Source organism: Rhopalosiphum padi, chromosome 3 (assembly GCF_020882245.1).
Source record: "Rhopalosiphum padi isolate XX-2018 chromosome 3, ASM2088224v1, whole genome shotgun sequence".
In the NCBI taxonomy this organism is placed as follows: Eukaryota; Metazoa; Arthropoda; class Insecta; order Hemiptera; family Aphididae; genus Rhopalosiphum; species Rhopalosiphum padi.
The window spans coordinates 53,677,777-53,798,103 of record NC_083599.1 but is presented as its reverse complement, the minus strand read 5'-3'; the positions used below and the strand labels follow the sequence as shown (position 1 = coordinate 53,798,103).

The window sequence follows — 120,327 nt, the reverse complement described above, 5'->3', positions numbered from 1 at the left end:
ATCAATAATAGGACAAAGTGCCCATAACCATAGAATCTAAAATAAATATAAATTGTATATGCTCACATAAAATTTTTTCTATACTGACTCTAGAGTTTTTTTTTACAGTTATTTGAAGAAAAAGTTATGGAAAACCTTGTGTTGAGTTTTTTAATCTTAAGTATAAATCACAACTATTTTATGAATTTTTAACTTCACAATTCCATGCAAATTTTCGCGATTTTGATATATTTCGTAAACATTTGAACTTTAAATACTTATAAACTAAAATTGTGATTACCGATTTTTGATTTTTTTTTTTACTACGATAAATACAACTTATAATAAATCTTGAATTAAACTTTAATGATTTTTTGGATCGCCAAATTTTTTTTATAGGCATTTCAAAAAAAAAAAACTTTCAATTTTCTATAAATAGCTTAAAAAAGTCAAAATATTTTGAAAATTTAATCGTAAATAGATAACGCTAATATAAACATTTGGTAAAAAATTTCAAGTATTTACAATGATTCGTTTTTGAGTTGCAGCAAAATAAAAAAATCGATTTTGTCAAAAACTGATTATGCGTACAAATTCCCCTTTTTTTCGTTACTTTTTTAGGGTTTTTTCCTGGTGCTTTTGAAAACTAATGGTCATTTTTCATTTTTGACCCTCCTCCCCTAAAGTACCAATTAAATGGATTTTCCTTTTCAAAAAGGGGCTGAAGTCAAAAATCAAAGCATCGTGATGTCAGACACAAAAATAAAAAAATAAAAAACATACATCTTTGTAAAATCAATATATTCTTCACTCCGTTCAGAACCTAAAAAAGTAATTAAACATATTTTTAATATCCTAGCAACCGCTTAGAATAAATAACAAACATTATTAAACTATAAATTTGTATATTAAAAAATACATGTATCTATACTCTATAGCTTTTACTCCCTAGAGGTAGTAATTTTGAAAAATCCTTTCTTAGTGCGCCCCTATATTGCTTAAGGAACTTCTGTACAAAATTTCAAATCTCTAGACCCAGCGGTTCGGTCTGGGCGTTAATAAGTGAATTACTAAATAGATAAAAAAAAAAAAAAGATAAATAAATAAATAACTAAAAATAAAAAAAGAAAGTAAATAGATTACTTTAGAGTCCATAGGTGGCCAAACTTTTTGATAAAGTTATACTGAGAAATGAGTATATATTTTCCTTTGTGGAGTCATAAAAATACATACAATTATTGGATAGGGTCGACTGAAATTTTTTATTAAACTATTAAATGTATAATAGTACATTCTAAATAATAACGCCGTTGCCGTCTGACGTATTTCACTTCCATTGCATCTTGCAACTGTTAAACACGTATTTATTCGAATACATTACTTTGAAAACCGTTTGATCGACGTAAGCTTCACACATTATTATTAACACATCTAATACACGGGCAACGCCGTGACGGAACAGCTTGTTACTTGATAATAGTATTACAATTAAATATATTATTATTAATTGTAAAAAAATGGTAAATATTTTTATTTTCAACAAGTACCTATTATTATTATGTATTCTGTTCTAAATGTTTAATGAATTATATACAAGACTTCCTATAAAGAAAAAATTATGTGCAAGTACTTTAAAAAAAAAAGTAATATGTCTGTATTAATTTATAACGCGATTAGGTTAAATTTAATAACCTAAAATAAACAAAGATTAATGAACAATTTATATTTTTACTTTCATATTATAGATTATAATTTTATTTTTATGTATTATGTATTTAAAAATGCACTACATTTGGATTCGAATCATTATTAAATTAATATCTAACTAAAGTAACTAAAAGTCAACTATTAGTATAAGTATACAGGATACAGCACAAATTTGTACTTTAAATTAATAAATAATTTTATAAAGGTACTTCAATGCTCATATTTATGAGGATAAAAACACAATTTTAATGAGTCTATAATTCTGTATGCATAACCTGTCCAATTTATCTTGGTATGAGGAACTGTAAGAATTAAAAAAAAAAATAGTAGACTAAAAACTAGAAAATATAATCACATAGACTAAGATAAAGAGTTGGGAAATGATATTTTTTTTAATATACAATTATTTTTACCACTTAATTTTTAAAATAATAACGGCTGCTAAAATTAACTGAATAATAAAAATATTGCTTAGATTATCACAGTTCAATGTATTTTTTTATAAACACTATAAATATAAACATAAATATTTAATATCAAATTGAATACTTAAAATCAGTATTATAAAAAAAAACGTATTCTTAATATTTTGAATATAAAAAGGGGAAATTAACTAAATAATTAAATATTTAAATTTGTAAATGCATTAAAATATTTTGCTTCGATATTTAAAAAATTGTTTTATTACATATGATTTGACCCTTGTGCGATATTTGAGGTACAACATTTGATTTAATCATTTTTGAATTATTCAATATGGTCGAATTGTATATCTAATTTTTAGAAAAACGTTGATAGTAAAAACAAGTTAAATTGATTATTTTTCAAAATGATGTTTTCGAAATTTTTTTTATTTAATTGTTGGAAAATTAAAGCTCTACAAAGTTACATAATTTTTAAAGATGCTATAAGAATTTATTGAAAATAAAAACCTTTAATTGAAACAAAATTTTATTTCAATAACCATAAATTATATTATTTACTTAATAATATACTGTTATTATAAATGTATACTCACTATTTAATAGCAGAGCTTGCGCTAACGTAAAGTTGTGCATAAAATGTGCAGTTCTTATTTAAATGTTGTGCAGTTTATAAAAAATAATATGTTTTGAATTTTTAATAATTAATTTTATATGTCTATGAGCTTATAACATAGATATCATTTGACATTATTTTGTTTTTCAAATAAATTAGAAATTATGATTGAAACATTGATAATTGATCTATGAATATCAAGAGATTAAATCTACTACAGTCTTTAAGATAAACCGTGATCATGACCATTGCGTTATGCCATCAAATATTGTGGTTGTGCTCAAATTAATAACCATCACCAAATAGAAAATAGTGTTATTGATGATATAGTGATATTGGTTGTTATAAAAAAGAAAAAAATATTTAAAAATTAGATTAATATTAACTGTTGTTAATCAAAATATAATCTAAGAAATTTTGTTATTTAAACTGACAATATTTATACATTATGATTTATGATGTATAATATATTATATAATATTTATGATTAAATTTTAACTAAAAAATTTTGTACCATAAATGTAACATAATTGTTTATAAATTATTTAAAAACTAACTTTAAAAATATTAATTAGAACCAAAGTTAAATAACTTTTATCAATTCTTTTTGTTATATTATCTTGTATAAAATTATAAATTAATAATTACAATAATGTCCATAAAAAGGTACTTCATTAGAGGTGAGGCTATAGTGGTTCTTCTATTAAACTAATAATAAAATTTGTTACTACTAAATCATACATATAAGAATAGTCTAATTTTAGTAAACCACAAAAAAATAAGGAATCAACAGTTTAAAAATGAAAATAAAAATACAAACTTAGTAAGATTTAAAATATAATTTATTCAGGTACTCCAATAAATAATATAATTATATAATTATAATATTTAAAGTCAGCAATCATGTGATATCTGGTTAATAGAAAAAAGGAATTAAATTTCAAACATACAAGATACAAGTATATATTATAAAAATGTTTACAAATTATAATGCTCTTATTCAAATAGTTTAAAAATGGATTATTTATATATGAATTAGGTAATAATCTTTCCAAAATGTTTTACCAAAACCAGATATAAACAACATACCATATACTAGCATATATGATATACATAATAATATATGACTAACATTTTTTCGTTTAGATTGATTAGACAACAAACAATACTTCTGGAAAAAAAATAATTGATAAAATTATAAGATTACTAATAAAACTAATTTAGTATGATTATTTTTTAGTCTACTTAAATTATTTACAGTTGAAAATAATTAATAATAAACACAATTATAGCTCTATGAGCCTAATTTAGAAGTTAAAATATTTTTCTCTTGATTTTATAAAAATTTGTTGCTAAAGTACAAGGTTATGTAAAATTTATGGTAGTCCTGTAACAATAAAATTATGCCCAAGTTCAACATAAGAAGAAGAATAGTATATTAATGAACTAATGTAAATCAAAATAACAAATTAATTTTTTTAGCTTTTAAATATACACTGACAAAGTAATTAATAAAAAAAAAAATATGTAAAGTTGGTAACTGCTCTTCTATGCAGTAAGTATAAGTGTTTTAAGTGTTTTAAGTCATTAAGTAAGTCACTTTAATATGTGTATGTAGTACCTAGTGTATTAAAGTATATTTTATAATATACATTTAATATATCTATTACAGTATCTAATTTATTTTAAAATAAATATTAGTAGGTAGATTTAATTTTTTCCAAAAACACTTAATGTATTATATTATTATTTATTATTTAATATTTAGTTATTATAATAGCATGTTAAATATTTTATATAATTTATTATTGCTGTTAACTTTTGAGATAATACTGCCTTATATTTTATAAAATTGTATGAATGAATAATAGGTATAAACTATAAATAGGCAATAAGCTTAAAATAAATCTTTTTTTAAATATCATTTTTATTTATTTTATTTTATTTTAATTTCATACAATGAAATACTGGGCCCCACTGAGAATACTCGTGTGGGGGCCCAGAATACTCGTGTGTGGGCGCAGATTGTGCATATAACATATAATAATAAACGTTAAGGTTTAAATTCGCTATGAACAATGTTTTTGAATTACAATAAAAAAATAATTAAACATTTTTTCTTCATTTAGATACCTATCTAAATTTGTCCAATATTTCTCATGTCTATAAATAAAAATTGTTTAAAAATATTTGTTTAGATTTTGTTTCAGAATAAGCTAGGTACTTTTGAAGAAACTTGTATAATATTTTCAAACTTTTGAACAATTTTTTTTTATCGACATTTATAATCTTTAAAAAAAAATACTTTCCATAATATTCGTCAGGATATAAGTAGAATAAAATATAATTTCATAAACCTACATTAACTGATCATAGATGAATATCAGTGGGATAAATAGGAGAGTTCAGAAACCTTGTCCGCCACCGCCGAAGACTTCAGCATAATTGCCTCCGCAATAATAATCGTGTTTTTCATACCCATATCCATAAGTATAACAGTTTTTGATCGTAAAGGATTAGAATGGAAATGGGAAGAATATCTATCACAGCCGGTTGAATTCCAACGCATAATATTATTTTTACAAGATGTAAAATACGCTATTTGTTATATTTATTTCATTATTTGTATATACATTAAGCCATTAAGGTGTACGAAATATACAGTTATTATTGCAGGCGGCGATAATAATATGCGAATATGCGATATGCCGATAACTAATGATAATATTATATGAAATAATAATAATATGTCATGATTGATAATAATAGTAATAATAATATGTCATGATTGATGATAATAATAATAATAATAATATGTCATAATAATTAATAATAATATATTGATGATAGAGAGCGTCGGAGTTTTGGCGATTGTGGCAATGCCGAAGGTAGAGTTGGACGTGTGATCGAGGGGTGAAGAGGAGGTTCCTGATCTCTCTTTTTTATTCAAATATTATGGAATACTCAAATATTTCATACCTTTTAACTTCGGAGGAGCTTTGCACTCACTTTTCTCTTCATAAAAAAATTGATCAATAAAATAAATACCTACAGTACATACTTACCTAGTATTTTATTAAAAATGTATTTAAATATAAATAGGTACACATTTTTTCAATATTATAATTTACATAATATAAGTATAACAAAATCAATAAAACAATTTTGCAGCTTTGAAGTCCTTATATCTATACTTTAATTTTTCTTCTCATCGTCGAAAATATTTTTCAATTAACAGTAATGACTATTGATTTGGATAATATATTTTTTCGTCTTATAATAAAAAAATATAAATACATGCAATTATTTCGTAGATTCCATAATATTCGACGATGATATTATCAAGATTAATAGTAGGTACTTTCGACTTTCGTATAGTTATGTACGAGCTACGGCCAAAAACATATATTTCATTTTCAAAATGATTTGTTTAACTGGTTGAAAAAATCAATAGCGTATACTGGCGTCGCAGCGAGGGGCGCGATTTTATCCCGGTTCACGGTTGTCATGGACGCGGGTGCGCAAAAACGTCGTTCGATAATGCGAAACGGATGAGGAAGAAGGGTTGTCGTGATGGCAACACCCCTCGCGCGCGTTTCCTACTTAAAAATCAATTGCGTTGTATATGCGCGTCTCAGGCACATCATACGTTGTTAATGTCTACTTTCAATTATCGTGTAAAAAAAATATAGACCGTGGCCGGTCGTGCATACATGCAGTAGTGATGTAGCTCATAATCTTACCAATGTTGTTATTAGATATATTGTATACAATATTTAAATATTATGTGTACTATAAATTATAATATTTTATTTTATCCCCATTGTTATAGAGTACAATTTTTAGTTAACAGACATAAGATTGAACAATTTATGTATATTGTATAATATATAAAGTATAGCATAAAATGTATAGGTAATACATTATAATGTTAACAAAGTATAATATATTTTAGTATAATTAATTTCGTGAAAAAAAAAATTATAAAATATTAATTGTTTAATATTATTTTGTGGCCGTACAACTTAACTGTAGGTACACGAAAATATTAAATGAAGTCTGAAATATTTCAATCATATCGATTTTATACATCGTCTCGACGTGTTATTATTTTATTTACATATTATATTATTATAATATGGTATGTAATGTATTAAGTATTTTGTTTTGGTGAAAATTTAATATCACTTGTGTTTTATAAAGGGTTTATTATAAACAGTTTTAAAGATTTATTGAGCCATATTTAAATATTATATTTATTATATTATTTGTTTTTATTTTATTTTTTGATGACAACATACATTTTTAATTCCTTAATCCAAAGCAGAATATTTTTGGAGAACTTTGATACATAAAAATCGAATGTTAGAAGAATTTAACACTACCTATAATAGTATAATTGGTAAATGGTAAAAATAATTTATAAAATGTAAATTAAATACTATTTTTGTCAATGGTCCAGAAGTTTGGACTCCCTCCCTCTCGATTTTTGTTTTTAATTGCGGCCTTGATTTAAGTATAAGCTATTTGAATAGGTTAATAATATTATTCTAAAAACTAGAATACAACCCCTTAGCACCCTCTGGTTGCGCCACTAACAATATGGATAGTTAAGACAGTTGTGCATAAAAATAAAACAGTCTGGTCTTAAGCTTTTCAAACTGTTTAAAAATTAATCCGTCCAATCTTAACCCGGTTTAGTTACTTTAATAATAGTTCAATCCAGACTTGGTCAAAATTTAAGAAAATGATGTTACACCCACATGTGTTATCACTGTCTTATAAATGTAAGACATAGCAAAAACTGTTTTGCACGGGAAAGAACCAAGAAAAATACAGATGTTAGGTCATAAAAATGAAACGAAATTTTCACCACATAAAAAGTAGAATTTTAGCTGTGAAATATCGTTTTTATTTTTTCGATATCGAAATTACAAAAAAAGTTATTCAAGTTCAAAAACAATGGATTTTGAAACAATTAAAACTTTTTTTAATATAAGTGATATCAAAAAATTAAATAAGATATATCACACATAAATACATAATGTTCTAAACTATTTTGTATATCAAATTAGAATCTTTTTTTCATCTCCTCAAGTTATACCTCATTATTATTAATAATCAGTATTCACGTTTGTGTTTTCATCATCGAGAGTCTGGATTAGCCCTGCAGGATATTAAATACACTCAGTGGCATATTTAGGGGATGAGGAGGGGTTCCCCTACAGGGATTGATGATTTAACAAGTAAGAACAGAAAGATTAATACCATTTTATAATATGTCTATATTTATTTGTATAAATATATAATGTAATAAACTCCCCGCCACCCAAAAAAAAAAAAAATTATAAATATGCCACTGAATACACTTATTAGTCATTGATTTAATGATTTTGTTTTAAATAGAGGTTTGTAAAATACGAAGTAGGAAATAATTGGGTATCCCGTGAAAGACCGTTTTCCGTGGGTCGAGTGAACGAATTCCCGGGAAGGATGATATTCATATACTTTAATACTTATATGTTTTTGTTGCGCTGCGCACAAACCGCGACCCACAAGTTACCAAGCCGCAATGTTTGGACGCTTTTTCGGTCAGTCATCGTCAAATCGGCGTGGCGGCGGTCTCGTTTAATATCATATTTTGCACCGAGTGCCGTATAATCCATCCATGTTTTAAAAATCGACAGCGCCGTGCCACGCCCGAACGTCGCTAAGCAACGCAACCACGCACCGTCCACATCTTCTCCACAGAAATTGCGACGCGGTCACTGCTCACCGACCAACTGTGCGCCTACAACGGCATGGGAAAATGGATATTTTCTGTCATGGCTCGTAAGTGCTCCTCCCCCTTATGAGTGTATCGTTTGCAGTAAGTTCGTCCGTAATAATTTTCCGCGCCACAGTCTGACCACGCACTTGCCTGATTCCGTCGGCGTTGCACTCAATCGTCTCAATCAGTTACGTCTTGCACTTGCAATCCGCTTATACTTGCATTTTTCTTGCGTCCGCGTTTTGTCGGTCGACCACCGGGTGAGTGTTATTAATGATTATTGGTATAATAATTATTCAATTATTACGTTTTAGCAGTGTATTAAGTGTGTACCCTGTATTATGCTGGCTTTTATAAATACACTCAATCATTGACTTTTAACTGTACATTTTATTCGTACTTATTTTCTTATGGGTGTGGGAATTGTGCAGTAGAATTTAAAATTGGTATAGAAAAAAACCCTTTTGTTATGCCCCCATTCAGAAAAAAAAAATGATCACTAGGGACTGATTCATTGATTATTATTCACTACATCTATAATTTTATTTTTATTTATTCTTCAAGAACACACCTTCCTAATTCTAATATCAGTCTTTTATTTAAAGGGGTTTTTCTTATCTAGTCTGACCAGATGCATATCAAAACATTTAAGCGACTGAACGACTATTTAAAAATGAAGATATAAAAATCCCAAAAGAGTAGACACCAGTTCTACGCACTATTTTTCCTCTCCTCCCGTTACTAGTTAAGCAATTATAGTATTATGTGGCTAGACGAAAACCAGTCGATGGTCACCTCCTAGTTTTTATATTTTGGAATGGAGTACCCATATATATATATTATATATATTACAATGTGTGTAATCTTTGATTTTCCCACAGGACGTTACTGTGATGTATAGTAACAAATTTACACACAACACTATCAATAGACTAGTCGACAAACATGCTATGCTAAAAGCTTACAAACGAAATCCTGGGTTCCAATATCCTCTCTTGTCAACTACTTATTCAATTTAATATTTATTGCCTTGCAAAAATGGAAGGTGATTAAAAACTAACGAAAAATATCTTCCCAAGTGAAAATGTCTACTACAATGAGGTAATGTTATTTAATCTATCTTTACCATCAGTATTCTTAAACTGTCTAATAGTTAAAATGTATTTTTTAAATATTATTTTTATATGGTTTGAATTAAAATGTAATTGAATTAGGTAACTAAAATGCTTTATAATATATCTACTTTGACTTAACTTAGTAAAAATATCTATAATATATAGTATAGTATAGTATGTATTATACATAATGTATAGTTATTACATATTATTTAATGACATTATATATGATACATATATAATTATTTATTTATAAATATTAAAGATTATTTAATAGGTACTTAGGCGCAAATGCGCAATATATAGGTATTGATAATTTTTGTTTTCCTATCATGAATTTGATAATAAAATGTAGGTACCACATCTACAACTTACTATTTATGTAGATCATTTAATTATTAATAAAATTCCTTTTGAGTACTAAAAATATATTTTTATTCCCTTTGTTGTAGTATTGATGAATGACATACAGTAGATAATTTATTCAAAGTTATGTGTATTTGTAATATAGGTTATCAGTAATATCAGCTTTAATATCTAGCACTTTTCTATTTATTTTCAATATTTTATAAACCAAGTATTTTAAACATAATTATACATACTATATATTAAGCAGCATAATGTGTTTAATTATTTGTACATCTAGTAGAACTAATCTAGCCGCATAGATATTTACAGGAATGTATGATTTTGATAGAGGTTAATATTATTAACTTAATATCATAAATTGTGGTGACGATTATTTACTTTTATAAACATTTGTATTTGAGGAGTGAATCTTTTGCACTTTTTGATTGGAGTCTTGAGCTAAATATTTTATAACTTCAAAATTTCACTATAACTTTAAAAATACTGATGTTGATAATTAAATCTACTATAATTATTAATTACCTACTAATTATTAAGATTATTTAATTTCAGATAACAGGGATAATGATGGTTACATTCCATCCAGCAGAAAAATATATAATTAGCAATTTATTATTAGATAACATCAAACTGTATTTATTACAAAACGCACCATCAGTTTATGTTTATGAGGTACCAATACATATTATATAAATTATGATAACAAAACAATTAAATGTAATAAAATTTATATTTTCTTGTAAATAGATAAAGAAAAATGTTTTAAATTTACTAATGCTTTTCTTTATATCACTTCCTAGTGCCAGAGAAACCTATTTATTGCACATACATGGCATGTATGTGGATAGAAATATGTGGAGTATTCATTCCTAACATAATAAACTGGAAAATGTTGATAAATTATACTTCATTTTCTTGTTTTGTTTTTTGGTTGGTGAGTAAAATTTTAAAATATTTTTAAATAAAAATAATTAGCTTATAATATCAATTTAACACATGCTTGAAAATTCAGTATGAAAAAATTTAATTTCTCATTACATATTATTATAATAACATTATCTTTGTTACTTAGAATTGGCTTGTAAAAAGCCATCTCAAACAAAATTTATTTGATACGATTCAACTTAGTAAAAAAGATAGACAGTAGTATATTTATTGGTCTTATACAATATTTGGATGTACAATACATTCTAAGTAAAACCATTATTTTTGAAACAACCTACCTACTGAGTTTTTTTAAAATTACAATATTAAAATTATATTAATAATATTATTGTTTTTAAACTTCATCTACCTATTAGGTACTTTCTGACAGGTTAGGACCTATCTTATTCTAATTACATACAACTATTTAAACCATTGGGCCTAAATGTACAATCAAAACTTTTTATTTGTACATAGCTATTATATTTTTCAGGTGAAAAATTGTAAATATGTTAAGGAATAACCAAGATGGAGATTTGAAAAAGATGTACAATTTTTTGAGTCCTGTGGCATGGAAGTGATGTTTGATTTTGATGGTATGCATCCATGTTTGTATGAAGCAGAAACAAGTTTATACTACATTTTATATAATTAAATAGAAATATTCTTTATAACCTTAAATATTAGAAAAAATGTATACTGATCATTGTTTTTAACACAAGTAGATACAATGATATTCAACAATATAATATATTATGAAACTAAAATCAGTAAAATCAGTAAAATTAAAGTGTCAAAATATGTAAATGAATTTATTTATGATTCTATTATATGCAATATATTATATGATCAGAGCTCGGATTTTATACCACTAAAAATAAATGAAATATGCGTTATAATATGACCTAAAAAATCATTAAATAAGCGCTATAATATGCCCTAAAAATATGAAAAATAGCAAAAATAAAAATGTATTCTATTCATAATTAAAAAAAACTAATAATTATAATAATTACTGTTCGATAGGCCGATACGCCAGACTATTTAAAAATAGACTTTAATATAAAAAAAATGTGTGTATTTTTCATACCTATGTATTAAAAAAAAAAAATAATTAAAATAAATGACAACATTCTTATAATTTTCATAGGTACCACATAATATAAACTAGATTTATGAAAATACAAAATAAAAGTTATATTATACAAATTACCAAAAAATAGCACCAAAACTTGAAAAATAGCGCTAAAAATCTAAAATACTTCAAATATGCAAAAAATAGCATTATAAAATTTCATACTTGGAATCCCTGGTACATAAAACAAATTTATAGCTCATTGCTCTTTTTATCTGTATTCTATAATAATTAGCAAATGCTATAAAATCCGATCCCTGTATAATATGATATATATAATATATAATATGTATACAAAAAACATAAAAGTTTCTCTTCCCCAATTCCAAAATAACAAATCAAATAATAAATATAATTATACAATTACAACGTTTATGTGGTGGCCTTTTAAATACACAAATGTCGAATACTCACTTTATTACTGTAAGTTTGAATTATTTTATCAACCAGTAAAAATACCATTTAAATGTCATTATGTAAACGTAATAAATAAAATATTTTCATATACTATACCAATAAATTTAATGTTTTGTATAATATAAGAAAAAATGTATTCATATCATTAGGTATGTTATTTAAAATCTTTAAAAAAATAAAGTAATTTTATAGCCAGTAATTATTTTAAAAATAAATATTATTGATTTCTAAAATTTTATTGAGGATTGCTGGTCTAGAATGTACACATAATAATTATCTTAAAATTAAAACATTTTATTTTAAAAATTACATGAAATTGTACATGAAAATCAAAACTGTTTTTTCGACTAAGAACATTTTTAACAACAAATAGTCTTCATAATCATAATATGTAGGACCCGGATGATTATGACTTTTGCATCTTTTTTTTGGAATATCATAGACAATGTTTTCCTAACTTAAAATATGTTTTAATAACATTAACATACAATTATAATATATAATTTATTTTTATTTTACATTTTTGCATTTTTTAATTTATATGTGACTTTTTAGGTCTTTTATTGAAGTTATAGTGCCATTTTTATTATATTTACCAATTGAATGAAATTGAAAACTCAACTAATAAATAAAAATGTAAAACCTTAAAAGCATTTAACTTAATTACCTTTTACATATACCTACTACAAAATATGCTTAAATTGTTTTTTAGATTATAACTAGTTTCAATGCAGTTTTACTTAAATTAAAATACAGATGAACAAGTAAAAAAATGTAATTATAAATTGAAAAATCGATAAAAAAATTTTTTTAATTCAACAGTATTTATATCATACAATTTATTAGGGCATTTTTTTGTACTTATAGGTTATAAATACATATTTATTAGGATATTTTTATTGCTTATTATGTCATCAATATCCAATATATTTATTGAGCTATTTATTTATTGCAAAAAGCCCACCCCATAAGTGCATTAATGTATTTTGTTTATTTATTTATTGATTGTTATTTCATATTTACTTCTATTGTAGTCTGTAACTTCCATGTTATACTATTCGGTTAATTTTACATTATAATAATATAGTAATATAGTATATTCTACACTTTAAATCATAAGCTGGTACAGCTGAATTAAAAATAATTTATCAAAACCGGTCTAATTTGATTAAACAATTATAGAATAATGTATATTCAACAACTAATAACCAATGTGTGGAACAAAACCTTGCAATTTATAGTATTGACAACTTTTCAGATTGATATGCGTGCTTTATGTATGCAAAACTATTAAATATTTAAAAAGTAATATAACATCATTAATATTATAAAAAATTTACTGCAGATAGAAAAGAATTAGTATTATTTTATTATAAAGTGGGAATTTAGAAAATGTTGATAATTGTGTATTTTTTTTTTTTCATATTATTTTCTAAGTTATCAAAAGAATTCTAATGTAATTCTATCTTCCTTCCTAACTACCTCATTACTATATATTTGTAAAATAAGTTAGAAAATTATTGGATATATGAAAATGAGTGTTTAAATATAATTAATTCTATTATTTAATTAACATATTTTGATTAAATTAATACTAAAATATTTTAATTATATTGGTTAAATTGTGTTCTTCAAGTACAATTAACCTACTTTAATTTGGAAAAACTTAATTTTCAATAACATGTCTATATTAAATTTTAATATAATATAATTTTATATAATTATAATTTTAATATAACTGTATGTGTATAAGTAATTGTATGTTTTAGTGAGCCGTATATTTAATTTACTGTGGTTTACATTTACTATATGAAAACATTGTAAGAGTGTGGTAGTTAATATACTTTTATAATTAATTTTTATATTTAATATATTAATAAAAAGTGAATTTGTATTTATTAAATTATATTATAAGACGAATTTATAAAATGTTGATAATTGTGTATTTTTTTTTTTTTCATATTATTTTCTAAGTTATCAAAAGAATTCTAATGTAATTCTATCTTCCTTCCTAACTACCTCATTACTATATATTTGTAAAATAAGTTAGAAAATTATTGGATATATGAAAATGAGTGTTTAAATATAATTAATTATATTATTTAATTAACATATTTTGATTAAATTAATACTAAAATATTTTAATTATATTGGTTAAATTGTGTTCTTCAAGTACAATTAACCTAATTTAATTTGTAAAAACTTAATTTTCAATAACATGTCTATATTAAATTTTAATATAATATAATTTTATATAATTATAATTTTATTATAACTGTATGTGTATAAGTAATTGTATGTTTTAGTGAGCCGTATATTTAATTTACTGTGGTTTACATTTACTATATGAGAACATTGTAAGAGTGTGGTAGTTAATATACTTTTATAATTAATTTTTATATTTAATATACTAATAAAAAGTGAATTTTTATTTATTAAATTATATTATAGGACGAAAGAATTATTTTTATTTTCCATCAAGTATAGGTTGTTTTATTAAAATTTTTAATTCTTTCAATGTTTAAATAATATTTTTTCGGTAATTTATATATATGGTTTAAGACTAGTTTTGATAATTTCAAACAGTGGTTTTACTAAATGTTTGAAGAAGTTCTATTTTAATATTATTTTCATAAAACTATGTTAAAATTGTCTAGTGATGAATATTATAAAAAAAATTTTAAGTTTTGTTTGTTGACTTTTTTTATTGAAAATGTGGTTGTTGTTTAGTGGTTCCAATGATAATATAACTACATTTTTTTTAAATTATGAAACATTTACTTTAAATAGAATAAAATTAGTATGTTTTATAAGATGTTAGTTTAGATAATTGTACACATTATTTTTATTTATATAATTTACAGTTATCAAAAATGTATAATGAAATTTTTATATTCATTCAAAAATTACTTCATTAGTAATTACTTATTACAATATATTTGTTAAAATAAGTTAGATGATAATTGGATTGTCTGAGTGTGTATAATAAAATATATTTAAAATTTAATACCATTTTTTATTATTATTAATAAATGTTAATAAATTGTGACAAAATCATAGTTGACGACTGGGCATTTATTTTTTGTAAGCATAAAAAAATGATTTTAACTATTTCGACAAAAGTAACCAAAACAAATAATAGATGTACCTAACACACATTATTTATTAAATCAATACATTACTGATATTTTAATAGAAATATTAGCTAGTCCATTATAAAATGTAAAGTAGAATATTAGTTATATAACTGGTTAGATATTTATGCTATTTTTATTTTTAATTATAAAAAGGTAAAAGTGATTTTAATGGTTAAGAAATATGGGTGTTCTGTTGGCAGTCGGTGAATACGATTCTAATACATACCTAAACCCAATTTTAATACTTACAGTTGATTAGGTATTTATTAGTTTATAACTAAGAATATTTTGACTTAACCAAAATATACACTTGAAAAATCTAACAAAATAAATCTAATAATAAAAACAATAATTTGAATTATGTTATTATTTAAGATGTACCTAAATATAAAAATATAAATTTAATATTTTGGAATTTGAAAAATACAAGTAAATTAACATTTATAATTCTACCATAGATAATAATAGAAGAATTTATTTGATAATAATATAACTTTTTCAATTATCTATAATTTAAACTTTAACTATTAAAAAAATTAAACATCATCTAGTTGAATTAATTATTTATCTTAAATAATGGCTCAAATAACTTATTCCCCATTTATTTCAATTACTTATAAATAAATTAGACTAAATAATTTGAATAGAAAATTATATGGAATTTAAATAATAACTAGTAGAATTTTTTTTTTAAATATTTTATATTGTTTTTTTTTAAATAGGTACCTAATATTTGTTAATTTTCTTCGTATTTACAGTCAAAGGAATTCTTAAACATATTTTATAACTTTATTAATACCTACTATTTATACAATCTTATTATTTATTGTATATATTTTTAAAATTACTGTGTACTGAATAAAAATAAAAGTTGATTTTTATCTTATTATTTTTAAACTATTTAACATAATCTTAAATTTTTTTAAATTTCAGTAAGACCTAAAATTTTTTTTAGTGAGCATTAAAATACATATTTTGGTCTTTACTGTACACAAACTTAATTTGATTAACCATTGTCTATTACAAAGGTCATATACTCATAATTCTATAAATAAGAATATAATTACTACACACATTGGACCATTTTAAATGAGGAATATTCGAATCAAACCAATATGTGGAAATCTTAAAATTGGTCTAAACTTATTAAATAATTAATAGATCTATTTATTATTTACGTTTATTGTAACTTTAATTGAATCATAAATTTTAATTTTATAAATATTAAAATACTTAATATACTCTTAAGTTGTATATAGTGTATAAATTATGATTAAACCTTAATATTAGAATCACAAAGATTTAATAAAGGACTCAATTATTGATACAAAAGTCATTATTGTTTAACGTTTGTTTCAAAGGAATGCATCGTCATCTTCTTCTGCTATCTTTTTTGCTAATTCCATTTTTTGTTGTTCGCGTTCACGACGTTCCTTGGCTGACTCCAAATCCTTGTCAAATGATTCATGAGGATAACGCATGTCCTTAACAATTTTATTGTGCAAATTCAAAGAAAAGGATATACGTTGATGGAAAGCTAACTGGGGTTCGAGTGTACTGTATATGTCAGCTGGTTCTTTGCTAAGCACATACCCGTGTTCAGAATCAATGGTTGCTTGTATAACATCATCTCTAATAGCCTTGGAAACAATAAATTCGGCATCTTCAGAAGAATCCAACCCAAGCTTTTCAGCAATATGATCGACTGAAATACGTGAATACGACTCGCCAATAGTTCTAATAGCAGTTCTGATGACATTATGACGTAAACGTACAACCAACATGTAAGTATGGTCACTAAGGAAATTTTCCTTAAAGTTCTCCAATGTTTCACTAAACATTGCCATGTCTCCTAAGCGGACTGATTGGGTAAGTCTGAAGTATGGTACCAATGCCTTACGCAAACTGGCTTGACGAAATATATGCCTTTCGGGAATGTCACCTAATAGTAATTCCACTGTGATGGCAAACTTCTGTACTATCTGTCTGAAGCCAACTGCTGTATTTTCTGGCGCTTTGCGCAAAGCTTGAATTAAATTTTTATGTGCAATGGAATATTCAAGACGGATGGCCTTAATACGACCTTGGTAGTAAAAGAAACGAGCAGATTCATTATTACTTGCTTTTTCCGGAAAAACTAATTTTTGAATTAACTTATCAGCTTGATCATATAGATTATAGTGCAAATAATTACGCAACAGGCAGTTAATGAGCACGGCTTGTCCTTCATAATCTTTTTTAAGAGTTGCCGTTCTAAGGCGACTATAAAGGAACCCTTTAATTTTATGTAATTGATCCGTTAGTTCGTAACATCTCATATGATAGAAATATGCTTTAGCAGAAATCAAATCTAGCGTAAATCTAGTTGTTTCAATTAATTTAACCATCAATAAATCAGAAAATTCTACGGCCTTTTTGTAATCATTGTTATCAATAAGTTGTACTAACACTAGCAAGCGGATATAGCCGTCGATTTCAGGGAGTAGTACCCCTGTGGCATTTTTACCTGAGTACATCTTGATTTCTTCTGGTAGTTGAGTCGGCATAGTAATATATGACAATAATAGGTCTTTGTCGGAAGCACAGTGTATGTAGAAATCATTAATGACGGACCACAAGACCACAGAATTGAGCTTGCGACGGGTGACAGACCACGTTCGTAAGACACGCAACATGAAACGCGTTTCTTTCGTTTGAACGGCCTTCTCAATCAGACGAATTTGGTCCCTTATTTCTTGGATAGCCGCAGTGTCTTTTTGTTCTTGGAGATTTGATACATCTGTCATTTCGACATCAAGAATAGATTCAACTGTGGCGGCCATTGCTGAAAATGTAATAGGCATATATATATATGTATAAAAGAAACGTTTATTGTTTATTTTCAATGCATTAATATCTTACATGAATAGTTTATTAATACAAATTAAAAATTGTATAAATATAAACGTTTGACGATATCAACATTTAAAAATAAAAGGTAGTTAACGAAAGGAACTTTTTAGACAAGATCAAAACGGTTAATGACTAATAATGTGACACTTAGGTTATGAACACAAATTATTATCACGAGAAATCGAAAATAATTGCACAAAGGTATGTACGGTACAAGTTATCAAATTAAAAACTGTTGTGGTTCTAACTTCAGTTAGGTAACCTTGAATACAACTCCCGGTTTTTCTTATCACATATCAAACAAAAATATTATCAAGTAAGTAGGTATCACAGACTTGTAATTTTAAATCATGTACAATAGATGGAGCCATATTGTCCTGTCTTGCCTATATGTTGGCAATTTAATGCACATATTAGCGACGAGTCTTTCGTTGAGATGCGCAATCTGCGCATGCGCATGTATACTCGTTGATTGTTTATTACTACGTTTATATGCAGCAGTTAATGCGTATTGAGTATTTGAGTTAGTCCGAGAGTTAGGTGGGGGGTAAGTATTATGCAAACGGTTCATCCCCATAGGGCGATAACACAAGAAAAAAAAAGTCCGAGAATTAGGTGCATATAAACGCATTTTTAATTCGCATTAAGCTGATGCGCATTTATTATTTAATTATTCGATTCGTCAAATCGGGATTAAGAAATGCATGTTAACGCTTTAATGCGAATTAATATTTTAGCGGGAATTTTAAAATGTCAAATTATAATTATTTTGGTCATGGAATCCAAAGTATAAAACATGGACTAAAAACATTCGCATTAACTTATAATTTTATTCAACATTTAATCTTGATATTTTAGGTGCATATATCTCTAATGCGAATTAATTTAATGCGCATTGAGTTAATTTGCATTAACTGCTGCATATAATCGTAGTATATGTGAATTGATATCAAGAATTTTTAGCTATCAATTAAGATCTTAATTCGTGGTTATCATCGATGAGTTTCCAGGGAGAATGCAGTTTTTTGAATAAATATGCGACGAGTAAACATGCGTATGCGCAGATCGCACATCTCAATCAGAGACTCGTCGCTCTTATGTGCTTCAAATATCGGGACAATGTGGCCCCACCCATTGTATATGATCTAAACTAATAATATACATATATAGTATAAAGTTATATTATGTCTATGGTAAGTATTAGGTACCTATTTAATTGTTATTGTTTATTTAATTACAGTAGATTCCGCTTAATGTGGGCACGTTGAGACCAACCCCGTTTGACCATAAAAATCGAAATTAGTTCAAGAAAAAAAAATTATAATATCAAAAAAGTCAACAAAATCTCTTTCTGCATGATTTTTTATTTTTTTAATAACACCAGGATAATGGGAAAAATATTCAAGTGAAACTACCCCTAAAAGTTGACTAAGGGTTAGTTTGGGCACAAAATTAATTTATGATATATTTCAATAAATATTTTATTTAAAAATGTATACTTATTTTTAAAATATTCCAGACAAAAAGTACTAAAAGGTTTAAAGGTTTTACCTAAGATCGGTAGTATCATTAGTATCAAATTGTTATTGTTGTAATAACATAAAATGGGTAGTTTTTCACTTTGCACAACAATAATATTTTCAGTGTTTTATTTTTCATCTGTAGTTAGGTAACCTTTCATCAAAATTGTTCTCCTTTTTTTTCCGAATCTGGCCGTATATGCAATAACGTTGTAACTTTATTTTCAACAATAGAAACTACGAAAAACTAATTTGTGCCATTTTTGGCACAATATGCAGAAAAGGGTGGTAATGCTTTTTATTATTTTTGATAAACACGATCTCATAGATATGACGAAGCCCAATTAAGTTAGTCGTTTTTAAATCCATATATGTATATTTTAACGATATGATAAAATAAAAATTGCCCACATAAACCGAATCGAGTGCCCATATTACGCGGTTTTTTTAACCTTGTTAATATACATTAGTATTGGGACCAGACCATTTTGACCATAATAAGCGGTACCCACATTTGGCAAAATCCCCTGTATTTAATTGTAAATTAATGAATTAAGTAATAATTGATTTTATAATATTATATAAGAAATGTATATTCGTACATTGCTATTTATTTTTATTATTATGCAACTAAATGTCAGTCTATAGTTTCTTTTAAAAAGCAAAATAAATAAATTATTCTCTTATAAATTTTATTAATACAAATAAATAATTGGTCGTTCAAAACATTGTAAAATTCTATAAGGATAACTGAATTTACTATTTAAAGAAGCTATTAAAAAACATTTAAACAAAAAAAATGTATATATATATATATTATGTAGGTAGAAATTTTAATATAAAGTATATTATATAAATGTGTTAATTAGCTTTAAAAAATGGCCAGAATTATGTAATTTCATTTAATATATTATTATGTAAAATGTATATAGTAATTATTTTATGTTTTTAACCACACTTATATTAAAATTATTTCAAAATAAATGTTGTTAATTATATTGTAAAAAATGTGTTATAATTTGTAAATAATTTTAAGTACAATCTACAATTTCAACATTGTTCAAAAAAAAATCTGAATGACCAAATATATTAATATATATACCATATTTTTTATAGGTATTTCAAATCTTAACACTTTAAATTCAAAATTATTTGTATATTACTAATTAATGCTACTTACACATTTTATTTTAAAATTAAATAATTATTGTTGATAAATATTTTATTATATTAAGAAAATATATATCTAATATCTTAACACATTGGTGGATAGTGAGAATTATTAAAATTATAAAAACATGCCTAAATAATAATAATTCTTCTAAATTATAATACTACCATATTCTGTACTTTTACATTAATTTTATAGTCATATATTATGTTCTTATATCAATTTAAACATATTTTTCATAATTTATAATATGACATGATAGATATTATAGCCTATAATTATAAATATAATTATGATATAGTAATATTACCTAAAATTTGAAAATAAAAATATTTATTTATAATATAGTTTGTTTTAAGTAGATTATATTAGATAGGTATATGCTTTAGCTTTATTTTGACAGTGACAAATGTCACTTTATACTATACAGGGACAGTAATACTTGGTCTTTCATATAGTAATATTAAAAATACTCCTGCTATAACAATAGTGTCCATTTTTAATAATTCTTAAGATTATAAGTGCTATTTCATTGTTTATAGACGATAGTTAACTCTACGGTACCTACTCAGTATATATACATAGATACCATATCAATGTGGCAGGATTACAATCATTAAGTTAATGAAGTAATTATATGTGAAAAAACAAAGAGTTTCCTGTAGTAATAATATTGCTGACATAATTTTATACTCGTATGATGTAATTCTTTGACTATAATCATGGCTAGTCTGCCCAGTTTAGGTTTTAACAGTTCTTTGTGATACTGATTGGTTACCGAGTCTTTCTTCTTTGAGCGATTTGGATAATATTAACACATAATCTCTACCTAAAATTGAAGAAGAAAGAAAGAAACTCTGTAATATAATACTTCATATTAAAAATTATGGTTAGTGCATGTATAAAAATTATTGAAATTATTGATAGTATTAACCAATTTCATTATTCTGCAATAAAATATTATATTTTAAGATTGATTTGCTATATATATTTTGATTAAATAATTAAATGTTCAATTTAACATATTATAGAGTAAAATAAATTCAGAATTTGAAAAAAATATAATGTTCTATGCAAATAATTGGTGTAATATTCGCGATATAAAATAATTTATATTTTCAGTATTAATTTATGGTTGAGGCATTATATTACTTGAGCAACGAACGAAAAACGATTTCCTTTCGTTCAACGTCGGTGGGTCGCTAAATTAAAAACACATCAATAACTTGCAGGGTGGTGGTGACGGCGACGACAGCGTAGTAAAACGAATCAATAAATCGTATAAACTAAAACTAAGTAAAATTACAGTTTCGAACGATGGCCCGAAAATTGTGGTTTTAATTTCAATATTCACATTTATAGTGGTGTATATCGACAATCGAGTTGTCATCGATGCATTACAAGTTTTCTTTTTAAAATAATAATAATTAATAACACATCAATTATTAAAAAAAATACATAATCATATTAGATATACATTTATACAGTGAAAACAGATGACGACAATAAAGAAATAGAATTCAATCATCATAATATTGTTATTCTTATTTATAGCAATAAAGCCAACTCGTGACGAATTATATATGTATTATTGAATAAACGTGTATAACGCGTATTATTTTATTGTTCACTCACCTTTCGTTTCACACGTAAAAAACCCATTCTAATTATGATCATTAAAAGGAAATGTATCAGTATTTGACATCATCTAGAGTTCAAAGAGTCACTAGAAATTGGGCTCAAAAGAAATATAGATATTTGAATCATACGATTTACAAAAGAAATATTATCGGTGGGTCGCTACTTGATGTCCGTGGACGACACGCATGAGATCATTTCTGGGTAAGTGACAAACCTAATTAGGTAATTAATAATTATTATTTATTATAAACCATTAAAACCTGCAGTATAATAAACTTTTATCATATTAAATATTGAAATAAATAGCATATAGTTGTAGTTCAGCTACTGTCCATCGGTTGTATACAGATATACTAATTCAGTGCAATAACTGAAACTATAAAAGAGCATTAATATACAAAAATCATATACCTCTCAGGAAATATCTATAAAAAAAATTGTTGAATAAGTATTTTCGAAATTTTCGGGTTGTAGTTGTCATAATATTAATAAAGAACTTATATTCAATTTTCAAGCCTCACATAATGAAATTTAAGTGTATACTCATAAGTTTTGATTACAAAATAATAAACAAAACTTCGCGAATTTGATTGAATTTTAAAATTTGTACTTCTACACTATACATCAGCTAAAATGTATAGAAAAGTATGTCTATGATATAAGGCCCTAACAGGGGTCCCGCGAGGATTTCCCATTGCGATATCTTTTAAAATAATAGAGATATCATAATTCTGGTTTTTTAATAAGATTTAAAGGGACAAGAATTACACACATTTCATGTTTTAATTTATTTTAATGTTTTGGTAAAAAAGTTAAAAAATATATTTTTTTATTTAATAATTTAAAAAAAAGTTGAACTTGTGGCCCGCGTGCTCATACGGCCGGCGAACGCTTTCAGTGTAATTCACAGTTTTTCTCGAAACATGACTATACAGTATACATGCACCTATTATATATACATTATATTAAAATATAATACATTATTGTATTAACTATTAATGTCATTTCATGTAATATAAAAATGCAATTTACTGTCAATTGTCATTTATAAATTATAATTGTATGTATTATACATAATGTACCGAAATCGAATATTCATTACATACCCATTTGTAAAATACGTATGAATATATTCATGCAGAATAAATTATTTTAATTTAATTTCACATCTTCTATATAAATTGTATAGAAATATCTCACTAATTCAAAACAAATATTGAATATCGTAAGATTTCGACCTGTTGTATATACAACCAAGTATTTTCCTTCGGCGCCGTTGCTATAGTGATGACGATGAAAAATGAAAGTGTGTCAACCCTGGTAGCTTCGGCGGCACAAATCAATACTAGCTCGAATTGCATAATAAAGCGGGCAAATGAAAACAAGATCTCAACACAAAGGAAAACCGAAAGTAACATTATTCTATGCCTGGAAATGCCACATCTCGAATGGTACAAAAGAAACAATAAAAACGGTTATACCTATTTTGAAGCACATAATAATTGGCTACAATTTACATTTACACATTATTTTATATTTATTGTACATATATTTTGTGCATGTCAAATAAGTTTGGTATTTGTTTTTTAGAGTTATTTTGAGCTCATTGATCATTAATTTAAAATATCAGCCCATTGAACTCCTAAATTTTGTGTGTAAAGTTTCATATACGAGTGTGTTAAATTGTGATATTAACATAGATATAAATAATATGGTGTAACTTAAAAATCAAAATGTCTATAAAAAACCTGATATAAACAACAGATAATATTTTTACCTTTAAGTCTGATGATAGTTAATGTAGTAATTTAATAATACAATTTACAAATTAACAAATAAGTTAGTAAGTTGAAGACCAAAATTCATACTTAGGTAGGTATATCGTAAGCTTGTATAATATATTAATACATGTCTAAAATTTAATATAATATCCGAAAATACTAAAAAAATGCAAAATTAAAGTATTGCCTTTGAAATAGTTTTTCTGTTTACTGTGACACGAATAAAAATATTTATATACAAATCTTATAAAATACGTAATGCACTTTGTATTGAAATCCTGAGCCTAATATTATAAATATTGTGTACTTATTGGATGTTTCAGTAGGTCGACTACACTTATCATTTTAATGGTTATAAATTATAATGTTGTAAGTACTGGTGTATTGTTATACAAGTTACAAACGTATACTAACGAACTATGACTATAGTCCAGAAGACAGAGCTCTCTTTATTGTATTCAAGTATTGCATTACATATAATTATCGTTAGACATAATAATATATATAAGTATATAGGTAACCTATCTTGGCACTCAGCAACAAATACGATTGAAAAAAAAACAGTGATTCATAAAATAATAGAAAACTACTTTTTGTAGTTAATATAAATATATTTTTCGGACCAATATTGTTTTATTAAAATCATAACAGTTGCCGAGTAGCAAGATGCGCCGGTTATAAAATAACTAATAAGTAAATGGTACTATAATTTATAAGTAAGTTTTAATTTTAATTAGGTACATTACCTTGTTTTACACAAATACAAAAATTGTCATTGTACCAATCCATAAGGTTTATGGTACAAACAATTATATACCGAAAAAAAAAGTGTTTAAAATATCTTATAAATATCTTTTTATATTACATTAATTACCTATGTAGGTACATTTAATCAAACATTGTTATATCTATATGTATTACCTACCTTAATATATAATTTGTATTAATTGAACTACCTATATATTTATTTTTATTGTAAATAAGTGGATAGGTAAATTTGAATATTTGAAAATTAAACTAAATATTAAATAATTATTTATTCTTTTTGAGAGTATTAAATATTAAAATAGTTCATGGCCATTCTTTAATTTCTTTATTTCACTGATTGGTATTATGGACATTAATACTTAACACTGAAACATCGCTTGAGTTATAACACCTAACACACAAATTCTTTCCTACAACAAAAAATTATATTTACCAACATAAAACATATTAAATACACAGCAGATAAGTATTTTTAGTGAAATTAAATCAGAATTAAGCATTCTTTGTAATCGTTTTATATATTATTACCACATGTATTACGGCCTGAAGAAGTTTTAGGTGAGTACCGGTTGGTTGAATATTGTATGATCGTAAACTAAATTTCAGATTAATTCTAAAATTTATTGGAATTAATTTTATAAAAAATGTTTGTAGACGAATAATTTAAAAAATACAAGTAACTATATAATGATTTAAATTTTTGTTTAAATTTTAAACAAAGTATCTATATTATTAATAAAAAATTGTGCGACGACGACGTTGTGGAAAAAGAAAAATACTGAAAGTATTTAAATGCCTCATAGAAAAACCGGTACCTATACATTAAACGTGTGTAAGCCTTCTTCTCTGGTAATCAAAAATGGGGATTAGACGACGTTATATCATATTTGGAGGAGGAGTGGAGTATTTTAAAGTTAAAAAATGGTGCTTAAGTATTTCCAGTTTTTATGCCTATATAAATATATATAAATTTCCGTAGGTATAATAAGGAATATTTTTTATTTAAAATACTAAATAGTAATAAAATGTTAAATACTCATAGATAAGTAAGACTCATATTATTCATAATATTATAATAAAGTCTTGAATATTAGTCATCGATCTTTAATTAATATAGAAACTTTAAAAAATATTATAGAACAGATATAGTTTAAAGGGACTACGTCGACTACGATGTTTATTTCCATAATAATATAATATCTATAACTGTATTTATACCAAATTAATTTAATAATATATTTACACAGCTACGTAAACATTTTTATCTTATTGATATTTTAAGTAATTATGTGCAATAATTTAAGATGACAAAAGTAAACATCAGTTCTACATATTGTATACACTATTCTTATTACTCTATGAGAAAATCGGCAATCGCAATAATTATTTTTACTGCCAAGTCCAAACTATCAAACGAAATAATAAACACAAAAGTTAAAGAATCATCAAACTCAAAAATTCAATTATTTGTTTATTACAATCATAAATAGAATAAATACAGTCCAACTGTCTAAATAGCGGATTTGTTCGCCGCGGCAGTGGTCGCATGTTATATGTTATTACAATACAAAGTAATATTTATCTGTATTTTTGGTTTAATGAAAAATATAACTGTTAATAGACTTATTCTTTTCGATTGAACTAATCAAATATATTTAAAAGTACCTCATAATCTTTCTATTTGTATAATTATATATTAATCTTTGTATAGTTTAATCCACCGTGTTTCGTGGCATATTATGTTATTATACTATAATAATATAACTCTCATTTAGTACACACAGGGGCTGATTTAAGTAACTGCTAACTATGCGGCTACACAGGGCGGCAAAATGTTGATGAATATTCGTTTATTTTTAGTAAATTAATATTTATTACAACGACATTTATGTAGCTTATCTAATAGTTTATAGTACATAGAATGTCATAGATATTAAATACAATACACTATACGTTATATATTATTGAAATTATCCTTCGATAAATGTCTCAACGCCAGCTACTAACCGTATCGCCAAACATTTGTATTCCGTTTTAAAAAGAATGAACAATTATCTATGACTAACTGTGTTGCAAGAAAGATTAAATTCCCTATAGCCTTATATTAACTATCTGTGGTAGAAAGTGACTCATCGTCATCATTAGCGTATGAAGATATCATTGATAGCTTTTCAAGAATGAAATCTACAAAAAAAAAAACCTATGGATAGTTAGCATAAAAATCATCTATATTATTATTATTTATTATATTTATTTAATTGTTTTTCTTGTATACCTATATTTTTAATTTATAAAAATAAATAGCAGACATTATATTAGAATCAGAAAGTTTTTTTTAACTTAACTTAAATGAATAAATAAATTTATTTAAGAATATTTAGTTATATAAAAGTTATTTTTTTAGGATACGGGCAATAAATTTCATTGGCATAGTTGTTTTGCACTTACGTTGTCAACTCGTGTTGTGTTTTTATCATTTCTTTATTTAATTTTCGTTTCTTGTAGCCATTAAAATGTTATATTCAGTGTATGGTTGAAATTGCAATAGTTCAAAAAAATGGTCCGGGGAAAATTCATTTTTAAATTTCTTCGTAGAAAATGATTATAGGTAATTCATAAAGATATTTATAACATTAATACACTACCTTGTTATAAAAAATGAACATCGATATAACATTAAAAATAAGCTCATAGCAGTACTCTTATGATGACGGCGTACCTATTAGAATTTAAAATATAATTATTATTTTATTAATATCAAACCAAAATGTGATATAATTATACGACTAGACAAATTAAGAGGTACTCTTAAATACATTTTAATAGGTTATTCGAAAAAAAAACCAAATTCATTAGGAGTTAGGTATTTAAGTAATTTACGTTAAATTAAAACCGGATAAATATAGTAGTGTATATGTATTATATTATTTGGCTACTGCCGCGTCGAACGAACATGAATTTTAGGACGATTAACAATGATTAGTTCATATAATGTACGGGTGTAACAATTAATATAAGGGGCGAGGGGCTACCGGCGATTCACGATTCCGCATAAACCTTTTTGTTAACACGGTTCTGCACAAAACTAATTTGCGACGTTGCCAATTGTATTATAAAAATTATTTTAAACACATAAATTGTTGATATTAATATATGACCTTACAAGTTGGTCCTCGATATCAAGGAAAACAATTGTAACTACTTGTTTTAATTATTTATTTTAACTAATTTTACTATTTTTATATTATTTTATTGTTACTTCAACAATAGAGTATATATACGACAGAATCGATATACATTTTTCTATAAAATTTATTTTTAATAATTTGTTTTATTTAATATTATTACTATAATTATTTTTCCTCGTGACTGGCAACGTCGCAACAATTTTTATGCGGAATCGTGTTAAATTTGGGTTAAGTAAAAACAATCTTTTCTATTTTGAAAATGTGCGGAATCGGGTAGGTAAAAAGGTACATTGTGCGGAACCGTATGCCGCCCAGGGCTACAATTACGTGTTTGCGAAGGTAGATTATTGAGATATATATCTCCCCGTAATCCCCCTTCTTTATAGCTTATATTTATAGTTGTGTTATTTTCGGTTTTCATATTATCGGTAATTAATAAAATGCCGAGACGCTTGACTTCAGGGGAAAAATATTGATGCACAGTCTTAGATTATTGACGTGAAGTATTTTTGACAACTCTTATGACGATGACGTGATATAATTGGTGCATACCTAAATCCTAATGCATATATATGTTAAAGGCAAGCTGGTCGGTCTCGTCATCGAATGCTCGTCAGTCGTCGGTACAGGAAGCTAAACAAGTAACAACCTAGAAGACTATAGTGTTGGTTATATAAATGAATCATTATTTATTTTATATTGATTGAGAATATATGAAAATGTAAGATACTAAGGTTTATGTGCAGATATAATATAATATATATTATGAAGTGTTTAAAAATTAATAGTACATCTATTCGCATTTTGAGTGGAGGGGGAAAATAATTTTAGTCATACATGCCTCTCCCTGTCAGAGAAGGGAAATATATAAATAATAAATAATATGGGAATATTGGTCGTGTATGGAAAGTGACAGCATTCTGTAAGCAGTTAAACATCGGTTTTTTTTTTCATTTATTATTACTTAAAATGTTTCAACACACTGGGTGTGACATCGATTTTAAAACCGCCCGAAAGAGAACCGGTGGAAATAAGAACGAATTCCAATCGTATTATATGTACTACAACTGTACAATTATAGGCAGGTAGTATAGTGAGATACTTATTGTTATTGTTATTGTTATTGTTATTAACCAGCCAGGGCGGCGGTTTGCGCCGCGTAGCTGAAAACACATTCATCCCGGGAACGGTGCGCGCAGATACCTAAAACGGGTGTGGAAACATTTTGCGAGGTGCGGGTCTGTAGGTCAGGTGTCCCGCCCCCCCCCCCCCCCGATTCCTCGACCAAAAACCCGGGAGACCAAGATCCGGAACCACCGCCGCCGCCGTCCGTCATATACAACGTAACCATTGTTATACATCAGGAGCGACTAAACTTTTTTTGGCCGCAATCTACTAAAAAATATATTTCACCTTTATCGATATGTTGTTAACTACCACTATGATTAATTTTTGTGTGCGTAGCCTAAAAATAAATTCTAACACGATCGACTTTGAAATCGTTTGCGATCGACCGTTTGGCCGCCCCTGTTATACGTCATCCCGAATTCAACAGGGGCGGAGTGAGGTTTTACGATCTCAAAGATGTAACATATATTACTATAGAACATAGGTCACCGCGGTACACATTTTAACCGGCCCGCAGACAAATAATAAATGACACATATTACGACAACATTCTATGTGTTATTATTGTAAATTATTATTTTTGTTAAATATTATTGGTTTTTAAATTATGTAAATATGTATTTAGAATTTTGATGGCCCGTGAAAAATTTTCAGATCCCTAATGTGACACTTCAAAAATATTAATTAGGGACCCCTGCTATAGAATATAGATTGTTGCTCGCTTTCCCTCTTCACTCCGCCATATATCACAGGTAGCAGTCTCGCTTTTATTCGGTCCCGACAGAGCGCTCGACCGGCTCCTCACCTCGAACGTCCACACCACCCACGTCAATCGAATTATTGCTGCTGCTGCGGCGCTGTTGAATGATCGCTGCGCACATTCGTCTCCCGTTAACTGTCAACACTAGTCGTCCAGTACGTTCTCCATACCTAATAGTGTCGACGCCGCCATCGATCATCATGGAGATAGAAACACAACAGAATCCGTGCAGCGGGTTATACGAATGGCAGTACTTGTTGAACAAAAGTGTCATGACACTATTCGAACTCATGTAAGTGAACAACAATAAAATTATAAAATTATTATTTATCGTATATTTTTTTTGCCATTGGGTATGGGTAAATCTGTTGTCTCTATTATTACTTACAATACCGTATGGTTTTATGTTTTCCCTTCAGGCAAGTAATTGAAGGACGTAAATCGTTTTTGCAAAAGGTCGAAAGCAACGATGTCAACCGAGAAGATATTTTAAAGCATATAGAATCCGAGTCAAAATTACTGGATACCTTGCAACACAATATCGAAGTAATAGCACAACACTCGTGTGGTTGTTATACACTAACTGTTATAGTAATAATACTATAAAATGAACTGTTGTTTTTATTTTTGCAATAGCTTCGTTCTCGAGTGGGAGAAATGCAGTCTGATGATACCAGAATATTAGATATACTGATCAATCGCATCGACTTCTTGTATTTTAGTATGCTACAAATGTTCCCCATTCGTTTGTCTTCAATGAAACAATACTTAAAATTTCGTTCAGATCACGTAAGTTACCCAACAATTTATTAATAATAATTTTAACACGTTGTACTTCTACAATTTTTAATAGAGGGTACCTAGGGGTACCATATAAGTAGGTAAATAGCTGTTCAATGTAGTAATAGTGTATTTATCAATACCTAACGACTATATTATACTGAATAATATTTATATATCATTTATAGCAGCGGTTCCCAAACTTTTTCGTCTTACGGCGCCCTTTTGGAACTGAATTTTTCTTATGGCGCCCCTAATAAAACCGATGACCATTTTTTTTAGATAAAATAAAGAATAGAACATTTTAAATTTATTTTTGGACCACATATAACGATTAGCGTTGCGGCGCACACTTTGGGAACCGCCGCCTTAAAGAACATCACAAATCACAACACTAATTTTTTTTTTTTATTTTAAGTTTAATGTTGTATTATTGTAGTCTACAAAGTGAAAAACGTTTTGGTAAAAATACGAAGTTAAAAAAATAATTATACAACGATATAATGAGAGAGTTGACGAATAGCCGCATGACGTCATAGAGCCGATGACTACTGTAGCCGCCTATGTTTTACGTGTAAAAGTAGTTTGATTTACACAATGATTTTATTAACTTAAAATAGTATTTCAGAATTATTTTTTCATAATCCTGAGTATATTTATGTGCCTAAGACGATGGTGTGATTTAAAATTGAATATATCTTGTTGCATACATATTATAAATTATAATTTAGTAAAATTATTGAGTTCGCGACTGGCGTCGTATTGCCGCGCTGACTAAATTTTACAAAATTAATTATACTATTTTTATCTACTATAAAAAAATTAGAAAGTGTATCAAAATTATAACTAAACCAGTGTCATAAATACAAAAAAACGCTTATGGTTAAATAAAAAATTTTTAAAAATATTTTATATTTTAACGATTGAAATTGTATTAATCTAGATACTTTAACACGTAAAAGATACGACGCCGCCGTTCCAACTTCAGCTCTATAACGTCAACGCATATTCTCAAACGCCTGTATCTCCTTGAATAATTATTGTTTACATTTGAGATCCACACCTTGTTTCTTAGATAATGATAGACTTTAAATCAAAGCAAACTTATTTTTAGTGTTATTCTGTTCTTTTCCTTTAAGCTATTAACTATTATAGTTGATGCTATATAAACAACAATAATAATATTAAATTGAAATCGAAAAGACTAATGAAATAATTTAAAGATAAATATTTTCTATGAGAAAATTTAAATGTAAAATAATAATGATTAGCTTATTTAAAATGAATCATGAAATTATTATTTTAAACATAATTTTCATTTCAAAATAACTATAAAATAACGTTTATAAAATTAAAATAAATAAATTTTTATAACTTTTTAAAATTTGTACTTAACAATTCTAATTTTTCTAACAAAGGACTTATCTTCTTCTAACAATTGTACGAACCAATAAATAGCTGAGACTAAGGTGATTAATTGAAAATAAATTAACTTAAACTGTACCAATGTCAGTTTAAAATATATTAAAAATATCAAATTATATTTTATGGAAAAAATTACTTACATTTTAAACTTATTCATGCCACAATAACTAATTTGAATATTCATACCTACCCGCATAATATTATGAATTAACGTTTGCCATAATTAATATAATTTTGCATAATAAAGTAATCCTGAAATTGAATCAAATTTTGAAACTTATTTGGAATATTTTTTTACTTTTTAATATGTTATGTTTATAAACACAGAATAACCAAAGGCTTTCTTTAAGAGAACACGAAAATGAAAATTGGTAAAATGTTCTGTCTATTAGTACAGATAGAAAAATCTATGTTTTACCACTTAATGATTGTTAATATTATTTTATAAATGTTTCGATGTATGTATCATATTTATTGTGGCAATAAGTTGTTATTATTATTATTACTAACAGACCAATATTATAGTATCAAATATTGCTATACCTTTATCCCCCATAAAAACTCAATGTAAGAAAAGTGAGCCTTTTAGTTTTTCTGTGGTATGAACCCGTTGTTCGTTTGGAAAAATGTATACATACTATAGAAAGTATATTTCATAAGCTTCGTAATGATGAAAAATGTTGGTATAGTTAAAAATAATTTTTTTATATGAATGAGGAGGGTATATTTTCAAATGTGTAAAAAGTTTAAGTTGTGCAGCCGTCTCTAGGTACCTATTTATCATAGGCCTATGGTTAGACAACGGTGACTATCTACCACATATCTAAATAATTTGCTCAGACTCATTCGGGCCACTCCCCTTTTCCTCCTATAATGATGAATTTGGTAGAATTTTCGTCAAAATATTTTTATATTCATTTTAATTAAACGAAGCTATACGTGATCTGCTGAGCGTAAATTTGCTATGTTACGTACTTGTAAGACAGAGATAACACATGCGGGTGTGACGCCTTCTTAACACCTATGTCTCTATGTATATTTAACAATATTAATTCATTTAATCTTTCGTCGCCAGTTTTGTTACGTAAATACATAGGTACCCACGTGGCCACGTAAATAGACAATAAGTATAATTTTATTTTATATTTTATAAATCCTGTTTAAGTATTTTTATTTTTATTCAAATTATATTAATTATTTTAATTTGTTAGTATTAAATTTAAATGTTGCTTTAATCGGTTTTTCACAAACACAATGTAATATCATACCTGTCTATCAAAATATAATATGACAATTAACATTAAAATAGAATAAGTAAATAACCATACAAAAACCAAACATTTCGAGGGGTGTTTCAGTGTTTGAACACCCAAACCCCCCCTCCAGTACGACCCTGAATATAATATATAATAATTAATAACATGAAATAATTTTTAATTTTCAGAAATCATACATCAAAGACACGACTTTTTTGCGTAAACTAATGTCGAGTAAACACAATGATCCGGAAGTGTACAAAATAACCGCTTTGTTTGAGTATTATAATATGAATGATGTGTATTCCGCTAGACTGAGTTTTTCAGAAGGGTTGAAATATCACAAGCATTGTAAAAGACTACATGTTGACAATTTTATTTTAGAAGTCCAGTGCAATGAAGATACTAGTAGTACATCATTTCCTATAGCTTTGAGCACATATAAAAATGCCATCAAATGTTTCAAAGGTGACTTGGAGTTTCATTTTACATTGTTAGATGCAGCAATAGAAGGTTATTCAGTTACGGAATTACATTATTGTATCGTAAGGTATAAAATTAACTATAATGTATTTAATATTTTTCTACATATAGAAAATATTGATTTTTTTAACTACTATTACACAGGGATATGATCAAGGAATACAAAGGGCATGAAAAAATGTGGCAAAAGTTGGCTATAATTAACTTAAATGGTTTTATCTTTGATTCCGAATTAGAATGTGTGTGCTTTGACCTGCAATGTGGACGTGGACTTACGTTAGTTACATATTTTTTTATGTATATGTTAAGGTGTATGACCGCATGGCAGTGAATGTTGACAGTCACCGGTGTACGTTGACATTTACCGATCATTTTAGTGAATGTTATCAATTTTTACAAATATCTTAGAATGTAGACTTTTACCAGTGTTTGTTGATAAACGCAATAGTTATTTACTGAATATTGACATGCCTGACAACATATATAATCAAATATCTAGGTAATAAATTCATAAATAAATATACTCGTAGTTTAACAAACTAATTTTTTAACTTATAGATTAAGTAGTATTAACTTTTTAAGTTATATTTATTACAACACGGTTAACTATCGTGGCATTTACTGTTACAGAGTATTCCCCCATTCTTATACAGTTACATTTGTTTGTATTATATTTTTTTACAATATATTTTTGAATTGGTTCCGCAATTCGTTGATCATATGTTTTTATATGAACTTTGAGTAGTTCTTCGTTCTTTACATAATGAATAGTTTTAGTTTCAACGGTACGATTAGCTTATCCTTAATATCATTCGGATTATCTCAAGCCAATCATGCCATAACATTATACTAACGTTAAAACGTCTCCAACGCATATTGTGACTGGACAATAACGTCTTAATTCTATAAAATAATAAGAAAATACCTTTTAGTATAGTGATTTACATGGTGCTTCATGTGTGGTCACTGGTCAACATTTGCCAACATTAATTGTAAATTTGAACAATCATCAGTGTAAAAACGCGTTAAGACCATTTGTCAACATTCACCACGATTTTTGGTAAATGTCGACATACACCGGTGACTGTCAACATTCGCCTACTGCGGTTATACACCTTAACATATATAAATCAAATTATATAATGCCTACTGATGATTTAAATTATTTAGATATACTTTTAAAGCATTTGATGATGGTTTGAAAGAAATTCAGTCACCCGTGAAACGTAAAATACTATGGAATATGTTCGTTGAGCATGTAATCAATGTTTGGAAACAATTTGGTGTGAAAGATGAAGGAATTGCTATTTTTGTGAATGATAATGTGAAACGAGTATTTCAAGCAGCGTTTGACGAAGGATTTTTGTATAAAGCAGAACATTATGCTTATTGGGTAACCTTTATGAATCATAATTACTAACTTCTATTATAATATCATAATTATTTTGTTAAGGCTGAACACAAAAACGAAGAATGTGATGAGATTTTGTCCAAGGCAATTCGGATGAATAAAGATAATTTGAATGTTTGGATTGAAATATTGACAATTTATATTGAAAATAATTCTTTTGAAATGGCATATAAAGTTTTTCAAGATGCCATCAAGTCGCTGGAATCAAATTCAATACCATTATGGGAATTAATGGAAACATTTATAATTAACTTAGACCAAAATAATTCGGTATAATAATTATTAATTTTGTATAGTGAAATTTCATACTTAGTATTACCTATTAACTTTTGAAAGTTACAAAATATATTGCTATTTAAAGCTCTAATTATTTTTTATAATAAAATAAAATCCATATTTCAAATCAATGTTAATCATCTATACTCGATAGTACTTACTCTATATAGTACTGGGTGATGGCTTTGATAAATTTTTTATTATTTTTTTTAATTAAGTTATTATTATTTTACAGAAGCCTTTTATCTATTTGTTTTTATAATGACATGAACTTTATACTTATTTATTTTAATGAACATTTTCTTTAAAGCATTATCGCTCAAATTCTTTATAAAATTGGTATTCTCTCTCTTTGATCAATGTCTGCTAAAATAGAAATCTTACTTATTTCTCTTATTTTTTTTTAAATTATAGGATAATAAAAAATAATTTATAATTAATTAATTATTCGTATAATATTTTACCAAAGACCATTATAACATATTATATTTTTCTATTTAAAGATAGAAAATTGTTAAAAAATATTGAACAATAGTGCCCGGTTGCATAAAAAAACTTAAAACGTTTAACGGAGTGTTAACCATGCCTCGTTAAGAGGACGTCATACCCGCATGTGTTATCTTTGTCTTACGAACGTAAGGCATAGCAAATTTGCGTTCAGCAGATTTAATTTTATGCTGTTAGCTTTAATATTAGAGTCAATTTACCTACGATCAAACTTAAAGGTAATAATATTATCTAGGGCATATCATAAGCTTTTATTGATATTTTAATTTTTAAATGAGTTACGAGCATTTTAAAATTTTAATATTTTACATAACTATAACTCACTTAAAAACTAAGATATCAATAAAAGCCTATGATATGCCCTAGATAATATTATTACCTTTAAGTTTGATCATAGGTAAATTGACTCTAATATTAAAGCTAACAGCATAAAATTGAATCTGCTGAACGCAAATTTGCTATGCCTTACGTTCGTAAGACAGAGACAACACATGCGGGTACGACGTCCTCTAAAACAAAATTTCGTTGCATAAACGTTCTTTAAATATTTTAGAGCATGTTTGACGGTCCATTAGATCACCCGATATCGGAATCGGATCATATTTAAATTTTAAAGACGAAATGATAATATTTTTACCGTAGTATGAGGTCTATGGTTATCAGTAAGAATTCATGATAACAACCTTGTGATATGAATTCAGCTGTTAATAAATAGGTACCTATATTTAAATAAGATTATAGATGATATATATTTTATTCTTCTTTTCTAATTAGAAAATTTGTATTACAATGTAACATTGATTTAACGAGCCATTACCTAATAATTTGTTTATTATTTAATGAATGACTTTTATACAACCGAGCATAGACCTGTTTACTTCCAAAATATATTGTTTAAGGTCGTGTAATTAAATATTAAATAATAATATCAAATGCGATGAATGTTAACAGGCATTAGTAGGGCTGAGCAAAAATGTCCATAAAAGTACTTAAATAAAATATTTAAGTATACACAAAAATATACTAATACAATACACAAAAATATACTAATACAATAATTATATGAATATTATTTAAAGTACTAGCCATATTTTTTTTTAGCTTTTAGATTTCTACTACCAAGCTTCATACGTGCCATGGCCCCAAATTAATTTGATTTACAGAGTGAAATACTTGAATATTTTTGGAATGGACAATGGGATAACTGCTATTCGTAGACTGTTTAAAGAATTGAATAGTATAAGTCCGCCTTGTAAACAATTATACATTGAAATGATTGCTTATGAACAATCCTTGAGTTCTGTCAACATAACACAAGTCAGTAAATTGTACAACGAAGTATGCTATAACTTGGGACATGGTGATGTTGGTAAGTTTAGTCATCGATTTTCTTGAATGATATACTTCTTACTTCGAAGTCCAAGGTGAATAATGACATTAACTATTTTACTTACGTGATATTCCTATTTATCTATTTACAGAGTTGTGGGCTCATTATATTCGATTTGAGTACATGCATGTTGAACGATATACAGCAAAGAATATTTACAAATCATCTTTGGAATATTTGGGACCAGAGTTATTTGGCGTTTTGACAACAGAGTTTGGAAATATCAAAAGTGAATATGAGTATGTATACAACTGATAATATCTAAATACAATAATAATTGTAGATCTTACTTAATTAAATTTTTTTTTAATTTTTAGGGAAACCCTGACTATAAATCCGGAAGTTGTTAAAATTGATGAAGTTTGATCTTAAATAGATTATCTATTAGGTATATTATTCCATGTTAATAATATACTATTAAATTTGTTTAATACCTAATAGTATTTCAAAGTTTTAACAATATTATACCTATTTGTCCATATTTATTTGGTTTTCAAAATAATTTTTTTTAAAACTTTATATTATTTTCATTTAAGTTTTAAGATATTTTTAACATTTAATAATTAAGAATGTATTTAATTTATTTAAAATATTATGTATAAGTACTAACTCATATTTCCTTATTTTAAGATTATATACCTAATTATCCAAGTAAATTTAAGTTCTCGAAATCAGGTAATTCTGCATTAAATATTGTTATCTAATATTATAATGTTTATCCTAGTTCTTACATAATTATACACAACAAATTTAAAGTCATTCAACTTAATTATAATGTGTGGAAAATTATTTAATATTTTTAAATTTAATTGATAAAATTAAAATATATCTATATGTGTTGTAGTTTAGTAAAGTCTTTGTGTTTACTTTTTTAATTTACCTGTAACTTAATACTTGGGTTGGTTGAAAAATAGATGAATATGCTATGCTGTCTGCTTAAGTACTAATGTATTCATCATTGTATATTTTATATTAGACTGTAGCAGTGACCGTTAAGATTTTGCTTAAGTGGGAGGCAGTGGTGGTGCTAAAGACGGGCTTGAGCAGGCCATGGCCCACCTTAAAATCTTGATTTTACACAAAAGTTTGTATTTGTATTTTCAAATATTATTACTTAAATAGTTTTGAAAATATATGTGTAATTCCAGGGTCTGGTTTTCCTATATCATACTTACAGTTACACATACATTACTGTAGGTTATTTACAAATTATATTTTATATGTTGAGCTGTTCCCGGAAATGGTTATATAGTTATCATAATATAAATCTAATTTTAGACGATTTTGAAAAATGACTGTATAATATGGGCTATGGGCATGTAGCATGTAGTGATTAGCGACTAGAGAACAGCTAACACCGTCAGTGCCGTAAAAAAAGTTTAAGATTGAGGTGTCTATATCATAAGCTCCAGAGTGGCAGTGCAGTTCTCCCATTCCACCGTTTGTATCACTATCGTGTGACTGTATCTGCCCTGATATATGTTAGCCCGCCCTGACGGCAAAAGACCTGACGCAGCCACTGGTGGGATAACTATTTGTTAAACAGCAAACTCGGGAAGACTTAACTAGGATTGATCTATCATAATTTTGTGCTGATGCAGTAAGTCTATCACATTTTAGAGTAACGAGGACGTTAACTTAATGGGGACAATGGGGCTATAAGCACCTTCAACTACCAGATTATGCCAGTGGACTGTAATATAGTGGCTAAAATATTGTTACTTATATTATACATAATATTTTATTAAAGTTATAATAATAATTATTATTATTATCATGGTATCTGTGGACGCCGCATATTATAAGATTCACTTCAGGACCAGCACAAATAAACGAATGAATCTTACAGACAAAATAGGGAAAAAAAACAAAAATTTCAATTACACATTTGAGAATTTTATTTTATTACATATTATTTTGCTTTTATTTTAATTTACTTTATACACATTACTTGTTACTTATTATTAAATAAATTAAAAAAAATTATGATTAAAAAATTTAAATTATATTATAATAAAAATTATTACATATTTATAAAAAAATTATAAATTATGTATGTACATACTTATAATTTATGAAAAAAAATTTAATTTTTGTTTGTTTTAAATTATGTTATTATTTTTTTTTTTTTGATTATTTATTTGTTGTACACACGTTATATAGCATGAGTCAAAACCAGTAATAATCAACAAAAATATGTTGTTTTTGAAAATCAATTTATTTATTAATTATAACCAAAAATGTTTATTTTCTACCATTTTTTTTATGAAATTTGAGTCTTATAACCAAATATTTTATAATGTATTTGGATACGTCTGAACCATTCCAGACGATTTTTTATCTAATAAGCAACTGAACCTTCTATCCATGAGTCTTATAAGCGGCGTCTACTGTATCACCATGTTTGTCTTAGTGACCTAGACATTTACTTCTTACTTGGTAATAAATTACTCTATAAACATAAAATATTTTTATTATTGTATTAGGTATAAGTTTAAATTAGTAGGTTTGACTTGATCTTTATTGACTTTTCAGTACACTTTCATTATTGATTTTTGTCATTAAGTTGCTGATGGTTAATATTTCAAGTATTGTATACAGTTAATTAGTGCAATTGTTTTTGATCCAGTAATTTTTCATTAAAATTATTCTTAGAATTATCTGCAATAGTATGAACGATTCCAGAGTAATGAAATTAATGAAAATCTAACTGACTTATTTAATTTGACTATAGTAGGGCCATTTTATAAACATGAGTATACAGGCTCCATAATTCTAATCTGTTTTATTAAAACTAACAAAGCTAAATAAGAACTGCAATACATTGTTAATTTATATACTAGCTAAAATGATTGGCAACAATGTCTTGATAATTGCCTATACATAGTAAACATATAATGATCCTAGTAAATGGTAATCCTAGTATATTACCTTTTTTTTCTTTGGCAAAGATTCAAATTAATAATAGTTATACTTTATATAAATAATCACAGTAACCAATAGTCAGCAAATCAATGTTCATATATTATAATAAACAATGATGCAATAACAAAAGTTCAACATTTCAGTGAATAAAAAAATACATTAGTTTTTATATATATATTTTTTTTTATTTAAATGCTTCACATAATTAAATTATTATATTTTTGTTTAAGAGATTCTAAAAACATTAACAACACACAAAATAACTATTTTATGCATAAAAAAAAATAAGCTGTAAAATTAACTGTAAAAAAAAAAAATATATATAAAGTTTTATGTTTATATAAATACATATACAATAAGGATTATCCAATTGTGGACAATGTTTTGATTAAATGTTATTGTTTATTAGTAAATTTACATGAATTCTGTTATTAAAATATGATAATAATTGCCGCTAAGTTTAAAAGTAAAATAATACGGGACAGTGAAGAAATTATATATTTATAGTTACAAATCATGATATATTACAGGTGTCACAAAACGTTTAATCAAAACAGATATAAGTACAAATATAAAGTTTTAATACTAAAAAAAAAAAATAGTTAAAGCTTGCTCTACGTTATTTTAACAATGTATTTTTTTAGACTAGAAACACACTATACAATTATATATTATTGTTTAAAGATATAAAAATGTGTAAAATTTCAATATTTTTTTTTCATTAATACTATAAGCCTTGGTAAAAAGTTTATCACATACAATTGTGGTGTTAGTATAATTATAATATTCAATTATATACTATTATAAGTACATTATTATGTTATTATAATAATTTTTTTACATATTTAAAAACAATATTGCTTACAGTTATGAGCCAGTATAAGTTTGAATAAGTATTGGTTGCAAAACAATAATAAAAGGTAAGTTCAATGAACACAAATTAATTCGTTAATACATGAAAGAAATAACTATCAATTATTTGTTAAACTTCTTGTTTTTCTTTTTGATAACATATTTAAAACTAACATGGACAATGGAAACTAAATAAAATTCTCATATTAAGTATATAACAACACATTAAGGACAAGAATAATTTAAAAGCTTTCACAGAGATCAGTTTATTGTACAATTATTTATTAATGTGGTTTGAATAAAATAGTAAACCACACAAAATAAGTATAATTTTATTGCACATTATTTATCATTGCTATTTTTTAGTTGCCATCATGCTAGATTTTAGCACATCGTTTAAAATTGATTACAATAAACGATTTATAAAAATAGTAATTTTTTTTTTTTGGTTGATTTATCAATGCGTCAAGTATAAATTCATCACATAACTCGTAGATCAATAATATTATAATAAAGAATATTTATTTTCATTTTAAAATATATTTCAAATTAATAGTTTTTAAAATTTACTTCTGTTAGAGAAATAAGAAAATATTATATAATTTTTGTATTCATGCAAAAAAATAGTATGCTTTATTAAGTGAATTATTTAATAGTATACATCGACATATTTAGATAGACATTTAAATTATTATCTTGTGATGTATTGTGTTATAGGCAAAGTATTTATGTACTACACATATTTCATTGAAAAATTGTACTTTCACTGTAAACTGTTTTATGTTAATGAAAAAAGGGAAAAAAGGGAAAATAGGGAAATAAGATAAATTTATATTAAATAAATATATAAAGAATAATGACTGATTATGATCTGATCAAAAGTAAAATTATTTCTTTAAATTATCAATTTTAAAGAAATTTTTTAAAAGCATGATAAATATATATATATATATATATATATAAGAAAAACATAATAACTATTGTTTCTGTGGTATTATATCAAATATTATTTTTTACAGCATCAAAAATTATAATATGTACATAACCTCTTGATAATGAAAATATGTTTATAACCTTATGTATGAAACATAATTAATTTGCTTAAAATTTTATTTTTTTCTAATTTTATATAAATGTATTTAAGTTAGAGTCGTGTTCACTAATTAAATTCCAAAACTAATTTCATGTAAATATATAAGTCAAGAGAAGCTAATTTATTTTATGAAAATATGGTAATAATGTTTTAGAAATATTTTATAGAAACGTCACTAATATCAGCATTCAGCATGTACAATTTTCAATAACAATATAAAACTAATTACCTATAATGTGAAATAAGATAACCAAAAGTAAAAATGGAACATGTTTCTGCAAAATAAATATAGATATAAATTAATTTTGTTACTATAAGAATTAAAATCAAAGTTTTCCTACCTTATTATACAGGAACAGTTTGACTATAATCATAATTCTGGTATAGTTGATCACAGTGATTTTGAGATTCTATAGTTACTTTAGTTTGGGGATGATAATCTGATCTATCATCATTATGTTTCATCTCGATTTCCAAGTCGTCCAATGTAGTACCAGAATCATTTGGTGTCAACGTAATTAGAGAATTTGCTGCTGTATGTGGCAAAGGTTGACGTAATACTTCAGGGACATAGTCATAACCATGTGAATGATCACGTCTTCTTGCTGGACTTGGTTGAACTGTACGTGGATTTCTAACCTTAAAATGTTAAGATGTTTTTATTTAATACCAATTAAGTTCAATATATAATGTAGTGTTGGATAAGTTATTTTACTCGTAACTTAGAGATGAAAATAATGAAACTACTTCAAATATTACTCAACTAAAATAAAATTGTAATGAAATTACTTTACTTTTCAATATAAAAGTTACTATGTTACTTCTGATTAAAAAAAAACAATTAATAGGTAAATAACAATACTAATTAAACCTAGAACTCAATTGTAAATAATCTATTGCACTTTGCAGTATTATCTCACACTATATAAAGTTTACCCTGTCAGGCCCATGTGCTTAAATACACCTAGGCAAACTTGAGTTTTTCTGCCCCTTATATGTAAATACTACATCAAATCTAAAATACAAAAATTTTAAATGCTGTTTCTGAAAAATATCGCCCTAGGCGTGGGGCTATGCCGTCTACGCCTTGAGCCAGGTCTGTGCCCTGTACTATTTAATAAAATAAAATATTATTAATTTATAACTTTTCATTATCGATTATGAACCAGTTATACATTTTTAGCATCAGAGTTTTACAAATAGCTATACTTTCATAGAAAAATAAATTGTATATATTGAATTTATATTATGAGTTATGACTCAGGTTAACAGTGTTTTTACAATTATACACAATAATTAATAGTATTAATACAAAAATAGGAAACATTCAATGTATTTTGAGAAAAGCTAATTAAATTATAAATATATTAACTGTAATCGTAATTTACAATACAAGTTGAAATGTCAAAACCGTTAAAAACTGAATTGTGAAGAACTAAATAATAGTTAATATATATATATATATATATATATTATACTTGGTATATTTTACCCAATACCCGCACGCACATTATAGACATATTATTTTTTCTGATTATTTTATTTTTTATTACAACTCCAAACAAATCAAACTAGTTAAGTATTATATTAAAGGAATTACTTATCAAAAGTAATTTTCATTACATTTTAATTACTTGGAAACAATTCTAATGAAGTTATATTATGTGATATTAATCAAATAATGCCGTTACAATAACATATTACTTCCGTTACGTTACTACCCAACACTAATTTAATTATAACATTAAAATATAGATTCATGAAATTGACTTACTTGATAAAGTATAGGACTCCATGCGGTACAATGTCGGAAGAAACATTGAGATAATGTGAATGTTAATGTTATTATTAGTCCAAACAAGGCAAATAATGTAATATCATGAAGTCCGTGACGCAACATTGAGAGTGAAGTGAAACTTACTTGTAAAAGTACTATTGAAACCATAACACAATTGATAGCTGTACTATGTATACGTTTACTAATTTTTGATTTGCCATAGGCAAAATATATATTATAACGATCAACAAAATGTTTAGTAACCATATATAATAGACCTAAAACCAATAATAAACCATTAATTTTATAAAATATAATATTCATTAATATTATTTAAATAATGTTTACCAAAGGGTGTTATAAGAGGACAGGAAAGACTATATACTGTCACAATTGAAAATATAAGTAACATCCAAGCATATTGTACACCAAATGGAAATTCCCAAAGAATTAATCTTCTAGCACTAGCAGATTCTGCTTTTGATCTATAAATTATTAATTTATAGGAGAATTACTATAAATTGACAAAAAAATAAATACTATAACAATTAATTATTTTAATTAATTTATGCTGTTAAGAGAATACAAACTATATATTTAATTACAGTATTAAATATTCATAATAATACTGGTTGCAATAACAATTCGGTTTGATTACCTATTTATATTCATGACTAAAATAACAAGATTAGTAACATTAAAATGTAATTTACTAACATTAATAATTATTGAAAGTATAGAAAAAATAATAATAACAATTATCCCAGATTTATAACAAATACATAACCCAACAATACCAAGATACATAACTTGCTGCTAAATCTATTTTAGATTTTAAGTGAGAAATATATTTATTAAATTAAATATTTATAAAATTAAGCCTCATATCATTCCGTGATCATTGTAGAACGAGTCTGATCACAAACCAATCTTGTCCTTGCATACAAAGCTAGTATCTTAGAAAATATAACTTTATTCAAAAAAATTCTAGCAAGCAAGTTTTTTTTTTTTTTAAATATCGTCTATAGATTAATACTTGAAATTTCTAAAGAACTTAAATAATTATTTAAATAAATTATTTTAGATACAGCCTTAGACCATTCGTCAACTCAGACCTTTTACTTAGTAATCATTGGCTTATTGATGCACCATAAAATTAGAAAACATACAAATTGAGGTAGTTAATATAATTTAAATTATAGTTTAGGTATTATAAAAAATTTAACATACCTTGATAATGATAATCGGAGAGCGTACATAAAAAGTTCTGGAAATCGTATGAGTTCTAAACTTGTTCCAATAAGAGCAGATGTAACAACATAATTCACAAAGAATGCTCCTTTATCAGGCAAAAACACACATTGCCAACGATAAGTCTCAATACCTGCTTGAAATGCAAACATAAGGAATGCTTGGGCACTAAAAATACATTAAGCATTCAAATGTTATTAAAACTATCTTAAATATATACAATTTACTTTTTGATTACTTTTAATTACTGACCTAGTTAATCCCAATGATGGAAGTATTAAACACATAAATAGAAGAAAAACAAATGTTTTACGCATAATGGAATGGTTTCTTTTAGATCTTGTCCAATGACTGAGCCACTGATCAGACCTTATAACTAATACCGGTAATAATGCAGCAGCAGTCCACAACAATAATGTAGGCATAAATTCTGATAAGATAGGACTCTATTAAAAATAAAAATAATTTATCTTTAGAATAAAACTATAAAATATAGTTAAAGATATTAAGAAAAACTAATTATAAACTCACAGCTTTTTCAATTTCTCTAAGCTTAAGTGTGTCCATAACATTTAACACAATCACAGGAGTCGTCAAAAAAAATAAAATTATCACTAAAAATGAATTTGTTAATACAATTTTACAGTATCGATTGTGAGATGGTTCAGTTAAATTTTCCCTAGAACAAATAACAATAACTAATTATTTATAAAATCAAAATTAATTGTGTATTGATTATACATTTTATAGATAGGAATGTATAATATACTTAAAATAATTAAAACAAAATAATTTGTTAAATGTAAGCCAATTAAAAATTGTATTAATTAATTATTTTTTAAATAACACAAACAATTTGAAATGGGTTTTAGTATTTCAAACATACTTTATTTTGTAAATAAACTTTGATTCAATACAATGACAATGAATAACATTTACAGATTTAAGAGTGCCAAGATTACCTTAATGTCTATATAGTCAAATGTAAGTTCCCATATAAGACACACCATCTAAAACCACCAATATTTAAGTTCCTATACAATAAGAAAAACTTAACTTATAATATATCATTACGAGTTGTGGTGAAGTGTAGATGTGTTTTTAGGTTGGCGAGACGTTGAAAAAAAAAATAGTGTTACGTCCCCTAGACCCCCTTCCATTATTATATCTTATCAAATATATCATGTTCAAATACTAGAAACAAAATTAAATATATTTAAAAATATAACTACTTTTTCAAACTAATTAACTAGTAACCATGATAACAAATTGAAAACAAATGATGATGATTATTAAAAAATAAAATAAATTAAGAACAGTAAGACATGTCTCATAGCGCAATGATAATTTCCGTTTCCTTTCCTATTCTCCTGAACACTATGCTGTTTACTGTTTAATGTTTACTGGAATGGCCCACCATGTCTATCACCAACAGTTCATACTACTCGCAACTATATAGTCTATTCTAAGAATATCATAATAGAATAACAAAAAAAAAATATATATTGATAATAATATATTATATTATACACAATATAATTATGACTAGGGCTCGGAAGTAGATGACCTTAGAACATTAAAAATTACAAATATTTGTTTTAAATTAATAAAAATTTTTTTTTTTTTTAATTGTACTCTATTTTACTATAAAATTCTATATACATTTATCAAAGCTTACAAATTACTAAAAATATGACACAAAAATTACAAAAAGTGTCATTTAAATAAAATATTACAAAAAAAATAATACAATTTAAGTATAATAATATTCACTACAACGACAACTGTAATTGGTGAAATAAAATTGGATAGGTACTAATATTAGTCCGTGGTAATTTCAAAGTTCTAAGTAAAAACAAATGTGAAATCATTAAAAATGATTAAAAATGTGGAAAAATGACTTAAAAAGTAATAAACACCAAAAAATGCAAAATAAAATTTAGTTGTTCAGATTCACATGCTAATAAAACACATTTGTGACCAGGAGAGTATCGTCTAAAAAGTTCCAAAAAAAAAATGCAAAATGCATCAACTTCCGAGCCCTAATTATGATTTTCAAGTTTGTAAAATGAATAATATTTCATTTAATTTCCTATATTCTAAGTGGATAGAAGTTGTCTCATTATCTCATACAACACTGCCACTAATTATGAATCATAATAATAGATTATAAAATGCCACAATTTATGACATTCAATTTTTAACAATCAATGAGTACTAAATTCAACAAAGTAGATTTACAAACCATATACCTGCTATTGAATATTATAAGTAATAAAGATAAGCCCAAATAATGCATACTTAATATTATATTATACAGTATAAAATATATACTTAATGCATTCATTTTATTTCTGTGTAGAATCTTACGTATGTAATAATAATATGTATAATCAAACATAATGATTGATTGAATATTTATTTTAATTTAATTTAGATGCTGTTCATTCCATTATACTTAGGTGATATTTTAAACACAAAATTGTTAAATTAATGTAATGGGTACTTTTTATTTACAATTTATCTTTAAAAAATTGAAAATAAAACTATTAACTAGTAAAAATAATTTTGTTTGTTTAAAATTGTAGTGTTAATGGATTTTTTGCTGGATATCTTAACTATAATATGTGCATATTAATAATACCAATAACATTAATAATTTTAATTACTAAAATCTGCACAATGTAAAAAGAAACAGTTCATAAATGGTATGAAATATTTACCAAAATATATCATCAGGAGGAGGAGCAAAAGTTACTCTCCAACGATATGGTTGAAGTAGACCAGCCACAGAACTGGTAGGTGGATTATGACGACCACATTTAGATAATTTGTAAACATGATCTTGGTGAATAAGTCTAGCTGTATGAATTGTTGTCATAGTTACAAAAGCTATACCCAGAGGTCTCTTTAAAGCAGATTCTTTTTCTGCTTCTAACTAAAAACAATTAATAAATTAACAAATTATCAAAACTAAGTAAATTAAATGTATAACAATATATAGTACTATAAATGTATAACTAAATACAAAATATATTCAAAGATAACTGAATAAAGCAATGACAATCTAGTAAGTAAAATTGAATAAATCAATAATATCACTTTTTCTACTATGTTTATGTATCAATATATAATGTATATATATAATTTAAACTGATAGTTTTGTCACAGAATAATAATTATTTTAGTGGTTTTACATACAATTACATTTTATATTTAAATAATTATATTTAATATCCATGAAAATAACCTCATCTTATTCGTGATCACTGTAAAATGATTCTGGTCACAGGCCAGCCAATCTTGTCCTTACGCACAAGGCCAGTGTCTTATACAAAAATATTTAATTGAATAAGAATCTAGCAAGCAAGTTTTTTTATTTTTTAAATATCATCTATAGATTAATACTTAAACTTTCTATAGAATAAAAATAATTATTTAAATAAATTGTTTTAAATGCAGCCCTGGACCATTATCAACAACTCAGACCTTTTACTTAGTAATCACTGGATATTTTACATGATAAACATTAAATTAACCATTAAATTGGGGAATTGTAAATATTTATATATTTTATATAACCTAATAATATTATAAAAATTATAAATGCAAATTTTATATGAATCAATATAAATCAAAATATATTGTAAAATCAAACATTTTTATTCCTCTAATAGCTCTTATACTCTTTTTATAATACAATTATCAAGACTTATTTACCTTAATTATATCGATAATAAATAATAATCATCATAAGCTTTAAGCTATATTCAGATTTCCTACACCACGTTAACTTAATTTAATAATTTCAATAGCTATTCTAATATTAGCCATTAGGGAAGTTAATATACGTATTCATTGTTAAGCTACTAGGTAATACACAATCTATTTTGTAAAATCATGTAGCCTAGTAATCGCATTTTTATTATAACAATAAAAATAATACACACGTGTTAGCATTTTGCACACCTATTAAAATACACGTATGAGCATACAAATATACCATGGTACTGACAAATGTCAATATTAGAATGCTATAGTATAATAATATAATAATATAATAATAAAATAACAAGAAAATAAACCGAAAATAAAAACAGTATAATTATACAATATACGGTAAGGCGACTAGTGACAGGCGAGTAAAACGCTAACTACACGGTATTATTACGTATACGGCAACATTGGACTCTGATAACTGTAAGTTTATTTATAACTTTTAATATTTTTCCGTAATCATTTTCATAAATAACTCAAGGAAGCATTTATATAACATAGTCAAATCCAATAATATTTACACCCGTGGTTCTTAAAATGGTAATTGTCTGAGCGAAATGCTCATAGCGACACCAACGACGGGTTTAAGATGTTGATCGATTACATAGGTATTTTCATCAATAGTAAATATTATTACTCTAACTCAATTAAGAAAAAACCAATAATTTACAAACTATTGTAAACTTATAAATTTGTAACTACTTACTTCTGCTTTCAGCCGAGCTTCTTCTTGAGAATAATAATCAATAGCATCTAAATTATTAGAACTACAGAAACCACAACAAATGCAAATATAACCACAAACATGTGGTTGCACTGTAAGACGTTCGCCAACAGTTTTTAAATGATTTTCACAATATTGTTTTGCTTGAACTGCAGCATTTCTAAATAAATAAAAAAAATTGATTATTAATTAATTAAATAATAAATGAAAATTTAAAAATGTAATTATCTATATATAATTTGAAACAGTTTTATTGTAGTAAACAAGTTATTTCAGAATAATTAGGCTTATAAATTATTTAAATATTTATATAATAATGTATACCTGTCTCTATCTAGTTCATTAGCTTTATTGACATCATAAGCAAGCTGAATATTTTCTACTTCACATTCAGGATATGCCTCTCTAAAAATTAATTTTACATAAATCAATACTTAATTTTTAACAATTAGCATGAATAATGAAAAAAAAATAATACTGACTTAAAATGTCGATCCATATCATTAATGTCAGAATTTCGTCTAGGAATATTTGTTATCATCAATGTACGTGACCAACATTCACCATTTTCTTCTAATTTAAGATTTACAGAAAACCTTCTCATTATACAAATAGTTAATGGAAAATATAACATGGCTATAGTCACATGTACCCACAGCCAAGGTGAACTAGAAATAGAAAATTTTCAAATAAAGTACATACATCAATAACAACATTACATTCAATACCTAACTAGGTAAAGGCACCAAAAATTAAAGTTTAGACTTAAAAACCGGTATTGAATAAGAACATTCTTTTATAATAATATGGACATGAGCACAATAAGCATTTGTTATTCAACAACCATATTTTGTTCCTTTGAATGGAGATAGGTATATACAGACGTTACAATGTACCATCAAGTTCATTCAAACAAAACCCATACAGTGAGGCTAGTTGTTAAAATTATTAGCAGTGTTCAAAAATACATATAAATGCTCACAAACAGTCAAGTGAACCGGCACACACCCGTATATGCATTTAAAGGATGTTAGCACAATATTTGTTTTCTCTCAAACTCAATACACATTCATATAAAATTGTTTTTATAATTCTTGAGTAATCTTAGAGTAAAATAATACAATAATTATAGAAGATATTACTTTTGAGAGTTTGACATATCGGTATCATATTTTATTTTTAGTTGACTTAAGAAAAAAAATATGTATTAATTTATTATATATAATAATTAAATTAATATTAGATTTTTGAAAACAATGTATTTACATCCTCTTAAGAACTATGTAATTCAACCAGACATTGTAAATATTAATAGTATAACTTACTCAGGATGAAGATTGCTAACAGTAGTATGTCCAAATGATCTTTCATCACCTTCTAAATCACCAGCAAAATTGATTGGTAGTACAACACCTAATGAAACTGCAGTAATTATAGCCATTAACACCATTATGTGTCTTTGGAATGATAAATATTGAACAGCATCGTAACCACATTTACGTAAAATTTTTTCATCTCTAAAAATTGTACAATACAAATAGGTATAGTAATTATTCACATAATAAAAAAAAATTAATAACTATTTAAAAAGTATCATATTACCTTAGCTGTATAATTGTTAAGAACCAGGAAAATAAGCCTCTATCAACAGGCATTGAGTTGTCTAATGTAGTTGTAGAATTGCCATCCTCAATATTATTTTCTGAATTTTCATCAGTTGTACCATAAAATATACGAGACCACCTAGATAAATTATTATTTATAATGGTATGAATATCAAAAAAATATATTTTGTTAATTAAAACCTTACTTTTCATAATCTTTATTGACTAATGCTAAACGTCCATAATCCCATGCTCTTTTTCTCATGAATGCAAAAAATAAAACTAAGAGCTAAAACATAAATTGTAAATTTTAGTTTGTATTATAGGTAGTATTTTAAAATATCTATACTTACAACACACCCTAAGGCATTGAGTAAAAGGGTTTCAGGTATTCCTTCATAAGCTGTAATAAGAAGTCTATTTCTCGTTCGATTATAATAATTACATTTATCTCTAGCGGCACCATTAAATTCATGAAATATATTATTATCCATCCTTCAGTTAAGATTCCTATTGCAATATATCAAAAATGGTTAAAAGTTATATAGGTATATTGAAAATCTAAGTATTAAACAGTCCAACATAATAATTATACATTCAAGACTCAAGTGACAAAATATAAACTATATAAGCAACAAAATAACTACGACAAAAAAGAACAGAGCAATAAATTGGTAATACAAGTATTACAGATTAGATCAAGAATTAGATATGACTCACTGATTATGTAAATACAACTTAAGATAAGAATAAGCATTACATATTCTTAAACCAATTAACAATTGTGCATTTTATTAAATACAACTAATTAGATTTAACAATTTGATAAACTATCTAATCAAGATAACTATCCTGGACATTTAAATACTGACAGTAATTATTATTTATTATTCAAAATTAATATTTAATTAATTTATTAGTTGATTTACTATAATACAGTTATTAAAAACTATAAATTAACAGTAAGATAAATTAATAAATATTTTAATGATCATAATAACAGTAACAATAAAAATAACATACCAATTACGAGTTATAATTTATGATAATAAATAACTATTATTAAGATGAATCATGAAATGTAATCTACAGATATTTAATGTAAACAGTTGCAAAATTAACATTTTATCAGTATTGTAAAATATAAAAAATGAGTAAGCCTCCTATTAATTTGTTTTATTGGATGGATTATATTATCCCAAAATAAACACACATACTAAAGCCTAATTTTTAACACAAATATCTTTCAAAATGTAAAATATAATGTTTTTTTTTTACAAAATGTAGATACAGGAGTATAGTACACCTTTAGGTAATAGAAATATTGCAAATAATAACTATAGTAAAGGATTCCAAGTGAAGATTCAACTTTAACTTTTCATATGTTTGCAAGTATTATTTTTCCTCATCAAGATCTTTTAACATTTTAAATTAATCGTTTTACAAAATTATTTTACTAATATCATATTATTTTTAAATATAAGTATATTTATTTGTTAAGAATAATAAATATATAAATATATAATTTTCTTCATTATCTCATAAACATACTTATATATTAATACACAAAAGATAATAGAAATACATTATACCTATAATTTACATTTTAAAATACAGTGTAAAATACTGTATACTGAAAGTGGTCATACTTCTCGTTTTTAATATCTCTATCCCATTGTCTCTTGGAGAAAAATCGGAACACTAAAATGTACCATTTGCAGAAGGTAGATAACGAAAATAATGAAAATAAATTTTTTTTGACCAATTATTGTTTCTATTATATCTAAGGTTAGGTTTGTTCAAAATTGTATTCGTTCCAGAAGTCACCACCCAAATTCATAAAAAAAATTTGATCCAACAATAAATATACTAGTATATAATTCTCTTTTTAATTATTAAAAAGATACTACACTGCATGTGTTGTCTCTGTCCTATAAATGTAAAACATAGCAAGAACTTTGGCTGTGAAATTTTTATTTTTTTAATATCTGAACTACAAAAAAAGTTATTCAAGTTGAAAAATAATGGATTTTGAAATAATAAGAACTTTTTTTCGTATAGGCGATATCAAAAAAAAATAAAAAAAATAGTTATTACAAATAATATTTTCAACTATATTGCATATAAATTTGGAGTCTTAACTATCACTGCAGATTGAGTGGTTCTATCTCAAACAAAACAGTTATTACTATGTTTTACATTTGTAAGATGGAAACAACACATGTGGGAGTAGTGTCCTCTTAAATAATAAAAAAAAACATCTATAAAATAAATAAATAAATTTTATTTTTTTGTACTGTATAAATATAATAGTATATAACTATATTTATAAATAGTACATAAACAAAATTTTGTTTATAATAATGATTTTTTTTTTTTTGACAAAATATTTTGTCACGTTGTGTATACAATATGTACTAAAATAATATTGTAAGTTGCATATTATATTAAAAACTAAATTAAATAACAAATGTTTTTGATAAAAATATGTCAATATTTAAAAGAAAAAGTATAATGTATTTTAATCTTTCTGTTCTTATTAATTAATTGAATACATAGGAAAATATCGCTTGATATTAACATATACTACTAGAAGATTCAACTTGTGCATCAAAATAATAAAAATATTAAACGTATTACACCAATTACATTAGATGTAAAAAATTGTAATTGACATAATGCTATAAATAATTTTGGACAAAACATGTACCTTATTGACTACAACTAAATTAATTAGATACAGGCTATTAAACTAAAATTAAATAATTGTATAAAATAAGAATATGAGCATAATTTTAAATTCTTTAGTTCAAAACCATAAAATTACAAAGAAAAAACACCTATATGACATGTTTGAATAAATAATTCATTTTTATAAAGGATAAATACTTAAATGTTATTAGACTCTAAATATTATATATTTTTACATTCAGTTAATGGTATGATGAATAAAATTAAAGTGGGTGCTAAAGAAAATAGTAGTTGTATTCTTTTTTTGATATCCTTATCTACAAAACATAGCGCCACATCAGAAATTCAATTCAACATTAAAAATTTACCAAATAAAACTCACTTAAACTAATTACTAGAGATTAGATTTTTATGATTTTTCTAATGTATGCAGTTAAATGGAAATATTATATATTTACGCAGAATTCATAAAAACAATTCTATTTTGCATGAAAAAGCATATTTGAATAATATTTTTATTTATGTACCTAAGTGTTTTTCCAAAGAACATAATTAATAATTATAGTACATATTATTTTTATGTAACATTGTATGCACTAATTCATTTTTATTGTAATAAAATAAAATACAATAATAAAATTGAACTGTATTGTAAATCAAATTAATTAAATAAATTTAAATTGAATAATTTTAATAATTTTTTTTTACAGATTAAAAAGTATAAGTATATTGCCTATTTTCAATAACATAAAAACAGCATATTTAAAGGATTTTAAGAGAATATAAATCTGACCTCTACTAATTACTTATTTAATTGTTAAATATCTACCAGAGAAAGTCACCTTACTTCAAACTTTATTTATCATCCCACCACTTTCTTACTCCCCCGCACAAAAATCATAGAAAAAATAATAAGTACCAAGTACAATTAATTCAAATCAAAACATAATTCCAAACAATCAATTTGGATTCAAGATTAAGCATTTGTCTATACATCTAATCCACAGAATAATTAAAAATTATATCCTAATCTTTTGAAAGTAAACTGTAATGTATAGATGTGAGGTAAGCATAGAAACGCTTTCCATTCCTACATTAGATACTTAAAAGCAAATATTCCGCAGGGAAGCAGTTGATTTCTAGCATTACACAGCCTATTCACCCCTAATATTCCCCATTTAGATAATACCATGTTGAATAACTTCACTGATTATACTGGCATAATCTCAACAATAAATTTATTCAAACTCCTCGTACAATAGAACAATAGTTTACAATAGAAATCATCTCACTAGGTTCAGAAGGTATTACAACTAGCTAGGCACCTAACTAGGCAACTCACTGGGTACTTACTTTATCGAACAGCTGTGTGGTGCCAATGGAACAGCTTCAGTTCAATCCATCGTACTTGAAAACGTATTGTATTTTATCGGCGACGGAACAGCAGTCATAGCGTGAACGAAAATATTGATAAGACAGATAATAAAAATATGTATCTTCTAATTTACACCGAGTTTGAGTAGGTCGTACGATGCGGAGCCGTAACTTCTAAGATTTAACTAATTTACGATAATATTTATTGTCGATACTCAATAGCCAATATTGTAGCGAGTAGTGGCAGCGAAACACGACAAAAAAATAACGACGGAGGACGGAACAATGATTATAAATTAAAATGACGATTGATGATGTTATCTTTTCTTTATCTACGCATAATTACCAACAACGATAATTCCATAATCGTCGATACGATAATAATAATAACAACTAGCTGTGCCGGTAGGAGTGGTAGGAGGTCTGGAGTCCGGACTTTGGACGACGACAAACATCTTAATCGTCTGACGAATTTCGATTTATTTTTCTCATAACCATCGACAGAAACCAACAATTTGTTTCAATCGATTTACGACCTACCAACGACGTACGCGAGCGTATACCTACGGGCTACAGCTTATCTAACACGCCTACTACAATATAATAGGTACTGCCGTTATCGATTTCGAAGCGATTAACATTTAACACGGCAGGAGCGGACAAGTGTCTGGCGCATGTTGTTTATGCCCTGGTCCGGCGGGTAGTAGGTACGGCATTTCGCGTCACTCAGTCACCGCTTTGATTGGCCGCTCGGTGGGAGACGTTCGCCGTGCGTACCACGGTCACCGCACGGACCCAGTATTGGGTCTTTGGTGTTGAGCGATAACAGTAATAATAATCACAGACGATATTATCATATCGTATTCGTGACTGATAAGGCGAACACCGAACGATCGATAAACCGAGCACAACAACTTTGCTGTTGTACTAACGTCGTCGCCCGTCGGTCGTCACGCCATCGCGCACGAGCCACTCGCGATCTTTCTCTCACTCGCGTAACGAGATTTTCCTAGTCTCGCACTCCGACACTCATCAGTTCTTCACTAGTTAGTCAGCAGTCTTTGTCACTTTCTCTCTCTCTCTCTCTCTCGCATTCCTTCGCAGTCTCTCTTGGTCACACACGCGTATACGCGATGACGATACTGTTGACTTAGCATTCGTGTCTATGCACTGTGTGTGTGGGCGAGTGCGCGCGTGTGTGTGTGTGTGTTACTGTGTTAGGAATTTACCATATCGGTTTGTTCTGGCAACCGTATAAGGGCCATCGTATGTTTTTCGCGTGGGCGGAGCGATTGATTTTTTTTTTAATAATTATCGTGCCGTCGACGGGTTAGGTATTTTTAGGTTTCACCTATTTAATGTCTCTAGTAGGTATATTAATAATTATTATATGATATTTTATATTTTGAACGGAACGATGAATGTATCGGTTCAACAATAATGCTTTTGTTTATTTTTATGTATCCGTCAGCAGTCAGCACTCTTCGGATCAGTAAAAACGCTTCAATATTCGACTTTAAAAGTGGTTTCTGCATTACTTATTAAGAAATCGGATCTAATTGGTACTTTTAAGGGGTAAAAATAAAAAAGTGTCAGTCGTTTACAGAATAATCGAGAAAAAAACAAAGAACCTATTACTTATGTACAAAAATATTAACCTATGCAAAAGCTAAACCAGATTATAATAAAATCAATTTTGTGTTTTTGTTGTAATCAAAAAATGAAGAACTGTTGAATTGTATTGTACTATGTTGGTTTATTCAAGTTTTTTTTTGATTTAAGTACTTATAATAAAATGTTTGTCGTTATAAATTTAAAACCTTGAAAATGTAATACAACTAATATAAGGCTTCCTTATAAGTTGTTATAATATATTCCCATAATATAAATATATAATTAAATATCCTTAGAACCAGTGTTGAATCCAGAAAATTTCTCTGAAGGGGCTCGCTTTTTTTTCATTGGTCAATGGGAATCGCGGACGAAAAGTCCGGGGACAAAAAATCCATAAACAATAAGTCCGCTTTAAAAAAAGTTGGACAAAAAGTCCGGATTCATTTTTATAGTCAGATAAAAGTCCGAAAATACAAAATATTTTATATACCTAATTAGTAATTATTATTTATTTTGAAAATTTTAAAATGCTGTACACATATTATATTTTCGTATAACCATTGATTATAAATACTAGTAGTACTACTAGTATTTATAATCAATGGTATAACTAACAAATATAGTATAGTTAGGTAGGTACCTATAATAATGACAAATTAATATTTTTTTTATTATAATTATGGTATACTATTTTTTTTTTAGTTTTGTTTAGATTGACTTGTTTATAAATAAAATAAAATTCATGGTTTGTAAAAATGTATTTAGTATGTTATTTAAAATAAATATTGTATAAAATATTATATGTATTATTGTATTTTCGGACTTTTTGTCCGATCACCGGTGAATGGTGATACATTTCAGTATTATGAATTATAGCCTATAGGTTTATACTTATTCTTATTACAATTTACAATTTAGACATTTCAGATTTAGATACAACTACAAAACAAATTAGAAACAAATTATTTATTTTTTAATTTTTAAATCAATCTAAGGTCGTCACATATTATAAATTGCATTATTATTATTTATTTTAATTCAGAAATTATAAATATTGAAAAAATTACAAAATAAATTAGAAACTTATGAATTATTTATTTTTTAAATTAATCTTATGCGACGAGTTTTTACCGTACCGTAGATACGTAGTTTTAGATTATATCGTAATCCAGACGTCATCATAAATTGTAATTCGTGGTTATTATTTTTCGTTGTCTTATAACTGCTATAATTTTGGGAAAGTCAGTAGATAGTTCCTATACTGGCAATACGGTATAAAAACATTGATATAAATAAATTATATTTTATTGAATGCCATTAAATGCGGTAATCGTAACGAGTATATTGTGCATTTAATAAATAGGTACATTTTGTTGAAAGTTATATTTGTCAGGGGATGCGAAAGAAATTTAAGGGGTGCATTCGCCCCCCCTGAAGTATACCTGGATTGAACACTGCTTAGAACTGTTTTAGGATAACGGCCATAGGTGCAATTAGGGGGGCTTATCTCCCCCAGTTTTTAAACGATTTTACTTGAAGTTTATTAAAATTATTAAGACCATTTAATTATAACTAACATAATAATATTTTATGTTTATTTATAACACATCTATTAAAGCGTATCAGTTATAATAGTTTCCAATAGGTATCGTATTTATTTATTGATTTGTGCTCAAATGACAAAAAAGCTGTTACAAATCGCATTAACTATTCCAAAAAGTTCAACTACACGCCAACGCTCATTTTCTCAATGAAAAATGGGTTAAGAAGTAGTATTTAGTTATTTATCTATTTTATGTATAAAAAGGTTAGGTTATACATTATACATATTGCCAATTTAATTGACACTCCACTTATTTTTGATAATTTTTCAAAAAGGGATAGACGCATTACATTAATATAAAATAATAATATTGTCAATAATTCAATATGTTATACTTAAATAATTTAAAATATGATTCATTGTATTTATCTTATAATTAAATTTATGATGTAACTTAAATTAATATTTTTAACTTAAACGTATTTTGAATTATATATTTATTTTATTTTAACATAAGTAGGTTCATTACTTATAATGTAATGCATTATAATATATAATTTTTTATTGTGTGCTCCTAAAATGTATACTTTTCTATTCAATATAATTTTGTTTAAAATATTATAACTATTCATAATTCACAATAATTTTTATTAATAAATAGGTATATTATTTTATACCCTTTTTTTTCTTTGTAAATCACTACATGGGGATCGAACTTACTTAGCGTCTTAGCCCAAAGATTTTTGACCCTAGTTTAGCCTATTATGCTATCGGCTAATAGATCGTCTCCACTCAGAATCATATTTTCGTATACAATGATTTTGATTTGAATTTAATATTGGTTCATATTTCATAATAATATATAACACTGAAATAATGACTTACTCATTTACGAAGGACTCTCGGCACATACTATACGGTAGACCAGTGGTTTTCAACCGGTGTGCCGTGAGCGCTCTTGAAGTGTACCGCGAAAAATCTATTAATAGTTTTATTAATATATATTTATAATTTATAAGTATACATAGATATATTATATAAAATATGCTTCACATATTATACGGATTGGTGTGCCACGAAAATTTTGTAGGAAATGAAGTGTGCTGCATAGTTAAAAAGGTTGAAAACTACTGCGATAGACTCTACCGAGTAGGGCGAATTCCCTGATTTGTATATATTATAGTGCAACTATTTATAAGTATATAATATTTATTATTTACCTATTTATGTATAATGTATAGTGCATTAGTATTAGGTGCTACTATTTCTACTTAACTTTTCATTGCTAATAAGTAATGATATATGACAATAAGTGCCGTTGACGGTCTCGTCCATCTCATGAATCGTGATTCTATAAGAATCGCAAATTATTTCAAAGTTATGCGTGTGTCATGGATTATAGATATCATAATATTATTATATAATATGCATTACGCAGTGCGCTATACCTACTCGAAAATACGCAGTATGGTATGATAATTATTATTATAATCTAAACTCTAAACATACATTTATATCAATATTTTATATATTTATATTATACGTACCTTAGTACCTATAGATATTAGGTAAGCACTTTAATGAGTACCTATATAGTATCAATCTGCACGATGATTAAATCGCACCGCAATATCAGCAATGCCATAAACATAAATACATAAAACGGATAAATATTGCTTAATATTTACTTTATTATGACACTACGAGTACAATATTTAGATTTGAATCTGATTCGAGTATAAACAATCATAATGTAATACATTAATACCAATTCGAATTAAATGATTAATGTATTATTAATTAATATTTAACCTTACCGAGACATTTCAAGTTTTGGGAATAAGTTATTAATTATTATAGGTACTATATAATCTTTATATCTTTATGTACATTAGGTGTCGAGTATACTTTGTCATGGAGGCAATGCCGTAGATTGGAGGCACGTGCTCTCCTCAATTTTATTAGGTTAATATTAATATATATTTTTATTAATTAATACATATTAATCTATTTGGTTTACAATAATATTAACAACATTGTTATGTCTTATGTTAAATGTATGGGTGCCATAGTTGTTAACATAATTGTAGTCATTAAACAATTAGATGTGTAGTAAACATAACATCAATAAATTAATATGTGATGAGTAAGTATTCTAGCATGGCAAACATTTTAGAAAAAAATTAAGTGCTCCAGAAAAAAAAAATTCTGGCTAAGGCATTGCATTATAGACGAATAACTTACCATTTATACTATTATACTAAAATTGAATGTGTCAAATGTCCATAAATAGGCAAATAGTCCTAAAAGAATCTGATTATTTTGAAAATTATATTATAAATAAAAACAGGTACTCGTAATATTAGTAATATTAATTATTAATATATTAATATTCAGTGAAAATTTAAAATATTTACGTTTATTTGTTTTTGGATAACAAAAATATAACAACATTTTGCGCATGAATATCCGATTCGTCAACATTTAAATTTCAGACTTACAGAAAATGTTTATCAATAGACGCTCAACTTGTTTTTAATCCTGAAACAATAACTTATAAAGAATCTTGTAAAAATGTTTAATTCTTAGGTATGAATATTAAAAATTTAACGTTCTATTAAATTAGTCATTTTTGAAATTTTAACGAATTTTGACAAAATTCTAACTTTAAACAAAAAGTTTGAAACATTGTTTATAATATTATATTATTAGGTATAACAGAAAAATATTAAACAATTTAATAAAATCAATAAAAATTTAAACACCATCAAACAAAATAAATCAATAAACATAATTTAAAATTAATAACAAACAATAAACGTAGAAAAAAACGTATTTAGTATGTAAATTAGAAAAAAAATATTTATAAAATAATAATAAGTTTTTTTAAAACTATATAGTATAATATATACATAATTTCAATAAAAATTTCAATTTATTTATTTATTTTTATTTTTTTTAGATTATTTTAATGTTAGACAACTTTTATTAATAATAGTTATTTTCTGCTTTGGAATATGAAATTAAAACTATGTTGTCATTCAAAAAAGTAAAAAACTTAAAAAAATATAAGGATAAAAATTTTTTAAAAATATAATTTTTTTAATAAAACCGTTGTTTTTGAACAACTTGAAACTATGTAAAAAAATGTTTTCAAAAACATGAATACTTTTTAAATAATGAGTGTTTCATGATAAAAGAATCGCCCTGTATATTATGTTGCTATAGGACTCACTCGCACAGGAATTTCGTTTTAAATCACAAAAACCTAATACTTTTTTTGTTTAGGTATATTTTAAATGATTATCAATTTATCATTGGATTATCTTTTATGTTACCTTTATAAATTCAAATAAATGTATTTTTATAACTTATATAGTTAAAAGCTACTTGATGAAAATGTCAAAAATTGTTGTTAGAAATATCAAAGTAAAGTGTAAAAATAGTAATTTTAACCACATTCAAAAATACACCAAGCGTATTCGCTATAGGGGGTTTGTTCATCTTGGTCTAATTAGTTAACAAAGCTAGCTGCCAGCTGGTACGCCTATTACTTCAATGCCAATTTTCCTTTGAACTGAATTATACCTTTATAGAGCTGTATTTTATATGTTTTCATTTTTTCCCCGTCAAAGTCAGGTTATTCAGCTAGTATATTAAACCTGCTATAAAATACAATTAAATATTAATAATATCATTAAATATAATAATATTTTTATATAGGTACAGAAGGATCGGCCCAACATTACAAAATACATCTAGCATGAAAACATTATCATTTCACAATAATATAATGTTAATGTACCTATATAAATTAGCTATTACATTAGATTTATTTTTTTCGAACACAATATACGTCACAATCACACGGACACCTCACACCTATCATAATAATATATTCCTTTGCATTCCAACGCGGCAGCAACCAACGTACATCATAAATTATGTTTTATCTTTCATTTAATGTCTAATATTCTCACATCATCATTTTTTATCGAGTACCTATTATTCATTAGTGATTACTGATTATATATGTTTTTATGCTATTAAAGTCATAAAAAAAATATTTTAGATCAAAATTTTCTTATCCCATTTATCATTATTCATTATTCATTATACAATAATGCATTAATTCGTTGGATAGGTACCTACTTAATCGCTATACATTTTCCAATTATTAAATTTTTATCATGCAATACGATTTCGGCAATGATTATTATAAGACGTAAATAACGCACATTCTTTAAACAACTATTCAGTATTAATAGATAATATAGGTGTATAATAATTATTTTACCTACATATAGTACCAATATATTTATTAATAAATTTAATGAGCGGAATATGATAAAAGATTTATTCAAAATGTTTTATGTAATATCATATATACTAACATTATACTAACATTTAAATAATAGATTAGATTAAAAATGTATACCCAAATCTTTAATAACTACGATACTCTATACGTAAAGTTAATTCATTATTATAAATTATTAGAACGGGGTAATGAAATAACTTATTGGATTTATCAATGTTATCATGATGTTTATGATGCTCCAAGCGTAAAATTTATTTAAATAAACTCAGTAATTCAGAAACTGAAAATTATTTCTAACCAAATAATTTAGCATTATTTGAAAATAGAAATAGTTTTACAGTAACAGTATTTTCAAATAATTATGTCAAATCAATAATAAGTGATAACCTTATGACATCTAACGAATGTGAAAATCATCAGAAATATGAAATGAAAGTTTCCATGAAGTAATCCATGATAAAAATTAACCATTAAGACCTCTTTAAATTATGTAATAAAATATTATATAAGATTACCTTATATAATGCTTTTTGAAAATCAATATATATACTCTATCAGTGGCGAGCCGAAGGGCTAAATTTTGGCGCAGCTGTATAGCGTCAACTTTTCAAAGAGGGTGGTGTCACCCCGAGTAACTCTATAAATTTGATCATACGAATAAACGATTGTAATAAATACCTTTTATAGGTTAATAGATATAAATTCGTTAGAAATTTAGAATAGAAAGTTTTGGAGGAAACCAGGAGAGAGCGTACGCAATTTACTAGTAGATAATAAATTTTTCAGTAATATTTTATGCCGTTATGGAAAAATAGGAAAATAGGCACCGAGAACAATGACTAAATTAAGGTGGGTAAAGTATTACTACGATAAAATATTTAAGTTTAATTCAGTTTAAGTATTATTTAACAATTTAAGTAAAATATAATTTAATTAAAGGAAGTGACATTTAATTTTATACCTATTACAAAACTATGTAGTAGGTGTCCAGTGTACGTGTATACCTTGTCACTGAATAGGTTATAAAAAAAATGTTATTATAATAATATATAAACCAAAAAACTAGTTACCTTAATACTCATTCAATAGGTATTTTTACTTTTTCACTAATACTAATTGATTATGAAAAAAATACAACGTGTGGTGTTCAATAAAGCCAACTAATTAAACAATTTTGGCTTGTTGTTTTATTTTTTTTTAAATTTTTATAAATGACGAAGTCATGATAATGAACAATCTCCAATTGCAGTTAACACAATAGGTACCACAGGTAGTGTTATAAAAATTTGAAGAAGTTTAGATAGGTATTATAAGAAAAACATCGTAATAAAGATAAGATATACTCGTAAACAGAATATTGAGGAAAACAATTATTTAAAAATATCTTTAAACGTAAATATTAAAGCCAATCGTTGATTGTATTTCCATCGTACAATATTATTTCTCCACTGTAACCTACGTATTAATATTGTTTAATATTCAACTCTATATTTATTTTTTCTCTTGGACTCACGTACAAGTACAGCAACACAATAGATAAAATATAAAAACTAAAAAGTATAAAACGCATTCACCTAAAATAGTTTTTTATATGATTTTTGAGTAATCTTAGAGATTTACAGTACCTATCATATATATGTTATACTGGTTTTCTTAAATTAATATTTTTTAATACTAATTATAATAAAAACATACGTTATTAGTTTATATTACTTTATCACGCAATTTCGATAAAAAATTTACGATAAATCATCATTGAAAAAATGATAAAACTAGGTATATGACATTTTTAAATTGTTTAAATATTTTAATTTTATCTGTTAATTAGAAAATTAAATATTTCATTTTTTGTCTGTCAATATAATAATACTGACAATTATTAATATATTTAAAAAAAATGAAAATTGTATAGATTTTCAACTACAAAATATAGTTTTAATATTGGTAATTTTAACAAATTTTATCAACATTTTAACTTCATACGCTTATAAAAAAACCATGGCCATATTATGCATATTTTATACTTTAAATTGCTAATATTGCTATATAAGAACGCCTTATACTAGTTATACTGGATACTTGTGTATAATCCATAATTTTTTTATAGGTACCTAGTTGTATGTATTAAAGGAAACTGCGATACCTATGACAGGACAACTATAATTACTCATGCAGACATAGCCACATAGGTAATTGAATCAAATTTTAATTACCTGCTTCGTATATCGTATACAATATTTTTTTTATTTAATCAGGGGCGGCCAAGCGGTCGATCGTGTTAGAATTTATTTTTAGACTACTCACACGAAAATTAATCATGGTGGTAAGGTTTTTTTATGGAAGTCGATCCTCAAAGGTGAAGTATATTTTTAGTAGATCGCGGCCAAAAAAGTTTGGCCGCCCCTGATTTAGATATTAAGTAAAAAAATATAAAATGTGTAAAGGGTATACTGGGAGTTGGGCAAAAGATTTAAAATACAAAACTATGTATTACAGAGATTGGGTCGTCGTTGACCGCTGACTTTCTGGCATCGTATCGACGGACCCAAAGTTTAAAATTATACGGGCGATAAAGCATGCTTCATCAACAGAATGCCTTTCAATATAGTCAATTTATAATAAATAATAATTGAAGTATTAATCAACAACAATATTATTTTTTAAATAATGATGTACAGATTTTACTAATTTTTTTTCCTCCTTCGTAATACTTTACTTAATTTAAAATTCAATTTTGTCTGACTGAAATCTGTTTCTTAGACTTTTGTGTAAGTACTAAAGTACCTACGCTTATAATAATTTAAATTTAAATACATTTATTTTTGTGCTTCAAATAAAACATTTAAAAATTTGTGAATTTAACATAATGATAATTTAGAAGTTGTTTTTTAAATTTAAACAATAACATTTTACAGTATTTGTTGTTCGTATTGTCGTTTCAAAACGTAAAGCACATATGTGCGGAAAAAACCTCGCATCATCACAAAAATAATTGCCAAAATATATTTTTTATTTACTATTGTGGTAATATATTACTCGGAAAATCACTCACGTGGATTTAAAAATAAAGCTTACTCAACGGATAAGTATAAACAATTTAAAAATAAATTAAAATTTGTTAAAAACTTAAAACGTCTAAATATTTTGAAAATATCATTGTGTTTAAAATTTAATAATTTAAGTACAAGCAGAATGTTAAAGAACCTATTTTTCATCAATAAAATAAATAATGACCAATCCTTATTTTACGTGTGATATTTAATATCGTGAAATTTTTAACTTCAATCCAATTTATAAAAATCATTGTACCTTTATATGAAAAACGATTCTGAGTAAAGACAGAAACTAATTGGTAATATTGGTATTCGAAAAAACCAATGTAGTACTAAGTGCAATATACAACATACAAAAACGAAGACCTTTAAAATTAAGTTATGACTGTTGTATAGTGTTGTGAGTATGTTTTTCAAAGTAACACGAATTTATTTTTTATAAAGTAATCTGCCAATTGAGAATGTGAGTAAGTGCGGCTATACATACATTTTGGAGTGTTTCCCTGCATAAAACGTTGTCGTTGTGTTCATCGAAGAATGTTTATCTTCTAAAAAGCAAAACAATACTAGCATGTAAAACTATTTTTTATAAATCTGAATGGTATACAGTTGAGTAAATAATTACCGGTAATGGGAAAATATTATTTTGCATACTATATAAAATATACATATGATGAACACATGGTACCTAATATTTATTATTATGCGCAAACGAGTAGTTAATTCTATAATATTTTGCGCTTAAATGAGTTCCTGGTTTTAATAGGATAATTTAAAATATACGCAAACTATGGCAGTTGTACTAGATGTAACCTGATAAAAAAAAATCAATGGAAAAAATTACCCCTTACACTATCCAAAATGTATATATTTTTTTAAGTATAAGGCATTTAAAAAGGAACGTAATTTTATAATCATTATATTACATCATACTAGTTATTATACCTATTATTAAATATAATAATCAAAAAATTGTAAATTTCTACACATTTGTTTCACCTTTTTCCTCTATATCATAATGTATGCTCAAAAATCAATAAAATTACACGATGGTATAATATCATAATATACTAAGTACTTACCTACACTTAAGTCTATACTTTACATTTGTATGTACCATATACGGCGACAGAGTACCTAATATAGCTACATGAATTGATTAGATATATTAATAATATTTTACGAAATGGATGTTTTATTTTTTTGCTTACATATTTAATAGATTTTTGGAATAAGTTATTTCACTTATGTGAAACTTTCTATTCATTTTCCAATCCATAGCTAAACAAATTGAAAATGTTATAATTTTTTAACTAAGTATAACACAATTTAAATTTTTATTATTTTAACGTATTTGGTAATGATTTGAACTACAAACGCTTATATAAAATGTGTGTCTTTATATTTTTAATATGTTTTAAATTGCTTTAAGAACATTTTAAGTGGTATGTTATATTATATTTTCTTACTTTTTGATCAAGTCTTCATTTTTTTATATACTCATAAATAAATAATTAAAAAAATGTATAATGTTTACAAATAGCTTAAAATTTGTCTGGTTATTTAAAAACCTAACTAATTTACGTAGGTTACAGTGGACAAGAATATCTGACCTGAACTCTGTGAAATATACGAACAAAATTCGTTTAATTTTTAGCTAATAATACTTCAAAGTGAAATTTAATAGTATAAAATAAATTAAATACCTATAGTTTAAGTATGCAATTCAGTGGCGTAACATGAAAATGTATGGCCTTAAGGTCTATTAAAGTTGAAGATACTCTTAAAAATAAAACAGTGATACTGTGAAGAGTCTAATTTAAGAAGCTAATAAAAAAAAATATATTGATAATGATAATGGTTTACAGATGTGATTAAAAGTTTAAAACAAAATACATCATTTACTTAAAAATGAACTTCGCCATCCTTCGTTTGATGAAAATATTCTCAATTTTTTTGTTAATGTCATGATAAAAGTACTGTGGCCCTCAACTTGTGTGTACTTTGGGATGTATAAAACTCAAATAGTAAACTACTTAATAATACAAAATAATATTTACTTATTTAGTTGATAAAATATTAATTTTAATAAAATGTTTTTATTATTTGAACAGGTGGCATTTTCAGTTCTATATATTTTAATATCAATATAACAAAATAATTGGCTAACGTCATTATTAATAAATATAAGTACTTACCTACCTATTTTCATACATTTAATATTTTTTTTTTAATACAACATAAAATGTTACCTTGTGTAAAACAACTACTAATAATAATTGTAAGTATCTATTAAAATCTTTAAATTAAAAAGTAATAGGTATATTTTTATTTGAATGAAAGTCAACTCACTTAAAAATTAAGATATCAATAAAAACCTATGAGATGCCCTAGATAATATTCTTACCTTTAAATTTGATAATAGATAAATTTACTCTAATATTAAAGCTAACATCACAAAATGTGTTCTGCTGTACGAAAATTTGCTATGATCTACATTAGTAAGACAGAGACAACACATGCGGGTATAACTTCCTCTTAAGTACAAAGCTTACTTCGAATATCGTTTTTACTTTTCAATATCACTTACCGCAAAAATTAAACAATACTATACTAAAAAACACTTATCTTTTTAAAACTCACTAGGTATTTATTTGTTTTACAAACTATTAAACTTTTAAAAATACATTACTTTTTAAGTAATTTTATTTATTATAATATAAAAAAAAAGTATTCATAGGAGCTAATGTATGGGTGATTTTTACCTGCTATGTCTCATGTGGAAATGTGGAAACTTTCATTCATCCCTTAAATTAATTTCCATATATCATTATTCAAAATCAGTATATATTAATATATTTATGAAGCTATCAATTATTATATATTGATTTGTATAATACGCTAAATAAAATGTATTAGCTACCTACCTAGTGTTTTTTTTTTACAATTACATAATATTAATGTTTTATAATTTATATATAATATATAATTTTTATATTTTAGGAGTAATTTATTTATTTATCTACCTTTGTGGCTTTGTATATTGTATATATTTAATTGACAATTATTTACGATAAAAATATTTTTTTTTTAATTTTAAGCAAATATTTTTAAGCCTAAGGAAAATTAACATAGGTACAATTATCTTAATTATTTATCATTATCAATTAAACTTTTTTGGTAATTGCTTACGTATAAAAATTAGAGTAATCACCCAACTATCACATAAGTAATGAGTTAAAGTATATTATAAAGCCTTAGCCTGCATTCATAATAATATATTAATACCGTAATATTTGTTATGAACTATAAAATATATTTAGGTCGGTAATGATTTTGCTTTGATTTAAAAATTTAAAAATCTTTCGATTATTATATTTATTGGAGGCAATCTTTGGTTGACTGAATGTGGGAAGTAATTCGAGTAATGTTTTTTTTTTTTTTTGAAGTTAAACTTCTTTACGCAGGGTAGTGAGGAAAAAGCCGTACGAACGGGCGGCCGTACGAACGCAAACACGGACATGTCGTTAAAAAAAAATATAAAAAATATAATTTACATTGTTTCTTTTCTTTCTTTATTATCCTCAATACCCCAGTCTATCCATGCCTTTCTTTCTTTTTCACTCACTCACGTGTACCGTTCAAAATAAGTTTAACTTCCCGCGCGCGTACTGGTAACACACACACTGTTTTTAATTATTTTTTATAATATCATGAGAGCCAATTTGAAGGGTAGACTGGATGTTAGTGGCTATCGAGTAGCCTATTTTTTTCGGGGTTACAGAATTCATAGATAACGTTATATTGCTAACTGAGTACCTATGGATGATTGCATAAGAAGTATCCTATAAAACAACGGTCGGCAACTGGCGGACCCTGGTTCGAATCCGGACCGCAGAAGACAGAAAGCTGGACCATCAAAATATCTCAATAAAGATTGTGTAATTAATTTATTATAAAGATTTGACAAAAAAAAATGTTGTCCAGGTCTCGTTTTTATTTATTATTTTAATCTTCCGGACTTCAATAGAAATTACTTGATGATCCCTGCTATAAAATATTTCTTAACAACTACTAATTAGTAATAGCAAAACCTTTTAATAAGATATGAATATTAAACCTATTTTAACTTGCTTTTTTTTAATTTTAATATCTAGGTTTTTACATCAATAGTTGACGGAAGAAAAAATAATGGGAAAAACCATAAAAACAATGGTGATCAAAATGGGATTTGTCAAACACCTAAAGAATACTATACTCTACAAGTATTTGAAAAATCAGTAACTTCTGAGTTTTTTAAGTCAGTAGGAAAAGATGCAAGTGCTCACATATTTGGAGTGAAAGATAAGAAAACTAAACATAAAAAACAGTCTAAACCAAGTAGAACCGAGACTTGTTTTGACTCTTTGGATTATGAACAATTTAATACATTTTACATTGCCAAACAAAAGGAGGTGACTTATTTAAGGTGTGACTTAATCCAACCTAAATTACCATTTGTACCACCCAATGTTAAATGCGAATCAATTGGAGAATATTATATTCAATTTGGTGTTAAAGTGTTCTATAATTTTTTTAAATATTTATTTGGTGTAAAAAAAAAAAAAGATAGAGATGTGGTTTCAAAAGTATTGCTTTTAGCACTTAAAAAATTGGTTAATAAATATAATCAAATAAAGGATAAAAAAAAAAAAGCAATTCACTACATTAGGAATGATATTAGCTATTAATGAGTATTATAAAAGGAAATGCAATAAGATAATGTCACATTATAATGCATTTTATACATTTTATACGACAAAATATACAAATGAGAAAAAAGAGAAGGGTCATGTTGATACTGCAGATTGTGATTATTTTATTCGCATACCTAGAGTTAATGCAGAGCATACAGACAAAGTGTAGTCAATAGAGTCCATAAATTATAGACCATCATAAATTCATGTTTTAGTGAATTAACTTTTAGCTAAATAATGATATAAGTGGGCACCTATTTTTAAATTTCTTCGCAAGTAGATATTAACAATTAACCTAACCTAACCTACCTATTAAATATGTTACATGTTAATAACATTAACATAAGTATTTATATTGTAAACCGAAAAAGTAAAATAAAGAAAAGTCATTATAGAATATACCATAGGTATCTTCTTATAATACCTATATTAATATTATTATTATTATTATTATTTTTTTTTAATATTTATATTATATAGCTAAATTTGGTAAAATTATTATTGATTTGTTTAATACAAGACAATATAAAAAGACTAACGATTAATTAATTACAAATAAAAAGTAGACTTAGTAAAATATCCCAAAATAGTAAATTATAATTTATATTTATCTAATTTGCCATTTAGTAACCAATTTTTATTTAATTAATTCTGTATAAAGCTTCAGCTAACACTTAATTATTAACACAAAATATTTTTTTAGATATGCATCAAAGCAATTTATAGTTATTTATTTCTATATCTGTTACATGAAATTAATAATAGAATATCATAAGCATAAATTTATATTTTTGGAAATAATTAGATAGGTACTCAATTAGGTACATAAAAGATACAAATAGACATAATATTACCAAAATTAAATAATTGTTAAAATATTATATATGTATAATTGTTAATATATAGTAAAAATAAATATATATTATATATATTACTAATCTACAAAATAATGAATCAAGTTGGCAAGTATCAATCCTCTAAATATTAAATACAAAATGTAACAAATCATGCAGGTAATATTATATACTCGTATCTACAATTTTGATTCAAGAAGTTAATATTTTCCTCATACTTACCTGGTTTTTTTCAGTATGACAAATAGTAGATGAATCTCAAATTAGTTAATTTTAGGTACAACCTAAAATTAGGGAGATCGATCGATTATAATTAATTACTGTCTCATGTGGCAGATATGAGCTCAGATAGCAGATTTTTTTGACTATTGATTTCTCATAAAAAAATTGAAAAAACTACATGATATTAGAATATATATTTAAAATAAAAATTCATGTTTTCAATATTTTTTCTGTGTGATTTTTAATATTTCATATAAAGTTAAGTTGATTTATAGAAAAAAATTAATTTTTATAATATATGTATGTTATATAAACCCAATATTTATTAATTTTAATGTTCGATTTATTTTATTTATAAAGTTAATTTTAATCCTAAATAATTCTAAGATAGATTTGACCAAAACCGGTAGTTATCAATAGTAAATTGCAATAATATTTATCTGTTTATGAAATTAACTGTTTGTTTTTAACATTATTCTTTACAATAAAAAATATTTATAATATATATAATAAGAACATTTCAATAACATTTTTGATGTGTAATGAGAAAAAGTTGTTTTTTTGCTGATTTAATTTTTAATATAAATATTGTGTCTAATTTTTATTCTGTGTATAACAGATAAACCTCTTCAGCAATAAGTTGATGGTAAATTAATTGGTTACGAGTCGTGGTAAATAAATACCTTAATGAATATGTAAGCAGAGGGACAGCTGAACATATAACAATATTATACTATTATCAGCTGGCTGCCCACAGACATTCAATAATATTACTCATTATTTAGTAAGGAATGCATTTATAATATCCAAATCCAAATTTTTGTTTGAATAAGATGTTTAAATTATGATAAAAATTATACATTTGTACACGAATTAAATTGTTCTTATTAAAATAATAACTAATATAATATAATATTATATTTTACATAGATATTTAAAATAACTATTAAATATTCTGTGGTTTTATCGTCAGCTTCATAGTTTTTGATATGTACTTACTACGTAGGTAGGTACGTAAAAAAAAAATTATTAATATATTTTGAATTTTTGAACAGTTAAAATGATAAGAATATTAAAATATTATTAATACAAAAAAAAACATATATTTTAATAGAATAATATTTTATCCATAATAAATTGTAATATTGTATTCAAATTTCAAATGGCAATAATTGTAATGAATTGTGATAACAGTCTTGTCAGTTTTTCTTGAACTGTTCGCCGTATCACTGTGACATGACACTATTTGCGCTTATTATCATAGAACAATAATAATCAGTGATTATAACAGAGTTGATAATATCAAGACTTGATAGCTGTAATCGTCTATACAACCTGTTTCGAAAATTCAAATTTAAATTATTTTTTATAATAATTAAATAGTTTATAGTTTAACACACACATTTTTAACACAATTAGTGGTATTTAATCACGACTGGTCTACTATAATTTTCCGTTAAAATGTCCGCCGATGGGAATACAAATCCCTTTAAGTATTTTGTTGCTGGTGGTTTTGGTGGTGTGTGCACAGTGTTAGTGGGTCATCCATTGGACACCATTAAAGTATGTTAACAACAATCAACTATGTCATTGAACTAATTACATATTTACATACTAACACATACATTAGGGCGTATTTGGCCAACAAGAGCTTCATATGAGACTTGCCAATATGCCTTGTGTGTATATACTAAAAACACAGTTTCATCTTTAGACAATAATATTTTATAATATTATACATATTAGGTTTTGGTACATTCATAGGTGTAGGTATGCTTATGTGAATTTCAGATCGGTATAATGATATTTTAGGGGCTCTTTACTTGCCTTGTAACTATGATAAATTAGTACCATAGTTCTTAATTTATAAAATTAATAACTTGTATTTATATATTTTATATTACATGTTTATAACTAAATATGTGTATGGCAACAAGTTAGTTAATAGTAAAATAAAATGCTTTCATAAAAATCCGGATTTTACTTACAAGTAATAAATAAGTTACAGTTCCAGTAGTTTAGTTATAGGATTGCAATTATTGGGGGCCACCATACAATAAATGTATTAGGATGTTGTTGCCTTTACCCAATAGCTCTTAGTCGGGCTTATGTAAATTCTGCCATAAGTACTTTTTTTTGTGAAACTCCACTAGGATAAAAACAGGTAAAATTGAGTTCAAGTAAACTCTACTAAAAAAGAAAATCAGATATAACAGTATACAATTTATAACTGTAATATATTATTATTAAAAAAAAAAATTTATTTTTATAATAATAATTGTCAACATTAATAATAGTATGCGTAATATGACAAAAAATACACAAAACTTCAAGAAAAAAATAATAATTTGTCTGAACAATTCAATGACACATATTATTATAATGTGTATTACGTTAAATAATCTGAATAATCATAATAAAAAATCGTAATAATCATTTCACGTATGTCAATGTATTTAATGTAGGAAGGTCTTAAAACTGGAAGAGTTTACATTAGACCTTTTCATTACCTTTTGATTTAACCGGTATTCTGGTGGTTTACAATCGCCCTTCTTAGTCACAGCATTTGCTGTATACAAGGAATTCTCAACTATTTTATTGTTGTATGTTACCTTACCTGTAAAAATATATGCATATCAATTATATTAAGCATAGTTTATAATAATATAAATCCAACTATGGAGTTTACTATTATTTTTGATTGTTTTATTATCTCCATTTAGGTTAAATTACAAACGATGCCACCAGCGCAGTTAGGTAAAATACCTATTTACAATGGTGCTTGGGATTGTGCTGTTAAAACCATTAAGAGAGAAGGTTTTTTTGGTTTATATAAAGGTAAGAATACCTAATGTTTATATATATTGCATGTTTTTAATAAAATAATATACTATTAAAGACAAGTGTTAGTGACATTGATATGGAGAAGTCAGAGGGTATAAACTCTCTATAATCAAAAAAAAAATAGTTTCAATTAAAAATATGAATAAAGTTTGTAATACAAGTATATTATAATATTATTTAAAATCCAAAAATAATCTATAGAACCTATAAGTCAGCAGTATTATGAATAACTAATTTTTATTTGGTATTTGTTGACATTTTTAGGTCATTTTTCTACATTTTTACTCATTTCCCACTAGTTTATGAAAAATAAAGAGTTGATTGAAAATTGTCTAGGTATTAAATTATATCATTCGTAAAATAATTTGTTCCTACCTATTTATTGGATTTTCATTATTTTACAAAGAAAAATAAACAAAGATGATTCTACATCAATTTAAAAAGCACAGGATCTTATGAGTGATGAAGATGATAATTTAGAATGTGATTTAATTTACATCAACACTGACTTTAGAGCTGCGACCAATTCTAGCTATTACTAAGTTTAGGTTTCAATCTTTATGATTCGATACAAATTTAAAAGATATTGATATTAAGATTGAATTGGAAATAAAAAACAGATTGAAGGCTAAATTTGAGAAAAATACTGAATTTCAAACGATTTCAACAATTTCTGAAATTCTAAATAGTGAACAAGCTTCAAGTTAGTGTTTTCTTGATGACTTCAATGCTAAAGTTCTGGCTCATTTCAAATTTACTACAATAACTTCAGTAGACATGGAGAAAAGTTTTTCTATGTATAAATATTTACTATTCACTTATCTTGTTCGTTTAATTTTGACATCAAATGGTACAGTGCAATAATTTTGAGTAATTTATAAGGTTTGATAATTTGTATTTAAAAAATTTCAAAAAAAAATTATTTTTATTATTTTTAAACCTTTATTTGTAATTTTTTAACCATCATTATATCATACTTGAATATTTTAGGTGAATTTTTTTTTAATTGTTTTAAGGTTATTACCTTTGAGCTCTAAATATAACCTGCCTTGTCAATCATATCTTAATTATATTGAAAATGGATAAATTCAAAATTATAATTTAACTATATAATGAGTATATATATACTCATATATATATATATATATATATATATGAGTTATAAATTGATTTTTTCACATTAACATATTTTTATTAACAAATTTAAAAATTAGTTATATAAAATATAAATACTCTAAATTTAATTCAAATGAGTAAATTGGCAAAATTTGATACCTTTTGCATAATTTTGCATGTTTGGAAAATTTTCAATTATTTACATATTTTAACATTAAAAAAAAAATATTATGCATATTATAATGTTTTTAATATTCTTGTGCACAATTATATATTAGGTATTAAATGACATATTTTTATATATCCTACTCTCCTGATAATACTTAAAAATAACCAAGATTTTTTTGAATTGATTTTCATTCTAATTTTTGTTACAAATGAATACTTAGTACATACATTATAGTCATTATATAATAATACAACATAATGTGTAATACAATTTATATATGCTTCTATAGTTAATAACTTAATTTATAACCTATATATTTAATATAAAAATTTAAATTATTAAATTCATTTTATCTATTTATTTGTATAACTATTTATTTAATTTAAATGCTTATAAATTAATTTTTTCCAAATATTTATAGTGCATATTTTATTGGTATTAAATGCTTAAGTCTATGCAGTCTATGCATTTACATTTTATACATTTTTAGCGATATAATTATGAACAAATAAAAAATGTTTATGAGCATGAAGAAATAAAATATCCCCCCTTCCACCAAGAAGAAAAATTGTATCTGTAATCAAAATTATTGTTTAATTTTTATTAGTGTGTTCTAATGGTTATATTATAATGACCAATTCTACAACCATTGATAAATAGGTAGTACAGAAATAATGATAGTCTTGATAAGTGGAATGACCCAACATACATACACGTATAATACTATAATAATATACATAAACAACCAAGTATTAATTAGGTAACTTTCATTTAAATTTTAAATATTATATTACACATTTCTGTCCTGAAAGTAAACATTATACTTACTATAAAAGTTTATTAAAATATCATATCTGAAATTCAAGAAATAATTTGTGATAAACAACTTTAATTTTAATAGTATCAATTTATAAATACTAAAATACTTATTTAAATATTTTTTATTTATTTTATTATTATTTATTACTTATTTTATCTGTTTAAATTAAAAAAATATATTTATCATTACAAAAATTAAACCATAATTTAGTTATTAAACTAATTTGAAATAATAGTTTAAAATAAAATATTTGTGATACTTAAACTTTTTGAAATAATGAATTCTCGATTATAAATAATAAATTCAGAAACTATCATTATATCTTAAGTATTGGAAAAGTGTAAATTATAATTAAAAATGTTGAAATACCTATCTTAGAAAAAAATATATTGATTCATGTTCTTTTTACACAAGTATACATTTTTTAAAACTTAAAAGTTAAAATGTTAGTTAAAATAAATTAGTTTATTTAAATAAGTATAAAAAGTTAAGTAAAATTATTTCTTAAATAAAATAATTATTACTTAAAGTGATAAATTATTCTGATTTTATTAATGAAAATTTTACTATTTATACTGTAACATAAAAATGTGATAGACATATGCCATTTATCAAATAACACAATTACACAAATAAATTATTAATACAATTTTATTGTTAGAACTTAGTGAATTATTAAAATGACTGTTATGTTTTGTAGATGCTTTAAAACTAATATCAATAATATTGTAGTTTGGTATTGGTTTTTATATGACTTCTTTATTATACTATAATGTAATTAGTGCTCCTCAAATTGGGAAAACATATGTAAACGAGTTTATTTGATAATTTAAAAACTACGTTCCTAGTGTAAAATTATTTGACATAAACCTATGTAACTCTTCATCACTGTGCTAGATAGGTAAAATATTGGACCGAGTTTATGAATTTCTAACATTTAATTACAGCTACAGATACTGTACAATTTAATAATTTTATTCAATTACATTGTCTAATAATATTTATTATCATAAAAAAAAAAATTACAAACAAACAAGTATGACCTGTCCATATTATGAGCGGCTCACCAAAGTTTCTTGGTAGCTCGCTGGCCCACTCTGTGTTTATTTTTTTTTTGTAGTTACTAAATTGTTCATAAAACTAAATGTACATTCGCCACATTCACACTAATTTAATGAAAATGCAAAGCTTATAATCTAATATTTTTCATTAACTAAAAATATTTTAGCTAATTTTTTGATAGTTAGGTCATTATCTCCATATTAAATATCAAATGTGTTAAGTCATTTGTTTTAATCTAGTATATTAACAAGGCTGTAACTGAAAAAAAATTTCGGGGGAGGGGTCCAACTTTTTTTTTAAATTTAAATGCTGAAAATTTTTTTTCAATAAACTATATTCACCACTAAAATATTTCTACTTTTAAAAAATTTTAGGGGGGGTCCGAATCCCTTGGACCTCCCCCCATCAGATACGGCCTTGTATGTTTATATCCAAAGCTTTTAAGTAATTGAATGCATTGATCTTTAATTTGGTTATTCTGAACTGAATGATAAATAGATTAACAAAAATTTGAATTTGAACATTTCATTTAATAATACCTTACAAAATAAAATATAAAATAAATGTAGGTAAGTATGTAAAACATGTGTTTTATCAAAAAAGATAAATGTACCATTCCTTGTCATATTAAAAATAAATAGTAGGGATTTTCTTAAAATTTATAAAGTTACTTGAGGAAAATCATCTATCTGTCTACTCCCCCCTTTCCAAAAAATGAGTTAACTATTATTTTTGGAAATTGTATAACTGTTTATTAATGATAAATTAAAAATATAAATATTTAATTATATAATATTAATATTTTTAATTTTTAATTTTCTGTTATTTTATTTTAATTAAATTTTTTAATAACATATTTATTTTTTAGGTATGGCAGCTCCAATAACTGGCGTAGCTCCAATATTTGCTATAAGTTTCTTAGGATTTGGATTGGGAAAAAAAATATTTTCATCTACTGGAGATAAAAAAGAAAATTTAACACCATCACGACTATTTTGTGCTGGAGCATTTTCTGGTATTTTTACAGCAATTATAATGGTACCTGGAGAACGCATTAAATGTATTTTACAAGTACAGGAATTTGGTAACCAAAAGTATGATGGCCCGATTAGTGTTGTTAAAAACTTATACACTGAAGGTGGCATTAAAAGCTTATACAAAGGAACATGTGCTACATTACTTAGAGGTAATTAATATAAATTATATTATTTATATTACACCATTAAAAATTTAAAAATATTAAGTAAATTTACTATGCATTTAAAATTGGTTCAATTTTTATTGTTTTTTGTTAATATTTTTTTTTTAAATAAAATATAGTCTTTAGATATTTAAATAATTTAACATAGTGTGTATTATTTTTTAAATAAATAGTAAGTATTTCAATATTAATCTCATAGTTAATTTTCAAGTTTAGAATCAGTATTTTTTATTTTATGCTTTCTTTTCATTTTAGATATTTCGTTCTTCAATGATGACTTGCTTATATATGTTCCATTGTTCAAAAGTATACTTCTTTCCACATTAATGTATTCTATATTATTGGTTATTGATTTTGGTGTTGATTCAATAATTTCCATTGTTATATTTGGTATGATAATAGTATTAAATCTGATACTTGTTGTGTTGTTAAAAATATAATCAGAAAAATTAGTCTTTACTGTTGTGGCTTTTTCCACCAAAACTGTTGTATTTTTTTCACTAACTTTTTTATAAAGTTTTAATTCTTTATATTTTTTTTTCATGTAAAGTTTACTATATGATTCACTGTTGCAATTCAAGTACTTTCTCAAAGCATATGAAACTGTCTTTCCTTTCAATTTTGTTGGACTTGAACATATTGGTTCTAATTTTTTGTTATAAATATATGTTGTTGTAGTTTTCATTGAGCAGCTATATCCTTTCTTTGAATGATTCCATTCACAAGAATGTTTATTTATTTCTTTTGCGTTTTTAGTCATTAATGAAATATCCCACAATTTCATCTTGCATGTACAGTGTAATGAGTTCATATCTAATCGTATCAATTTAAGATAAGGTAATGTTTTAAATAAATCATCTGGTAAATCAATCAGTTGATTATTATTCAAAATTAATTCCTTGAGAAACAATTGTTGATCAAATAAGCCTGGAGGTAATTCTTGGAGTTGATTATAAGATAAATCTATATGTTCTAGATTATAAACTCCATAAAATGTGTCCATAGATACGGATTGTATTGAACAATTACTGATTGTGAGACGTTTAATGTTTGGTATTTCAGCAAAGGCATCAAAAGCTATATGTTGTATGGAACCTTTGATCTTAAGTTCAACTAGACTAGGAAGTCCAACCATAAATGGTCTTTCTAAAATTGTCACATTTACACCAATTAAATTCAATTTTTCTAGAGAATCTAAACCAATAAATGCATTTTGATGTAAATGTAGTTGTGTGCTATTTATTCCCAATGCAAGTTCTATTGTAGCATTCAGCACTTCAAATGTATATGGATACACCGTTTCAATTGGATTATTGCTTAAATCTGCGACTTTTAACTGCGGTAATGGTGGGAATGTTGCTTCTGATAAAACAGTTATAGCATTGTTTTTAAAATTTAAATAATTTAAATCAAGAAGTCCAGCTAAACTAGTTGTCTGCAAATGTTTAATTTTGTTATTAGCTAAAGATAAACTTTTTAGATTTCTAGCACCGTAAAAAGAAAAATCTGGGATTGACTCAATAATATTATTGTCTAAAATAAGAGTTTCCAATGATTCCAGTCCATTAAATAAATCCCAAGATAAATCTTTTAAGCCACAGTTTGAAATTCTTAATAACAACAAATCTTTATTGAATAGAAATAAACTATTAGATTTTGCTCTTCTTTTAGTTTTTTTATAGGTTTCATAGGGAACTATGTCAATATCTTTGGACTGTAAAAATACCAAACGGTTTTTTTTTTTTTTACTATTATTATTATTATTATGTTCTTTATGTAAATATGATGGTAAGACTGGTGAAAGTTCATTAAATGCATATGAATTTTCTTTTTTATAAACATTAGTGTCAATTATTGGATTTGGTTCATTGCTTTCTAAAATTAATTTATCTAATGATACACTTTGAATATTTAAATATTTTATATTATCCATATATTTAAACATGCTATCTGTAATATAGATTTTTGTTGGATTATTATTGCCATGAATTTCAAATGAAATTAGTTGTGGAAGTTTTATATCATCTTCTATTGTAATATTGTCTGAATCAGTTGTTTGAAATAAAACTAATGCCTGAAAAATATATAAATACATTTTATTATGTTAATATTATATACAATGACGCTAATCACTACGATTAAGTATTATGGATGCAATATCTAATTTAGTTAAGTAGTGCTGTGGCTGATGATAGTAGTTCATAGGATATAGGTATACAAGTGATAGATATTTGATAATAAGTAAATTAAATTTATCCTTTTTTTTAGTTTAACAAATTTACTGTTTACTGGTACCTCCTTTACACATTTTATTTTTATGCAATACCATTTGCAACTAATATTGGTGCTACTGATTATATTTGACTATTATTTAAAATTTAAGATTAAACTAAAATTAAAAGTTTTTAATATAATTGGTTTGAAAGGATGTTTATGTACACCACTTTCTTATAAAATGTTGATACATTTATTGTTCCATATTACCATGTCATTTTAGGGACATTTATTTTTTATTTTTAGTACATGTTTTAAAATTTTAATGGTCTTGGTATCTATATTCATGATTTATGAATACATTTATTGAAAACTATGCATCTGTACTTACCTCTGTATCTAATGGAAGATAATTTAAAAAGTCTTTTGGATTTGTTACATTCATAAACATACATAAAGCAGTTTTAAAAAACTGTGTATTGTGATGAGCTATTGGTTCTTCTTCGTTATCTTCAATAACCTTTAATTAAGAGTATTGGATTTAAGTAATATGTAAAATTATATATGTACCTATTAAATTATTTTATCCTGTTACTTCATTTTGTGTATTATAGATATGTGGTTCTAGTTCAGTTTGTTGTCCGTTATACATCCATTTCATTATTGGCAAGTCTATAAAATCAGTGTTCTTACAAGTACATGCTCTTGGGCAATCTTTGCCCCATTCTAAATTTACATCAGAACTTTGTACCTGTTAAAGTTTATAATTTATAATCATAATACAATTTATCATATAATTATCTAGAACAATAATCATAAAAAACATAATAAATACATATCTAAATATTAGTATCTAATTCAAAATATTTAATGTTTTATAATAAAAACCTATATGCAATACATAATATACTATAGAAAAACATTGATCATATTTTTTTAGAGATATTTTGTCCTTTTATGATATTAAAGCTATTGAATTTTATATTTGTGTAAATTCTAAAGATATAAATATGATATGATGCGTTATAAGAAATTGGGGACTAAAAAATATAATATAAAAATAATAAAATAATAAAATAAAATATTGTTGTGGAACTAAAACATTAATTTAGTAAGAATATTAGAATAAAAAATAAGCGTGTGTTCATTAATTTTTATTTTTATTACTGTATTTATTACATAAATAAATTATTTCTCATAATTTACCTATTAAAAATAAAATAAAACTGATAAATAATATAAATAACCTACCTATAAATACTTTTACAGAACATGGAAAGATTCAATAAATGTTCATTAATACTCAATTATAATATTATTTAGGTACAATTTAATTAAATTGTCTTTATTACTTTAAGTATTAAGTAGACTAAAACGCTTAATAAACACAATTAAAAAACATTGTAACATAATAAATATATTTACAATATCTGTGTTGATTAATCAAATAAATGTATTAAATATCACCAGGGTTCAGGTCTTATAAAAATAATTGTTATTATTATTGGACATTTTAATATTATTATTAATTATTATAAATTTATAAACCAAATTTCTTAAAAAGAATATTCTGAAAAAAAAACATGTTTATATAATTATTGTTTTTAAATGTTTTCGAACATTTTAAAATAAGAAAACTCTTTTATTATTGGCTAGAATAGAATAATATGCAAAAAATAAAAGTTTTCAATGGATGTCATGAATACATACTTGAATACATTCAGTAAACCAACTCGGACAGCTAAATTGTTTTTGATCGTTTCAAATTGCTTTTTTCAAATATTTATAGATCATGTTAATATGCAACACTTTTGTGACAGATAGCTAAACAATTAGTATTACTATGCTCAAAACAAATATTTATTATAAATCGTTTAAAATTTTAATTATTACATTTTGAACAATTATATTATCTATAAATTATTAAAAAATCATTGAATATGTGTTAATATAGCAAAAAATTAAAAATATGCAAAAACGAGCAAACTAAAACTTTATATTCGAATTCTCTGTAGTATTAAACACATTTTTACTCTTCTATGTTTTAGTATATCTATGATAGATACACAAATTCTATAAGCAAGGTATCCACCTTGGCTATAAGGCCCGAACCCTTGATAATAACCAATATTTATATTGTATGATTCAACAACATTTAATACTTTTTATTACATTTGAATCAAATTTTATACTTAAATAATATAAGTATTTTAAAGTAAGAAAAATACATTAGTAATACCATATATCTTTATTTATGAATTTAATTATTTAGTAAGTTTTAAGGTTTAAAATTAAATAGTTTACGGTAAGCAGTATAATTTTTGGTATATTACAATAAAATTATTTTCATGAATAAAGGTTTTGGTATTTCTGTAAAAGTATTTAACTATTGCAGTTTTATTTTAAAGTTGATATAATTATGTTTAACAAAATATAATATTATATGTGTATATAATTTATAGTTATTATTTATCAACTTTTTAGTAATCATTTTTTATTTAGCTTCCACTGTAAAATGTCTTGAAATTATTTTTATATTATATTATTTGTTTTACATAAAATTTATTTGATACCATTATAAATTGTTCTTTATAATTTGCGTATTCTAGGTATAGGTATTATTCAGTAAAATAATATACAAAAAAAAAATCTATACTAAATATTGAATTCTTTGGAGTAATAAGAGATTTATTTTTAAAAATTCTAACTTTTGATAAAAAATTGTTTACTCTTTCAACTTAATAATAATAATTTGCATAATTTCTGGTTTAATTGTGTAAGTTGGTTGATAGGATAGAATAGCTTTGAAATAAAAAAAAATTGTTAAAATGTTGAAAAGTTTTAGAGAGTATTGTCTTATTATATAATAAAAATAAAAACTGAAAGAATAAAATAGATAAACAAATCTGTAATAAACTTACCTTTAAAAAAACACATATCACACTAATATACCACAATAAATAAAACTTGCTATAAATCATTTTATATGAATTTTTACAAACAATTTAATTCACTCAAAGGTTTACTTGTAACATAATATATCATAATAATAATAATTTAATTTTTATAAATCATGACTGAATGAAATGTTTGGCTATTGAATATTATTATCTTATTTTATTTTCCTTCCTGTTACAACTAAACAGGAACTCGATTAATATGTTTGCCGTGGGAGTAAAATCATACTTCGTGAATTTATCAGTTGTATATCACAATAATACTGGGTGTTTGAAACAACATATAAAACTGAGTATTTTTTAGAAATTATTTAGGAGTATATTAAATTCATTTTTGACAAAAATATCGCGTATTATTTTATAATATTACACATATAATGTATATATTATTATACATATTTACATATCATTATTATTAAATCATTAAGTCAATAATGACTAATAGGCACTATTAGAACAGTATGAATAGGATTTTTGTAAAAATAGCTTAAATTTGTCCAAGTATGAAACATTGAATTGTCAATATGTAGAAACCTATGGGAAATAATAGTTTTCAACTAGCAATAATCGCACTTCGAATGAACTATTCATTGGTTACGATATCGCCACTGTACAAGGCTAGATTTTCGAGCTTTTTGACTTACCTATAATAAAAAATTTGCATTAACATTAATCGCTTTTTAATTTAAAAAACGGGTACCGCTCAATTGTACAGTCAGTGTCGATTAGGTCATTGTAATGGATTATCAATGATATAATAACATTGTAGATAAAAAACGATTTTGAGCGAATACGGTCTGTCCCCTATTTCACAAAGTTTATTTCACGATATATATATATACATTTTTTTTTTATATAGGTAGTTATTTAAGCCATTTATTTTATTATAAGTATTACGGTAGATTGATTTAATTTTTTTCGAAACCATTGCATTTATTTTATTATATTGTATTATTATTGTTATTAACGTTAACTTAATAGGTACCTACCGCCTTACCGTAAACCAGTGCGAATAGGTTCATAGTATAAATAGATATTTTCTAAAATTAATCTATATATTTTGAAAATGTTATTGCATATAGTAAAATTCATAATGTATGTAAAAGTGTTAAATTCCCGCGAATAACGTTTTTGAGTTACAACAAAATAATTAAAATTTATCATTCAAATATGTAATTTCATTCAATTTATTTAAATTTTGGTTATCATTAAGTACAATTGAACAACTCATGTAGAATCTTCTAATTTTTATTTTTTTTTTTTGCTGATAAATAAAAGTTCTCAATTATTCTGACTGAATCCGTGAATTGGCCTACAATAAATTGATTTATCAACATTTTAAGATACAGAGGTACTGAACTTAAATTCGTTTAGATATTTATTAATTTAAATCAAATCAGTAAAATTTGATAATTGCCAGTTATTAATAATTACTATAAAAAATAAACTGAATAATTGAGATTTATTTATAATAAAGATGTTTTACACTTTTACAGCATTGATAATATTGCTTTGGTTGATTTCCTTATTTTTTTTTTTTTTATTGTATTATATTTAAATATTTTCTTTGTTAACAGATATACCTGCTTGTGGTGTGTATTTTACTACATATGAATTATTAGTAAGGTATCAAAAAAATAATAACTCGGAAGGACTCGTAAACACAATATTCGCTGGAGGAATGGCTGGTATACTGAATTGGTTAATTGCTATGCCTGCGGATGTCCTCAAAAGTCGTTTACAAATCGGTTAGTACCTAGTACCTATATAACTAATATTATAGTACCCAAACTTTTCGACCAGTGTAAAAATATAAAAACGTGTTCTTATATATAAATAAATTTACGCTATAGTGCTATACAAATCACATTTTATTTATTAGTGTAAAATCGTTGTGAATTTTATAATTTCGAGAAAAAATTATATTTAAAAATGAAATGTGCATTTTCAAGACTTAAACACAAATGTGCATTTAGCATTATAATACCTATATCTACCAAGGTATAACAGGTATATTGGATTTAATTTAGGCGTTTCTTTTAGTTATATATAATATATATATCGTATTCGTATATTATATACATGTAGGAATTTGAAAATTATAAATTTTTGTTAATCTTATTTTACAACATTCAATAAGTTCTACCTGTAGTAATCAGACACGTATTTAAAGCTTTAATTTTTAGTGGGTCCCAAATTTTTCATTTTCTCCTTTTCCCGCTTAATTATAATATAGTATTTTCGTAATTTCATATTAGTTTATTACTAATTACTATAACACACGCAATTAGGTTTTTATCCGCGATGAAAATACCTATTTTATTTTAGATTCTAAACAGAGCAATTGAAAAAAAATGTCTGATGTCACCTTTAGTATAGCAGTAAAAATAAAATACTGGAATGCTTACAGAAAACTGATTTTTTGTTTTTAATTCATAAAAGAATAATCTTCGAGACTTAATATGTTCACAAAATATTTATATTAGCATTATATATATTCTATAAAATGTTCAAACTAATCGTTGCTATTTATTGACGAATTTGAAATGTTTTATTTAGATTTATGTGCAGAATTCGAAGTACTGGGTACAACCCATTAAAACCCAGTAAAAAAACCCCAACACAAAAATTAACAAACTTTGAACTGCATATTTATTTTGTATTACTTTTTAGTAACAACAAAAAAAAAAATATATAAGCAAAAACATTAAATATATCTTAATTATAATTAAAATGGTAAATGTATGTTCTATAGACCTGGTTTGCAGAGAACTGCCTTTATAAAAAAGTGTCAGGAAACGATATTCATTTGTAAATTATTAAAACCTACTAAAACCCATTTAAACTCAACCGAGACGGGGTTTTTTTAACCCTGTTTATGTGTGATAAAATCTTAAAAATTTAAAACACCGTTTCTCGTTAATTTTACTCATAGCTACCTATAGGCTATATTATAGCTATTCAATTATGGAAAAAATACTTGGGCATAATATATATATATATTTTAAATATGAATTCACAATGGTGAAACACTTACTGATTTAATATAAGTAATGACTTCCCATTTTGTTGTTTTTTTTTTCATTATTGATCTAATTATTATATATTTGCAGCACCCGAAGGAATGTATCCGAGAGGCATTCGAGACGTATTTGCAAAACTGTACAGAGAAGAAGGACTGAAAGCATTGTATGCTGGTGTGACGCCAGTTATGCTCCGAGCATTCCCTGCAAATGCAGCGTGCTTCTTAGGCGTAGAGTTTGGATTAAAGGGCTTGGACTTTTTTTTCCCTCCGAAAAATAATAAGTCCTTAGAAATTAACTAACAGATATTTTTAAATGTCTTATAACTGAGCTGAGGTTCATGAAACAATTTAATGATTATTGTTTGATTTTATATTTTTTGTTGGGTGGTGTAATGCCTAAAATTTATCTCGGGTGTTATGGGTGTTATGGGTGACCGTACTCTATATATTTATACAGACTGTGCATAGCAAACGTATTACCATACACAACAATTATTATGTTATTGTGTTAATTTAAAGTTATCTTTAAGTTATATACTATAAATAATTTTATTGTTTTAGTTTGGAATTGACTGCCTAAATATAATATACATAGGTATGTGTAAGTTATTTTATATACCTATAAATATAATTAGGTAAGAACAAATTTAAGTTTTGGTCGATTTCAAAGTCATTATTTAATGTGTTATTACTTTCCTGTGCTTAATATATGCATGTAGCTATTTATTTCAATAGGTACCTAATTAATGTACTTACATGAGTATATAATAAGAATACATTTATAAAGAATAAATTATATTTCATTATATGCTAATATTCATTTAAAAATATATTTTATAAGAAAATAGATAAAAATTATATTTTTATTTTTAGCAAAAAGGTCAATTCTACAAATACTCAGTTATTTAATTTATTTTAAATATTGTATTTAAAAATATTTGAAATTTTACTCTAAAATCACTTATACCTATAGTTGTATATACAGTGTTCTGATTATTTGTATAAATTCAAAAATAATTTGATTTTGTTGATTAACTTTTAAAACTTGAAAAATGACAATTATTTTAGTTAGGTAATTGAAATTTGTGTTGAATTATTTTTCAAATGCTACTATCAAAAATGTGTATTAAATCATAATGATAATTATAATACTTATATAATATATATATAGTGTAGATAATCTACACTTAAAATAGGTTATAGATCATTTTTTGGTGTTATTATCTTAAGTGAAAATAAAATATTTTTTTAATGTTTTAAAATATGATTGAATAATGATTATAATTTATTCAAGAAACATTTTTAAAATGTTCTAATAATGGCTGTATTATAAATCAAAATACATTTCTTATTAAATATGTAAATTAAATTTATAAATTTCCTATAATATATTATTATGAACAATTATACACAAAAACAAGCATGTATTTATAATTGTATGTTTAATTTTACACTTGTACATTATAATATAATATATTATATCATTTAAATGATAATCTTATCATATTGCCACAACTTTAAAAATACAGAGTAATTAATAGTTTTCTCATTAAAAACTAATCGTTCAATAACAGAACTACAAATAATTTTTATATTTAAGTAAAATATAGGATCTGGTTGCTTTGAGGTCCAGGTTATAGGGTTACAGCCTCAGCTGCCCCCTCTTGTTGGGCCTATACTTAAGTAATCATATACAATGTTTTTTTGTACTCTGAATCCTCAAATGTTCAATACCTGTTTTTTTTTATGATATATTTCTAAATGACTATTACATTTTTAAATTACAGTAATTCACAAAAAGTTGTTAAGATATTTTCTAATAAAATAAAAAATAGCAATTATATACTACTTAAATACTAGACAAAAAAAATTAATGTAATTGGATATGGCATGCTAATGAGCTAATGCCATTGTATGAAGATACACCATTAGATTTAAATAATTATTATTTCAAATATTTAAATAATACAATAAAACGAATACAAAATAATAAAAACAGTAATTAGGTACTTAGTTATAAATTAAAAACAAATGCATTGTAACAAACTATTGAATTGAATAATTATTAATTAAAATAAGGTATCGTGTGACTGATTTTTTTAGATTGAAATTGAATGATTGTTAATATTTTAAATTAATTTCTATTATAATTTATTTTAAAACTTAAGTTTTACGTTATTTTATCATTAATTCAATTAATTAGTTTGTTTCAGTATGAAAATTATTTATGCTCATATTTGATCATAGGTCCAGTCCAATTTCTTTTGGTATGTGGTGTTCTTGAATCTTCCTATTTGTATTTATTTCACTGTTAATTACTATACAAGAAATTAACAATACTAATGCATTGTACAAGTATAAAGTAATTAATTTTTTATCATAAAATAGTTATGTTTTAATAGATGGTTTATTAAAGTATGGTCCTATTTTTTCTTTTTCTTTTTACCCAGATTGTATGTTATTTATATTTTTTTTTATTCCATTTAATTTGGTTTAACGTTAAACCAATGTGGAATTGATTTTATATATTTTATATGCATTATGCATTATAAAACAACTTTATGATATACTATAATACTATAGTAATAACTATAGTGTTATAATACAACATAAAATGTATTTAAACCAGACTTTTGAAGTGAAAAATATTTGCATTAAAAGAATTTAAAACTAATTATAACTATTAATAGTTAAAGAAGTATGATATGTAAGGACAATTTAATATAGCATAATAAAACAAAGTAAATATATTTTTCTGTAAATTATAAATAGTGTTGTCCTATTGACTCAGTATATAATATAAGAATAATACAAAAGTAAAAACATTGGCACTTAACATTTTTGCATGATGTAAATTTAGTTATTAATATATATAAAAAAAAAATTAATAAATTACAATTTTTTAAATAATTAACTGAAAATATGAAATTATTTGATATAGCTTAAAGATAAAAATACCTAATAGTTTTTAATATAATATAATTGAAGCAATTAATGATAACTAACAAATAATATATTTTAACTTAGACAAACAATACAGTTCAGGAAATTTTGAAAAATAATATCAAATATTCAAATAAAAATATTTTTGGATGCAATAGTATGTATTAGGAAATAGTTTTAAAATTAGGATATATTTTTTCATTAATAAGAATAACCAAAAAGTGCATACTGCATAAACTTTTTTTTTTTATTTCCATACAATGTTTACTTTAAATGCAGTTCATCAGAATAAATTTTCCTGAATCAAATTTGTGATAATATTACAGTTAAAGAAAACTATCTAGCTTCCATCACTTGCTCACCAATGACCTTCCGAAGAAAAGCAAAAAATAACAGTGTTAATTATAATAATTGTATTAATAGACTATTTAAATTGAAGTTATCAAATAAATCACAGTTGCAATTGGAGAATAACAAAAATCTTTACTTTCTTTGCACATCATCTTTAATATTACTTCTGCCATTGTAATGAAATTTAAATACTTTTTTTAACATTCTTTCTGGATCTGAATCCAACTTTATAAATACAAACAATGACAATCAAATTAAATTAGAAACAGCTAGAGATCCACAAATTGTACAAAAGATGTAAGTGTACTTCTCTGATTTAAGTAAAGTGTTTACCAATATCATTGGTCTTGACTGATTTAGCCACAAATTAACTTCTATTATATTTTAAACTTCAACCCCTCAAACTCTTGATGATTACCAAAGAACAATACTTTTTTCAAAAAATAACAATGAGTGTCACAGTTACAGTATAATGCATTTAGAGTAGTTTTAGGAAACCTTCATTGGTTGAATTTTGTTCATTGAACATTTCAACAGCAACAGAAGAACTAGGCCATTCTGTAAGCCAAATAATGAATAGTATACATCACCAAACAAAAAACTCACTGCTATTGATCATTGTTGATTTAAAGCCCAATAGGAACAATAAAGATATTTTTGGTATAACTTTTTTACACACACAAAAAAAAAAATTAAAAACTTAAATAATAGAACATTTTTCAATCCTTAATCTTATGGTTATATTATATGATATTTCTTCTACGATATTTCTATAAAATGGAATGAAAGCAATCTCACTACAACAAAGACTAAATTACATGTCTCCTAATATATATGTACCATGTAACAGACAATCCTGCAAATTATAAGAACTCTAAAAGTCTCAACACTAACCAACATTATTTCTAAATAACTAGTACTATCTATTTCTTGATCAAGTACTTCATATCCATAATTTTTATTTTATTTTATTTAAATGTTAAAAAAAAAAAAAATTGTAATTAAAAAGTTGAAATAAAAATAATTTAATATCATTGAAATTAATGATAATAATCTGTCAAACCACAAAACTATTGCCATGATTAAAATTGATTAATTGATAAATATAAAATGAATAAGAATATTTATGATGGCTATTATAAATTAAATATAAGCAATGAAAAAAATAATAGTAATGTTTAATTTAAATACTAAATTAAAAATTAAATACTTTTTATGTTAATTATTAAAGCGTAAAAAATAATAATTTAATTTTAATGTTTGAATTAGTGTTTACTGAGTAGTCATTTTATATAATTCAGCTGGAATAGGTTGATTAGACTTCTCCAAAACACTGATTAGGGAAGAAGCATAACATTTATCATGGTCAGAAAACAAAGTATATGCAGAACCTGTTTTTCCTGCTCTACCAGTTCTACCCACTCTGTGAACATACTCTTCAATATTTGTAGGAAAATCATAGTTAATAACGACAGTAATATCATGAATATCTATTCCTCTAGATGCTACATCTGTAGCAATAAGTATGGATACAACACCTTTACGCATGTCAGCCAATGATCTTTCCCGATTAGTTTGTAATCTTCCGCCATGTATACACCTAAAAATTATAAGACCGGTTACAAAAGTTAATTCATAAAAAGTAACTATTTAGTTTATATTACCTGCAATTGATATTTTTTCTATTAAAATTTTCATACATCTTTTCAACCGATATTTTCTTGCGCATAAATATTATGACTTTATCATCCTTGAAGAGGCTAATGTTCATAAATTCATCCAACCAAGCTTCCTTTTGATGTTCTTTAAGTATGATAATTTTCTGAGTTACTGTATTTACAGTAGATAGATCAAGAGAACCGACTGTGATATGTAAAGGATTTTTTGTAAAGTAATTAGCCAAATTTTTGACAGCTGTTGGCCATGTGGCGCTTGTCAAAATAGTTTGCTTATCTGGACGCACATGTCTTAGTGACAATTCTATTTGATTTTTAAAACCCATGTCTAACATACGGTCCGCTTCATCGAGAACCAAATAAGACACATGTTCAAGTTTAATTGCTTGTATACCAATCAAATCATTAAGCCTTCCTGGTGTGGCTACAACAATGTCTGGTTTCTCAGCTTTTATGAGTTTTTGATGTTCCTGAGTTGAAACACCACCACCGTATACACACACAACTTTGATATCGTTAAATAAATATTTTGTTATTTCATCGTGGATTTGCAACACAAGTTCTCTGGTTGGTCCCATTATCATTACAGATGGTCCAATACGTTTATCGCGTGGTGTAGGTTGTCCAAGTAAATGAATTATAGCTGGTAGTATATATGCTAATGTCTTTCCTGAACCAGTTTGGGCAATAGCTATTAAATCGTGTCCACTCAGAATTATTGGCCATGCTTGACACTGTATAGGCGACGGTATGGTAAAATTTTGTTTTTTAATTACCTTCATGATATCTGGATATGAACCAAAGGCATGTTCAAATGTTTTTATAGGCTTTGGTATCGGTCGTAAGCATTCGGCACCATCCACGTACTGGACAGTAGTATCATTTTGAGCAGTTCTAAACGATTGGACTTCTTCGTCAGACATGGCTTTTACTTGTTTATGCTCCACATAGAGATCCTTGATGATTGGCGGCAACGACTGTATAATCTCGAGGTCCCTCTGCCTGTTTTCTCGGAGGATTTCCTCCCAAGCCTCGTCACTAATAGTGATTTTCTCTTCCGGCGACACCGATCGCCGTTTTGGTCGCGGTCTATCTGAGCCTCGACTTGTGCCTCCACCATGTGCTTGTCGCCTGGGCGGCGGTGGTGGAGTGGAAATCGTTTCCGACCGCAACAATTTTCCAACAATCTTCTCGATCATGCCACTGGCCAAACGCTGAGCGTCTTCACTGCCAATAATCTTCACGTTCCGCGTGTCCGCTGTGTCACCGTTTGTAAGCTTTACCATCGCGCCGCTATCTTGTTGGATGGTCTTGATCGTGGCTCCGCCACGGCCGATCACCAAACCAGCCATAGCTGATTCGATTACCAATAATGTAGACATGGCAATTGGATAGAAACGATATATTAGCACGAGAAACAGATACGAACGGCCGAAACAAGCTTCAAAAAATCGAAACCACTTGACAGTTGATATTCACCGACGAAAAGACGCTAAACTCAAGAGAACGGACAATGGCTGTTGACGGCGTATGTAGTGTGTACTATGTAGAAAATTAGCCAATAATCGATGCTCCTGGCAAAACGACGCCGATCGACGGGGAATAATTTTTTTTTCGTTTTACCAATCATATGAAATGTAATATTTACCTCCGAAATTTCAACTTTTAACCATATGTTACTGATAAAAGTCGGTGTCTTTATTATCTATGATATCAGTACGTATGTGATAACGATCATAAAGGCTCCTGATCAACGGACTCAAAAATCGTATTATATTTTAAATTGAAATTATTAATTATATATAAATCTTAAATAAATTTAAATTGTACTATAAAATATTGTATAATATTATGTACATTATGTCGTCGTTCACTTACATACCTACGTATGCGAAAAACAGTTATGTTACTTTTAAATGCTACCTACTCGACATGATGGATAGATTTGAAAACTTACTCTCACCAAGGATCAAGATTTTCAAGGAAGAATTGGTGTGTATTAATTTGTATTTGTTCAGTACACCATTCAAGAAGATACAAGTGCGGAAAAACAGCAAAATGTTTCTGCCCGTACCAGACTCATCCTTAAATCCAAGTTGGTACGCGACTACTCCATATTGATACATATCAAATTTTTCTTCTTGAGAATCTTATATTATGATTAGGCTAACAAGGAAGATTATTAAATAATATAAAGGAAATTTGATTAATTTGATATGTGATTATCATATAATACATTACTAATTTATTTATTTGTTTTAGTTTCTAATGTTTCTATACCTACTTACTTGTCACTATAAACTTAATTATAACTGTATTCAATCATTACTCAATTAACTCTCATGTTAGATTTTATTTTATGAATTTCCTTATCGTAAATTTTACAAGAAAAATATTATTAATACTAATATCACTGACAATATTTTTATTTAGAGGGGAATTTTTTTTTTTTATAACGATTTTATCGTTTAAGATAATATTTAATTCATAGTAGTGCGGCAATCTATTATTATTGATCTAAAAAAATAGTCCTTCTTAACTTCTGAATAACATATTTCATGTGAAATTAAATAATATTAACATCTGAACAATAAAATAAATGTGTCTGAACAGTAAAATTATTTTAAAATAATAAAATATTTATACATTAATATTGATTTTAATAAATTACATGTAAATTTAAAAATTATAGGAATGGATTGAGTAACAATGTAATATAGAATTATAATGTTTTTTAAATGATACATTATAATCATCTACTAATGATTAAGAATAAATTTACAATAAATAAGTAGTCTTAACTTGTTCGCTGCGTATCATATTTTAGTAGCACCTACCGTGGTGCATACATAATCTTCAAAATAAATTTTACAACAACCCCATTTGGCGTTGTTAGTACTATTGAATAAACACAATCAATATCAATGGATACTAAGTACAATATGTCTATATTTAACGTACAAAAATAATAATTGTGCTATGACGATTACGGATCGTGCCTAATAATAATAAAATAACATGATAAAAAAAAAGTAAAAAAAGTAATAAAAGTAGGAAGTACGTAAATAGAAAAAAAATGGTTATGTTAAGAAACGGTTTTCAAAATTATGTTTTCAATTTTTGTAGATAACCAAAAATGATTGCACAGGTTCTAACGCTGATCGAAATATAAACCCTTAATAATCGGTATATCAGATGACGCCAATTGGTGACGACCGCACATGGAGAGTAATGCTACTGACGCCTATCGCCATTGTATGCAGTGAACGTGTTAAGTTCTAATATATAATATTTAATAAAGAAATATTCATTTGCTAATTTAATATCATAATCATCTGGATATTGTATTATTTGTTTTATTAAGTATACATTTTAAATTAATTAACAAACTTATAAACACTAATTTGTTAATATTTTATTAAAAAATTCAATTTTTTAATAACACAATTTTTTTTTCAGGTAATATTTAATATAAGAAAATGTATTGGAATCATGTATGATCGTCTACTTCAGGAGTCTTTGTATCATCACAGTCTTAGCACATTAATTACTTTTTTTACTGTTAAATTAGTAAGTAATTTCTATTTAATTAATCAATAAGATGTTTAGCATTATGAACTGTCTATTTTTTATATTTTTTAATTTTTAATTTTAGTGTCTAAGGATGCATGGAAGATGGAAGTGCACACAATTCAATATCAAGATATATTTGTCTTCTAAACTTTAAAAATAAATACTCTCAGTCATGAGTGATGGCTTTGCGAAACTAATTACAGCCATCATATGTGTTATTTTAGACAAATCCATTTGGAAATAAAATGTATTAAAGATAAATAGATAATCGCTGGTAAACTTAAAATATTACAATAATCATTCTATGTATTTTTCAAAATTTAATTTATATAATAATAAGAAGTATTATTATTTTGATTGTCAACAGATTATTTATTTATTTATTTATATAATAATTTAAAGCTATTTGTCATTAATACATGAACACTTACATAAAAGATTTTATAACATTCTTTCAATATTCTGGTCGTTACTTAGTTCACACATCAAATAGATATATTATTTTTTTCACCAATATAAAATAGATTAGTAAAAAAAATAGTAGGTAGTTTTAAAAACTAAAATACATTTTTCTAAGTTGTATACTATTAACATTTTTCAATTATTCGTCATTTGTTATATCAATTTTATAAAATATTTAATTAGTTTGTGTAACTCAGTGTTTCTCAACCGGTGTTCCGAGGCACATAAGTGTGCTGCCACGAACTAGTTGTAGGCGTGCTGTGAGCCACGGCTGTGGTACACGCGTATAGTATTATTAGGTGTTATGGAAATTTCCCAGTACTTAATATAGTGTTCCGTCAAAATGTATGGTTATAAGAAATGTGCCATGAGTATAAAAAGGTTGAGAACCACTGGTGTAACTATTTTGTTCGTACTAATTTCATACTATACATTTTCTATATTGTTTCTTGTATATCTGAAAAATCTTTACTATTGAAAAGAATACTGATGTATTCTTATCTATACTTCAAATTGTTTTAACATCCAATTGCAATATTAGCATTTCAACTGCTGTCAGTATTGATTTAATTTTATGTATGATAATTATAATTTTGATCCAAGCTCATTTTAATTACAGATATCTTATCATCAGTTTTCTTTTCATTTAATTTATTACGCTATGGATATACCATAAAGTATTTATTTTAATTGATTTCTTTAACTAAAATTATAATATCCATGAATCTGTTGCAATTTTGATATTGTTATATTATTCACAGTATATTTTTATTGGTGTAGTTAGTGCAAGTATAAGTTATCATAGGGCACACAGATCTTTTAAGTCATTTGATTTTATATACTTTATAAACTTCTTTGAATAACATATTATATGTGAAATGAAATAACATTAACTCTTAAATAATAAAAATAATATATATCTGATTAGTGAAATACATTTAATAAATAAAACAATTTTTAAAATTATACATTGATAGTTAATACTGATATAATTTATACTAAATTACATGTACATTTAAACATTATATGAATGCATTATGTAACAATGTAATTTGTAATTTATAATGTTTTGTAAATGATACCAAAGGAAAACTTATTATAAAAGTTTACTAAGGATTATGAATAACTTTACAACAAATATATGATTTTAAGTTCTAAAATGTAATATTTAATAAAGAAATATTTATTTGTTAATTTAATATCACAATTATTTTAAATTGTATTATTTAGTATACAGGGTGATTTTTTTATCATGAAACTCTTTATTTCAAAAAGTATTCATGTTTTTGAAAACATTTTTTTACATAGTTTCAAGTTGTTAAAAACAACGTTTTTATTAAAAAAATTATATTTTTAAATATTTTGTATCCTTATATTTTCTTAAGCTTTTTACTTTTTTAAATGACAACATAGAGTTTTAATTTCATATTCCAAAGCAGAATAATTTTCTGAGTATTTTGATACATAAAAATCGAATTTAGGGTTAGTGGTTTATGAGTTATAAGTATTTAAAGTTTTGATGCGCGGATTGGAGTGTTACGGGGTTACCACGCAAAATATTTGTCCATTACTCTGCTTGTCTAAACTTTAAACAAACTACTCGCCCTAAATTCGATTTTTATGTATTAAAATATTCTTCTTTGGAATATTAAATTGAAACTCTATTTTGTCATTCAAAAAAGTAATAAACTTAAAAAAATATAATTTTTTGATAAAAACGTTTTTTTAACAACTTGAAACTATGTAAAAAAATGTTTTCAAAAACATGAATACTTTTTGAAACAATGAGTGTTTTATGATAAAAGAATCACTCTGTGTATATAAAATTAATTAACAAACTTAAAACAACAATTTGTTAATATTTTAGATAAAGATTTAATTTTTAACTATTTGTTTTTCATTATAATTTTTTTTTCAGATAATATTTAATATATAAAAGTTATCAAAATGTTTTAAATCATTTATGATTGACAACTTCAGGAGTCTTTGTGTCATAGTCTTAGCTCCATAAATATTTTTTTTGTAAGTTATCTCCATAAATTAATAAATTAGATGTTTAATGTTATGAATGATCTACTTTTTATGTTTTTTACTTTAGTGTCTAAGGATGTGTGGAAGTGTAGACAAATCAATATCAAGATATATTTGTCTTCTGAACTTTAAAAATAAAATACCTTCAGTCATAACTCAATACCTGTTTCTGATTGTCAACAGATTATATATTTAATAATTTATATAATATTTTAAAGCTACGTGTAATTTTACATTTATTAATGAACAAGTCTTATGCATTGAAGTATATCTTTAATATTGATTTTAATAGGTAATATAATATTCTTTCAATGTTCTGGTTGTTAATTAGCTTACAAACCAAATTGATATATGATTATTCTAATTATTATTAACTTAAAATAATAATTTTTTTTCTTAAATATTTACATTTTTTTTTATTTATATTAATCAGATTGATACAAAAAAAGTAGTAGATAGTTTTAGAAACTTAATACATTCTTCTAAGAATGTGTATAAAATTTTTTAATTATTTGTTATTTGTGATATTAATTTCCATGAAATTTTTAGTTGTGTAACTAATACTAATACTATTTTTTTCCTACTATTTTTATATTTTGTATTTTCTATATTGTTTTTTGTACATCTGAAAAATCTATACTATCGACACTAACAATGATATACTTTCATGTATACTTATAAAAAACAAAGTTTATATTAAACACTATAATTTTGTTTGGCATCAATTATAAATCTATAAATCTAGCATTTATTACATATTGAAAATCTCTATTATTTATATTAATCATTACCTACTTGATATAAATATTGTTAGCAACTAATTCCATAAAATAAATACTTTAATAAATATTTAAAATTCTGTTGTGACATTTAAATACAAATATTTGTAATTTTTGATTTTTTTTCAGTATAATTGTTGATAATAATTTTTTTACCTGTCAAAATACTCGAAATGTCAATACAAGATTCCTCATAAATGATTCATATTAAAACCTAAAATATTAACAATCATTCTGTTTCTATGGATATTTTAAATTATTTGGACAAAATTAAATATTTAAACAAAGAATTTGTTTTATTTCAATACTTTTTTATACCACAAACCTATTCACACTGTTCTTCAGTAAGGTGAGATTGACTTCAAAGTTAATAACAATAATATTAATTGATATAAGTATATACTATTATAATAATTTCTTCAATTTGCTATATTACTAATAAGTGATATGAACAAAATTACTATAAAAGCAATATACATATATCATAAATTATACAGTAATTTAAGTTGATTCTACAGTCTTCGATCTATTTTGTACATGCAATGATTTATTAATTTTATTCTTATTTCAAATTTAATACATAAAATACAGTGTCTTACTTAATAAGATGTACAATTAATAGTTCTACTGTTTTTATTTTATTATTAATAAGAAATAGTACCTGGGTAATAGGTACCTAAGTATTCAATTAAAAAAAATATATGATAAAAATGTTTTTCCTAAAAAATTGTATATAATATAAGTATAAAATAAAATATGATTAAACACATAATATTTATATCATAAAGAATAAAACAATGACCTATACCTATAAGACTATAAAATTGTAATCCCTACATATTACCTCATATAAGCATTTTTTAAACATATTTGAAGCATTTGCTATTATTTCAATCAGCCTTTGAATGTTCACAATATTTTTTTAAAGACATTTACATCAATGGTTTTAGACAGTCTTGTAGATAATTTTTTATAAAAGTAATCAAATTTAAATACTAATACTTATTTTGAAAAGTATTTAAAAAAAACATATTTGACACTCAGTATAAAAAAAAGTATTTAATTACAAATACTATTTTTCTTTTTTGATTATATTGATTTTTTTATAATACAGAGACATAATCATTTTATAAATTGGAATATACATAGTACAAGAAGTTAACATTATTTTCTTGATTAGAGCATTGAAAGAATTAATTTTACCATGAAATATTTTTTTTGGTAGTTTGTCTTTACGTTTTCGAGCAATTAAATGTTTTTACCTTTAAGGATGATTTTAGGTAGAAAATTATCTAGTTTGTAATTTTATCATAAGTAGAAATATTGAATATTCTCAGTTGTTACTTTTCAAAATAATTGAGAAGAATAAAAAGACGATAAGACGAGGATATTTATAGTTTTTGACAAAATTTTTACCCAGCAAATAATTTATTATAGACATTTATAGAAAAAACTAAAAAAAAAATGAAAATTTGTTATGTCTATTAATAACTAAAAATGTTAAAAATGTTGATGATTTCATCTTATGAAAATAAATATAATTATTTGATTACATTTTTTTTAATGTATAATTTGAAAAACTTATAAAAAACCTTGTATTTAATTTTCAAATCTTAGGTATAAAATAATTAGTTTTATGAATTTCTACTTTTTAAGATTTTGATGAATTTTGTTAAAATTCTAACTTTAAACGCTTATAAAAAAAACATAGTGACTATACATTTTCGATATTTTTTGATTGAAAAATAAACAGCTTATAAGGAACTTTGTATTAAATTTTCAAGCATTTCTGCTTATTTCAGCAAATAATTTTTACTCCACATTTATAAAAAAAATATAAAAAAAAATGAACATTTTTCATTTCTATAAATAACTCTCAATCAAAATATTTGTAAAATTTCATCCTCAACATAAAATAAATAATATAAACATTTAGTAAAAGTATCTATTATAGTCATTATTTTTTTCAAGAAAACAAAATTTAAAAATGTTGGTAGCTGAAGATTTAAATGTATTTAAATAGACTGTTTATCACTACTCTAATAAAATAAAATATTGATATATAATATCAAATAAATCATAAAATTTCCTTAGTTATTTAGGCTTACACATGGTTTTTCTTCATAAATGGTTATTGTGTGTTAATATGTTATCCAATTATTTATCATTGAATTCAACAGGATACTTACACTCAAAACTCGCCTACTATCCAGAGAAAAACGATTTTTTTCATTGATATAAGCGGTAGCATTACCTGTTTAAGTTAATAATTTAAAAATTCGCACCGACATCGACATGATTGAAACAAATAATACTGGGTTTCCAATTGTTTGTCAATAGTTAAGTCATAAATTATAACTCATAATTAAATATTAGGTATTTGCAAAATAGTGAATAATTTAAAGCTGACTTATATTTGTTTTAATTAATCTTCATTGTTTAATTTTGATAATTTCATACCCAGTGAATTTACTTTTACATTTTTTTATTATAATTTCAACCTAATACCTATGGTAGAATTAGACACGATAGTATTTTAAATACTAGTATGAGTTTCTTTAATATGTTGTCTATTTGTATAATACATGCATTTTGAGTAGGTATAGGAGAGTATTTAATTTTAGATTCTGAGCGGAGCGATGAATATATTGATTTCACAATGATGTATGTTTGTGCGTGTATCTGTATATATGATTAATAGTCGAAAAATACTTAAATTTTCAACTTTAAGAGTAGTATTTTTCAAAATAATTGGAATAAACAAACAAAAATTCGACGAAATTGGTTTCGTTTTTTCTTTTGTTGTAATTTAAAAACAAATAATCTTAGATATTTGAAAGTTTAGAGTTTATTTTTTTTAAGCTATTTATAAACATTTTTGTTTTTTTTATAAATGTCGATAAAAAATTTATCATTGGATAAATATGTTTGAGAAAATAGAATACTAAGTTCTTCATAAGTTCTTCATTTACTAATTAAAAATCCAAAATTTATTGTCATAATAATATTTTAAATGCTTTAGAAATTCAAAGTTTGACAAAACTTGTCTAAATCACGAAAATATACAAATTATTTTAAATAATTTATTTTTATATATATTTAAGATTTGGCTAAATGATTTTATTTATAATTAAACACAGACAACAAATGCATGTGAATTATTTCATAAATTAACGCTCATCTATCATTCTATCAATCATAAAAATTGTGAGAGTCATAATAGAATTTCAAACAGATATGTACATAAAATCAAATCTTGCTAGAACAACAACAGATCAAGGAACAATAAAGCAGTGATAAATACTAGGACATTTCAATAATGAGAAATACATTTACATCACCATTTCACCAATTATTTTTTTTTAAATAGTTTGCAATAAAGTCAAAATAATCAAAAAAGTGGGCAAGTGGGTATCGCTCTGCTGTATAGTAGCGACGGAAAGTAAAATTACTATAATGGATGTGTTAAATTTGAATGCAATGACAGATATCATTGTATACGAAAAACGATTTTGAACGAAGATGATTTGTCCGTCTAGGATATATTATATCCTATATAATAATATATATTATTACTTAAAAAAAAATATTTTACTTTAAATATTACTTAAAAATTAATTACTTGTATCAAAAAAGTATGATTTAGGACGAGTTGCATATATCCATACGGCAAACCAAAAACTAGACGATTTAGACGACTAAAAGAATTGAATAATAAAATGTACCTAATAGTAACTATAATCAATTAACAATAGGAAAAAGTGCCCGTGATCATAGAATCTAAAAAAAAATAAATTAAATATTAATATAATATAATATGTAAATATTTAAGTATACATTTTATACGCACAAAATAAAATAAAATAAATATTATAATATTTTAAAATTTAAAATTTTATACGCTCATAAAATTTTTTCTATAATATTATTGACGCTAGAATTTTTTTTTTCGGTTACTTGAAGGAAAACTTATGGATAACCTTGTATTAGGTTTTTTAACCTAAGGTATAAATCACAAAGTTTTTACGAATTTTCAACTTCAAAATTCCTTGCAAATTTTCGCGATTTAATATATTTTGTAAACATTTGAACTTTTTTATTTATTTATTTAATGCAAACAAACATTTTATAATATATTGTAATATAATGCCTTAATATATAATAGTTTGCTCATCTTCTGTAATCTAGTGCTTGTATTGAAGATGATGAGTTCTTGAAATAGTGTATAACAACTAGTGTAGAAATATAAATAGTATACTACATAATAATAATAGATTAAAACAGAAAAAAAATAAAGAAATTAAGTTAATAATACTAACGTTTACAAATGAGAACAATAGTGTGTAATTAAAATAATATACTAATATTAATTTACAATAATAATTAGAGGAGTTCTAATATGCTAAACTTAAAATGATAGTAGTTTTTGAAGAGATTAATATTAATTTTTAAATCTTTACAAAGAATAATTGCAGTATTTAAAGAGCTTTTAAGACCAAACGATTTATAACATCTAGGCATATTTATATTTACATTTTTTCTAAATCTAGTATTGAGATTATGGCTAGGTAATGGTACAACACTCCTATGTTTATACAAAAGTAATAATAATTTTTTTTTAAATAACTTTTCAAGATTAAATACATTTAACTCATTGTGTATAATATTAGAACATGTGTAATTAGGTAACTTTAATATGAATTTAATTATTTTATTTATAGTTATTTTTAGTTTTTTTAAATGAATATCATAAGCACAACCCCAACTCTCAATTCCATAAGAAATAACCGACTGAACTAGTGAGATACATATTATTCTTAATTGTATTTTATCAAGTATATTTCTAAGATTACGAAAAATATAAAAAAATTTACGGCATAATAAACTTTAAATGCTTATCAACAAAAATTGTGACTAACGATTTTTTTTTTTTTTTACTTCGATAAGTACAACTTATAACTTATAATAAACCTTGTATTAAATTTTAAAGATTTTTTGGATAACAAATTTTTTTTTACAGTCATTTCTAAAAAAAACTAAAAAATCGAAAATTTCAATTGTCTATAAATAGCTTAAAAAAGGTCAAAATATTTGGAAATTTAATCGTAATTAGATAACGCTAATACAAACATTTGGTGAAAATCTCAAGTATTTACAATGATTCTTTTTCGAGTTGCAGCAAAATAAAAAAATCAATTTTATTAAAAACTGATTACCTATGCGTAAAAATTTCCATTTTTCCGTTACTTTTTAAGGGGTTTTCAAAGAGGGCCTGAAGTTAAAAATCAAAGCATTATTTCTACTCCAAATCATGATGACACAAAAATAATAATAATAAAAAAAACATACATCATTGTAAAATCAATACATTCTTCACTTCGTTCAGAATCTAAAATATGAATAATAGCTAATATAATATATTGCATCTATTATAAATTATAATTATAATCTATATAGTATACATATTATATAAAATTTAAATGATATTCGTTTGTAAGCGTATAACTCAAAAACGGATTGACCGAGCGGTCTCATTTTTTTTATTAATGTTCGTAATAGTCAAAATAATTTTTTTACGGAAAGAAATATTGGACAAGTTGTCCGGAAAAATGAAAAACTCACGTTACAATATAATATGCTATAAAGTATATATATATTATAATAATTAAATACTAATAAATGTAATGTTTTCAACAAAAATTAAATCATCCTACTGAAATACTAATAGTAAAATTAATTACAAAATAGAAATAGAAAAAAAAACATATCATGAAATGTATTTCATGTGTTTATAAGATAACAGACTCAGTGGAGACTCAGGATTTTTTTTCGTATACAATGGTTTATCAATGAATTCAAACTTAGCACACCCATCTTATGTACTTACATCTGCAGAGTGGTACTCATTTTTCCCACCTTTTTTGTTGTTGTTGCTTATTCCTATTATATACCTATTGTTTAATTTAAAAACTATATGATGATCGTTAATTACAAAATCGTTATGGTACCAGCACTGCAGTATGCTACATAAATGTATAGGTATATTTTAAAAACAACAATGTTTTTCTGAGGATTGAGTAAGTCGCAAATGAAAAATAATTAATTGTAGGTAGGTACTAAAAAAAAATAGACACGATATTATGCAATTTAGACGGATTCTTTTTCAAACATATAAAATTATCTTTAAAAGTATATTATAATTAAACATTATCAGGTTACAGACAAAATTTTAAAATACTTGTTAACTAATAATATAATATCATTGTAGTCCATAATTTATTCTGCTACGATTTTTTTTTTTCGTAACAAAATGTACGTTTGTATATAATATATATCTCACTCTATATATATAAATGCACCTATGAATCACGAATGCCATTAGCGGCCGGGTTCGCTTTACGCGTCCCGAGACTATTTTTTTCCGTAGCATCAACGAAAATAGTTTACATTAAAATCTCATGCCAACTCTACACAGCGTCTACGCACATATAGGCAGCATTCACACGTTCACACATACATACACACACACACACACACACACACACACACACACACACACACACACACACACACACACACACACACACACACACACACACACATACCGCCGTCGGTGGCCAATAATATAATTGTCACTATAATATTTTTATAGGCGAACAGCCGTCGTTGTCGGACACTGGTAGCACACAGTCTATATAGTATAGTCTCGCGGTATACAGCCGCTCGCTGCAGCGTCCGCACGTTTTGTAAAAAAAAAAAATATATAAGTACGTAATTAATGTAATCGTTTTTTTTTCTTTCGAACACCTTCGAACGCGCGTTACACGCGTTTAGTGCTCTCAGATCTCTTGTGTCGAGTGTCGTAAAAAACGACATATTATCTAATATAACTGTGCGGTCTCATTAAAACGCGTGTCTCGACGTACCTACCAATATGGATACACGTCAAAAGGTGTGATGTTCAAAATGCCAATATGCAATTATACGATTGTGCGAAACAGGTGCCTATAGCGTTTTTTTACGGTGTAAACGCTATTATATTATACAATAGTAACCCTCTCGTCCGCCCTCGGCTGGCCCGCCACTCCGGTTGATCCGACCATATAGTATTATCGATATGAATACATTTGGATTTTTCAATTTCTAGTAGATATATGTTATACAAAGTGAATTGCTAGTTTAGCATTTCCCTTATACATCAGGATTCTGTATATATTCTGATAATCCTACCCTTTTCGCGTTCCGACCACACCCCCCCAGTCACCGCGAAGGCGACGGATTAGAGAGGTTCTACTGCAGTTCAATCGGGTTCGCTCGGGTCCCGTAGCCGTCATGCCCGGGACGTTGTCGTCGTCGTACAACCGTCGGCGCGTCGACGGCGGCGGTGGCGGTACGATTGGCGGCGGCGCCGGAGGAGCGGCGGCGGCGGCACGACTGCCGTGCCGTTACTACGCCACGGAAAGGCGGCGTCACAGGTATTCGTCGTTTTCCATAATGAAATGGTTCCGGAGGAGCAAGCACTACGACGACAGCGGCGACGACGACGACGACTCGGCCTGGTTCCGAGACGATCTGCAGCGCCTACGGCAAGCGTACGTGGAACAGGAACCGGACTACGCGGCGGTCACGCCGGTCGCGGCTCGTCGCAGGCCCGCGGCCGCGGCTACGTGGTCGCGGTGGTCGGGCAGTACGACGACCGTGTACAGTTTCGCGTACGTAGACGGACCGCCGCGGAACGACGACGAGAAGGGCGTCGCGACCCGACGAGACGGACGTTATGCAGACGACGACGACGACGGCAAAGATGCGGTCGAGTACATCGATGCGGCCACGCTGCCGGTGGCCCATCGGCGGCGGACGGATCGCGGACAGCCGATCTCGCCGTCTACCGCGGCCGGGACGAGTGCGCGCGCCGGCCGTCAGGCCGCGACCACCGGCACGATGACGGCCACCAGGCGACGTAACAAGCGGGTCGCTCCACCACCGCCGCTGGCGACGGTTCAGGAATCTCACGCCGTAGCCGCGGCAGTGGGGGCGTCCGCGAACACTGCGACGGTACAGCGACGCGTGGCCGGCACGATGTCCAGGAAAAAGTATAGGGCGCCTCTGCCGCCGGCGAACGGGTCGGAACTGAGGCCGTCGCAGCAGCCGCCGCCGCCGCCGCAGCAGCAGCAGCAACGCGGGCCCTGTCGCCGAGCGGCACCGGCGCAACGGCGCAGGAAGGGTCCCGCGCCCAAGCCGCCCGTCGTACAGCAACTACAGCCGCAGCCTGTCGTCACCGCTGTGGCCGCAGCCGCCGCCACCGGGTCGAACGTCAAGCGAAAAATCTCGCAGTACGAGAGGGACCGACTGATGCAGCGGGTGGACAAGATCGAAAAGCACTTTTTCGATAAGAAGCCGACGACCTCTTCGAAGGCGGAAACGACGGCAGCCGCTCGCGGCCACGGGTTCGCGTCCCCGGCGGCGCTGTACACGGCCATGGCCGCCACCAACCTGACCGAGCTGGACAAGCGAGCGGCCGAAATATGTCGGCAGAGGAACCACCGCGGCGGGCTTGGCGTACCGTTGGCCGTACCGCTGACGGCCGACCACAAGAACGCCATCGTCGCGGCCGTCATTCGGAAATCGTATCCGACGGCGACGGCGGCGGCGGTAGTGGCGGCGGCGGCCGATGACGAGGGTAAGCGATCGGACAAAGTGTCTGCGGCGGACGACGAAAAGCGGCTCGTGCGACACAAACGTTTAGCGTTTTTCCAACAACAGCGGCCGACGGGATTCGCGGACGAGCGGTCGACCGTCGGCAAAGACACGGCGGTCGCGAGCACCACGACCGCTGTCCCTAAACCGTCGTTGCAGACAACGCGGACGGCGTTCGAGTCTGCCGCCGCCGCAGCGAAAACGTCCGAGTTGGACGCGACACCTTCGGTCGTCCGGAGTGACGGCGGCGGCGGCGGCGGCGGCGGCGGTTGTTCGTCTGCTGCAGGTACAGTATAGTATACTCAAACTAAAGACGTTTGGTATATACTCGGAAAATGTATACGTTATATTACTTAGTTTCGGAAATGTGCAACGTAATAATATGTATTAGAATTTCCCGACGTCCAATAACGAGTATGCCATCAACGTGTACAATAATATTAGAGCGCTCGCTCTCTCGAATATAGTCATGTACCTAATGTACGAAAGGCATGGGCGTCCCCAGGGGAGGCACTTGCCCCCCCCCCGTCTACGAATAAACATAATAATGTACTATAAATAAAATGTATAAAAAAATCTTCATTTATTTTTTAAACTAATTTTGCCCTCCCCCCCTAGAAAATGTCTGGGGACGCCCTTGGCGAAAGGTGTTTTAAAAACGATAAAATCTGATGTGACTAGAAGATAATATGTATTATAGGTACAATGTGCAAATAATACGTATATTTTTTCATCGAAATACACCGTATTATTATACGTATAAATATTTTCCTCCTATACTTTGGACAGGAATAATTTTTTATAGATTTTTATGTATAAACCTATGGAATAAATTAGAAATAAAAATTGATGAAATATGATAAAATAACTATTATTTTATAATAAATTAAAATACAAATTAAAGTCAATTTTACAATATAATATTTTATTAATATTACTACGAGAGTAATAATGATTGTATCATAATGAAAATTGCATACATAAAATAAATAAAAGATTATAAGTAATATTAATGTCAAAATCTCATACTTAAAATATAATTTGATTAAAAATTAATTAATACAAATAACATATTTATTTTGTTATACGAATAAAGAAAATAAATATGGGTAAGCAGTTAACATACGGGTGTATCGTATAGGCATAATATATTACAGATTATGGTTAATACAAGAATGTAACACGACGATCTAAAATAACTTTCATTCTATTCACTATATTTAAGTTTTTATTTAAAAAAATTATTAAATACTAATTAAAAATAATATTTAATAATTAATAAATAATTACTCAATAGCCATATTGCAAATTTGATGTTCAAGAAAAATTAAAGTTGATATAAGTACTTATTTAACATGTAACTATGTAAGTCCGCGTGTGCGTATCACCTTAATATTAACCATTCAAAACTCAAGTATCAATAAGTTACGTTATAATCGATGACCGTTAATGCCATATTCAATACCGTTTATAACAGTAACGGACTAATGAACATTCGGTATACATGTTAAAATAAAGGCTATATTATATTGGCAAAACATAATTATTTTAAATAAGTATACTGTGCAATATAAGTGATTTAATAAATGGTTTGAATATCTGAAGACAAATAGACATGATTTTAGTATAAAATAAAAAAAATAAACGGTAGGTACTTCATTTTATCCAAAAATTAAATAAATAAATAAAAATGGTCCCGGTGCATTACATAGCTACATTTTTTTACATCAAATTCGCAGTATGGTAGCTACAGGAAATATATATATATAATTTATTAAACGATTATACCTATTTTTTCTTATTATTTGGTGACTTCCATCCGTTTTTAGTAGTATCTACTTTTTGTTGCACTATTCTTTATCAGCCTTAGTTAAGAGTTTAAGACATAATGACTAATCACGCATTATAGAATAAGGGTAAAAGTGACTTAAATCGTAAGTCATCCATTTTTGCACATTGAATAATTTATACTTTTACAACGTTATAAGTGTTTGAAAACACAAAATGTTTTTACGCAGTTTTAACCTCCTAACGTTCAAAACATTATTTTGGATACGCGTGAAAAACGAATTATCTTATGTACCTATATAATTTGTTAATTTTTGTAAAATACTTTTCTATAAAAATAAAATAATACCTATGGACTGACTAACTATTTAAAGTTTATAAAAATAGTTATATTATTATCAAAAACAAATAAATACCTACATTTAAAATATTTTTTGTAACATACATAAAATGTAGAATTATGTAATATGCATGTTGAAGTTCAAAGCCTTTTGATATTTTGTGTTAACACTTACATTCATTAATAACTTTAATTATAACATACAGTATATTTTACAATACAGTAGCGTATTTAGGTTCATGGGTTAATCATTTTTATATACATGTAGCCTAACGTTTAATAAGGATTCCTTATAAATTTTGCATGCTAATTTTAAGAATAGGTATACCTAGGTATAACATTTTAGACTTTTTCAACAGCAATAAATTTATATTCACTAAACACTAAAACAATTTTTAAATTTTAGGAATGAGAAATATTGAATCGATACACCTAATTTAAATACATTATAATGGATATTATTCAAACAATACGTACGATATATCCATAATCTGTTAAATTAAAAATTGAATGCGGCAACTGCACATTGAACGTAGTTAAAGGTTAATACTATAATAATATAAAATATTGAAACAAAGTATTATTATCTATAAATATACATAATTTTACATGTTTGAATATTTATCATAGTTTTGTAATTTTTTTTAACATTATATACGATTTGATTTTGAAAATGTTTTTTCTTAAATTAAAATTTATATGGATAAACTTTGGACTGACACAAGCTTAGTTATAGCACACATACACTTGAAAAATTAAATCAGATTATTTACTTGAAGATATTTTAAAACTATATGAAATTTAAACTAATAATAATACAAATTATTTAATTATATTTATTTGTATATTGTATATTATTTATTTATAAATTTTAATTAGTTTTAAAAATAAATAAAAAACTTAACAGTCTTAAAATCATTTTTAAATTAAATAGATATTCCTTTATAGATGATAATAAACATTTTCTAAGAAATTAAAAACTTATTAATAATTGCATGATAATTAATATATTAAGTACTTAACATATTATTGTAAATATATAAATTCACAATTATCTGTATATATAAATCTAATATGATCTAATAATTACAAATTAATAACAATTAAAAGTTTTAACACTTAACAATTATAATTTTATTAGGCATGGCCGTATGGGTGTTACGGCAGGTTAGGTTACTAAAATGTCCTAAACTATTTATGAATATTATAAACCTATCTAACTACCTATTAAATTTTATAAATTATTAAATAAAATAAAATATTTAATAGGTATAATAATAGTAGTAAATAGTTCAATTGTTTAAAATTATATCTACTCTAGAGTCTAGAATCGCTTTTTGATAGTTATTATGTAGGTCGTAGGTGGATTCATTAGGTAGTATAAAGTTCTATAAAATATTATAATACATAATAATATTAAGCTTAGATCAACTTATAGGGACCAGAGCCTACAATACATAGTTAATATTTTAAAATTAATTTGAGTATTTTGAAAATGTTATGTATAAAATTCGTAAAATACGTTAAACTTTTAAGTCTAATAAAGTCTAATAAATATCGACTTTTATCGTTTAAATATGTAATATCGTTCAAATTCTAACTTTAAATTACTATAAAAGAGTTGAAGATTTTTAAATTTTTACTCTAAAATACTTGTTGTTACTTGTTAGTACATTTTGTATTGTTAATATTTTTATACAGATATAAGAACAACTTAGGTATATGGGATATTGTATTACATTTTCAAGAATTTTAATTTGGAACATTTTTTTTATTGAAATTTACAGAAAAAGAACTAAAACAAATCTAAAATAAATTATTTTAAGAACATTTCAATAGTATCTAGGGTTTTTGTTATTGAATTACTACAAAATATAATAACAATTATAGTTTGAGTACAGAAAGAGTGAATATGTAATGTCGTAACAATTTGAACTTAAAGCAATAATAACAATTTAATTTGACTCTTTGGTAGTAATTTTTTTTATATGGATTGCAATATTTATAAAGAACCTTGCATAACATTTTCAAATCTCAGGTATGAATATTAAAACTGTTTTAACTTTTAAGTATATAGGGCTAAGATTTCTATACATTCGAATAGGTTTTTTTCTTTAGAGCAAATTGAGTGGTTGTCAGATAAGTTCACGATTTGCCGTATCAGCTTTAATATCGATTAAATAGTCAATATAAATCCATTCTTTGTTCTAATCGAAGGTTGATCGTATTTCAAAATTTGAAAAACATGTCATTACAGCATGTAATATTTAATATAATAATAGATAATTATTAATTAGTTTCTGATTTTTATGCAAAAAATATTTAATGTGTTACGTAGAAATCAATCAAATGCATATTGTGATGTTAAAATGTTAAAATCGTGTCAAGATACCTAGTTTTTAATTTCTTATATCTTCTTTGACACATATTTTAATCAACACACAATCACAATAATTAGCTTTTAAATTTTTATATTATTTCAATTATTTTCGTAATATGATTCATGTTATGTTCTGTTTTTTGAACGGATCTAAAAACTTCTTATGTCTAATATATACGATATAAGAAGAACAGGCTTTTAAGCTTTTTTTATGATCCAATTTTGTGACGACACTATTTAACTTTTTCCCATTTTTTTCACTAATTATTTGAAAGTTATTCCAAATACTCCTTATGAGCAAATCACTCGTATTATTTCCAATTTCATTTAATTTGTCATTTCAATTATAAATATTAAGCATTATAAATTAAGTTAAATTATAAATATTATTACATATTACATGGCTAGGCTTTAAATAGTTTAATTATAATAATACTTATTATTAAATATAAATATTATTTTCATATATGATATATGAATCGATTAGGTTACCTACGAGCGAAACCGGGTTATTAAGCTAGTGTATAATACTAGTATGGTATACCAGATACCTATTGTATTAGTTATACGCGGATTTAGGTTTAGTACAAGTTCTGTTTTTATTTTAGAAAAGACGTTTTAAAATAATAAATAGTAATACTAGTAAATATAGATATATTTTAATTAAGAAAAAATTATTTTTATATAAATAATATTACCTGAGAAACCATTCAAATATTTTTTTTCATTTTCGAATTATTTAATCAGATTTGAGTTAGGTGGCATTTTATTCCGGTCATTTTTTTTTACAGACATTCGGTCCTAAAATTATACTTATGTATATTTGTATATGTTAGTACTTAAACGCTATAAATACGCCACTGTGCATATATATTGTAATTTTTATGTAATATATATGTTGTATATTTGTATATGTATATATATATATATATATATTTAAACTTACTATCAGAATTAAGTATTAACCTTATTTGTAGTAAATTTTATCTGCTACTTTTCAGACACTAAACATTTGCCATCTGAAGATAAAGATATTAACTGTTATCAGCAATTAATGGCCATGGAAATGCAAAGTGACCTAGTACTTCATAACGGCCCCTTTGAGTGCGCTGTGTGTTTATGTACATATGATAATAATGGCGTTGTGTTACGTGATTGTTTGCATGTATTTTGTAGGTATGAAAATACGATTTTGTTGTTTCCCTTGCTTACCATATAGTGCGTATATAATACATACGACAGGGGTCACCAATTAATATTTTTTAAAGAGGATGTCACACACTGTTTGTTCTCTCTCTCTAGCCCACGCGCAACATAGACAAAACGCATTTACGCAGTCTGAGTAGAACTCACTCAATTTTGGTTCTAGAGTAAATATACCTATTATAAAATTAAATTTTGATAATATTTCTGAGTACGATGAGTTTTTAAAAAAAAAATAAAATTTTGAAAATTTAAAGGTTATTTAAAAATGTTGTAATTTGTAGCTATTTCTAAACGATATATAATTAACGTTGTATTAAGAATAATGGAAAAACTCGTCGTCTTGTAGTTTGTACTCAGACTGCGTAAATGCGTTTTGTCTATGTGGCGCGTGGACTAGAGAGAGAAAACAAACAGTGTGTCTTAAGGGCCACATTAGGAATCTGAAAATTTTTGTGGGCCATCGAAATTCTAAGTACATGCTTCAACATATAATAGGTATTATTTTCACAACAATAATACATATAACGTTGCCGTAAAAGGCATATATTATTTATTCTTTGATTGCGGGCCACCATTTGGTGACCCTTGACATATGATGTACTCAGGGATGGGCAATAAGGGAGATGGTAAACTGCGACAAAATTACACCTTTTCTAAAAGTTGATATGTAAACTGTGCCAAAAAAAAAAAAAATTAACATTATACAAACTGCGACAATTTATTTTATATATGCATATTATATATTTAGATACTATGTACAATGTACATAACCGATACGATAACACATATACGTTAATCATTTAATTAAATATTTATGTTATGGTATTGGTGTAACTATAGATTGTGTACCAAAAATGATTTTTCTTGTAGAGTTTCTTGTTGTCGTTGTTTAAGACCAATTTGGCTCTGCATGTTTTCTATGAGCAAATCCATATCGAATAACCGCTTATTTCGGAATTATATTTAAACTTAAATTTAAAATTATTTAGCACCAATAATTGTTTGTAGTTTTGGCTAAACATTTGTGTAAGTTCCATTTTAAATACCTACAATATTATACGACACAGCATGTACTTACTTAACTTGAGATAATCTTGCACTTGTGAAGGAGCCAATATTTAGTATATTGCGTTAAACCTTAAAAATAAATTTGGATTTTCCTTACAAATTTGTCTCCAACATAACATATTAATTAAATTACACATGTACATAATAACACATAGGTATATATGATGCATTTATATACATATATATGTTATCGTATCGGTATGTACATAGACTATATATATTATATATTTTTATAAATAAATTAAATTGTTGCAGTTTCTAGAATGTATCTTTACATGTTTTGTCGCAGTTTACATACAGCTGGGCAATATTATCATTAATATCTACATGTATTAATATGTTTGATACAAGTTACATTACCTCGTTACATTTTGCTACTTGTAACCAGTTAGGCACCTACACAATTTCTATATTAAATTAAGATGTATTTCATTAATATTTTCATTGTTACTTTATATAAGACGCATTTAAATAATTGGTAAAATGTGTTAGGGTAATAGGTGCATATTAATTTTATTCGATTGATATAATTTTACTAAGTAATATTTAGTAAATACTAAATAGTAATAGAAAATAAGTCTAAATAGATTAAACTTAAAAAAGTAACTAATTTCATACAATTTGAGTAATTTGTAACTTTGATCTGGTTACACCATGGTTTAACTGCTTAAAGTAACTGTCTATTTATTGCTCAACCCTGGATATATACTTTCTATCAGTTTTAAGAATTATTTATGTAAGAAATTCACATATTAAACATATCTATCGCCCACACATACTTAAATTTAATTCACTACAACTATTATGTCTTCATACAATCATACTAAATTTATGGGGCGCATGACGATTTTGTGTTATTTAGGCTTTGTCTGAAAATGACGATCGATCATTCGAAAGCCGAACAAGTTGAATGTCCGTACATAGACGAGCGGTACTCTTGTACCGGAGTCTTACAACACCGCGAAATAAAAAAGGTACCTAGACCCTATTTAACCTATGTGGTTTATTAAATTATATTTCGGTATCCATCCATCCATCAGCAATATTAAAATTAAATATTACATGTATTTTCGCATAGATATTGGATTCAGACGAAGAGTATGAACGATTTTTGCAAAGGTCAGTGGAACGAGCCAGACAGTTGTTGGCAAAAGAGCACAACGGTGGATCTTTTCAGTGCAGACGACCCGACTGTACTGGTTGGTGTTTGATCTACGATAAGAATAACGTCTTGGAATTTAAATGTCCTGTTTGTGGGACAGTAACGTGCGTTCGATGTGGTGTAAGTATTGAACAAGTCGACCAAGTTTAGCATTATGAGAATACGAGCTGCCATTAAAAAAATTGGCTGCATATACTAGTTGTTAACTAAATTCCCCAGGTCATTGTATTTGACATAGTTGTAGTGTCGCGGACATAATTTTGATTAAGACATACTATAATGCCTCGGATATGGAGTTAATATAAGTACTTTTATTGTTTGATATCGTTTAGTATTGACAATTTTCTGTGCGTTGAAATTATTAAAAATATGAATTTATTCTACCCGTTTATCGAACATTTTGGTCACAAAAGTTTAATTATTATTTAAATGAGTAATGACAATATAATGTTATTTTTTAATTAAAATAATTTTTTTTTTCATTATCTATGTGCTGAACTACTGAGAATTTTACCAGATTACGATTGCTTTTTCATAAGAAAGTTATATTCTTAATTAAACCTATCAATTCCGTAAAATTTAATTGGTAGCTTGTCCTATGGATCATGAATGATGAATGAAATATTTGTATCCACAATTCATGTCATCTTATGTAGCTAGCTCTGCACATCCGCAACTCGTATGGTTTTTATTATTTCATCCGCAATTAGGCCCTAATTACCTACATGCTTGAAAATGTATAAAAAGAATAGTTATTTGCCCAAATATATTGCCCTCAATATATGCTATAAATAGTTCTGTTTTTATGTAGGTAACTATAACTATAATACTTTTCTCGCTTAACCTACTAATTAAAGTGTAGACTGTAGCGTATTTACTTCAATTTAATATTATAGGTATGTAATTTGTTATTGGGCTCCGCCTGTAATAATTTGAAATAAATAAATACTTATAAGCATAGTTATATGCTGGCACATTTAAATGTTTGTATAATTTATTATTTTCTATTTTTTTTTTTTTTTTTAATGCAATATTTTAAAAACGTATTTCATACATTATTACTATAATAATCAGTTAAATTGTTTAAACGGATATTTTAATGTAATAATATTTTTGATTCTATTCGACGTTTCCATTCAATGTTATATTTTTGTTATTTAACTGTTGGCAATACTCACTACTTTATAAAAATATACTTACTCATAAATTGCAAACACTTTTAAACTTTTATTTGGCAATAGGTAATATAAAATATTATTTACATATTTAATTATTTCAGTCAATTCACACACAAGGGAGAGGATGTAAAAAGTTAATTGAACAAAATGAGGGTGATGGCACGCTTGAGGTAAATCCATTTAATCTACCTAGGTATGTTTAAAAATATTAATTTATGTGAATTTGTTTAACTTTAAGAATCTCATCGAACGCGGAGATGCTATGCTATGTCCAGGATGTAGTACAGTTCTATCAAAGCAGCAGGGGTGCGATTGGATTAAATGTGCGGTATGTTTTATGGAGATTTGCTGGGCGACTAAAGGTCCAAGATGGGGACCTAAAGTAAGTTCAAATTAAAACATGAATAATTTTAAAATTAATAATTATGATAAATAAATATGTCAAAATAGTTAGGTAACGATTTAGTATTTGATGTCCTTTTAACATTTATGTTCGAATAAAAACCAGCGAAGCGATAGACTTTTTTGTTCGTGTAAATATCTATGAAATATGAATAGATAACATGAATTGTATTTTGATAAGAATCACAGTAGATATATTGAAGGACCTAAATTTTACAATTAGTTTCACCTTATGTTATGTGTAGGTAAGGAGTCTTAATTTTTGGTTCTTATATGGCATTTAAATATTAAAATCTTTTCGCGTACCACCTCGGACACGCGAGCCATGGATTTGCCATCCCTGTTATATGCTAACCAAAAGTTTTTACATATAAAAAAGGAAACAAAAAATTATAGCTGTTTAGACTTTAATTTTTAATGGCTCAATTTACAAAAATAATGATTTGAAAAATGAAAAAAAAGGGTAATAAACTAATAAGATATATTTTTGTAAGTATATTGTTTTTAGCAGTTAAAATTGTATTGTATAACCTACCAACTCAGTACCAAATAGGTACACTAATGCACTATTAATTCAAGTATACTAAAATACACAAACAATACGCAATAATATATTATATATAACACTAAAATGTAACCACGTGAATGTTTATTATATTTTATTTATACCTCATACATTATATAATTTCAGTGATAGTCAAAATAAAATTCCTAAGTAAGTACACAAATAGGCGATATCGTAAAAAGAAAATGCATGCTGTTAGTGCTGTTACAGAAAACCCAAGCTTTTAAATTTTAACAATCTACAATGTCAAATCAATTGGCAGATAATAGACATCTTTCTAAAACTTTAGAATTATCGCCTCAGATATTACGCGCTTCAAATATTATGTTTCAATTACATTAGTGGAGCGATTGTTTAGCTGTTTTAACAATACATCGAGACATTAAGCATTTAATTATTTAAAATAAATTATAATTATTCAATGCAACACATCATTTGAGTAAAAAAATATCCAATATTAAAGTTTTCCGATAATTATATAATTTTTTAATTTTGTATTCACAATTTTCATAGTTATATGAAAAATAAATAACGTGTTTTCCTTAAATGTGTAGTAGGTAGTAGGTACTTATATTAAAATTGAAATTTTTTTTCAAATACTAATGATGCTCTTAGCATATATTTTATAAATTATATATTTATATGTCCATATTTACTTACATAAATTTTTTATACTTATACCTAAATCCTGTCCCTAACTATAATCAAAACCAATAAGGGTTTTTTAATGTTGTAAATATATGATAATGTTATTGCTATTATTTTGCCTTTATACTTGGATTATAATATACAAACTACAAACTATTTGTTTCAGGGAAAAGGAGATACTACAGCAGGATGTAAATGTGGCATACCACCCGGAAGAAAATGCCACATTGACTGTAAATATTGCCATTAAGCATAAATGGATTTAGTTGTATAGTTCTATACTATAGTGTATTTTAACATTGTAGAAATTTATTTAAGATAGTGCTTGGAAAGTTCCTAAAAAAAAATAATTAGCTCACCTCGAAAAAAGGAACTTTGTTCATTCCCATTTAGGATTGAAAAATTAACCGGTCCCTTTCCTCATTCCTACAAAGGAACTTTATTTCGTTTTTTATATGTTTTTTTAATTATATAAATTAATAACGATTTTTATTTCTTCTAGTTTTTAATTTTTTTACGGGGATTTTTGGTGTATAAACTGTGTGTCTGTATGTTATTTTTAATAAAATGATATAATGGCTAATGTTTTGATAATTTATAATAGCAATTTAAGAATACAATTAATTTTTTTTAAGTAAGACAATTTAATTTATGACAATTGAAAATAATCCTGTACTTTTTTTATGAAGTAGACAATATTATGTTTTCTGTATCAAACCTGTAATAATACCTAATTATTGTTGTAGGTACCTAATGAAAAACAATGATGTAACGTATTATCAAAATAATTAAACAGTTGTAGTGTTAAAATATGTTTAATGTTTATTTGAAATGTGTTTTGCAACAAAATGTGTACACAAATAAATGATATGATGGTGCTTATGAGACCTCTGTGAAATCACATTCGAGTTGTCTCTACCCTTAGGCCCCATTTATATGGTCCATAGACCACAATGTCTCCTATTACCATGACGTGTATTGCGTCTTTGTATGGTAGTGATTCTAAGTCCATTCACACAATATTCTTTAAAACTTTGTACTTCAGATGTCCATACTAGTACTCCCTACTCTCTGCTGATTAAATAAAATTATCTGAGCTATTTTTATCACTGAATGTTTCCCAGCCAGTTTATTATAAATTATTAAGGGTGGGTGCTGGGTGGGGTAGTTTCTGGTACATGTCCCGCCAAAGTTATTTTCAACTTTAGTGAAGATGTTACTCGAGTACTACAATATGTTGTCCAACGTGCCGAAAGTCTGGCTTGTTTGTTTCCTTAATACATAAACATCA

The 120,327-nt window shown here is 25.9% G+C and overlaps 9 protein-coding genes, 2 long non-coding RNA genes and 1 pseudogene across 15 annotated transcripts; 7 read left to right on the top strand and 5 right to left on the bottom strand.

Moving 5' to 3' along the window:
* Positions 1-8,096: 8,096 nt before the first annotated feature.
* Positions 8,097-13,178, top strand: LOC132926285 (uncharacterized). Its single transcript, XR_009661400.1, has 5 exons — positions 8,097-8,754; positions 9,376-9,595; positions 10,531-10,650; positions 10,779-10,912; positions 11,396-13,178. It is a non-coding gene; the product is annotated as an uncharacterized LOC132926285 (long non-coding RNA).
* Positions 13,179-16,946: 3,768 nt separating this feature from the next.
* Positions 16,947-18,413, bottom strand: LOC132925186 (probable 26S proteasome non-ATPase regulatory subunit 3). Its single transcript, XM_060989600.1, has one exon. It carries the CDS (start codon positions 18,411-18,413, stop codon positions 16,947-16,949), a length of 1,467 nt encoding a protein of 488 aa, XP_060845583.1.
* Positions 18,414-30,640: 12,227 nt separating this feature from the next.
* On the top strand, positions 30,641-35,804 carry LOC132925185 (uncharacterized). Its single transcript, XM_060989599.1, has 6 exons — positions 30,641-30,732; positions 30,860-31,031; positions 31,077-31,229; positions 34,090-34,451; positions 34,529-34,660; positions 35,555-35,804. Exons 1-6 carry the CDS (start codon positions 30,641-30,643, stop codon positions 35,802-35,804), a joined length of 1,161 nt encoding a protein of 386 aa, XP_060845582.1.
* A 61-nt stretch (positions 35,805-35,865) lies between these two features.
* Positions 35,866-38,334, top strand: LOC132925184 (uncharacterized). The gene is made up of 4 exons (XM_060989598.1): positions 35,866-36,065; positions 37,680-37,947; positions 38,060-38,207; positions 38,286-38,334. The coding sequence occupies exons 1-4, from the start codon at positions 35,889-35,891 to the stop codon at positions 38,332-38,334; spliced, it is 642 nt and encodes a 213-aa protein (XP_060845581.1). The 5' UTR covers positions 35,866-35,888.
* A 2,722-nt stretch (positions 38,335-41,056) lies between these two features.
* On the bottom strand, positions 41,057-67,075 carry LOC132924646 (calcium permeable stress-gated cation channel 1). 2 transcript variants are annotated; one of them, XM_060989074.1, is made up of 16 exons: positions 67,055-67,075; positions 52,325-52,481; positions 52,178-52,260; positions 51,970-52,110; positions 51,693-51,884; positions 50,850-51,035; positions 50,692-50,772; positions 50,350-50,527; positions 48,590-48,804; positions 46,398-46,545; positions 46,119-46,312; positions 45,846-46,034; positions 44,964-45,100; positions 44,613-44,893; positions 43,180-43,477; positions 41,057-43,113 (listed from the first exon to the last, which is right to left on the bottom strand). In XM_060989074.1, exons 2-15 carry the CDS (start codon positions 52,463-52,465, stop codon positions 43,184-43,186), a joined length of 2,460 nt encoding a protein of 819 aa, XP_060845057.1. In that variant the 5' UTR covers positions 52,466-52,481; positions 67,055-67,075; the 3' UTR covers positions 41,057-43,113; positions 43,180-43,183. The 2 variants fall into 2 exon arrangements, with proteins under 2 accessions (XP_060845057.1, XP_060845055.1); XM_060989072.1 differs by lacking the exon at positions 67,055-67,075 and adding an exon at positions 56,016-56,995.
* A 1,691-nt stretch (positions 67,076-68,766) lies between these two features.
* Positions 68,767-73,252, top strand: LOC132923687 (uncharacterized). The gene is given in 3 exon segments (XM_060987608.1): positions 68,767-68,848; positions 70,725-71,290; positions 71,292-73,252. Coding segments are annotated over 3 exon segments (783 nt in total). The 5' UTR covers positions 68,767-68,812; the 3' UTR covers positions 71,473-73,252.
* Positions 73,253-73,688: 436 nt separating this feature from the next.
* Positions 73,689-88,433, top strand: LOC132923686 (congested-like trachea protein). The gene is made up of 5 exons (XM_060987607.1): positions 73,689-73,942; positions 75,103-75,217; positions 79,259-79,576; positions 86,340-86,510; positions 87,876-88,433. Exons 1-5 carry the CDS (start codon positions 73,841-73,843, stop codon positions 88,085-88,087), a joined length of 918 nt encoding a protein of 305 aa, XP_060843590.1. The 5' UTR covers positions 73,689-73,840; the 3' UTR covers positions 88,088-88,433.
* Positions 79,721-84,861, bottom strand: LOC132923683 (toll-like receptor 3). The gene is made up of 4 exons (XM_060987605.1): positions 84,727-84,861; positions 82,401-82,556; positions 82,197-82,325; positions 79,721-81,665 (listed from the first exon to the last, which is right to left on the bottom strand). Exons 1-4 carry the CDS (start codon positions 84,784-84,786, stop codon positions 79,791-79,793), a joined length of 2,220 nt encoding a protein of 739 aa, XP_060843588.1. The 5' UTR covers positions 84,787-84,861; the 3' UTR covers positions 79,721-79,790.
* LOC132928113 (U4 spliceosomal RNA) lies at positions 85,234-85,382 on the bottom strand (annotated as a pseudogene).
* Positions 88,434-89,212: 779 nt separating the features above from the next.
* On the bottom strand, positions 89,213-94,439 carry LOC132923685 (probable ATP-dependent RNA helicase DDX43). Its single transcript, XM_060987606.1, has 2 exons — positions 92,746-94,439; positions 89,213-92,681 (listed from the first exon to the last, which is right to left on the bottom strand). The coding sequence occupies exons 1-2, from the start codon at positions 94,137-94,139 to the stop codon at positions 92,354-92,356; spliced, it is 1,722 nt and encodes a 573-aa protein (XP_060843589.1). The 5' UTR covers positions 94,140-94,439; the 3' UTR covers positions 89,213-92,353.
* A 25-nt stretch (positions 94,440-94,464) lies between these two features.
* LOC132923688 (uncharacterized) lies at positions 94,465-99,926 on the top strand. 4 transcript variants are annotated; one of them, XR_009661246.1, is made up of 6 exons: positions 94,465-94,856; positions 95,884-96,120; positions 96,217-96,327; positions 96,413-96,604; positions 98,711-98,814; positions 98,891-99,926. It is a non-coding gene; the product is annotated as an uncharacterized LOC132923688 (long non-coding RNA). The 4 variants fall into 4 exon arrangements; XR_009661244.1 differs by having other exon boundaries at positions 94,467-94,856; positions 95,884-96,012; XR_009661245.1 differs by lacking the exon at positions 95,884-96,120 and having other exon boundaries at positions 94,468-94,856; positions 96,413-96,577.
* Positions 99,927-106,254: 6,328 nt separating this feature from the next.
* On the top strand, positions 106,255-119,934 carry LOC132926966 (uncharacterized). The gene is made up of 7 exons (XM_060991406.1): positions 106,255-108,585; positions 113,809-113,983; positions 115,944-116,055; positions 116,160-116,363; positions 117,523-117,591; positions 117,660-117,803; positions 119,203-119,934. The coding sequence occupies exons 1-7, from the start codon at positions 106,935-106,937 to the stop codon at positions 119,284-119,286; spliced, it is 2,439 nt and encodes an 812-aa protein (XP_060847389.1). The 5' UTR covers positions 106,255-106,934; the 3' UTR covers positions 119,287-119,934.
* The last annotated feature ends 393 nt before the right edge of the window (positions 119,935-120,327 follow it).

What these genes read in the sequence shown, in the direction of transcription:
- LOC132923686 (XM_060987607.1), top strand. Translation starts at nt 73,841, where the DNA reads ATGTCCGCCGATGGGAATACAAATCCCTTTAAGTATTTTGTTGCTGGT. An exon ending in ATCCATTGGACACCATTAAA is followed by an intron (nt 73,943 to 75,102) that starts GTATGTTAACAA and finishes ATCTCCATTTAG; the next exon opens with GTTAAATTACAAACGATGCC. An exon ending in TTTTTTTGGTTTATATAAAG is followed by an intron (nt 75,218 to 79,258) that starts GTAAGAATACCT and finishes TTTATTTTTTAG; the next exon opens with GTATGGCAGCTCCAATAACT.
- LOC132925184 (XM_060989598.1), top strand. Translation starts at nt 35,889, where the DNA reads ATGAATAAAGATAATTTGAATGTTTGGATTGAAATATTGACAATTTAT. An exon ending in CTTGGGACATGGTGATGTTG is followed by an intron (nt 37,948 to 38,059) that starts GTAAGTTTAGTC and finishes ATCTATTTACAG; the next exon opens with AGTTGTGGGCTCATTATATT. An exon ending in AATATCAAAAGTGAATATGA is followed by an intron (nt 38,208 to 38,285) that starts GTATGTATACAA and finishes TTTAATTTTTAG; the next exon opens with GGAAACCCTGACTATAAATC.
- LOC132926966 (XM_060991406.1), top strand. Translation starts at nt 106,935, where the DNA reads ATGCCCGGGACGTTGTCGTCGTCGTACAACCGTCGGCGCGTCGACGGC. An exon ending in CGGTTGTTCGTCTGCTGCAG is followed by an intron (nt 108,586 to 113,808) that starts GTACAGTATAGT and finishes GCTACTTTTCAG; the next exon opens with ACACTAAACATTTGCCATCT. An exon ending in AGGGTGATGGCACGCTTGAG is followed by an intron (nt 117,592 to 117,659) that starts GTAAATCCATTT and finishes TTTAACTTTAAG; the next exon opens with AATCTCATCGAACGCGGAGA.
- LOC132925186 (XM_060989600.1), bottom strand. Translation starts at nt 18,413, where the DNA reads ATGGCCGCCACAGTTGAATCTATTCTTGATGTCGAAATGACAGATGTA.
- LOC132923683 (XM_060987605.1), bottom strand. Translation starts at nt 84,786, where the DNA reads ATGATTTATAGCAAGTTTTATTTATTGTGGTATATTAGTGTGATATGT. An exon ending in TCTATAATACACAAAATGAA is followed by an intron (nt 82,326 to 82,400) that starts GTAACAGGATAA and finishes TCTTAATTAAAG; the next exon opens with GTTATTGAAGATAACGAAGA. An exon ending in ATCTTCCATTAGATACAGAG is followed by an intron (nt 81,666 to 82,196) that starts GTAAGTACAGAT and finishes TATATTTTTCAG; the next exon opens with GCATTAGTTTTATTTCAAAC.
- LOC132925185 (XM_060989599.1), top strand. Translation starts at nt 30,641, where the DNA reads ATGGAGATAGAAACACAACAGAATCCGTGCAGCGGGTTATACGAATGG. An exon ending in GTTATACACTAACTGTTATA is followed by an intron (nt 31,032 to 31,076) that starts GTAATAATACTA and finishes TTTTTGCAATAG; the next exon opens with CTTCGTTCTCGAGTGGGAGA. An exon ending in TTACATTATTGTATCGTAAG is followed by an intron (nt 34,452 to 34,528) that starts GTATAAAATTAA and finishes ACTATTACACAG; the next exon opens with GGATATGATCAAGGAATACA.
- LOC132923685 (XM_060987606.1), bottom strand. Translation starts at nt 94,139, where the DNA reads ATGTCTACATTATTGGTAATCGAATCAGCTATGGCTGGTTTGGTGATC. An exon ending in AGAAAAAATATCAATTGCAG is followed by an intron (nt 92,682 to 92,745) that starts GTAATATAAACT and finishes TATAATTTTTAG; the next exon opens with GTGTATACATGGCGGAAGAT.
- LOC132924646 (XM_060989074.1), bottom strand. Translation starts at nt 52,465, where the DNA reads ATGGATAATAATATATTTCATGAATTTAATGGTGCCGCTAGAGATAAA. An exon ending in GTCAATAAAGATTATGAAAA is followed by an intron (nt 52,111 to 52,177) that starts GTAAGGTTTTAA and finishes TAATTTATCTAG; the next exon opens with GTGGTCTCGTATATTTTATG. An exon ending in GGAGTCCTATACTTTATCAA is followed by an intron (nt 43,478 to 44,612) that starts GTAAGTCAATTT and finishes TAACATTTTAAG; the next exon opens with GTTAGAAATCCACGTACAGT.